Source organism: Cuculus canorus, chromosome 25, assembly GCF_017976375.1.
Source record: "Cuculus canorus isolate bCucCan1 chromosome 25, bCucCan1.pri, whole genome shotgun sequence".
Lineage (NCBI taxonomy): Eukaryota > Metazoa > Chordata > Aves > Cuculiformes > Cuculidae > Cuculus > Cuculus canorus.
The window spans coordinates 4,474,023-4,578,251 of record NC_071425.1 but is presented as its reverse complement, the minus strand read 5'-3'; the positions used below and the strand labels follow the sequence as shown (position 1 = coordinate 4,578,251).

Here is a 104,229-nt window from a genome sequence, read left to right as displayed (position 1 = left end):
AGGGTGGTGAGCTTTCCTGGGCAGTGCAGGTGCAGCGAGTGGGCAGGTGGGGCTGCCGTGTCCCTGACAGCGAGCAGAGCTGGCTGGCTCTGAACCTGGCTGGATTCCCAGCTCTTTACACCCTCTGCTGTCCTCTAGCAATCGATTGCTGCGTGTAACACCACCGAGGGCGGAAGTGAGCTGTACAGACTGTGTCTTTATTCACTTTATAGCCTGCAGAAAGGTGACAGAGCCAAGACTCTTACATGCAGTTGGCTGTTGAGTTTGTAGACAACCGTGCTGTAAAGCGTGGGAGACCCAGGCCTGCTGTGCCCTTCCTGGGCTGTAGAACTTGGTCTGCTTCCCTGACCCCCCGTATCCCAGTGACTCACGCTCCCGGTTTGTGGCTGAACATTGTGTGTTGGGCTTCACAGCATCTGGGAGCTGCATCAGGATTGGATTAAGGGGAGGGAGAGCTGCCAAACAGCTCTGTGGGCACTACCTGCTCTGGCAGCCGGAGGCCATCCAATGCAGGAATTGCTGCTAAATAGGGGAGTTGGACTTCAGGACTTATGGACTCATTGAATCAGCTTTATACGCGTTAAGCTGCAGTCACTTTCCAGACGGCCGAGGTAAGGCTGAGCCTGGAGCGCTGTTCCCTGGCGATGAGTCAAGGCTTTGCATGCACAGATATCACTTACGTCAGTCACTTGCGCATTGAAGGAAATGAGGGTTTGGACTGGCTGCTCGTTTTTAGGCCAGCAAGGTAAAAGGAGCGAGAGCACGCGATCCCTTTGCACACTGGCTACGAGGGGAAGGGAACTGTGTTGTTCCAGCTGCAATCCCCTACCCTGGCTCCCCATGCAAGCACAGGGGGAGCCCAAAGCGTGTCAGGATCAGCATCTTTCCAGGCACAGCTGGATGTCCAGATAGGAGAGACGCTGTGCACTTCACAGCATCGTCTCCAGCTCTTTGTTCAGGTTAAGATGATGCCCATTTAGGTCTGTTAAATCCACTTTGTTTTCCCCACAGGTTTTCTGGCTCATCTCCTGGGTTGGCCGGGGCAAAAAGTTATCCGAGGCAAAGGAGGTAGGGATGTAGCCAGGTAGGCTGGCACGGGAAGGGAGCAGCAGCCCGCGCTGCTGCATGCTCCCTGCCCCTCGCCCCGCGATGCTCGTGCTGAAGCTCATGGTGGTGTGGGAAGCCAGCCCACCGTAGCAGCAGCTCCCCGCCGCGCTGGTGGCGCGTGCCTTCTGCTTGAAGTCCAACGCCAGGCTTCTCCGAAAATGAGCTTTCTTAATCTCTGCTTGCACCTAAGGGAGAGGTCAGAGAGGGCTGCTGGTGCCCAGAGGCAGCCACACAGGCATCACTTCCCTTCATTCCCCTTCCCCATGGTTTTCACTCCTAGTGTGGCTCTTTTCCCTTCCAAATCCTGCTGAGAGGGATGGTTCTGAGTTTTTTTCCTCCGATTACGCCAACTCGAGGGCTGTGGTTTAAGTTCCCTTATTCTAAAGGAGCTGAAACAGGGAGTCAGTCACACTTCTAACTTACCTCCCCGTTGCAAAAGCAGTAGATAAAAGCCACAAAGAAACCCTGCCAAAAGAGACAGAAGTGTAATTTGAGTCCTGAGCCAGGATGTTCTGCATGTTCCTCCCCCCTTCCCGGATAAGAGTTGCTCGATATTTGGCAGCCCCACGTTGATGTACCTGAGAGGAGTTAAAAAGCATCTCGTAATGCATCTGGATCTGCCACAGGACCCCAGAGACTTCGGTGTAGGGCATGGCCATGAACACTACATAATGGACTCCAAAAAGCGGCATCAGCACCAGCGTGGACTTGAGCAGCTTCCTGAGAGGAGAAATACTCTGAGCCGCAAGCCAGGATTTAGCAGCCAGCCTGCAGCCCCCTTGCAGCCACTGGTAAGTGTCCCAACGCGAGAGGGCAGTTGCTTTCACTGCCGCTGGTGCCGCAGTGGGTTTGTGCACAGCTGTTGCAGTGTCCAGCTTGGACCAGGAAGAGCTTGAACTCCTGAGCCTTTGCTGTTCCAAGCAAACTGAGCTGCCAGAAGCACCTGCTGTCATTATCCTGCCTTTAACCTGGCCCAGGGCCTCCTCACCCTGGCAGGAAAACATTTTTTCCTAAGATCTCATCTCAATCTCCCCTCTTTCAGCTGAAAACTGTTTCTCCTTGTCCTATCCCTGCACTCCCTGACCCAGAGCCCCTCCCCAGCTTTCCTGGAACCCCTTTCAGTCCTGGAAGCTCCTCGAAGGTCTCCCCAGAGCCTCTAAGGTGAACAACCCCAACTCTCCCAGTCTCTTCTTGTAGCAGAGGTTCTCCAGCCCTTGGATCATCTCCATGGCCTCCTCTGGACTCAAACAGATCCATGTCCTTCCTGTGCTGACCCCAGAACTGACCACAGGGCTCCAGGGAACACAGCCCAGGGCCAAGCACGTTTTGGCTGCTGCCAGCACTCGCCTGTACTGCTGCCGTGGGTCCAGTTTTCCCGTGTTCGTCTCCCGCAGTTTGGAGGCCAACACCCGGACAATGTTGAGGAAGAGGAAGAAATTCACCTGCCGACAGACACCCAGTGCAGTTACGTTGCCCACGGTGACTTTAGGTCTTCCTGAGCAACCCCAGGGGACAAGGACAGGCAGGTCTGGGTGAGCTGCAGGCATTGGGGTGATTGCACGGGTTGTCTCTGGGTGCTGAGGTGGCTGGAGACACAACCCCAGTGACCACAAGTGATGGCTCTGGGTCTCTGCCGACCCCCTTTCCCCAAAAGGGACTGGGAGGTTTGGCCGTGGCATTCTTACCACGATGGCGGCTAAGATGGGGACTTGATAAATCCACTTCATGTTCCCTGCGCTGAGGTCCCAGCACCTGAAGATACCAGGAAAGAAGCACCTTGGAGAAACCTGAAATTGCTGGTAAGGAAAATCACCGGCTGATGGCTCCATCCACCACCCCCTGCCAAGATGCCTCCCACCCTTCAATCCCTTTGTGGAGTTTAGGTAAGTCTTGACCCAACAACAGCCATGCTACAAGAGTTCATAACCATCACAGTGAGGCAAATCAGGTTTAAATTAGCATTTCTGTTCCTCAGTTCTCCTTAGCCAGCTCATCTGAAACTCCTGCTGGCTGTTTGCTGGTCTTGATCCTTTTACTGAACTGGGAACACGCCTTTAGCATTCATCTTTGCACTGTTTACTGATCAATTTATGGTGTAAACCTGCAATCATCTTCCTCCCAAATGCAGAACAAAACCACTATTGGTCTGGATTACTGACAATCATGGGGATTGGAAAAGACCTCTAAGATCATGCAGTCCAACCATCAGCTCAACCCCACCGCGCCGACTAAACCATATCTCAAAGTGGCTCATCTACACATGTTTTTGAACACTTCCAGGGAAGGACGCTACAAACGACGTTCTGAACAAGCCTTTTAGGATTGTTTACACCTCTTGATCTTGGAAAACTTTCATTCTCAGAAGTGCTGGTGTCCACAGATATTTTGTCTGCTTTTACCAACCAGTCTTTGTCTCCTCCAAGGACTGTCGGAAAAGGTGGACCTACTTACTGTGTATCCGCCAAGGAGGCTCTGACGCTGGCCCAGACAGACACAAAGACAGCGGGGAGACCTGGAGGGGCAGGAACCAGAGTGAGCAGTGTGGATGAAGCAGTGTGTTTGTAGACTGAACCAGTCCCTGGTAGTTGGTCTGCATCCACTGCCCCTGAGTGCCGCTGAACCACGGCTGATGCCAAAGTTCCCAGCTGGTCTCAGCAGCATCATTTTGGGGTCCATGCTTACCCCAACCAATGATGATGAGGACCCATAGGTAGTTCTTGTTGGAGAGGAAGGCCATGAAGATCAGGCTGTGCAGGTAGAGACCTTCCACCAGGATCCAGTAGTGGTTGGTGGCCAGAAAATAGAGGAAGAGAGTCACCACCACCTTGCAGCCAACCTGTGGGTAGAGAGTCAGAAAGGTGCCTGTATCAGGATGTCCCCTGAAAGCAAAACCTGGTGGCTTTTGCTCTCAGAGCAGCAAAACCCAGGCTGTGCCCCATGTGTGGCTCACATTCCTCCTCTTGCAGGGAACTACATCAAGGAATCACAGAAGGATTTGGATTGGAAGGGGCTTTAAATCCCAACCGGTTCCAACCTCGTGCCATGGGCAGGGACACCTCCCACTGGATCCGGTTGCTCCAAGCCCCATCCAACCTGGCCTTGAACTCCTCCAGGGATGGGGCAGCCACCACTGCTCTGGGCAACCTGGGCCAGGGCCTCCCCACCCTCACAGCAAAATATTTCTTCCCAAGATCTCATCTCAATCTCCCCTCTTTCAGCTGAAAACCATTCCCCCTCATCCTGTCCCTGCACTCCCTGGTCCAGAGCCCCTCCCCAGCTTTCCTGCAGCCCCTTCCAGTACTGAAAGATGCTCTAAGGTTTCCCTGCAGCCTTCTCTTCTCCAGGCTGAACAACCCCAACTCTCCCTTGGGCTACATCTCCCCTGGGATCTTCCAGCAGCAGATGTAGAGCAGGTTCTCTAGGTCTTTCCCATAGAAGTATTTCCCACACCAGGGCACTCTGAGCTCAGACAGGCTGCGAGACTCGCGTCCTCTGTGACTCTGATCTCCACTGTGGCACCAGGAAGGAGAGAAGCTGAGCAGAGCTGTAGGTGACCCTTCGTCCCTCCTCAGCTTCATCGTCCTGGAGCAGCACAGCCCTGGGGCTCCTGATTCCCCTGCTCCTGCCTCCGGTCTTGGTGTATCACTTGCCAGGTGGCTCCGTTGTCCAGGTGAGGGACCCATTTCTGCCTTGAAATCGTCTTCCCGCATCTTGTCCGTCTCACTGGCCAGTGTGCCCGAGTAGAGCACCACGTCCTTCACGAAGATGCTCACCGCCCGGCAGATGAAGGAGGTGAAGAGGTGGACGTGGATGTAGTTGCGTGTGCAGTGCAGGCGCCTACGGAGAAGAGATGTGGCATGAACCCAGATGCCCAACAAGCTCCTCACACATGGGCTCAGGCCATGAGGGGGTCCCAGAGAAGGTGAGCTTCAAGGTGCTCTCATGGGCATTGGTGCCAGATCTGGGGCGAATGGGCTGTCAACCTCTTCAAGAGCAGGGTGGGGTGGGAGCCGGTCAGACTGGGGGTCTTTTGGGGCTTTAGGAAATGTTCTGATGTTTGTGCTGGTGTTTGGGGACACTTTCCGTTCCCTTAGGAGCTGCTCCTCTTTGGGAGGTTGTGGGATGGGGAGAAGATAGTTCTCCCACGGGGATGGGGGTTCAGCTCCTCCTTACTTGAAGTATGAGAGGATGCAGACGGCGACGATGAGGGAGGCCAGGGAGATGGAGTAGCCGATGGTGTACATCAGGTGCAGTCGGTCAAACACCTCCTACAAGAGAAGGGCTGTGTTCCACCACCCCTCTGCAGCCCAGCCGCCTGCTCTGCCCCCGGTCTCCGGGCTGAGAGAACAGAAGGAGCAGGACTTCCTTGGGAAGCAGAGGAGGAAGAGCCTCCACCATTCCCCTGGTCTTTACTTCTCGCTTCCCTGGCCCCCATCCTGCCCCGTTTTCCCAGCGCCGCTGATCAGCAAGGTCACCTTCTCACGGCTCCGGCTCTCGGAGGAGAAGAGCAGAGCACATTCGGTGTAGTTGGCCCAGGTCTTGTTGATGCTGAGAGCCGTGGCCCAGGTCCCGTAGGCGCTGCAGTACCTGTAGGCGTGACCTGGGAACAGCGATGGGAGCTGGGACAGCAGCAGGACCCGCGGGAAGCCCAGGCACATCCATGCTCGGTGGAGGATCCTCACCAAGGTGAGGTCGCTCCCTGCCTGGATGCAAGCACTGACCTTTATGGTTGAAGTCGTAGATGTAGTCGGGGCAGGGCACTGACACCTCCTGGCTGGGGGAGCCCTTTGGCCAGCAGATAATCCCGTCCCACTCTGGAAGGCAGCTGGTGTCTGGCCAAAGAGCAAAAACGCATCTCAATTTGGCTCCATAGAGGACCACATCGTAAGCTTTGGTTTCCCAAAGCCTGGGCTGGACCAGGGTGAGCGAAACACGCTGCCACACCATCACCCCTGACCTGCAGAGCAGGGGAAGCTGTGGGGTGGTGCGGATGGGGACATATCCCACCACATCCCACCTCCCCTGGGATGGAGCCGAGGCTCCATCGTGCACTGAGTGCACCCTCATTTGTGGTGTGCCACAGGGTAGCCACTGGTGGTTAATCAGGGTGATGATTTAATTAGCATCTCATTGCACCCAGAGCAGCCATGGTGCCAGGAGCTGCACAAACCCACACCAGGACCCTGTGGCCTCCAGGAGCTGCGCATCCCCCTGGCTCCATCCCACTCCCATCAGAGAGGAAAGCATTTCCCACGACGTAGCCAGCTCCACCGGGGCTGGCTGACACGTGGGCAGGGGAGGGACCCTACCTTTGATCTTCTCCAGTTGGGTTTTTATGTCTCTCTGACATTTCTCCTTAGCTTCCACCAGGAGATAGATCTGCTCTTCTTTTGTGAGAACATCATCAGAGTCAACCTGCCAAAACAAACCCAAAGCGTCAACCGCTGCCGCGGGCCAGACGTGTCAGATGACAATTTGACTCAGGTCTTCTCTTCATGCTCACAATTTAGAGATTAATCCTCCCTGGGAGAGCTTGACCCACCGTGGTGACCTTCATGTCCCCAGGGAAATGCCAGCACCTGCTCGGTGATGTGAGGCACCCGCAGCCAGGATCCAAGATCCAGGAGCTGAGAGTGAAGCTGCTCTGTCCCAGCAGCACCTCAGGGGTGGTTGGTGAAACACCCACAAATGCTTCTCAACCCGGGACAGGACGCACGTCACTTCTGCTGCGACAAAACATCCATTACGCTCTGCCACCCACCCCTAAATCCAACCAGATAGTTAACACCAAGTCCAAAACCACAAGAGTCTCAAGGGCTGATGCAGGAGCATCACCTCCTGACGTGGAAACAATGCTTTGCTCATCCCTGCAGCACAGTGGTGTCACCTGCAGACTCGTCACGTCAAGCAGGACCATCCTTGGGGGAAGAAATGAGAGGTAAAGCCTGAGCAAGAGCCAGGCAGGAAAGACAGGAGCACACATGGAGAATGGATGTGCCAGTAGGCAAAGTTAACAGAGCAGCTACGGGACGGCACTCTCCCCAGGTGAGTCAGCTTTACAGAATCGTGGAATGGTTTGGGTTGGAATGGACCTCAAAGCTGATCCAGTTCCACCCCTCTGCCATGGGCAGGGACACCTCCCACTGGATCCGGTTGCTCCGAGCCCCATCCAACCTGGCCTTGAACCCCTCCAGGGATGGGGCAGCCACCACCGCTCTGGGCAACCTGGGCCAGGGCCTCCCCATTCTCATTGTGAAGAATTTCTTCCTAAGGTCCAATCTAAATCTTCCCTCTTTTAATTTAAAGCCATTTCCCCTCATCCTATAACTCCATGTCCTTATAAAAAGCCCCTCCCCAGCTTTTCTGGAGCCCCTTTCAGTGCTGGAAGTGGCTCTAAGTTCTTCCTGGAACCTTCTCTTCTCCAGGCTGGACATCCCTAACTCTCTCAACCTTTCATTTGTGCAGCTTTGGGTAGATCCAAATAACACAGGGAAGAGAAAAGTGCCCTCCGCCTTCCTGCTCTCACTTATGTCTCTTCCAAGGCTGAAGCTGACCATGATTCCCCTTCCACGTTGGCTGTGGCCCATTGGGAAATGCACATACTTTCATGTTTCTGTGCTAAAAACCAGTGGCACATCAGGCTTGTGTTCCTTCTCGCCCACCCCACCAGTGGTGCTGGGACGTCCCCGTTGCCCGTGATGAGCCCTTCAGAGCTGGTCTGGCAGCTCCCAGTTGGAGTGGTCGGCTGCGGCTCTGCTGGGCTGTGGGTGCCCTGCGCAGTGCGGTGCAGATGAGCGCAGCCTCTTGGGCGCATCGCGCATGCAAACATCTTTGGAGATGTTTTTGACTGAGATTAGGAGCCAGGATAAGGAAACAGCTTTGGAAGTGAAAAGGAACCAGGATGCGGGAGGCTGGCGTTGGCTCCTGGGCTGCCCACAGGTGAAGGGGCCAAATCCTGTCGCAGAGAGGAGACCCTCAACTCCCATTCACGTTCTTCCCAAAAGCAGTGGTCTGGGTGGGCAGAGGGGGCTGATGAGTGGTGTAGGGCAGGAACAGGTCCTGGCTTTGGCAGAGGTGCTGAGCGCACCCAGCACCCCTCACCGCATCCCTCCAGCCCCGCCTGTGCTGCCCGTAAAATGCTCCGCTCCTTCGGTTCCCCCGACACTTCCAAGGCAGCGAACTCTGCCCTGGATGAGTCCAATAAATGGAAAAAACCATCACATCGCGGTGTCTCCGGGGCTGCTGGAAAGCTTTTAGTAGGAGTGAAAGGCTCTTCCCTCCCACCCAGCACCTCACCAGCATCTCCATGGAGCAGGAGGCGCAGCCAGGGGCCACGCAGCCCCCGACTGGAGCGAGTTGCACAATTAACAATACTGAAAGCCAGAAGAGGGACTTGGGAAGCCTACGGGACCGTTCAGACTTACCAGAGCCCGCACAGAGCTCAGGAGACAGGAGCACAGGAGAGCCGCCGTGATGCCTCCCACAGGGACAGATGCCTCCATGGTCCCACTGTGTCACTGGGATGAGGACCTCAAGGATGATGGGTGAGGTGGAGAACGCAAAGCCTTCACCTGGGGACAGCGGGATTGCTGCCAGCCCGGGGCTGCAGGTGATGGAGAGAGCTGGCGTCTTCGGCAAGAAGGAGCATCTTCTGGGAGCACCTTCCCGGCTGTGGTCCCTGCCGAGGTGAGGTGCAGGCAGGAGCACAGCCCGTCCCTGGGTGCTCAGGGCTGGTGGAGCACCTGGGGTGAGTCCCTCGTCCTGGTGGGCAGAGCTATGGGCATCTTCTCACATGTTTAGGGGGTTTCTCCCCCTATCATGCTTGCTGCTCTTCAGTCTCCACGTCTCTCCTGCTTTAAGCAGCTCCTGCAGCGTGTGCAAACAATTCCCGTTGGGTTGGGGATGGCAGAGGTTTATTGGCTTAGCCCTAGGTGCTAAAATCCTCTTCATTCAAGGCAGATTCCTCTTCTCGTTTCAGAAACTTCTCTCACAGCCTGGCGGCTCATTTTTCAGCTGTCACAGCATCTCCCCACTGCCCCCGCATGGCTCAATCCCCTCTGGTCCCGAGGAGCCGGAGAATGGTTGGAAAAAACCCAATGAGACGGCTGGAGGTAAGAAGGCAGAGGGTGCAAACACATGAGCATCACCTCAGCACTGATGCTCCTGAGATGGGATGTCTTTCAGGAAGACGCCAGTTTAACCCTTTTCCTTCTCTAGGAGTTGGGATGTGTTTGAAGGGATGTGCTGGGATCACCGCTGGGATCACCCTCCTTTGTGCCCATGTTTGCAAAAGCCCCTCACTGTGCAACTGCATTTTACCCCTCTGTGGACGGTGGCTGAGGGCTAATATGCACTGGTCCCGGGAGCAGCAGGACAGACGGACAGTCGTGGCAGCAGGGAGTTTCCACCCCCATGGGTGCTCCACACAGCTGTTGAATGAGGTGCATAGGGCTGCTGGGTCAGAGAATCATAGAGTCACCAGGTTGGAAAGGACCCACTGGATCATCGAGTCCAACCATTCCTAACACTCCCTAAACCATGTCCCTCAGCACTTCATCCACCCGTTCCTTAAACACCTCCAGGGAAGGCGACTCGACCCCCTCCCTGGGCAGCTGTTCCAGTGCCCCATGACTCTCTCCGTGAAAAACTTTTTCCTGATATCCAGTCTGACCCTCCCCTGGTGCAGCTTGAGGCCATTCCCCCTTGTCCTGTCCTCTGTCACTTGGGAGAAGAGCCCAGCTCCCTCCTCTCCACAACCTCCTTTCAGGCAGTTGTAGAGAGCAATAAGGTCTCCCCTCAGCCTCCTCTTCTCCAGGCTGAACACCCCCACCTCTCTCAGCCGCTCCTCGTAACCCTTGTTCTCCAGCCCCTCACCAGCTTCGTTGCTCTTCTCTGGACACACTCCAGAGCCTCAACATCCTTCTTGTGGTGAGGGGCCCAGAACTGAACACAGTACTCGAGGTGCGGTCTCACCAGTGCTGAGTACAGAGGGAGAATCCCCTCCCTGGCCCTGCTGGTCACACCGTTTCTGATCCAAGCCAAGATGCCATTGGCCTTCTTGGCCCCCTGGGCACACTGCTGGCTCATGGTCAGTCGCTGTCAACCATTATCCCCAGGTCCTTCTCCTCCATGCAGCTCTCCAGCCGCTCTTCCCCCAGTCTGTAGCACTGCACAGGGTTGTTGTGCCCCAAGCGCAGGACCCGGCATTTGGCCTTGTTGAACCTCATCCCATTGGTCTCAGCCCAGCAGTCCAGCCTGTTCAGATCCCTTTGCAGAGCCTCCCTACCCTCCAGCAGATCCACACTTCCACCCAGCTTAGTGTCATCTGCAAACTTGCTGAGGGTGCACTCAATGCCTTTATCCCGGGTCAGAGCTGGTCCCAGCAGAGTTAATGTCATAGAATCATAGAATCAATGGGTTGGAAGGGACCCACTGGGTCATTGAGTCCAACCATTCTTAACACTCCCTAAACCAGAACCCTCAGCACCTCATCCACCTGTCCCTTCATCCCCATCCGAGTGTTTCCTTGTCACCCGCAGCCCCTCAGGGAGCCCCAGGGCTCTCCTCTGTGTTTCAGGATCATCCAGGACTCCGGCTTTCTCCCGGGACCCCATCAACTTGAACACCTTGTGTCTTCCAAGCCACCCTGCTGGGGAAACAGGGACACAAAATGGGGAGTCCTTGTTCCCCAAGCAGGTTGTCATTAGTGGGATGAACCTGAAATTCGAAAGCTTGCTGCCAAACCCTGGGAACAGCAGGTTTCCAACCCAAGGTCTCATCATCCATGGCCAAGCACACCCATTTCTGCCTCTGTAAGGGCAAAATCCTTCTCAGGGCAGAGCCCTTGAGTTTTCCTGGCAGAGTGGCTCATCCTGGTCCCAACCACAAGTCCTGGTGGCTTCTCAGAGCAGGGGCAGACTTTACTTTGCTCTTGTGACGAAGGAAAGCCTATCAGCCAGCTGAGAGGGCAAAGCAAATCCAAATGACGGCGCTCGGGAGGTGCTGCTTCTCCCACTCATTCAATCAGACAGGAAAACAACTCTCTTTTTTTTTCTTTTTTTTTTTTTTCCATGCCACAGCAATCGGCTGTAAATCAAGGAGGGATTAGGGGCATCTTGGGCAGCTGCCTGTTTTCCAGCCCAATTTAGCCACCAGCCGGGACCAGCGCGTGGGTGCCGGTGGCATCGCTCTGCCAAGCGGCTCCGCAGCTCACACATTTGCTCATCAGATGCTGCCCGGGCAAGTAGGGCAGGATAGGATAAGCAGACAAATTGCAGGATTAATATTCCCTGAAGGCTCTTTTGGATACTGATTTCTGGTCCAGAAGTTGCTGGGGATTGAGGATGGGTGTTATTTTGGGGTTGGATGGATGCAGGCTGAGGGGGAGGCAGCAAGCTCAGGGGCAATTTGATTCTCATTGCAGGCGAAATCCGACCCAGGCTCTGAGTTTGCAGTTAGCAAAACATTTTAGGTTGTGTTTTTTTTCTTTGCTAAATTACTCACTGTATTATAGAGAGATCTGGAAAGCAATCATTGCAAATAACACCCACCCAACCCCAGCAGCTCCCCGAATCCCCAGCGGCAATTGGGAGATGATGGCAGACAGCAAATTTCCCACTAATTTGTGGGAAAATGCTCCCTCTTTCTCAAAGACCCCCGTAACCCGGCTGGGAACGGCTCAGCCTCCAGCGTGAGCAGGGTTTTAGCGAGGCAGAAGCTGTGTCTGAGCACAAGGCTGAACTGGTGACACCTCTTGGTCCCATCACTCGTAGCTCTACAAGATTAGACCTCCCTGGTCATGCCGAGCCTGAGCCGCTGCAATACAACGAGACCTGACCCAACCACCCAAAAATAGAAATAACACTGAAACAAAACTGAAATATCTACATCTCTAGTGTGTACGTGTACAAATACAACGGCTCAGACTCCAGGCAGCACCGAGACCCTCTGGCTCTCACCCCAGGGCTAACAGCATCTCGCAGGATCCTGTTCCACCCAGTGGCTCACAACCAGCCTTGCAGCCCAAGTTAAGCAAGAACTGGATGGAGGACTGAGGCTGTGCGGCATCTCCACGGCAGAGAAGATGCTCTCATCTGTTGCAAATAATTTTTTGCGCATTTATGTGAGCAAAATAGCACCTCTCAGACCCCAGCACAAGCTAGGGATGGGTTTTCCTCCTCCTCTGTTCTGTTGCAATCGGGATATATTTAAGTTTAGGATGTTTTGGTGTAACACGTGAATCCCGTTTTCTGGGGTGCTGAACCTCGACGGTTTCTTCTGCCTCGTCTGTGGGTCTGTGAACAGTTGGGAGAGGAGGATGAGAGCAGGAACATCTCTTAGCCTGTCCCTGTGCCTGGAGAGGAGCTGAAAGGAGACCCCATTGCCAGCTCTGCCTGCAGGTTTTGGGATGCATCTGCAGGACTGGGAAAAATAGAGACCTGATGAATTAAATGCCTGGCTTTAGCCATCATTTGCGTTACCCTCATTAGCCATCCTGACGGAGGTGACCACGGCTTCTCGCCCACAGCGTGGCCTTTTCTGGGGCACAAGCTCAACGCTGGGGAGAGACTGGGACAAATCAGACCCTGCGCACAAGGCTCAGGGATGGTTCAGAGAGGACTGAGCTCCTTTCAAGCAGCGCTTCATAAATCCCAGTCTTAAAAAGGGCTCTGTGGTGTTCGACCTTGAGAGCCTGCCTGAAAACAGACTCTTTTCCCGTGGGTATCCCGGCAGGGTTATCAACCATCATGTTGCTATTTTCTTGCCAAGCACCCAGAGCCATCTGCGTTTAGGTTTTCAGTGAGCATTTAGCAAGCAGCCCACAGGTGCAGGTGCTGGAGGGGGGAGACATCCCCCTTTTTCAGCTTTGGGGGGGGGGGGGCGTTTGGTGGCTTCGCCGCTGCGCTGGGAACCGATGACAATGGGCAATTGTCAAGTTGGGGCCCCTCTCATTTGAGTTTTCTTCCTTTTATAGTCAGCAGCAGTTGCTCCAGCAGCTGGCCTGCCCCTCCGCGTGAGGACAGGGCTCTGCATATAAGCGGAGGAGCTCACTTTGCCTTTCATCCATCCCTTTGGTTGCTTCGCTGGGTGACGGGATTCATCCCTGCTCCTTCGCAAAGACCCAGCGTGATGCCGCTTAAGAAATCTGACCCGAAGAAGGAAGCAGTCAAACCAGCTCTGGCCCCAGAGCCGCCCAGAGAGCTTGCCTTCGATCCCGGGAGTGTGAAGGTGAGTGAGCCATGGAGATGGCACTGTCTTTCTTCATGCCGGTTATCTGCCAGGCACGGGCGATGCGATGTGGCATGCAAACAACGTTAGCCAGGCTGAGAGCCAGGGCTGGGAGAAGAACGTTGCCAGATTGCCTTGCTGCAATGAGCTGGGAGTGATGCTTTCTTCACCAGGGGATGGTTTAATCTTTCCCCATCCAGCCTTGCCCAACACTCACCCAAGGAAACTGCTTTGCCCTCGTATCAGGATGCTGCTGCCCCACAGCTCTTGGCTGAGATGTATTTTGGGACCCCGGCAGCATTAAAAAGCTTTTCTGCCACCTACTGTCTTCATCTTAAAGTATTTTCTGCCTGCATTGTCCCCTCCACACGAGAGCATCCTTTTTCCAAGCCTCTACGACAGGAGCTCACCTCTCTGTGGTTGCTCAGGATAACGGTTTATTTTCAAGCCAGAGCTGTGGCAGGAGAGTTGCTAAGAGCAGGTTCAGCACGGGGGCAGTTTAATCACTTGAACTAGGAACCAAGCCTTGAAATAACGTCTTTTCCACCCAGAATAGCCCTCACTGTAGTCCAAGCATCCTCGCTGCCTGCCCACCCCTTGGCAGCTGCTGGCTGTGCTTTCCACAGGTATCTCAGCTCCACGGATAAAGCCCCCCCGACGCCGAGCAGGCTGTGGAGCCCGGGGAGAAAGAGGTTCAAAGGCAGAGCAGAGCCCTTTCATCTCCCTCGGCTGTACCACAGCCCTCACGCCCAACTCTATTCTCTTCTCCCAACAGATTGAATTCACTGCAGAGCAGACCGAAGGTAAGAGCAGACCATCTTCTCCCAAAGGCGGTATTAGAAATGGGGAATCCTTTTTCCAGGTGGCTTTTTGCATCCAACGTGAGAGCTGAGGCCCCATACATCAAAAGCCCTCCTGGAGAAAAGCCCAGGAGGATCTGGGTACCCCGTTTTCCCTAACATGCTCATCCTCCGGGGTGATCTCATGGGCTTTCCTAGCAGGTAGAAGAGATGTAGGAAATCAGAAAGTTGCATCCCTGACCAGTACCAGGCAGGTAAGGAGATGAGAAGAGTGCTGGTGGGAAAGGAGGAGGCGGGAGATGGGAGCAAAGCCAGAGGGGAGTGGGAGCCGGCGCAGGGATTTAGCTGAGACGAACAGCCGGTGATCAGGAGCAATGAATGGATTCTGGCTCCTTGCTCTGCACTGAAGGTGCCCCAGTTGAAGAGGATAATCCCGGCTTCAGAGCCCGGCACGGAAAAGGTATTTTTCCATTCATGGTGAGATGCAGCTTGGTTCAAAGTCTGGAATTCACGCAGGAGGAGAAGCTTCTGGTGGTGCAGGAACAGCCCTGTGCTGAGAGGTTGGGCTGGGACTGGGATTTCTCATCTCTCCACGGGCAGATTTCAGCCTCCGTACAGGCTGGGAAAGGGCTAAGATCTGAGGGCAGATCCTGGTGGGAATACTGGTAGGATGAGAACTACTATCCTGCAGACCCGGTCCTTTCCTTGCTCCGGTGGGGTGGGCAACGGGGCCAGCTTAGCAGGGAGCATTTGAGCTCTTCTTCCCCACAGAGTTCAAAGAAGCCTTCAGCCTGTTTGACCGGACGCCCACAGGGACCATGCAGATCACCTACGCGCAGTGTGGGGACGTCTTACGGGCGCTCGGCCACAACCCCACCAATGCGGAGGTCCTGAAGGTGCTGGGCAAGCCCAAACCAGAAGGTGACTGGGGCAGTGGGGACAGGGTGACACAAGCAATCCTTGTCTTTCCTGGTAGCAAGTGAAGGATGCTGTCCCCTGTAGGAAGAACCCTATCAGATGAAGGAATTGGGAAGGAAATGATACAGAGAGACTTCGTTCCTTCTCTGGAGCGTGTCCAGAGAAGAGCAACGAAGCTGGTGAGGGGCTGGAGAACAAAGGTTACGAGGAGCGGCTGAGAGAGCTGGGGGTGTTCAGCCTGGAGAAGAGGAGGCTGAGGGGAGACCTTATTGCTCTCTACAACTGCCTGAAAGGAGGTTGTGGAGAGGAGGGAGCTGGGCTCTTCTCCCAAGCGACAGAGGGCAGGACAAGGGGGAATGGCCTCAAGCTCCACCAGGGGAGGGTCAGGTTGGATATCAGGAAAAAATTCTTCATGGAAAGAGTCATGGGGCACTGGAACAGCTGCCCAGGGAGGGGGTCGAGTCGCCTTCCCTGGAGGTGTTTAAGGAACGGGTGGATGAAGTGCTCAGGGACACGGTTTAAGGGAGTGTTAGGAATGGTTGGACTCGATGATCCAGTGGGTCCTTTCCAACCTGGTGACTCTATGATTCTGTGTAATTTCTTCCCTCCCCTCCCTGTACCATGGCTGACAGAAGGGACAGCTGCTCCACCTCCCAGGAATGGTGGAAGTTGATGTTTAGCAGCCTGTATCCTGGTCTGGTGCAAACTGGTGTGACCTCAATGGTCCCAGTGCAGCCACACTGCTTTGGAAATGGAGGACCTACCAGCTGGTTTTATGTCTTGGCTTGTATCTGCAGCCGAGTCCCCAGATGTTAATGCTTTGTTCCTCATATGGTTCTTCCCATCTCAGGTGTAAAATAGTTCTGTCACTTTGTGGGGTTTCTCTCCTGTACTCAGATGGAAATGAGACCAGGAAGGTTAAGCAGGAGGTCCTCAGAGGGTTAATGAGGTTAATCTTAGACCCTGCCTTCTCCTCCCCTTCCAGAAATGAACATAAAGATGCTGGACTTTGAGAGCTTCCTCCCCATCCTGCAGCACTTCACCCGCAACAAGGAGCAAGGCACCTTCGAGGACTTTGTGGAAGGGCTGCGCGTCTTCGACAAGGAGGGCAATGGCATGGTGATGGGCGCCGAGCTGCGCCACGTGCTGGTCACACTGGGTACGTGGCCCTGGGTGGGGGGAGCAGGACACAGGACACCCCTACGCTCTTTGGGTTAGTTGGCTGCTCTCATGCATCGGAGAGACCCTTTTGACTCTGCTGCTCATGGGCTTTTGTGGGAATGATTGGCTCGTGAATATGTGGCCTTTTCCATCTTACGCCACAGTTTCATGCACGATCCACGTGAGATGGAGTCCATAACATCCTCAATTATCACACAGCTCTCGCAGCGTGGTCCTCTCTCCGCATTTTCCCACCAGCATTCCCCAGCGGTGCACAGTTCCTTTTCCTTCCTCTGGTGACTTCGGCTCTCTGGAAGTAGGACAGAAAGGTCCTGGCTGGCTGAGAACCCTTCCCCTCACCTCTCCATCCTCCTCTTCCAGGGGAGAAGATGACAGAAAATGAGGTGGAGCAGCTCATGGCAGGGCAAGAAGATGCCAATGGCTGTATCAACTACGAAGGTAGGAGCAAGAGACTCCGACTGGGGCCACCTCTGACATGGTTGTCTCGTCTTAGAGTGCAAAAAGTGACCTCTACGAGGACACTTGTGAACACGGACGGGGGGTGTGGACCACCCTCCAAAGCCTCTCTGAGGAAAACTGTGAGAAATGTCAGCTGGGGTGGGAACAAGGTGGTGGTACCAATGATTTCCAGTAAAGGAAGCTGAGGAGAGAAAGTTTCCAAGGGTCTCAGGGCTGGTTTATCCCCAGTTTTATTTAGGTGTAAGCAATCAAAACTAAAGCCAGCATCTTTCCCCTCAGAGGTGAATTGGGAACATTCAGAGATCCAGTTTTGGAGCCCTGCATCCAGTTCTCAAGTCCTCAGGGCAGGAAGGACATGGATCTGTTAGAGTGAGTCCGGAGGAGGCCACGGAGATGATCCGAGAGCTGGAGCACCTCTGCGATGAGGACAGGCTGAGAGAGTTGGAGTTGTTCAGCCTGGAGAAGGCTCCAGAGAGACCTTAGAGCAGCTTCCAGCGCTAAAAGGGGCTCCAGGAAAGCTGGGGAGGGGCTCTGGATCAGGGAGTGCAGGGACAGGATGAGGGGGAATGGTTTTGAGCTGAAAGAGGGGAGATTTGAGATGAGATCTTAGGAAGAAATGTTTTGCTGTGAGGGTGGGGAGGCCCTGGCCCAGGTTGCCCAGAGCAGCGGTGGCTGCCCCATCCCTGGAGGGGTTCAAGGCCAGATTGGATGGGACTTGGAGCCCCTGATCCAGTGGGAGGTGTCCCTGGTGGGACTGGATGGGCTTTGAGGTCCCCTCTGACCCAAACCATTCCATGCTTCTCTCTCTTGTGGCTCGGAGAAAGTGAAAATCTGGCATAGGAGGTGGTTCAGTTTGGGAACCCTAAAATAGGAGAGCATTGAGGAAAAGAGGGTACTCATTTCTCTTGGTCCATGAAAACTGAGAAGAGTGGTACTGGCTGGTCTCCAAGAGGGGTTTGGCATCACTGAACAGGTTTGGGATGGCAGGCAAAAAGTGGGAATAGGAGAAATCTCAATCCTAGCAGAGCAAGGGTGCCCTAGGCTGGGGGTACCCCCTGCTGCCTCCCTGCCAACCCCACCACAGCTCACAATGCGCTTTGACCTCTCATGGCCTCATTTCTTGTGTTCTCCTCAGCTTTTGTCAAGCACATCATGTCTGGCTGACAGCAGAAACTTCAGGTGAGTTTATCAGAGTCTCCTCCTCTTTACTCCAAAACTGGAAAACCTGTATACAACAGCCAAGGGCAGAGGAACCCAAATCCCCAAGGAACTCTGTGTTTTGCTGGGAATGCCACAGGAATAACCCCAGCTCTGAAAGCACAAAAAGCTGCCTTCATGATAAAGAACTTCATTTGTAACTCGTGCTGATTAAAGTTTATTGGCTCAGCGCCAGCTGCCAGTCCAGAACGGGTGAATCGTTCTACACAAAACTATTTGCATGAAACACTCTGTTTTCAACGGTACAGAATTACGGCTATTGACATTTTGGGGTCACGTGAGAAGGAGCACTTTTAAAGATGTTTTAAGCCCTCTCGTGCTTTCCTCCCAGGCTCTTGGAAATATTTGAACCCACCTGAGCACCACAAAGAGCGAGGTTCCTCCATCCATGTCCCTTCCTCCCTGGGCGTCGCACATCCACAGCGACATTTCACATGAACCACCACGAAGACTCGGCCTCTACGTGTGTGTGCCTAAGCCTCCATATCCAATAAGATGTCTGCAACTTGGTTTTAAACCTCAAGTTATTCTTTTCAGGTTTTTCCTGTGATGTTTGGCTCATTAAATTCCATTCCTTCCTCCCTCAAACAGTATCTCTGCTTCGGCTTTGGCGTGTATACCTCTATATCTCTATAGCTATAGACCTCTAGAGGTGCCTTGCCTCCTCCTCTGGGAAAGCTGAGGATCCCAAGGAGCTGGAATTCTTAGTCCCACAGATATTTGTAATCTGAGAAGACAAGTGAGTGACCCCAGATGCAGACCTGCCCCTCAGGACTAGAGGATTCTCTATAAATTGAGATGTCCCCAGACGATACTCAACATTCTGCCTTTTATAGTTTGGATGTTTTACTTGAAGTCCGGGGGACTCTGAAGAGAGGGAAAATCAACTCCCCCACCCCTCTAGGGAGAGGCGGTGGCTGTATCTCCTCAGGCTGCGATAAGGCAGAGACAAACTCATACCAAAGATGGTCTGGATGGCAGGAGAGTTAATGCCGAGCCCTGTGAAAGGGAAGAGATAGATGGAGCCAACTTTCATCCTGAGCTGTTATCAGCTGCAGCGAGATCGGGAGGAGGATGGCGAGTACAGACTGTGCTCCTTGAAAGGCTCCTCAGAGACCCAAACCCACGTACGCACACATCGCCATGAGCCGGTGGGGCCAAAGGCCTTTAGGGAAGGCAGACACTTCCCTGTATCGTGTTGTTTGCATCCTTTGTGTTTGGCAAAATGACTTGGGTGAACCTGGTAGCGAGCCAGGTCTCCATCCTGGGGGGAAAACACTGCTCCGGGACCCACTTTGTTATTTGACTCAGGTCAGGGGTTGAAGAAAGCTTTCCTTTTCCATGTCAACCTGCTCGCACCCTGAAAGCAAACACCTGCAGATTTACTGGAGCGATAAGAAACTTGTCAATTGGCTTTTCAGAAATGCAGATTGATTTTCACATACGATCACACAGTCAGTTTAATTCTTCTTGGTTTTAGCATCGCTCTTCCGAGCAGACAGTTAACCCTGACATCACACACACGGATGTCGGAATACACAGCTGTGGAGAGCTTCTACAGACACAAGCTGAGGAACAAGATTACAAACAAAACCTGTTTCAAGTAACCCCTGCAGTGAACCACCATTCTATCTCCTCCGTTCAGCTGCTTTGCCTGGAAACTCATCAACTCTGTGTGTTTCTGTGTTAGCAGACAGCTAAGATCTATCATTTCTCACCCATAAAGCCCTTTCTCCCTTCTTCTCTCTCTCTTCTCCCCTCTTTCTGCTCATTCCCTGCTATAAAGAAAATACTGCAGTAAAGAGAGTAGACAGGGGTCTTCCGTGCCGCTCCAAAACTATGGGTATCATGGAGCACCCACGCTCAGGACCTGCAGGATCTTCTGGGGTCAATGGCTGGGACACACAGGAGCAAGAATCTTGGGAAGCGTGGAGCTCACAGCCCCCGCTTCACTGCATCGTAGTACTCTGCAGAGAGAAAAGGGGACCTGGAGGATGTGCAAGGGCCACCCCAGGGATTCCATGGATGGAAGGAGTGGGGAGGGCTCAACCCTTGTCCAGAACCTGGTGGACACACAGGGAGGTTGATGCACATTCAAGGGCAAGGTGTTCCCCACTGAGGGACAGGGGGAGAACGTATCCTTACCCGATGCCGGCAGGATGTTGGCTCCCACAGTCCCCGTGGCGCTGGGTGGGGGGGGTGGGGGCACTGCCCTGCTGGAGAGGAGCAAGGACAGAAGTCAGTCCTGGCCTTGTGTTGCCTCCTGGGTCCCAGCTTGGGCTGGAGGGGGCCACAAGGATGCCACGCTGGGTGGCACAAAGCAGCCCCCCGGCTACTTACACCTCCTCATCCATAGCTAATGAGCCTGTGCCCAGGTGCCGCACGGCCACCGGCCCCTGATCCTGCACTGGGACCGGCCACATTAGGATGGGAGCAGGACCAGGGTAGGGGATGTAGTGATGATGGAAAACCACAGTCTCCTCTTCCTCTCCGGTCTGCAAAGGCATTGCCGTCGTCTGCAGGGAGGAACAAAAGGCAAGGTTGTGCCGGAGCCCTTTTGGTGGCCGTCTCCATAGAATCGTAGAATAGTTTGAGTTGGAAGGGACTTTAAAGATCATCCAATTCCAACCCCCTGCCATGGGCAGGGACACCTCCCACTGGCTCAGGCTGCCCAAGGCCCTTCCAACCTGGCCTTGAACCTCTCCAGGGATGGGGCAGCCACAGCTTCCCTGGGCAACCTGGGCCAGTGTCTCACCACTCTCATGGGGAAGAAATTCTTCCTTCTAACAAGCCTAAATCTGCCCCTCTCCAGTTTATACCCATTGCCCCTCGTCCTATCCCCACAAACCTTTGTGAACATCCCCTCCCCAGCTTTCCTGTAGCCCCTTCAGGTACTGGAAGGTCGCTATAAGGTCTCCTCTGAGCCTTCTGTTCACCAGGCTGAACAACCCCAACTCTCTCAGCCTGTCCTCGTATGGGAGGTGCTCCAACCCTCGGATCATCCTTGTAGCCTCCTCTGGACCGGTTCCAACAGCTCCATCTCCTTCTTATGCTGAAGATTCCAGAACTGGACACAGAACTCCAGATGAGGTCTCACAAGAGAGGAACATAGGGGCAGAATCCCCTCCCTCCCTGCTGGCCACACTGCTTTGGATGCAGCCCAGGACACCGTTGGTTTCTGGGCTGTGAGCGGACGTTGCCGGCTCATGTCGAGCTTCTCATCGACCAGCAACCCCACGTCCTTCTCCAATACGACAGGCAGGGTCCAGTCTCAGCCAGCACGGTGAACTGGTGGGCACTGGGCGTGCCTAGAGATGTCGGCTGGCAGCAAGTAAGGCAGTGAGCAGCCCAGCTCTCGCCCCTGCTGAGGAAGCAGCATTTGTTTCCCCCCATGGAGATGAAGCGTTTAATATCATTTTGGTTCAAGATGGGCTTTTAAATAAAAGCCTTTGCAGAGCCATCGCCCCTAATGAACAGCGCTCAGCCTCGTCACTCAGCCCAGCGTTACGCCCTGCCCGCACCACAGCATGAAGGGAGGGCCCTGGCTCTTCCCAGCTGAGCTAAACCACCTTGGAGCAGCCCGGATGCAATCTCTGCCGGCAGAGCTGGGGGTCAAACCAGCACAAAGAGCCCCAAACCCCCAAATGGGTTGCAGAGCTTTGGAGTAAGAAGGGTTGAGGCCACCCAGTTTCTGTGCCCAGAGGGGTCTCATGGTGTACTGAAGCAGGACACGGGCATCCCACTCTCCTGAGGAGCTCTAGAAATGTTGTTTTCTCACCTCTTTGGTCCTTTTGTTTCTCTGCCCATCCAGCATCCCTGACCCTTACCTGCGCAGCCGCTGGCGATGGCCCGAACCCGAAGGACGTCAGTGCTGACACAGCCAGGCTGTTCATCATCACCTGGTGCATTTGGGAGTTTTGAATCATCATCAACTCGATTAAATCTACCAGAAAGCAAAGGGCTCTGTGTCAGAGAGAGATGAGAGCAAGGGCACAAGAAATGCAGCCACGGGATGAGTGCCTGCGGTAGGGTGACACCAAGGCTTGTCTCTGTGTCTAAGTGGTGGGAGCTGAATCAAACTGCCCCCACTCCCATTTGGAAGGTCCATGTGGCACTTAAAAATTAATTTGCTTGGCTAATGCTTTAAAATAACCATATTTCAGCCTTCTCCTATTTGCAAATGTGATTAAATAGCTGGTCTGGCTTGCTGAAGGCTGCTCACAAAAGGTGATTAGGGGTGCTGGAAGCATCAGACTTCCCACCCATTCGGAGGAGGATTGCTCTGGTCCTGACAGCGCTCAGCAGCTCAGCACCAGGCAGCAGAGACAGTGTCCTGGGAGTGGCACCACACGGGGAGCACGCCAAGGTCAGCTCCACTTTGCATCACATCATGCAGGAGGCAGCTTAGAAGCTCCTGAAGGAGGTAGGACCTGGGGCTGGACCACGGGGGTCATTCCACCTTCATTCCCAGGACAAAGACGTACAGAACTTGGTCCAAAAGAGAAGGAGGCTGGGATGCTCAGTGCCTCCCCAACCCCTGCCTGGCTCTGCACAAGGAGCTGGGACCCAGAGCGACTGTGAATGTAGGGGTTAGTGTTCCAGTGCCCTTGGCTGGAGTGGGTGCCTTTGGGAGGCTGCTGAGGGCAATCCAACTGCAGAGGAAGCACAATGCCTATCTGTGTGTCCATTAAAACATCTCCATCTACTGCAAGCACAAAGTTCCCTTTGCCAAATGCCTGTAAACCTGCCAGAGCGGCTGCCTCTGAGATCCTGCTGCCTTTGTGTACGAGACCTGTGAGTCCTTACTAGCTGGAGCCTGGGTATAAAAGGGTTTGGGCATCCCCGAGATCCCAAAATGCTTTCCTAGCTGCAGGAATGGGCTCCCGGGGCACCCATGAGTCCTCCAGCAAGGAATATCACAGCCCAGTAAGGTGACAGGAGCTGGAGCCACAAGGAAGGAGCAGGCACTGAACCTGGAAGAGAAAGCACGCTAAGGGCTGGCAGCTCTTAATGGATCCTACCTGTCCTGCTTGGAAACACAGCCACCCCCCAGCACAGGGCTCAGAGAGGCCAGGCTGGGGTCTCTGTTTTCTTCCCAGACCAATTTTGAGTGTTTCCTTGCCTCCGTGTGTTTTTAAAGACAGCTCAACCTTCCCCCACAACGCTGCACAGCTTCACCCACGGACCAAAAAGCTCTCTTTGCCTCTCCTGTCTACTCCCCCAGCACAGATTGCTGGATCTTGGTTTGCACAAGGTTGGCTAAATCCCCTGTAGGCTCCTGCCTGCACATCCCATGGGCTCTGGAGATGGCATGTGTCCCATTCCAGTCCCACCCAGCATGGCCAAGGAGCCCATAGCACCCTGGCTTTCCTTGGTGACTCTCTCTACACTCAAATGAAATGGAATTTCGGAGAACAAAGAGAGGTGGATTTCAAAAAACAGCTATTCCCTGGGCACATCCTGGTGTGGCCAAAGCCAACACAGACTTCAAGGTTGGTAAACCGACCAAAGATTGTATCTTGTTGGGCAAAGCAGCCCTGTGAGGCTGAGGAGGGGTGGACAATCCCCTGCTCTAAAAAGGCTGGAAAAAAAAAGAAGAAGGTAAAGCTAAGCTGTTTTTAACGCTGATCTCTATGATATCCACCATCACACACCTTCTCGGACATGTGGGGGTCCAGCGGCAGGGATCAGGGCAGCAGGGCTCCCGGGAAGCTGCTGGAGAATCACCACTGGCTGCTGAGGCACCGGCACAGCCCGATAAGGAGATTGCTCAGGTTTGATCTGAAAGGCAGGAGGGGAAGGAAAACTCCAGGGATCTCCCATTTTTGGTTTAATTTAGCGCCCTGTTAGTCTGTCAGCCAGTGAGGAGAGGGGAGAGGAGGTGGTGGCAGGGAGGAGAGCGACGCTGGCCCCAGAGGGAGCAGGCACAAGAGCGTCAGTGGAGGAGGTGGCTTGCTGTGACCCCCCTCTTTCCAGGGGTGCAGCTCTGCAAGCCAGGATGAATTGCATGCCTGGCAAGTTCCAACCCCTGGGGATGTGCAGAAGTGGCCTTTCTGGGCTCCCAGGGTCTGCAGCAAGCAGGGTGACATTTTGCAAAGAGCAGTTTTGCTGTCCCAGTTCCCACTTGAAACCCCAATCCCATCACCTCTTTCCTCCCACCTCACCCTGCTTTCCCCACCCTACCTTTGTGAGCCTTGACTATCCCGTAAATCCAGAGACAGAGTTTGTGCCCAGGGCTTACCTCGTGTGGGATGAGGTAGGTCCCTGCTGGGGTGTACCCCCAGATCCCACGGGGGTCCCCTGCTGCCCCCACCTCCATGGCTCGGGCAGGCATGCGGGCGATGGGGCGAGCAGAGCTGCAGCAGGGCTCGTTGCTATAGCTGCTGGGGCTAAACAAACCCTCCTGAAGGTTTGGCAAGTGGAGGAGCCTTCCTGGGCTGGTTGGGGCTGGAAGGGACCTTAAAGCCCAACCAGTTCCAACCCTCTGCCATCGGCAGGGACACCTCCCACTGGATCCAGTTGCTCCAAGCCCCATCCAACCTGGCCTTGAACCCCTCCAGGGATGGGGCAGCCACCACTGCTCTGGGCAACCTGGGCCAGGGCCTCCCCACCCCCACAGGAAAACATTTCTCCCTAAGATCTCATCTCAATCTCCCCTCTTTCAGCTGAAAACTCTTCCCCCTCATCCTGTCTCTGCGATCTCTGATCAAGAGCCCCTCCCCAGCTTTCCTGGAGCCCCTTTCAGTGCTGGAAGCTGCTCTAAGGTCTCCTTGGAGCCTTCTCTTCTGTAGGCTGGACAAGCCCAACTCTCCCAGCCTGTCCTCATACAGGAGGTTCTCCAGCCCTGGATCATCTCCGTGCTCTCCCCTGTAGTCGCGGCAGCGGGGGGGCTGCAGTACCGACTTGGGCCACGGGGAGGCAGCAGTGAGCTGGGGCCCCACTCGAGCTGCAGTGCCCCACTTTGCCACCAGGTGGAAGCAGCGACCGGGGGACAAGCACTCTTCATCTTGGTTTTACCATTGTTTTCATAGTGGACAACAAAAAGTATCTAAATTGTCTATAAAAGCAGCAAACAAAGCACCGCCGAAAGAACCCTTAAAATAGAACAACACTGAAAGAACCCTTTCTCTTATGAGACCTCATCTGGAGGATTGTGTCCAGTTCTGGAATCCTCAACATAAGAAGCATATGGAACTGATGGAACGGGTCCAGAGGAGGCTACAAGGATAATCAGAGGGCTGTAGCACCTCCCATATGAGGACAGGCTGAGAGAGTTGGGCTTGTTCAGCCTGGAGAAGAGAAGGCTCTGAGGAGATCTTATAGCAACCTTCCAGGACCTGAAAAGGGCTACAGGAAAGCTGGAGAGGGGCAGTTTATAAAGTCTTCGAGTGATAGGATGAGGGGGAACGGGTATAAAGTGCAGAGGGGCAGAATTACACTAGACTTAAGGAGGAATTTCTTCACCATGAGAGTGGTGAGGCCCTGGAACAGGTTGCCCAGGGAAGTTGTGGCTGCCCCATCCCTGGAGGTTTTCAAGGCCAGGTTGGATGGGCCTTGGGCAGCCTGAGCCAGTGGGAGGTGTCCCTGCCCATGGCAAGGGGTTGGAACTAGATTATCTTTAAGGTCCCTTCCAACCCAAGCTATTCTATGATTCTACAAAGCATTGCTGAAAGAACCCCAGCTCTGCTGCTGGTCTTTTTAGCCCCAGAAGTGTAAACCATGCTTTCAGTCACACCTCACCTAATAAAGACACATGGGTTTTAGTCAGATTCCCTGTACTGTTTGACACCCCTGACTCACAGACAGACCCAGACAGAACAATTCTGCTTTTTCACATTAATCTGTAGCTGCAGGCACTTCTTTTAAGGAATGAGGTTATGTTTAATACCTGTTTCGATTCACTAAATCTCACTTAGCTTAAACAGGCAACTACTCTCCAAACAAAAGCTGAAACACAGACTGAATTTCTAGGGGAAAGTAGGCTTTGTCCTTCTCCTGAACCCCTTGAACACATTCTCCATACAATGGAAGCTGTCCTTAGGGTAAGCACTTTACCTCATGAAATAACTCAAGACTGAAAAAGGAAAAAACTATCTGGTCCAGAAAATGCACTTAAGTCAAATCTCACAGAAGTGGGGTTTTAAGTGGCACAGCTACTGACAGCAAAAATATTTCCCTGCTAAACAACGTAATCATGACTTGGTGAACTCTTCCAGGCATGCAAGTGAACCTATTAGAGTCAATTGACTACCAAATGCCTCACAGCCCTCAGAGGAAAACATTTCTTCCTAATATCTCATCTAAACCTCCCCTGTCAGCTCAACAAGCAAACTCCTAAAGGAGTAATGCTCATAGCGTTATGAGAGATGCATGTTGAAGCCCTTCCTTGGGAAGAGATTTTCCTCCTCCACGCAGTAGGAACAGAGTAATCATAGGGTTCCAGAGAACTTCAACAATGGTTTTTGTCACGGGTTCACCACAGAATCCCACCATATGGATTGCAAGCTCTCATATATGATATTTAGAGCGTGAAGATTCTGCTCAGCGCTGAGACTGGTCTACAGGAATGTCTCAGGAGGCCACGACGACATCTGCTCTGCAGCAACAGGAGCAGCCCAGAACTGGGACAACTGAAAATAGCTTAGGAGTATGATCCAGAAAGCACAGCACAGAACACTCCTGCCTTATACGTCTGACAGTTGCATAATATACAGAACAGCCTTTCACATAACTTCAGAAAAGCAGACAGAAAGTCCTTTCTCCAACGGTTTCTCTGTCCATTAGAATGCACTCTAAGCTGGACTGACTGGCAAGGATGCTCAAAACTCAAGGTGGATGTGATTTTATTTTATACTAATAGTGGCTGCTCTGAAGAGGAGAGTCATCATCCATCAAGACTTCACGCTGTCATCTAAATATCCCATATTAATACATTTAATAAATGAAAATACAGATTTCAGCACAGAGATCATGTTGAAATTCACATTGAGAACAAACAACAACACCAAACAAATTCTAGCCCTGTGCAAAATATCATTTTCCAGTTTCACACCGTAGGCAGGAGAAAGATCAAAAGCAAGAAATAGCGATTTATGCAAGCCAAGGCATCCCTGGCTTGGATATACCAGTCTACCTCTCTGTTTTAGTCATGAAGGCATGCGACGCCAATTAGATCCAGCCACAGCAACTCCTTTTGAATTTGAATGGATTCTGTCCACGTAACAAGAGTAGAATCTGACTCTTTTGTTGGGAAGTGCTCTCCTAGTGATAAGCACCCTGGGTGCTGAGCTACCGAACATCACATTTTACAAAACAGCAAGTTCTGATTATGCTTTCTCACTAACAACCAGAAAAAAACCCAACCCTCTTTCACAGATTGAGATGGATAGCAAAACAGAATCACAGAATCATTGAGGTTGTCTCTGAACATTTCACTCTGCAACTAAGGATCTGGTCTTTGCTTTGTGAAAAAGCATTTGTATATATGGAAGACAACGTAGAACTTGCAACGAGCACGCCAATAAACATCATTAGGACAGACATCTCTTTGGCACGACAAAGTCCTATTATGCTACCTACACTGGATTGGTACAGAACAATTATACAAGAAGGATCGTTCTTCCTGAAAAGTGGCAAAACCAAATGATAACTTTACTGTAAGACAACTCTTTCAGGTCAGCAGTCTCGAAAATAGTTTATCAGCAATAACTCCTGTCGCTTCTGCTCTTAACAGAGGTGACCGGAGTTCATTTTTCGCAGTTTGGCAGGCAAATTATCTTCCAATCTCATCTCTAGAGTGCGCATACTTGGAGGGTTCTTCTGTAGCTCGAGATTGCTGGTAGACTGAGTCAATGCCTTAACATTTATTTTTAAGGCGTTCAGCTGTATCTTGTCATCACCATCAGAGATGGGACTTATCTCTTGAATTTTCAAGAGGTCTCCAGTACTGCAAGTCTTCCCTGTGTTAATGGAACTCATCTTCAAGGCTTTTGTTGGAAGGTCTTCCTTTCTCGAGCTAATCTTCTGAAGTTTAACAGGGAGCTTGTTTTTCTCTCCTGTAATATCAATACAGTCAAATGAACAAACCTGTTCCCTTCTGGTTTTGTTTTTATCGTCAGGACTAATCAAAGGAGATGCTAAGGACAGGTTTTCTTCTTGCTCTTTAACACTATAAGGAGGAGTGGGGACTTCAAACGTAGCATGAAACTGGGAGTAATCGACACGGAAAAAGCCATCTTCTAGGGACATTACAGGAAGGAATCTGTGACCCCACAGAACTTCATCTTCTGTATATGAGGTCCTAGCTTGACATGTCATTCCTACGGAAGAAGAGACAGAAGTGTGACATTCTGATGAGAGCGAGCAGACTGGTATATGGAACAAAAAATACAAGGAAAATCTGATGGGGAAAAATCAATCGTAGCCTGTAAGATAACGAAATTACAGATTACAAAATGGAGCTATTGTTCCTAGTCAATCTCCCTAAAATCAATGGAGGGCCTCTGACTAATTGACTAAGTTTGTATGCAAATACTGGATTAAATATTGCAGACTCTCACTAAGCAAACAGCCTTTGATAAAAGCAAAACATAAAACGAAGACAGCATTAGCTCACTCGGAACAACGATCTTATAGTTTCTAAGTAAAACTGTTTCTTGGAAGTCACCATGTTGCTTGGCAGATGCTTACAGAATCCTCTGGCAAAAATTGGGCGTTGGAGGAGCCAAAGATACATGAAAAATTTAATCTTCTATTCCTTCTATACGCTAGGCTGCTTTTTCTCCCAATAACACCTCAAAACTAAAGCTGTGCGGAGACACTGCAGATGCCTTCTTCCATGCAAAGACACAGGTACCGCTGTAAGGCTTGTAGAAGAAATTGTTCCAATTAGTGCAGATATTGGCAGCGTTCGATGTGTGAACTGATGGCTAAGATGTGTGCTAAGCAAGCCAACAAATCTGTTACAATCTCAGCACAACAGTACTGATGCTAATTAATACAAATAACCCAAGTGAGCAGAACTTTAAGACTTCCTGTCACGGTACCCTTTAGAGGCAGAATTAGCAGCCAGTAAGGCCAAACTCTCTTCTGCTCTCCAGTTACTTCTACATTAATTCTCAGACAAGTGGAAAATGTTTCCCTTGCGACACCCAGTTACCTAATTGCATTAAGCGCTGCTATGAATGCACGCTTATCTAAGACACACGGCTCAGCTGTGAGCTGAGAAAAGGCTTCCGTGGGGATCTAAAGACTGCCACACTTAATGTGAAAGAGTCTTCTGTCCCAGTCGACTGTGCACTTGTGTAGGGCTCAGTCCAGCATGTGGCACAGGCACATGAAAATGATCCAAGGGCTGGCATGCCTCACCTCGAGGACAGGCTGAGAGAGTTGGGGTTGTTCAGCCTGGAGAAGAGAAGCCTCCGAGGAGACCTTAGAGCAGCTCCCAGTACTGAAAGGGGCTCCAGGAATCCAGGGGCAGACTTTTTAGCAAGGTCTGTTGTGACAAGCCAAAGAGTAACGATTTTAAATTAAGGGAGGGTAGATTTAGACTGCATACAAGGAAGAAATTTCTCCTGTTGGCTGAGAAAAGCCACAGAAGCTCTTCAGCATATGAAGCATCCAGGATTAACATCCAGAAAGGATTAACAGCAGCCTCGCCAAAATATCAAGACTGAAAACAAAGACTGAAAATTGAAGCATGCATATTATTCTAAATCTTATATTAAAATACTACATATTCTAGTCAATCTTACCGGTAGTCTCAACGATTCCTTCAAGGATGACAACTATTTCAAATTGCTCGCTTCTTAATGATCTTTGTGAGAGGCAAAAAAAAGGGCTCTTTGAGTTAATTTCATGACAGATGGTTAACGGAGAAACTAAAAACAGTTGGTCAGCTCCAGTTCCAAATCCAACATCCAGTTCACACTGGTCTAGCGGCAGAAACTCTCCCTCCGGTGTCTGTCGGGACTAAAGATGATAAGATGATTTAATAATCACTGTGTGAGACAAAACAAAAAAAGCAACACAAGGAAGCTGAAACTTGTCTCTTTTGTGATATTATCACCAACAGATTAGGTCTGGGGTCTTCATACTGGAGATAAAAGTAATGCTAAATATTATAAGGCTACTACAGAGAAATTGTGGCTGTCCCATCCCTGGAGGTGTTCAAGGCCAGGTTGGATGGAGCTTTGAGCAACCTGACCCAGTGCACACATAATGGATACTTGCCTTGAACATCCTGCGGCAAAAGTTTCTGTTAATGAGAACAAGGCCTACGAGCCAGGCGCATTTTAATCCACTGCCTGAATTCATGTTTTGTTGTTTCTGTACGTTACTTCACAAGTCCAATAAAAATACTGCTATGATAGCTTCCCCTATCCCATAGGGTCTACCCTTAATGTTCCTGGTATTCAGACTATAATTAAAATTACATCCTTTGGCCATGCAGCTTCTTAGTTGATTGCTTTAAAGGTCTCTGGTGGAAATTGCCCACTAAAATCAGAAGCTTTGCAAAGCCTATTTAAAATCCTTTCTGATTATTGCTTGATTAGAAAGCACTTAACTCTTTAAGAAGCCGACTACTGACTATAAATGATAGATTACTCTGTAGCTGCCAACTGTGTTGCATTGGTATTGACAAATATATTGATTCCACTGCTTGGAAACTCCATCCATTAGTCCCGAGAGCAAGCAAAAGCTGGCAGTTCTTGCTGTTGACTTGATAAGTTTTTGTCTTCAAAAAACATCCCTAAGTAACTAGTGTATCTTTAGATTGTCTTTCCACTTCACCTGTACCTTAAAAATGCTGAATTTTTGACTGCCTGGTATATACTAGTAATTATATCACCATTTAGGTAGCTGGTAGAGTCCAGTGCCTAGACAAATACTAATCATTATTTCATTTATGTGCTGTTCCTGTCTAAGTAACCAAGTTCTCCTTTACACAAGAGTCAGTTTCTTCACTACTGATGAGGTTAGGGAAAATATCAGCTCATTGTTCGTAAAAGCATTCTCATGGATTATTTGTGCCTGGAAAGATAAAAGACAGTCCTATAAAATAAAAGCGATCAAACCCACTACTACAGAGCAATTGTGACAGTCTGTCGTAGGCAAAGGTGGAATCAAACCCTGCAAAAACATCTTTTCCCGAGGGAACATGCAGAACTGTGCTGCTGCTTTTGTTGCCTGGCTACTGTTCTTTCAGCAGCTGCACAAATCCGTTGGCAGCATCTTTGCTCCAAGGCTCAACATGAACCATTTGAACCAACATCTAAACCTCAATTTCCTCCAAGTTTTATCAAATACAATTAGCCAGACAAAGACGTGCATATCTGCACAACCTGCTGCCAGAATGACTTTAGAGCTATTCCATCTACAAACCAGTTTTCTCTCTGGAAGAGTGTTCAATCAAATCCACTCAATAGTAAACAAATCTAAAGAGGATGATTAGAGGTAACAGATCTGGAAGAAAGCAAAAGGTTGCATTTGAGGTATTTGGTATCTTACAGAAAGAACTGGTTTACCAAGGGCATAAGAATTTTTAAAATAAACTTATTTGTTAAATAAAAAGAAATTAACTTCAATAAAGACAGCTTAATGGCCGTAATATGTCCTAGCCAGCAATCTTCTATGTTTTTTCACAAAGGTAAATCCTCAGGGCTCCACTGGACCCACTGAAACACCATGTTCGCTACTAAATATGACTCCAGTCTCAAGTACCGAAGTGTGATAAGACATATCCGCTCACATTCCTTCACTGTGACACAAGTAAAAACATTCCAGGTATCTAATCGGTTGCAGAAGGATGGCAAGATCAGCCGTCAACAGCACTGCACAAAGCACAGCGGAAAGAGCACGAATCATGAAAAGGCAGAACTTACTAAAAATAAACGCTAAGTGAGTTCCAACATATTCACCGTGAGTTTACAGGACGCACAAAACTACTCCAAAGCTTCTGCTGTAAATCCAGTCTGTCAGAACTGCTGCTGTGACTGCTGGAGCAGCGTGTTGAGTTTGAGGGGCAACTCGATAAACTGAGGAGGACTTACAGAAAGAGATGGGAAATCATTACCGCACCTCCTAATGAGGACTGAGGGGGCAGCTCGGACACAAACATTCATTTTTAAACTTCCCTGTGTCCTTAACTTATATCTGCCATTGCAAAGCAGCCTGAAGACAAGGCATGGGCACGATGCTCATTCGAAAACATCACATGGGCAGCCACAGCATATTTTCCCAAAGCCTTTCATACCACCCTAAACATGTCCTCTCTTCCACAGACCAAGTGATGGGGCAGCTGCCAGATCCCACCAGAAGGAGCTGCACAGCCCCATGCTTCTTGCACTATGGACACATGATTGCTCTTAGCATGCACAGCCCACCACAAGCCCGGCACCTCATCGCATCCACCACTGTGCCAGACCTCACCTTGATCAGCTTGCAGCGGATCTGGGCAGACACCATGTGGCTGTTGCGGAGGTTGCCAACACGGAACATGAGGCAGAGCTTGCCATCCCGCTGTGAGATAACTGCAGCACGGCTGAACATGAGGGTCTCGGCTCGCTTTTTGGGCTGGGACATCTTGATGAACATGCAGCCGATGAGGAACGCATCGACGATGGAGCCCAGTAGTGACTGGAAGAGGAAGAGCACGATGCCCTCAGGGCAGCGCTCAGTAATGTAGCGGTGCCCATAGCCAATAGTGGCCTCAGTCTCTATGAAAAAGAGGAAGGCAGAGGGAAAGTTGTACACATTGGCCACGCACGGGCTGTAGGCATCATCATGCGGCCGGTACAGGTCACCTCGCAGGTAGGCAATGCCCCACCACATTGAGGCCATGACCAACCAGGCAACCGTGTAGGTCAGCAGGAAAATGAGCAGGTTCCAGCGCCACTTGAGGTCCACCAGAGTGGTGAAGAGGTCAGAGAGGTAGCGGCTGCTCTCGCCACCCAGGTTGCCATGTTGCACATTGCAGCGCCCATTCTTGTCCACGAAGCGCTGCCGCTCTCTGCGGGTGCCACTGCGAGCAGGGCCCACGGCCTGGTACTCATCCCCAAACTTCCTGCGCACGACAGACATGCTGCTGGCTGCCGAGACCCTCTGTGGGCACAGGGAGGGGGTGGCCGATGGCAAGGTCCACGCTGAGCACAGCACTGGCCTCCAGGAATGGGGTAAGATGGGCTGAGCAATGAGACACACCAGTGGGCGAGCAGGTCCAGTGGTCAAGGCAGTGCGTCTCAACGGAAGTGGAGCAATGAGTGCTGATCCCAGGTTGGGCAGTAGGTTGCTGGTGGCTTTTGGTTCTGTGCCACTTGCCGTCAGCGCCTCGTTCCACACTCAGAAATAAGGTTGAATGATGACTTTACAAACATCACATCACTGTAACACTCTAGTAGCGGTGTTCCAGCTGCTGGAGATGAGAAGAATAATGTAAGCGGCACCAAAAGGCCCTGCTGCCAGCAGCACTAGAGATTTGAAAAAGAAATCATGAAATAGGTCAACTCTTAAATAAAGGAATGCGAAGATGCTAATTCTCAGCCCACACTGGAAAGAAAATAAATGTTCCAAGTACACCAGGCCTAGTCCACCAGGGTTAGTCCATGGCAAGGAGTCCCTGCCTGTGGCAGGGAGGTTGAAACTGGATGACTTTTAAGGTCCTTTCCAACCCAAATCATTCTATGTCTCTATGATTAATTACCGCTGAACTATCAGAGAAGTGTTTGAAAGACAGTTCCCTAGAAGCTTAAGCTATCTCAGTGCGGGTCTCATACGGATGGAGAGAAAAGATCTGAAATCAGCAATGTTAATTACTAATGTCTGTAGAAGCTCAAAGTGGGGCTTCTGCTACTGACTTCATCCCTCCTCTCTTAGTATTTTAATAGTGTTTCTCAAAAACAGTCAGTATTTGAATTTAATTTTCTGTTACGCAAGAACAGTATTAGCATTCAGGTCAGCCATTTCTCAACACCTAATTTTCAGCAAAGCACTGTCATCACCGAACTGTAGTCCGCAGTTATTGAGTTTCTAGAAAATAAGTCTGTAATAACCAGCAATTGTGGAGGTGTTCAAGGCCAGGTTGGATGAGGCTTTGAGCAACCAGTGGAAGGTGTCCCTGCGCCCATGGCAAGGGGTTGGAACTGGATGGGCTTCCTACCCAAACCAATCTATAATTCCAGACTGGGAACTGAATCAAGTATTTGTCTGGTTAATTTCAGTATTTTCACCAAATGCTAAAGCATAAGCAAGTATTTTTAAGATGTTCACACTACCAGTCTTGACATTACTTCACTCATACTTGCCAAGAAGGATCTGTCCCTAACTGCAGTAGGTGCTTTGTGGTATTTCAGGAGCCATATTTTCCAGAACTCAAGAGGATCACAGACCTCTTCCCTCTATTTTCCTCCCAAATCATACACATAATTTTCACTGCAAATATGGAAACAAATATCAGACGGGCTGAACAATTCAAGATTAATTTCACTGGTCAACCAAACTTTATAAAAATAATTCCTTGTCCCAAGCATCCCTTACCAGAAAAGTATTATACTTTGATATGTCTTGAAAAATAACAACTACAGCAGTGGAGAAGGTGAGAAGGCATGCTTTCACCTTGGAAATATTTGCTTGCTTTCTGCTTAAAAGGGTAGTTTTCGGCAGAAAGAGCAGTATTTAAAAGGGCAACATATTCACCTTCAAAATTTTAAGTTCTCCATTATTGTAGTTAATCTGCATGACTGACAAATCACGGGACCCCACTAGCAAGACGGGTTTTAATAGTGGTTTCTTATCTCCCCGCACAATTCTTCCTTCCAAAACCAGCAGTTACTAAATCCATACAATCTGTGCAAAATATAGTATTATTTAAAAGAAAACCTTCCAACTGTCAAGCAACAGAATAGTCTTCAGTATTTCAGAATCATGTCGGCACAGTGATGCAATCACAGCATCACAGTATAAGTTTAAATCTCCTATAACTGCACAGAAATGAAAATTGATTTGTATTTTGAAAATTGATTGGTTTTGTATTCATGGCATTTTCCTTCTTTTTGTCATTTCTTTATCTTTTTCTTTTTCCCTTATAAAATAATAAGTGCAAGTTGCTTCAATTAGAAAAGACCCAAGGATACAAGAATCATTTTTCTTTTTCTTCTCCTGGTAGCTGCAGCAGACAGCTGAAGTTTTATCAGCTGTTGTTATAATGATTAACTTATATTTGAAGAAGCCAGCTGATCCTGTGTGCATTGCTGCCATCATATCTGGAAAATCACATTGAGTAAATTCTTAAAAAGATTTGCAGCAAAGAATTAACTGTAAAGAAGTAGAACAGATTTGGCAATTACTTGTGCAACTGTGATTTGACTAAAGAAACTGTATTCACGCATGCATTTTTACACGTAAATCTATTTAATAATCACAGTGGCCTGCCTTTCTCATTCTACTTCGAGAAATTTTAGAGATTTTCTTACACTTTTACAGTCACGGCAGCGACAGCTGCAGATGGAAGCTCTGCTGTTTGTACCCTGGCTTGGAAGAAGGAAAATGTCATTTTCTTTCATATTAATCTTTTTTCAGTTGAACCTTAGGATAACAGAATCATAGAATCATGGAATGCGTTGGGTTGGAAGGGACCTCAAAGCCCAACCAGTTCCAAACCCCTGCCATGGGCAGAGACACCTCCCCCTGGATCTGGTTGCTCCAAGCCCCATCCAACCTGGCCTTGAACCCCTCCAGGGATGGGGCAGCCACCACTGCTCTGGGCAACCTGGGCCAGTGCCTCCCCACCCTCACGGAGAAACGTTTCTTCCTAAGATCTCATCTCAACCTCCCTTCTTTCATCTGAAAACCATTCCCCCTCAGCCCACCCCTGCACTCTCTGATCAAGAGCCCCTCCCCAGCTTTCCTGGAGCTTCTTTCAGTCCTGTAAGCTGCTCTAACGTCTCCCCACAGCCTTCTCCAGGCTGAACAACCCAAATCTTCTCAGCCTGTCCTGGTAAAATGTTTTATATGAACACAATGTTTAGTAAGCCTTTTGATTAATTGCACGGCTCTTCTTTCCAGCATAATGTTCTGCCCTGCAGATCAGCCATTATATATATATATACAGATATAGATACAGATATAGATACAGATATATTAAAGGATGTTTTACTCCTAAGAGCATGTCTGACCACAGAGCTTTACTTCTATCTGCTAAGTGGCTGATGCTGTCCTACTGCTGAGGACTTTTAAGGATTGAAGAGCCAGAGAAGGCACTGTGCAAACCAAATTTCCTCTGTTCCAAGCCTATCTCATAGAATCCCTAGGTTGGGAAAGACCTCTTAAATCATCGAGTCCAACCATTCCTATCTGTCACTAAACCATGTCCTTCAGTACCTCGCCTACCCATCTTTTAAATACTTCCAGGGATGCGGATTCCCCCCCTCCCTGGGCAGCCTCTGCCAGGGCCCCATGACCCTTGCTGTGAAGAATTTTTTTGTGATATCCAGTCTGATCCTCCCCTGGTGCAGCTTGAGGCCATTCCCTCTTGTCCTGTCCTCTGTCACTTGGGAGAAGAGCCCAGCGCCCCTCTCTCTACAACCTCCTTTCAGGTAGTTGTAGAGAGTAATAAGGTCTCCCCTCAGCCTCCTCTTCTCCAGGCTAAACAACCCCAACTTGGTCTTGAAGAACCTGGCAGAAGGCCCTGCAGAAGTAGCATCTTTTTTTCCCAGAAAGAAAAATGATGTTCAATTCTGCACCCCTCACTACAAGAAGGATGTTGAGGCTCTGGAGCGTGTCCAGAGAAGAGCAACAAAGCTGGTGAAGGGGATGAAGCACAAGTCTTACGAGGAGTGGCTGAGGGACCTGGGGTTGTTTAGCCTGGAGAAGAGGAGGCTGAGGGGAGATATAAGGAAAAGATTCTTCACAGAAAGGGTGATCGGGCACTGGCAGAGGCTGCCCAGGGAGGGGGGGAGTCCCCATCCCTGGAGGTACTCAAAAGACGTGCAGACGAGGTGCTCAGGGACATGGTTTAGGGGCAGATAGCAATGGTTGGGCTCGATGATCTACGAAGTCTTTTCCAAGCTAGCATCTCTATGATTCTAAGCTGGATAAGGCTATGAGCAACGTGATCCCGTGGGAGGTGTCCCTGTCCATGGCAGGGGGTTGGAACTGGATAGGCTTGAAGATCCCTTCCAACCAACCCATTCCATGACTCTTACCGACCCTCCTGACGTCTCCACGGGCTCCCTGGTCGCAGCTCCTCGCTTTCACCCCACGCTCGCTCCCTCAAGCGCTCACCACCAAACACCCACCAGCACGGCAGGCTGGGGCTGTGCACGAATGAATCCCCTTCCGAGGAAAATCCACAGGCTCGGGGCAGCCTCCTTCTTCACCTCTTCCAAAAGAAGCAAAACGCTTTCGCTCCTTTGCTCCGGTTTCGCTCCGGAGCGGGGCAGCTCCAGGTCCAGGTCCAGCTTTAGGTCCAGGTCGCCCACCCGGTGCCCCGAGCTCCCTGGAGGACGAACCTCAGCTCGGAGCTCGTTGGAGGCGGAGGAGGAACCCGAGCCCGAGCTCGCTGGAGCTGAGCACTCGCTCCGAACGCCCAGCGAGCCGGCGCAGCGCGGGGGAGGAGAAAAGGGAGGGAGGGAGGCGGCGCGCAGCGCAGCTCCGAGGGCGCATGGGCGAAGCAGCGGGGCTAGGAGGGAGGCGAGGCAGCTGTGGAGCCGCTCTGCAGGGGCCGGGCGGAGGCAGGCAGCGCAGCCCGGGCCGCGGGGCCCGCACCCGCAGGTAACGATCTCCCCGCGGGAGCGCGGGCCTCCAGGGCGACGCCATCTTGTGGCGGGGCGGGGCCGCGCGCGCTCTGACGCCCGGGAGCGGGGCCCGGCCGGGCGGCGCCCGCGGGATGGGGGGGCACGGGGGCTTCCAGGGGCGCGGGCAGGGGCGCTCGTAGAATCAGAGAGTCACCGTGTTGGAAAGGACCCACTGGATCATCGAGTCCAACCGTTCCTAACACTCCCTTAAAACATGTCCCTAAGTACTTCATCAACCCTCTCCTTAAACACCTCCAGGGAAGGCGACTCGACCCCCTCCCTGGGCAGCTGTTCCAGTGCCCGAGGACTCCATGAAGGATTTTTTTCTGATATCCAGCCTGACCCTCCCCTGGCGGAGCTTCAGGTCATTCCCTCTTGTCCTGTCCTCTGTCACCTGGGAGAAGAGCCCAGCTCCCTCCTCTCCACAACCTCCTTTCAGGCAGTTGTAGAGAGCAATAAGGTCTCCCCTCAGCCTCCTCTTCTCCAGGCTGAACACCCCCAGCTCTCTCAGCCGCTCCTCGTAACCCTTGTTCTCCAGCCCCTCACCAGCTTCGTTGCTCTTCTCTGGACACACTCCAGAGCCTCAACATCCTTCTTGTGGTGAGGGGCCCAGAACTGAACACAGTACTCGAGGTGCGGTCTCACCAGTGCCGAAATAGCACTGCAACAGGGTCTTACAGCGCGTAGAGGGTCTTATAGCTCGTAGAGGCTGTAAGGAGTTTGACAGGGGGACTAACGGACAGGGGGCTCGCGGAGAGGCGGCTCGGAGGAGCCTCGCGGGCGCTGTCAGTGGGGCCCTCGCAGAGGGGCGCTCAGGAGCCTCACGGGCACTCGCTGAGGCGCTCGCAGAGTCTCTAAGAGGGACCCTCGCAGAGGGGTGTTCAATGGGGCGCTGGCAAGGCGAGGTGCTGGCTGGGGCGTTCACAGGGGTGCCCAGAGGGGCACTGGCTGCGGCAGTCACCGAGGCTCTAAGAGGGACCCTCGCAAAGGGGTGCTCAGTGGGGCGCTGGCAGAGGGGCACTGGTGGGGGCAGTCACTGAGGCACTGGTGGAGGGGTGCCCAGAGGGGCACTGGTGGGGGCAGTCACTGAGGCACTGGTGGAGGGGTGCCCAGAGGGGCACTGGTGGGGGCAGTCACTGAGGCACTGGTGGAGGGGTGCCCAGAGGGGCACTGGCAGAGGGGCTCATGGGTGCTGGCAGAGATGCTCGCAATGGGGTGGTTGCAGGGGCGCTGATTGGGGTCTGATTGTGTTCACAGAGGGGCGCTGGCAGAGGGGCACTGGTGGCAGCAGTCACTGAGGCACTGGTGGAGGGGCGCTCACAGAGGGGCTCACAGATGCAAAGGGGCGCTGGCTGGGGCAGTCACTGAGGCACTGGTAGAGGGGAGCCCAGAGGGGCGCTGGCAGAGGGGTTCACGGGTGCTGGCAGAGGTGCTCGCAGTGGGGTGGTCGCAGGGGCGCTGGTTGGGGTGCTCACTGGGGCTCTTACTCAAAGGATGCTGATTGGGGAGCTCACTGGGGCTCTTGCTCAAAGGATACTGGCTGGGGTGCTCACTGGGGCTCTTGCAGAAGGATACTGGCTGGGGTGCTCACTGGGGCTCTTGCAGAAGGATACTGGCTGGGGTGCTCACTGGGGCTCTTGCAGAAGGATACTGGTTGGGGTGCTCACTGGGGCTCTTACTCAAAGGATACTGGCTGGGATGCTCACTGGGGCTCTTGCTCAAAGGATACTGGCTGGGGTGCTCACTGGGGCTCTTGCAGAAGGATACTGGCTGGGGTGCTCACTGGGGCTCTTGCAGAAGGATACTGGTTGGGGTGCTCACTGGGGCTCTTACTCAAAGGATACTGGCTGGGATGCTCACTGGGGCTCTTGCTCAAAGGATACTGGCTGGGGTGCTCACTGGGGCTCTTGCAGAAGGATACTGGCTGGGGTGCTCACTGGGGCTCTTGCAGAAGGATACTGGCTGGGGTGCTCACTGGGGCTCTTACTCAAAGGATACTGGCTGGGATGCTCACTGGGGCTCTTGCTCAAAGGATACTGGCTGGGGTGCTCACTGGGGCTCTTACTCAAAGGATACTGGCTGGGGTGCTCACTGGGGCTCTTACTCAAAGGATACTGGCTGGGATGCTCACTGGGGCTCTTGCTCAAAGGATACTGGCTGGGGTGCTCACTGGGGCTCTTACTCAAAGGATACTGGCTGGGGTGCTCACTGGGGCTCTTGCAGAAGGATACTGGCTGGGGTGCTCACTGGGGCTCTTACTCAAAGGATACTGGCTGGGATGCTCACTGGGGCTCTTGCTCAAAGGATACTGGCTGGGGTGCTCACTGGGGCTCTTACTCAAAGGATGCTGGCTGGGATGCTCACTGGGGCTCTTGCTCAAAGGATACTGGCTGGGGTGCTCACTGGGGCTCTTACTCAAAGGATGCTGGCTGGGGTGCTCACTGGGGCTCTTGCTCAAAGGATGCTGGCTGGGGTGCTCACTGGGGCTCTTGCTCAAAGGATACTGGCTGGGGTGCTCACTGGGGCTCTTGCAGAAGGATGCTGGCTGGGGTGCTCACTGGGGCTCTTGCAGAAGGATGCTGGCTGGGATGCTCACTGGGGCTCTTGCTCAAAGGATACTGGCTGGGGTGCTCACTGGGGCTCTTGCAGAAGGATACTGGCTGGGGTGCTCGCTGGGGCTCTTGCTCAAAGGATGCTGGCTGGGGTGTTCACTGGGGCTCTTGCTCAAAGGATACTGGCTGGGGTGCTCGCTGGGACTCTTGCTCAAAGGATACTGGCTGGGGTGCTCACTGGGGCTCTTACTCAAAGGATACTGGCTGGGATGCTCACTGGGGCTCTTGCAGAAGGATACTGGCTGGGGTGCTCACTGGGGCTCTTGCTCAAAGGATACTGGCTGGAATGCTCACTGGGGCTCTTGCTCAAAGGATGCTGGCTGGGGTGCTCACTGAGGCTCTTGCAGAAGGATGCTGGCTGGGGTGCTCACTGGGACTCTTGCTCAAAGGATGCTGATTGGGGTGCTCACTGGGGCTCTTGCTCAAAGGGTGCTGGCTGGGGCTTTCGTGGAAGTGTGCTGACTAAAGCACTTGAGGCGCTCTGCCAGGGTGCTGGCAGAGGGTCGATCACTGAAGCATGCTGGCTGGGGTGCTCAGAGAGGGGCAGTCACTGGGATGCTCACTGAGGGTTGGAACTGGATGGGCTTTAAGTCGGGTTGGCCTTCCAAACCATTCTGTGAAAAGCAAAGTGAGAATCATAGAATTGTTAAGGTTGGAAAAGACCTCTAAGATCATCAAACCCAACTGTCAGCCCAACCCCAGCATGCTGACTAAACCATGTCCTGAAGGGCCATCTCTACGTTTTTTGAACCCCTCCAGGGATGGTGACTAACACTGCCCTGGACAGCCTGTCCCTATGCTTCATCACTCTTTTGGTAAAGATGTTTTTCCTGTTATCCCATCTAAACCGCCTCTGGCACGACTTGAGGCCATTTCCTGTCATCCCATCACTTGTTAAATCCTGTATCGTAGCTATCAGCTATGATGTTATTAGCATGCAGATGTGTTTCCAGAGTTAATCACTGGAATGATCTCCTGGAAAGATGTTAAATCCAACTGCTTTCTGAAATAAGATCTACCGCTTTGACCATTACGGCTGGATTACAGAAGCTTTGTGGTGTATTAGGCTGTCAGCTACACTAGGTTTGTTTTCCAAGGGAACAGGGATGTGCCAAAGCAGATTAAATGCTTCCATTTAATCCCCTTCTTTGACCCCATCTACAGCACCCATTCAGTTTATTTAGCTCTTCCCAAACAGCAACAGGCATTTTCCTAGCCAAAGAAGGTGGCTCAGACATTCTGTCTTGGGCAAGGATATGTGAGAAAAATGACTTGGAGTTTAGCGTAGATATTTTTAATGAGGAAAAGCGTATTTGAGCCTATTCATACTACAATGGAAAAAAGGGGTTTGAGCCCCTTTTGCAAAATATCACACGTTGGAGCTGAATTCGATAGCTTGAAGCCAGCCCTGCATATTGACATGCAGTGTGCTGGGGACAAATTATTGGCTATAGAATGCTTTTCATTCTTCTGACTGTTTGTTCCAGTCAGTGCTGGCTAAGAGGATTTTTACAGAGCATGGGAAATGCCTCTGGGGAAGCCTCCATTTCGATTGCTGGGCCAAACTCGTCTAATTCTGGCACTTCTGAGTTTGCCGTCAGGTTTTTGAGATAGTAAAATACACATTTTTCCAGATTCCTCTGTAGGTTGCTTTTTCTTTAAGTTATGGACAATAACTTGGGGTGGGGAGGAGGGTGTTGGTTTTGGTGCTAAATAAGTTTGTCTGTGGGAAGCACACACTCTCACAAAGACGGAGCACACAAATAAAGTTCCCTTTCTTGATAGTAGAGAACATTTGGATTTTATTTGACACATATTTAAACGGTTAAAGACCCAGAGCAGTTAAATGAATTGCCTATGTATTTCATTTGGCATGAAGTGTGTGGGGTGGTGTGAAATGTTTATTTCTTCAAAGGTATAGGTAATACAAATGCTTTTGAAAGTTATTTAACTAAATATGTAGTATATGTGATGAACTCAAGTATCATGGATTAGAGTGAAGTTTCAATATTTTCAGTTCTCCTGCCTGGAGAACTCAGTTGTGTTTTGACAGACAAGTGGACTGATTAATCGTAGCAGTAGAAGATAAGGGGTGCAAAATACAGGTGACTGTTGAGATTAATATTTCAGTAAGTTGTAGAGAAACTCAGGGATGTGGATAATGCTCAACTGGTATTTGCTAATTTGCCATGCAATACTACAGTATTTTCAGGCAGCTAATAAGAATAAAGTTGAGTCCGAAAATCAAACTTCTGCCATGACATCAAAATATCAGAGATTTGTCTGCAAATAGAAACTGAAGGATCATCCTTTTTTGCATTTAGCAAAGAGCTGGAGTATCCCACATTTCTTTCTAATCTTCTTTGTGTGCTGTTATAGCTGTGTATTTTTTTCTCAAGTAGTAGTCTGATGAATTTGATGAGCATGAACGAGATTTTAAATGCACTGGAACAGGAAATATTTCATCTTGGACTGGCGATTATAAGCATAGATTCAGTTTTCAGTTTATAAGTTTCACTTGCTTTCAGTGACAAGAAAAATCAGCAAGAAATGCATCTAATTGAGGGTTTGAGCAATGGAAGTAGCCTTTTTTGTTGTAGCATCCTTAGTACCCACAATCAGGGTTAACGGAGTGACACTGGAGCATGGTCTGCATCAGAATGCCAGCAGGGGGTAAATTCCTTTGAGGTGTACTTTTAGGAAGCTCCAGAACATCTTATTGTGATGGTGTCTTCTTGCATGCTCTCTCTCTTTCTGTGTGTGTGGTATTTATCAGTGCTTTCAGACCTCCATTCTGCGGTGTGCTTTTTTCTTTTGTCTCTTCAGACAATTACTTAGGCTTTCTAAAACCATCTACCTTGAGAACAGAACAGAGAAACATCTGCTGTCTTCAGCATCAGCTTTATCCAAGATACCGTATGGTTATTATATAACATAATATTTTTTTTTTTTGTGTTACTTGCTTAGCAGAATAACTGCAGGGCTCTGCCTGATTCTGTTTAAACTGAATACTTGAGGGAAAGATGCACTAGAGTTTATTATTTTTCTTTAATGCCATTTTTGTCACATGCTTGAGCTTAGGTATTATCTTTGCTTGTTTCAGGACTGTCTCTGAATTGCAGTCCAGAAAGAAGAAATAATCGTGTTGATTGAAGTTGAACATTGTCTCAGATTAAGAACAAAGCCATGCCAGTGCTTTCAGAAGACTCAGGTAATTAACCTGCATGCTTTCAACCAACCAGTGACTGAAATGTTAGTACATATTTCACGCAGCAAATGGATTCAAACTGGAGTTCACTAAAATAGAATTAAGATAGTTCCAACTAGATTTGTTAGCAATTACCTAAAAGAATAGAAGGAAGGTATAGTATAAAAGGCTCCTAGGGACAAACTTGGACCTCTCAGTGTAACACTGGCTTCTACTCATGCTTATTAAAGATTAGCTCTTGTATCTCTGCTGCTTGCTCTGCCACTTAATAAATAGGTGTGGGCAAATGTTGTTAATATTCTTCCTTTTGACTTACAAACCAGTGATTCCATTCCAGGCTTGCTAATCAGCTTCTCTCCAGGTTGCTTCCCAGAGTGAAGTCAGATATGCTAATGATACCGAGTTTTAAAGCAGAAGTGAGTTTGAATCTCCTGGATCCAAGTGCACTTGGAATTTCATAGAGGGAATAGCCAAAGGAGCAGATTTTAGTAATCACCCTTTTTTTTTGTTTTGTTGTTTTTGGGTTTTTTTTTTTTGTTGGGAGTTGGGAGTGTTTTCCCAGTCAGGGTCTACCCGGTAAAACTTGATGTTTGCACTGCAAAATTGGGATATTTATGATTTAAGCACTTTGTAGAGAACTAGCCACAAGCTTTGCTTCCACTGCAGTGAAAATCCACACCAATCTTTTCCTCCTCTGGTCACACCAAACTTCTGACTGGTGCCTCAGAGACAGCACAGGTAGGATAACACTCGTAAGCAAAGTTACTCCTGAAGCAGAGCTGGTAGCTGTGTGTCAGAAGAGGTAGTTCAGTCATTTTGCGAGTCTGCTGTGGCACTCCAGTAACTCAAAGTTTGTTAGAGGGCTAACTGTTCTAGACATAATGGGTGATTAACGTTAAGCACAAATCTCTCTGCAAGCTTAATGATGACTAAGATAGTACCCCAGTAAATGTAGTTGATGTTAAGTCTGCAATGGAAGGTCCTGTGGGACATGCTCCATGCAAAGCTTTTGTTCTGTCTTGAATTTAAATTCAGGATTGCATGAAACTTTGGCCCTTTTGACATCTCAGCTGAGACCTGATTCAAATCATAAAGAAGAAATGGGATTCCTTAGGGATGTGTTCAGTGAAAAGAGTCTCAGCTACCTGATGAAGGTAAAAGTTCATTTATGAACATATATTTTCCTTACAGGTTACTTTTCTCTGTTCCCTTGATTTTTCAACTAATTACTTTACCAAATCAATTCTGTTCTGACCAAAGCATGTATTTATTTAAGCACAAACATTAAGAACATTCATTGACAATTAACATTTAGAAATTAAATTCAGAAAAAATATTTCTGCCTCAATTGCCAAAATGCAGATACAGTGCCCCACAAGTAAAAAGCAGTGTGAAATGCCTTCATTTTTTTCCCATATGCTGCTGTGAAACTGGAATGATCAAAAGGAAAACTAAAAGACTCCTAAACAAAACAGAAGTAACTCCAAGAGGGATTCTTTTTCTGACGCTTCATCTCAGAAAAACTATATTCCTTAAATATGAAAATATCGCAGTGTAAGTATATTTAGGAAGTTTCATGTCTCTCTGTAGTAATATACTTGAATAATCTTTTTCAGATTCATGAAAAGCTCCGTCATTATGAAAGACAGAGTCCAACTCCTGTTTTGCACAGTGCTGCAGGACTGGTTGAAGATGTGAGTAAATATCTTCGTCTCACTTTCTTATTATTTAAACCTGATTTTTCGAACAAACCAATGTTTTAAACCACGCTAATTTGAAAGACGATAGAAGTTAGCGAACTTTTAGCGGAAACACTCATTTGCAAATATATGATCTTGTTTGGTGGACTCCTTTAATTTTGAGGTTATTAATTTATATTTTAAAGGTAATAGAAGAATTGCAGACTGCACCAGTGAATAATGAAGAAAAAGAGCTACTTCAGCTGTTGTCAACACCACATCTCAGGGTAAAAAACACAGCAGAGACCTTAATCCCTTTGCAGAAATCCAATAGAATGTTTTATAATGGAAAAGTTACATTGGAGAGTCCCGAAGAGAAAGGAGAAACCTCCTACAAACTGTAGTTCTATTCCACTATGATTTCCTGCGCAGACTGTAGGATGCAAAGGGGATTGAGAAGACACAGCGCAGACCTTTCGTGTGCAACGCACCATGTTATCTTCTCTCCCCTCCTTAATATTTTTGAGGGAGCTGAGAAAAAAAAGGGGTATAATTCCTAATTTTTTGCTTCAGTGTCCATTCTGTAAGTTTATTCAGGCTAAGCTTTGTTATTGCCTGGATTTACTTTAAATATCAACATATATCAATATGTAGTTTATGATAAATAAGATAACTACTAAATCTTTTTTTTTTTTGCATTTATGGTGAGGTTGGGAAGGGGGAGGTTTGCTTGCTGTAACGTTTGGAACATGAGAGCTGGAAAATAATGTTACCCCATTATAATACTGCTTCTTATTTCCTTTATGCAGGCCATGCTTGTAGTACATGACACTGTAGCACAGAAGAACTTTGACCCAGTCCTTCCGCCTCTACCCGATAACTTTGATGATGATTTTGATGAGGAATCAGTGAAAATTGTTCGGCTAGTGAAAAATAAAGAACCGTTGGTAGGTATAAGATTACTCTTTTCTAGTCAGAAAGTTCTGTAGCGCAAAAATATTATTGTGAGTATGGAGGAGATACTTTGAGATATCAAATAACTGCAAAATCCAGGAGTGTTCTGAAGCTAAAGCAAGACAGAAAGAAAACTTCGGTAAATACACCTTCAGTTTTGTGTGTGACGCTTTATAAGCATGGGTTTATAACGTCAGTTAATGCAGGGAACAGGATCTATGAGGAAATAGTCGAAGCAATTATGCTTATTATACATATTAAATTTGTTTTCTTTCAGGGAGCTACCATCAGAAGAGATGAGCATACAGGAGCTGTGATTGTGGCAAGGATCATGAGAGGTGGTGCAGCCGATCGCAGTGGTAAATTTCAGAAAAAAAGGGATTTAAAATTGCCTTTGTATACTGGTTTAAAATTTCCGAAATAAAGCATGCTCACACATACCTAGAACAATAATCTCTAGCTAAATCTAATGAGTATTCATTCAAAACCAGTCCTTTGGACGTGAGTGTTTAGGATACATATAGACTATTTTGTAAAATGAAACATAACAGCCTATTGAAACCTTAATAGGCAACTGCTAGATGTCAAGTCTGACCTAATACATAGGCTCTTTGCATAGTGAAGGAGATGGACATGGCTGGAGAACAAATCATCCCAACGAGCTTTAGGATGGAATAGGTCACTGCTGGAATTGCCTTTCTTCCTTATTGACTGTAAAGGGGAGCCTACGTGTCTGACTTGACAATTAAATTTCTAAATTTTAAGTGTCCAGTGGCAGGAGAGACTTCTGTGCACAGGCAGTCGTTCAGCATGCTTTCAGGAGCTACAGGGTTAATTCATGCAGTATTTGACCTTCCATTTTCTAGAAGTTGATCAAGCCATATTTTATTAAATAAGCTGCGCTGGCCTTATATGAGATTTACAGGCTCCAAAGCTTATGTGCTTTTTGAATATACGAATAATGCAATCCCAAAATTAATGAGTTATTGTGATGAAATAATGTTAGCCAATTACAGCTTTCTTCTTGATCGTTAGCAATCTTCAAATTAATTCAATCTGATAAATGTAATGTGCAGTGACTAGAGCATGCGCTTGATGTTGCTGTATTGCATCAGCAATACAGTAATTTAATTGGATGTGCTTTTCTCTAAAATAGCCTGTAGGAAAAAATGCCAAGTGGGATGGGAGAAATAGGAAAAGAATGGTTTTTACCTTTAAGCCAGTGTCTTGGCTTATTCAGTGTGTCACGTGGTGTTTTCTGTTTGCTATACCAAGTTGTTTAGGTCAGTTGACAGTAGTTGTATAACACAACATTTCTTGCTGAACTGGATAAACCAACCTAAAACTTGTAAGGGCCTCTTCATGGCTTGTTAAAAAAAGTAGTCCAGTGTTCTTTCTAGGACCATCTAGTGTTGATCTGTCATTCCTGCCTTTACAGTCAGCATTATGTTTCCTGACTCCACAAGATCTGATCATCCTTAGGAATGATTCCAGTTTTGCGTTCTAAGTGCTGTTCCAAATATAGAAGCAGTGATTTTCCAGAGTATCTCGTCACACGTTCTCTACCTTCACGCTGGTCTCCTGCAAGACTGCTGCGTGGAAAACAATGTCCTATGGAATAAAGGCAGGAGGCTTCAGAGCACGCTGCTGATAGAGGCACTTGGCTCTAATAAATCCTTTAAGCTGGAGGAGGGAGGAGAAGGATGTATGTGCTATTGACCTAGGTCAGATGTAAGAGAAAGTGAAGCTTTCCCATCTAAATGTTGATTTACTTACTGTCTTTTTAGGTCTTGTCCATGTTGGAGATGAACTAAGAGAAGTCAATGGGATTACTGTGCTTCACAAACGACCGGAAGAAATAAGTCAGATTTTGGTCTGCACTCATTTTCATTGCAAGATTATTTCTATTGGGTGATCTGGTAATCGCAATAGATGATGAAATTTAACCATGACTTTAAAACGCATATAGAGCTAAAATTTGCAGTTTCTGCTTGTCTTTGCATATTTTTCTTCTCCCAGTGGCCTATTAAAGTTCTGAGGAGACAGACGCTAGCTCCTCCACTGGAACTTGAATAGTCCGCTTTGCGTCCTTGTCCTGCTTTCAAAGTGAAAAAAAACATTGTCTCTTTCTCAGGCTCAGTCTCAGGGATCAATAACGTTAAAAATAATCCCAGCCATCAAGGAAGAAGATCGTCTAAAAGACAGCAAGGTATGCAACTTAGTGAAATACTGAAGCATGGATTTCCACATTTAAACAATTCTGGCATCTCTGTAAATGCGAGATTCCTGCTGTTTCAATGAGGAATGTCACAGAGCCGTAACTGAACTCACAAAACGGGAGAACGGTTTCTTGTTGTAAAATGCAGTGCCCTCTTATTCACTAGAATTACTTACATGACTTCTCTCTTCTTGATCACGGACAGTATCCTCTTACCATGACAGCTCCTATCTGTCCATTATCTCTGGGCACTTTGCCGCTTGCTTGAGTCAACACAGACCTATTTGCAGACAGAACTGCATGCATCATTTGAGCCCATTAGCCCACGGCTTCGTTTGCCCTTCTTGATCAGCAGTGACTCACTGTTTGACTGGTCCCTTACAGGATTCCTCTGTCAGCCTCTATTTCTGCTTCCCTGCTCTCAGCTGCTGAATTTTTCCTTGAAGCCCTACAGATAACTTCTAAAAGTAGTTCTGCTGTGATGTGTTAAATAGTAAATGTTGGTAAAGGATAGAAATCCAGAGTTGAATAGTAGACTTTGATGCCTTTAAGGACAGTCTTTATAGCTGAGCAGTTTGCTATAAATCCCTTTTTTTTGTTTTCTCCCTCCCTTTACTTTTTTAGCTTTGTTACATTTTGTGCTTCTGTAGACTGTGAACTGTGTTTCTTGGGACTTAGATCTTTAAGTTCCATGTTCCACGATGCCAATACATAGGGACTGGTTATGTGCTTGACTTGATATGTGCTTGAAGATTAGTTTATTTTTCTGCATAAGTGGGTAAGTCAAAATACAGATGCAGCTTGCCAGATCTCAGTATTTTTGAGTACTGTAAAGCTTGAAGGAGAGATGAAGAGTATATGTAGTTAGCAGTGTAAGCACAGAGGAAGCATTTTAAAGGTATTTGGAATTCTGAATAGGACGAGAAGAAAGGACCTGTTATTTTCTTTCAAAGGTGTTTATGAGGGCGCTTTTCTGCTATAATCCCAAAGAAGACAGAGCCATTCCTTGCCAGGAGGCTGGGCTGCCATTTAAGAAACGCCACGTCCTAGAAGTTGTAAGCCAAGATGATCCCACGTGGTGGCAAGCAAAGCGTGTTGGAGATACCAACCTCAGAGCTGGCTTGATCCCCTCAAAACAGTTCCAAGAAAGGTTTGTCAGTGAAGAGTACATATATATTTTTTTTCCACACATAGTGTCACGCTGATTTTATGCTGCCTTTTTTTCATGGGAAATAAAAGGTAGGGTCATGCCAGGATGAATACAAGGTGCTTAGAGGAAAGTGCTAAAAGTTTTATCTTCTCTGTTTATATAACAATGATACATAATATATATAACATATAATGAATTTCCTAGCTTTCCTTGGCTGGTTTGTCAAGGATTGACTTGACTTCTGCTTCGTAGCATGAGGACAGAGCACTTGCTGAACAAACGTGTATGAAATGAAACGTGGAATATGAGTCTCTTGCCCCTCTTGGCTTGTGGGGACACTGTATTTCAGACTTGTGCTTCCAAGAGTATAAGAGGAAATGCTGATTGATTGTAACGGTTTTGAATTCATGTGTGGTGGTGTTAAAACTGTTTCTGATCTTTCTTCTGGCTCCTAAGAGAGTATTTGGCTTGAACTCAGACAACTTCTAGAGCTTGAAGTTTCTTTGTTTTCACAACAAGATATGTGTATTTTTGAAAGCAAACATATCCCTCAAGTCCTGTATTTATAGTACAGAAGTCTTGCAGACTCATGGCAAATAGAAGTTGGGTTCTAAGCTAGAATAGAATACAATACAAGTTTTCTTAATCTTGGAAGAAAAAAAGATTGAGTGGGGAAAACCCAGAAATATTTACATTGATAAAAGTAGCATGGTATTGATTTCAGTGCTCTGATACAAGAAAGCCTAAAATGTTTTAGAATCTCTCTCAGGCACTTACGAGTAGCAATCTGGGACTGATATAGTTCTAAAGAAAAAGTCTTTTAAAATGTTGAATCAGAGACATTTTATATCTTTCAGGAAAAAGTACTATTTCATTCTGCATTTTCAATGTCATATGTATAACGTGCTATAAAATCTTCATAATTCTGAGTTTATCTGGCTAAAATATAGTTATTTTCTATGCAGACGATTGAGTTACCGAAGAACAATGGGCACTCTGCAGAATCCCAGAACTCTGAAGAAGCCATTATGTAAGTCTGTTCTGTTCCTTCCGTGATGACTTAGTTGATACCAACTTCTCAGTATTTTTATGTATTAGTATGTTTGAATATGTTTTGTGTAAGCCATCATTGAGTGATTTGCATGGATACAAGCTGCCACGAGAGGATTTGGGGTTGAGCTTTATCCACCGTTGATAGTGTCTGTTGTTTTCCAAACACAATGCTGTCTCCCTCTTCCTACGTTCAAGACCGTGAGGCCTTGCATGCTGTTGAGATGCTTTAAAATTTAGTGGTGGTCACATTTTTTTCTACAGTTTGAAACTTGGAAGCCGCAAAAGTAGCGCAATGCACACGTCTTGAAATTCTTACATAAGTATATGAAATAAATTCTTACATAAGCGCATTAGATGACTCTAAGCTTGTAGGAAATTAAACTGTAGCTTTAAGGAGGATAAAAATCACTGGAGCTGGCAATACCACCTGTGTGTCAGGCTTGGTGTCACAGGGCCAGTCTTAAGTAGAGTTAGAAGTGATTCTTTACAGCTCTGAAGCCTCTGTCAGTGAATTATTCACACAAAAACTGTTCGTTGTGATGGAATTGCTAGTCAGAGATGAAAGGCAGAAGGCTGTGTGTTCTCCCAGAATATGATGTTCCTGTTGGTACTTAAGCACAGCTCTTATTACTGTGTGGGCCTCACGTAGACTAGAAATCCGGGAGTTGTTCATCACCAGGATGAGAACTGAACTTCAGACCCCTGGTATATGGCACATCTCATGGAGAGATATAGGGATTCTTAAGCTATGAAGAGGAAGGAAGGTGCTCAATCAAATTATAAACCAGCATAACTGATTTAAATGAAACTACTTCAAATTAGTTTCCCTTACGTTAAATGTTAGAAGACATGTAATGAGGATTGCTACTTAAGCTTTTTTTCAGATATTTTTGAGCCAATTAAGCTGATAACTGGTTATAATACTAAATTCCAGCAACAAAAAAGTCTTTAGTCAGTTGATAAGGGTACATCGCTGCATTTTCTTTTTAAGATAGAAAAGCCTGTTAAGTAAATCAGACTTTCCTTTCCACTCCCTCTAATTTCATTCAATCGTTTGCCAGTCTTTTAATATCATACCAACTCTGCCTTTCATGCTAACTACAGATGATCAGTCTTCTGATAAAGGTAGGTACTCTCCTAATTAATCTTCTGTCTGAATACAAACAATCAATACATTTTCTAAAATACTTGCTAAGCCTGCAAGCAAAGGGAATAGTAGATCCAAGTTGTTCCTACAGCAGTTCCTTCATGAGTTATTGTTTAAACTCATTTAATTTGGATTGATGACTTAGGTAATGATGGCTTCAACATTTACTCCCAGTTTAAGAGAAAAGATTTGTCTTTTCTGATACGCATTTACATATTCTATAGGTTTCTGAGTGAGGCTGAAAGAGCTGCAAGTTAAATGCAGTCTTTGTATTTGAAGTATTTGAGCTTAACATTTTAGACCACCTGTATCAATCCAAATTAATTTTTCTTCGCTGTTCATTAAGACTGTTTTCTGTGTTATTTTCTCTTTGTTGGGCTCATACAGTTTAAATCTCACCGTACCATCCGCTTTTCCAAAGATCAGATATTTTCTGTTGAATGCTGCATGCTGTGAGGTTTTCCACATTATATATGCTTACAAGAATAATATTCCAAGTTTGGTATTGCGTCAACTTCAGTGAAAGTACTAACGATGTTCTATAATTAGCTGGCCATGACTGATATACCCCATCATAGGACAAGCGAGAGCTGGAGCCTACCTTCAAACACAGGAAACAGCTTTGATCCAACCGATGGATGGACACACACTGCTACTTGTAGTTAGCAACGTTAATTTAAAGATAATGTTTTATACATTGGCTTTGCTTGATTACATACCTACACAAAACTATTCATTATAAAAGAAAGCTCTTTCTCTGGATTTGTGCATCTTGTTAAAGATCTAAGCTGCATGTATCATGGGTTCATTTTGAGTACTTCTGGGGGCCTTGGGAGTGGCCATAGATTGCAGAGGGGAAGGTTGGCTTTTTTTAACATAGATTTGCATATTTTTTTACATACATGCGTGTAACAAAAGCCTTAAATCTTTTTAATAAAGAATTAATATGCAATGATTATTTAACTTAGTCAGAATTAAGGCGTTTACAGCTCATCTTTCATCATCATCTCTGATTTCAAGCCCAAATGGTATTGAAACGTTAGAAGCAGCAATGTTCTTATGTAATCATACCCATTTATAAAGTTGTACATGAGAAAAAGAGCTCTGTGTTTGCAGAGTTGTCTTTTTTTACCTAGGTCTGAATATTACACTTTAGCAGCAGTAATGAATCCTGAAGAGTGTAAATTCTGGGAACCATAAATACCGAGATGTAAAATTCTCTTGTGCACTATGGACATCAAGGATTTCTTAAAATATAAACCACTAGCCAAGAGATATAATTTATTGTATCATTAACGTTTATTTAGAGAAGCATGTGCGTATGATGCAGAATATAAAACTTCTCCTTCACCAGTTAGCTGGACTCTTATCACAGGTGTTAAGATATCTACCTCCTCTCCTCTTGCTTTTCCCCTGTGCCCTTACCCCCTCGTTTTTAATTTACAGAAGACTGTGACTGCGAAGGATATTTCAACGGACAGTACATAGGTGAGAAACCAAAATCCCTTGCCTCTTCTCTAACGTTAGAAAACCCTCTAGTTTATTTACATTAATTTCCTATACATTTATAAACTAGATTGTCTCTATGCAGAGTCTTAATTAAACTCAAGGTGATATAAGTAGGGGTTATTATAGATTGAGTGCTTGGTTTTCTACCTGACATGCAAATTTTTCAACAATAAGATTAGCATCTGTGCGCTGATTTGATTATAATAAAAATAATGAGAGTAACTCATATTCAAAACCAGCGTAAGTTCTAGTTGAACAAGCTTGAAAATTTAGGTAAGTAGAGACATGGTTTAATGTATCTTTTGTTGTTCCCTGCAGCTGGCTTACGCAGGAGCTTTAGATTGAGTCGTAAAGAGAAGGAAAACAATCTGAATGAAGGAAAGCAGGCAGAGCAGGCAGATGCAGCAGAGTTCCTAACGTATGAAGAAGTCACAAAATACCAGCAGCAGCCTGGTGAACAGCAGAGGCTGGTGGTTTTGATTGGTAAGAGACACAATCAGTTCAACGTTTCCCACTTACCTCCCTCTTCCCTTATCACCTGCACTCCAAGAGGCTTTCTGGAGGGCTTTGGTTGTTGTGGTTCTGGTGGGTTTTTTTTAAAGGTTTTTCTAGTTTTGGTCAGAAGTTGTTCTGTTCTTTTAAGTGACATTAAAAACAAAAAAAAACCAAAACACCCAATCAAAAAACCCCAAACCAATCAAACTCACCACATCCTTCTGAAAATAATGACGCGGGACTATTTCTCGTTTTTCTGATACACTTTCCATTGGTTCTTACTCAAACTGTCCATACTTAGGCTGTCAGAACAATTGATGCAAAGGTCGATGTTATAATTATCTAACAATTTCACGTGCCATTTTAATTCAGTGCTTAACATCTTTGTATTAAGCCGGTTTCCCAGGATGTCATAGAACGCAAGGGTATCTCATGAAACTGATTGCCTAGCTTATAGATTTTTTGACTTCATGCCTGACAAATGTTTGCCCAACAACTGTTTAAGGATTCACTTTGCTCCTGATGATGTTCTTCAAAGCCGAACGTGGGGTCACGAGGTCTCTCATGTACAGGTTTCTTCAAGCACACTCCTGCATCGTATTATTTATATGAAACTGTTATGATTTATTCTCTTGGCAGTATTTTGTTCCGCACAGAAATCTCTCAGTCAGTTCTATTTTACTAGGTTGTTTGGGGGCCAAATTAAGTGAGCTCAAGCAGAAGGTTGTGTCAGAGAACCCACAGGAGTATGGGGTTGCAGTTCCACGTGAGTAAATTTTACTGACTTTTGTGTTTTGCCACTTTTTTCCATAAATGCTAATACCGTAGTGCTGCCCGCGCTGAGGATTGACAATTTGTGTTTTGAACGTTGGTTATATGCATCTTTCAAAAGTACTTCTAATTATTTTTCTCAGTGTAATATGCTACGTTTGCCCTTAAGAGCAGAATAGATTGCTACATAACGTGGCTCACACGCACTCTGGAATTCTGTCAGCTCAGTTGATTTCATTGAATTATATTTTCCTCAAGTGAACAGACTGCATTTTTTCAGCGTCCGTTCAAAAATGAGAAACTGTATACAGGAAGAAAAAATAAGATTATAATCTCCAAAAAGAACTAGCGTGAAAAACTAATAGATAAAAAAATAGCAGACGTCCCTTTTATGGTCAGGCATAAAAGATTCTAGAATGATCACCAAAGCTTCTCCTACAGTTATAACAATTATTAAAAGAAATCGTGACATCAAAGATAAGGGAGACAGATAATTACAGTAAGTTTCACAGTAGTGTGGGAAAACAGCCAGGGATATTCTTATTCCAAATTCAGGGGCAATATAATAGGACTTTATGTATTTCCTATTTTCATTCTCTAAATTTTGAAAAAAGTCAGAGTCCAATATTCCAAGCAGTTAAGAAGTACTATTTTCTGTATGATACACTCTACTGCTTCTACCAGGTGCAGAAAGTATGCCTCCTAATTTTTGTGCTATTTATAGCTTGCTTGGAAGCAAAACAACTTCATTTTCAGTCTTCCAATTTTTGAGATTGAGTTTAAAGCGAAATTATAATGTTTGATTTATATTTTATTTAATTTGAAGTTGCTAGTCTGTTACTACCTTGTCATGAAAACGTGACTGGAACTAAACAGAGAAAATATTTTTGTTTGCAAAGGCTGATGTGTCTCCCGTTTCTTGCTTCTATTCTCTTCTAGATACAACCAGGTCAAAGAAAAGTCACGAGAGAGAGGGAGTCGAGTACAATTTTGTTTCTAAGCAATCATTTGAGACAGACGTGCAGCAAAACAAGTGAGTGAATTTTAAAGTACTGGCGTAATTGACTGTATTTCAAGAATATTGCTAGTTAAATCTTGCATCATATGAATACTGAAATCAAGTGTAAAGTTGGACTGGCTGTATTAGAAGGGTTTAGCTTTCCAAATAAGAAGCTCTTTATTCCCTCTTTCTTCTGTTAGGCTTGACCATCAGTTAATTGAATTAATGCAGCTTCTGCCCCTATTTGTCAGCAGTGCTGATTAGCTATCAGTGACCTGGGAAGAAAACTGTTGCTGTAGGCAACCAGAATGGAATAAAAAGCAGAAAAAAAGAACCTCCTTCCCCCCCCTCCCCTGACAATTTGACTGCTCTGACTTTGGGAAGCAGTTCTCTGATGTTGTGAAATATTCTTTGTGGATGGCATTTTCAAATGTCTTGCTTTTTTAGATTTGTGGAACATGGAGAATACAAAGAAAATCTGTATGGTACAAGTCTGGAGGCAATCCGGTCTGTGATGGCAAAAAAGAAGGTTTGTTTGGTGGATGTGGTACCTGAAGTAAGTTCTGCTGCTTATTTTAAAGAAAACAAATGTTTCTTACTGGGCTGCCAGCTGAAGTAACTGATGTTGTTCACCATTTGGGGCTTCTTGCTCTCAGAACTTGTGTTTCTCCCAGGAGGCCGGACCAATAGCTCAGCAAAACAGAGCTCTATAGAAAGCAGAGGAGTGTTTGCAGTTCTAGATGTCCGGTTTATACAGCCGAGATAATACTTTATCAGTTTTCGCTGTGACAATCCAGCTCATAATAAACCAGAGACCTTTTTTAGCTCACGTGAAAATAACTGCATATGATTTAAAATAAAGAGATTTTTCCCTTGCTGTAGAACTGTGCATCGCTGTCCTAGCCTGCACGAGTCCTAGAGAGAGTACTTAGAGCACAGATGGGTTTTTCATTCTTGTTCCTTCCCGTTGACTCTGAAGCTTCGCTAGTGTTGTAACCAGTGCCAGCAAACCTGCTCTTAATCCTGCCATACAGGGAGTTAATCTTTGAAATTTTGATTCAGATTTTGTAACTGGGCTAGGAAAAGACTTGTAATGCTACGCCAGATAATTCAAGGTTTAAAATATCCAGTGTTTGGCCTCTTAAGTGAAGTGAACCATAACTTGCCTGTCAAGTCAATTTTTGTTATTCTGTTCTCAGTATCTTTTGCCATGTCCTTGTTCCTGGTATCGGAATATGTAGCAGGACAGCTGTGCAGCCAACCTGCTTCGGGAAGCCCGTGGGCCCTGACATTAACCTTTCTTTGGAAGAGCAAAATGTTACTGTGGTCAAATGTATAGAACACAGAATATCACACCATAGTGTCTGCTTAGAGAAAGTGTTGAACCTGTTTGAACAGATCGTTGACCTGTAACAAAACACATCTGTTCACAGGCACTAAAGCACTTGAGGACTCCTGAATTTAAGCCGTATGTTATCTTTGTGAAGCCTCTCATTCCAGAAAAGAAAAAACATGTCCTAAAATCTCCTGTGTCAGAAGAAATCTCAGCCCCCCTTGTAAGTATTCTAACTTTAGTCTTTTCTTTTTAGACATGGAGGAAGTATTTGGGCTAGCATTTCAATGATACAGAACTCCTCTTCCTCTGGAACTTTAGAATGAGATTTTTGCCTCCTTTAAAACCTAATTCTATAAGTAACATGGAACAAAGTGCACGATCTATGTACATTACTTAAGGTTGCAGCAGGGGAAAATGCTACTGAACGCAGGTAAACTCATAAGTATTTTACATTTCTGCTGAGCATGTGGTAGGGGCAACACCTATTCCCGATACCTCCAGAGGGACACCCAGGCTCTTAATCGGGTGCACACAAAACGCAGCATGTGGAGGTCTTACAAGGGCCAAACCCACAGCAATAGCATACAGGTGGTGTATAAATGTGAATAGAAATACTGACAGTCCATAATGTCATTACTTTGGGGTGACCTCAACTTGAATTTACATGTAACAGAGCTTAGGTCGCTTGATAAGTTTTCATGTAAGCCCTTACAATTATTGAACTTGGGGACTTTGGGGCCAGCATTCCTTTTCAGATTTTGAGGAGGATTTCCAGGTGTTAGGTTAGGCAGCAACTCTCACTACATAAAATGCAGTGTCACCATCTTACGGCCCTCCTGTAACATGTTTTTTCCCCCCTCTCCCTATCACCTCTTGCATTTTTTGAAACAGCTTTCCACATTCCTGCAGTATCCTGCTCCTTGATCTCAAGTGTAATCTCTTACAGAACCTTTCCTTCTCTTAGCAGCTCTTAATTTCCTTTAAAAGTAATGACTTGTGCTGATACGCTTTAAAATACTAGTAATTAAAAAGACATTCTGTAAATCTCAGACCATCTTCTTGTACTGATCAGCAGGATGAAGAACAGCAGGAAATTCTTAATTCAGCAGCGTTCATTGAAGAGCAGTATGGCCATCTAATTGACACTACCCTGGTGAAAGAAGATCTCCAGAGTGCATGTAATCAGCTGAAAACTGTGTTAGAGAAACTAAACAAGGATTCATTTTGGGTGCCTGTCAGCTGGGTTAGGTCATAGCTCGTTATCATCTATTTAAGGGAAAGATTGTATAAAACTGTCTTGTAAATATATGGATTAGAAAAGGGAAGTATGTCAAATTAACTTTGAAACTGCTGGTCTTTCTAGATGGTAATAAATAAAGACTGGGAAAAACTAAAGCAAGTCGGAAGCTGACACTGCCTTTCTGAATCCAAACCTTGAGAATTCACATAAAAGTGAATTCTCAGATGAAACAGATTGGTGAAAAATGAGAGTGAATTTTAGACTGTAAATAATGCATTTTGTACAGTGAAGGTTCAGAGAGTGTCCCATGCTTCCAAAGCCCTTAAAGCAGTGCTGGGACACTAACGAGCTGGAATTTTCATCCCTTGGCCACAAATTTTGTGGCTAGACTTAAGGCATCTGCGCAAGGTTCAGGAACCAGTAGCAACAACTAGAACAAGCTACTTCAGCCAGGTGGGAGGGATGGCCTGTGGACAGTGCTTACCCCCAGGCCAACAAAATGTTTCCCTTCACTCAAGATCATTAGTTGCAAATCCATTCCAATTAGGCACTAAAACTGAGCCATCTGTGTAAGTTATAGGTATTTCAGAGGTGGAGAGAGTTTTTTGCACTGGTATGAGGATGCGGATGCTCATCTATGGATTGTGCCCACTTTCCCGATCTTTTCCTACTGACACAGGCCAGATGTTAAGCAACCTGCACAAATACCCGTGCGATAGGGCAGGTCATAAACCAGAGGCATCTTTCAGTTCACATGAGAATAATTGCATATGATTTTAAATGGGACTTTTGGGAAGCTGATTTTTTTACCAGACATCTTTGCAAATGCCACCTGATGGGATACCACCCTCACAGCAACAAAGCAGCTCCAAAAGGGTGCTAAAAGGAGGAGGCTGAAGTACTAAGTAGCTGAGCTACAGCTCCAAATCATCATCTTTCCTGCATTTATGACTTTGTTCCAAATCAAGTAAAAGCTGCCAGATTGGCTACATCAAGTCCTGAAGAAGACAACTTAATTATTAGAAGGCTTTGTTTTGCCTTGATTGTTTGAAGGCTTCAGGAGACTTGAATACGCAGGGTTTTTAGATGGGAGTTAATAAGAAAATACAGAGAGATGATGCTGGAAATGCCTATGTTTTGTAATTTGATAAAAATGGTGAGTACTGTAGAGGTGCATGTTAGCTGAAACTCATTCCTGTCTGCCGTTGCCTGCAGAGGTCTGATCTTCCCTGTGTACGGTGCCCTGTAAACAAGACCTTTTGGTGCACCAGTCTCATCCCTTGCATCTTTCCAGTATGGTGTTATTCTTGTTCCTCTTCATTTTGCAAAGCTAGCAACATTGCTTATTAAAGCATCTTTCTTATATACCAGTATCGCTGCATCTATGTTAACTCTAGCCCAGTTGTGTTGGACAGTCACCCATATACATCTTCTCCAAGTCGTTTTATGAAACTCTGGAATGAGCAGAATGATCTTGCCACAGCTCTATAGTGCAGGTTTTATCATCTGCAAGACATGTTTAGAGGATACGGATGCAATTGAAAGAAAATTAGGTAAGATACTTTCTAATTATAAGTCAGAATTCATTTAAAGCAAGGTTGTTATCCAACCTCTTGGAATATTCCAAATGACTAGTAGTAAATAACTTGCATGCTTTATCATCTAATACGAGCAATCGAATATGTTCTACTAGTAGAAATACTGCCTTGAGAAGCCAGGAGGATGACACAAAGGTACACCTGAATTTACAATAGCTCAAAACTCAAGATATAATGTAGCCACTAAAAATAAACTGAAATACTCAGTACAAGTTCAATAATCTCTTTTAAAGCATATGTAGATTCCATATTGATTTGCACCTAGGAGCTGCTCGGGTTCCCAATTAGCAAGTTGAAAAGACAGCAAAACAACTTGACGAGGATCAAACGGAGCCCTAAGCTTTCAGTGAAAAGTTGGCTGGGGCTGTTACTGAAATTGAGTTCCACTTAGATTAAAAAAAAAAAAGGCAAAGTTCTGGTGTTCTATAAAGAAACAGAACATTTTGGTTTATTGCTCTGCCCCAACTGAAATTAATAGTTTTGCTTATGCATGTGAGTAGACAGTAGATTTAAGTCTGGACTGTAATACACTGGCAACATTGCTTTATACTAAAATACTGGCGATGTTTATTGAGAATATCAGAATAAAATGGCAACACCACGTAAGGTCAGCAAATCAGCCCTCAGCACAAAGACCACACATGTTTCTTTCACACAGGCAGCCCTTCAACCCAAATTTCCATCTTAATCTTGTTCTATAAAACGCTTCCCTCTTGCCCTTTGCTCAATACCGAACACTATCTTATTACACGCAGATTTTTTAAGGTATAGTTTTTTCTAGTTCAACGTAGCTATAATTTTTAAACCATCCCAACACAATTTGTTTCATAATAAAATATTTATACAAAACAAAAATTAAAGCACATCCCTGCCAAGCAATCTCTGAATTATTTTGATCATAGGCAGGCTGACAGCCAACAAGCCTCTTCAATAGGTTTTTGACGGGTATGTGCAGTATTTTCCTGTTCTTCTTGCCTCTATTTGAGCTATAAACAAAAATGAACATGTGAAAACACATCTTATGGCTAAGGAAATGCTATTTGTAAGGCACATATATATATATATATAAGTGTATATATTGAGAGCAGCCCTGCAGAGAAGTACTTGGGGGTGCTGGTCAGTGAGAAGCTCAACACGAGCCGGCGATCTGCACTATCAGCCCAGAAACCAACCGTGTCCTGGGCTGCATCCAAAGCAGCGTGGCCAGCAGGGAGGAAGGGGATTCTGCCCCTCTGCTCCTCTCTTGGGAGACCTCATCTGAAGGGTTGTGTCCAGTTCTGGAATCCTCAACATAAAAAGGAGATGGAGCTGTTGCAATGGGTACAGAGGAGGCTACAAGGATGATCCAAGGGCTGGAGCACCTTCCATATGAGAGAGGTTGGGGTTGTTCAGCCTGGAAAAGAGAAGGCTCCGAGGAGACCTTAGAGCGACCTTCCAGTACCTGAAGGGGCTACAAGAAAGCTGGAGAGGGGCTGTTCACAAGTGCTTGTGGTGATAGGATGAGGGGGAACAGGTATAAACTGGAGAGAGGCATATTTAGACCAGATGTAAGGAGGAATTTCTTCACAATGAAGGTGGGGAGGCCCTGGCCCAGGTTGCCCAGAGCAGTGGTGGCTGCCCCATCCCTGGAGGGGTTCAAGGCCAGGTTGGATGGGCCTTGGGCAGCCTGAGCCAGTGGGAGGTGTCCCTGCCCATGGCAGGGGTTGGAACTGGATGGGCTTTGAGGTCCCTTCCAACACAAACTACTCTATGATTCTGTATATAGTTGCAAAAGGCCACGGTCAGACTCCTGTCACCGACCCCCTTACACACACACACACACTCCAACCTTTCAGCGAATCCTGTAATTGGACGTTGACTTTGCACAAGGTGGCAGTGCCTAATGGAAGCTCTGGAAGAAGAATGCAACATAAAGACATCTCAGCAGAAACATTTTATACACAATGCAAAGGGTTTAAATCTCCAAAAAGTGGTTCACTTAGTGTGAAACAAGTTTTGTATCCACAAAGGACTGAAGGCAGAAGTCTATAAGGATATTCCAGCAGACAGAGCTACAGTGAGCCCGAGGGTGAGAATGCAGTTGAATGCTAAAAATAACAGCAGAAGAGAACTCTTAAGGCGTTTAACTCTTTGGGAAGTGAGGCAGGAAGGCACTGCAGCCCGGGAGGTGCTATAATTTGGTTCCTTCTTCAAGGTGGTCCCATCTGAAGCCGACACGTTTCCTCATACACTCTTCTACAGGAGCCCCTCTGCGGGTACAATTCTATGTGGGGCCGTTCAGCTTTTCAGAAACACGAGTGGAAATGAAATGCTGACAGCTATAGTTCTACGTCTCTAAACTGTGGATCCATCCCATAACGCTTTGCAATACCCTCCTCAAAACACGCACGCACACGCCTGCCTTCCACCTGCGACAGAAGCAGTAACCTTCTCCGCTCATTCCCACAGCTTCTTCCCATCTCTTCTGACTCTTTCCATCTTAAATCAGGCCATGGCACTTCGGATCCTCCTGTGCAAGAGAAAACGAGCCCATAACGTCATCCTAACAGGAATCGTTGCTGGGCTGCCTCGCACAGTGATGTTGCCTTATTCATTACCCATATTTGTGTCTATATTTATATACGTATTATAAAAACCCACCACCTTTCTCCTTTCCGCACTCGGTCAGTTCAGAAAAAGGCTGTGTCGAACGCCGTACAGCGAAAGCACAAGACTCCCAAGAAGCGCTATGATTTAACAGTAAAAGGTACCAGAAAAAGATCTGGAGATAAAAGTGCATAAGAGAAGGAGAAACTCTATTTTGTTAAGGAATACAATGTGTATTTTGCTAAAAATAGCTAAAAAGGTTGGGGTTTGGATCCACACAACCAGCGCTGGGTCAAACAAGGCACAGAGGAGTGTTTAGAATCCCCCCATCCTGGTTCCTTAAAAAAGAAGTGCACTCGTTTCAGGCAGAGCGGCCACTGGGGATTTAAGAAAGCGGACAGAATCCACCGCATAAGCTCTTATTCCGCTGTGCTGAAGATCCCGTCAGCTCAACTCCTCGCTTCTCTGTGCCTTTGTCCCAAAGATCTGGGGTCTGCAGGATCTTTACGACGAGTTCCTCAAAGGCAAGTTGCACTCCATCCTGTGTCTTGGCACTGGTTTCTGGTGGAGAGGGGGGAAAAAAAGTATTTTATCCTACTTGCAGAGAGTATTCCACTTTTGAAGATGTTCTTTTGGGACCAGAGAGAAGATGTAATTATTTTAGCAAGCAAACCTCCTCTCTCTTCTCCTTTAAAGGCACACTTAGATGGCAGGGGGTTGGAACTGGAGGGGCTTTAAGGTCCCTTCCAGCCCAAACTATTCTATGATTCTAAGAACACAATAAACAGAAACGCATCCCAATCTGAAGCGCCTCATTTTCCCACCTTAAAAAATTCCACAGCTCCCCATTCTCTCCATAATGAAGGAATCATCCTCAGGTTGTGATAGTAAATCAACAAGATAATTATTCCATAACTAAGGTAGGAAACAGAGAATGCTAAAGGAATGACATGTGTTTATTCCGAAACCTTTTCAAGAAGCTTCACTGAAAAGGTACCTTTTAAAAAAAAAAAGAACACAATTTGTTCCCCATTTTTATCTCTTCGCATCATACATTTTATTGTTGATTATGGAAGAGCATCTTTGAAAACAGTTAAAACCCACATCCATGCATATAAAGTGATGCAGCAAAAGGAACCCATATGAATTAGATACTAAAAAAGAAGTAAATCAATCTACCAACAAGAAATACAATCGTACCCTTCATTCACACTTAGCAACACCAAAATAAACGTACGGATACACAAGTTTTCGGCACAGTTACATACCCATAAAAAGCAGCGAGCGCTTCCTAGCAAACTGGAGTCCTTCTTTTCTCTCTACTTCACGATCAGGCTGCAGAGATGAATGGAGAACAGGACTAAAATAAGCGACACTTGCCACTTTTAGGAAGTCCCTGGAAAAAACCAACACTGGAGAAGCAAAGCTTTAATGAAAAGAAAAAGGTTTCTAAAACCATGGGGTAATCAGCAACTGGATTTGCCCACTCTACGGGCAGCTTACTGCCAGGCACGGCTGTTACGGGGGCAAAATGAACAGTAGCAACATCAAATCCATAGGGAATTATGTGTTGCTATGTTCTGGATCAACGAGGAGCAGGATATATTCCAGAAAGGAGGTTTCAGCAGTAAAATCCCTGAAAGTAGGTATCGAAGGATCTGAAAATGGACAGATTTGGGAAAAGGGCAGAGTTCAGGCAAGCTGCACTGGAAACCTCTTGCAGTAAAGCAAGAGAGAAGCGTTTCACTACGCAACAGGTATCTAAGGTACGTCAAACCCCCCTGAGAAACATCCAACCACCCGTGCACCTGGCACGCACGGAGCTGCACGCTCCATCGCCACGGAAGAGCCGGATTCTCCTTCCCCACCACCCGCTAAAGCAAAGCCTGGTCAGAAAGCAAACCGCAAGTTGTGGGGTTGCGCCGCAGTTGACTTCAAGGGTGTAGAGCAGTTTTTAAGGCAGAACCTCCGCTATCTTAAAAGGGGAGTTTCCATTAAAATCTTTTATCGATCACCTACTGAAACGATGTAAAGCAGAGCCCGGCCAAGCCAAGCTCCTCACTTACAGAGCACATCGCCTCCTCACACGCCAGATGGGATGTGCGCTTATCTTGTATTTACACTCTCTCATGACCGAGTAAATCTATGGAAGAGCAGAAGAGGATGCATTTCTAAACTGACCTTATCGGTTTTATTGCCAACTAACATCTTCACAGTGTTGCTTTTGGTGGTATACACCTCCAGCTCGTTCAGCCAGCTCTCCAGTCCTGCGAAAGTGTCTTTTCTTGTAACATCGTAAACTGGGAACAGAGGAAAAAAAGGAGCTTCATAGCTGTAGAGTCTTAAACGTTCACTTCATTATAGCAGAATTACCCTACCAGTTAATTACTGCCCCCAAAGAGCAGCGTTAGGGAATCAGAGAAAGATGCATCAACTATATTCTCTTCCCAGAGCTGGAAAACACTGGCGGCGCCCACCCAAAGACAGAAGACAAACAACTCTACAATGAACCTGTGGATATCGAACTCACCATTTGAAATCTTAAACCTGTTAGTAGTTCTGAATTGGGTCACAGAGAATATTTTGAATTAGGTGTTTTGTCATTTCATGCATAGCTACGTGGCTGCCCTGCTGCTAAAACCACGGATTCTGAGTAAAAAGTGACTTTTGGTCATTGGTAACTTCATAATTGCATTCACTTAATGACTAAGGTTTAAAAAACTGCTTCATAGTCAGAATATTTTGTATGATTTAAGATGTTCAGCCTTCACAAAGCCCAGGAAGAAGAATGCCTTCTGTCTCTAATTGGTGTTGTCACACAGAAAGGGATTAGTTATCCATCACTTGTGCTACAAACCTGATGTTTTATAGCAACCACATCAACAGTTTCTGGGGAAAAAAATAAGTAAAAACATAGTGAGGGGAAAAAAAAATAAGACAAAACCCAATTATATTATTATTATATTACAAGAAACTCTCCAAAGTAACAACTACAAAGCTAATAAGTCATTCCCTCAACAGCTTGCAGTGTGACATCGCGGTATTGTTAATTTAAAGTGTTTTGACAAAGTATTATTTCCTGCCGGTGGTTTTGCATCTTAGTGTTTGAGCTGTTGTAAAACACAGAACTGTTTCTCCGATTCCCTCATTTTTGTAAAGACACGGACGTTTACGTAGTAATGATTCCGAAAAGTGTGGATTTCATGGTTTTTTTTTTTTTCCATATAGCTCCTACCTAAAATAACCCCTTGAGCTCCTCGGTAATAACTGGGAGTCAGTGTTCTAAAGCGCTCCTGTCCTGCTGTGTCCTACAGGAGGGGAAAAGAAGACACACAGACAAAATCAAATCTATTCAGACCAAAAAAAAAAGGGATTTTAAACTATATACGATAAAGCAATGAACAGTAAGGATATAAAACGGGTTATGAACGGGAGTGGGGCAGACTTCTACTAGAAATAAGGAGGAATTTCTTCATGATGGGAGTGGTGAGACATTGGAAGAGGTTGTCCAGCGTAGTGGTGGCTGCCCCATCCCTGGAGGTGTTCAAGGCCAGGTTGGATGGGGCTTGGAGCAATTGGATCCAGTGGGAGGTGTTGGATCCATGGCAGAAGGTGGAACTGGATGGTTTTTAAGGTCCCTTCCAACCCAAACTATTCTATGATTCTATGATATATGAAACCATAAGACAACAGAAGGAGGGAGGCCGTCAGAAAGCATTAGCAGCAGCAACAACAAATTGATAAGGAGGGGTAGAAAAGCACGGAGAGGATACGACTGAAGGTTAAAATAAGCGCAGACCCCTGTAACGTAAGCGAGACAACAAGCGAGCCAGCAGGACTCAAGGGAAACACATAAAAGGCAATCGCTGCAAGCCGAGCAGCCACGTTTAATCTATTAACAATCAGCTGAACTGAATGAGGTGAGGAATAAATGATTTTCCAACGAGAGACACTGCAGGAAAGGAGACTGAGTGGTTCCAAACTCTTCCCTTTGCTCCTCCATAGCAGGAAAGGAGAATCCAGTTAGAAAGAACTACTTCCAGTTTGCTAGGACTCTAAGCAGATAGGAAATCTGAAAGCAGTAGCTTCATTCAAACTATTACTACAGGACGTCACCCGTTCTCCAGAATCTTTGAATTAAGTGCAATGTGAACTGCAAAAACCCTCAGAATGAAAAATTAGCTCCTAAGTTCAATGTGAACTGAAAAAACCCTCCGAACAAAAAATAAGGAGGCAAAAGGATTACACAAATACCTGTAAGGAAAATAATTATTTAGATTTACGTACAAATGACAAGGCAAACAGTTCCACTGCCATTTATTTCTTTGTTAAAAATTGAACCAAAATTGGCGATATATTTATTTAATTGGAGTCAGCCATCGTTACAAAGGAGACGGTACTCTCGGCCACCCGTGCACAGAAGGACACAGAAGCGGAAGCCTCTTTATGACCTTGATGCATTCAAGTTTTTCATTCATACTGCACCACTTTCCCCCTAATTTGCAGTCGCTCGTGAAGCCGGTGCAGACGGCTGCTAGAGCGCCCGTTCCAGCCACACACCTTGAGCAAGTTCTGGCCTGGCTTCCGATTTCCCAGCACGGAGACACACCTTGGTGTGATTATTGGGGCAAACCCTTCTCGGTTACTCTCAGGAAAGCTCCTGCTCCGTGTGCAGCGCGTTCAGCGCATACACAATAACACACGCTCGCTTGCCAGAGCAAGTGGAACTTCAGCTCTCTGCACGCCGCGCACCAAGTGTGAATGAAAAGAATTCCACTTTTGGCCTTTATGTTACTTTTGTTAATACTGCAAAGACACATTTGTGCTCTTTCCAATCGTCCCAACTACTTAACCAGTAACGGTGTGTTCTTTCTCAAATACCTATGACCATACACATAAAATCTCTTCTTTCTACGGCTCTTTCACACCATTTAGGAGAATAAATGTAGCTCTTCTGTATTCCAAATGATCCTGATCTGATTTCCTACATTGCACGTGCTGGAAGTGTAGCATCAGGAAGTTCAGGACAAACATTTCAGTCTCCCAGTAAATCTGAACCAACCTCTTCATGGAAAGAGTCATGGGGCACTGGAACAGCTGCCCAGGGAGGGGGTCGAGTCGCCTTCCCTGGAGGTGTATAAGGAATGGGTGGATGAAGTGCTCAGGGACATGGTTTAGGGAGTGTTAGGAATGGTTGGACTCGATGATCCAATGGGTCCTTTCCAACCTGGTGATTCTATGATTCTAATAGTTCAGGACTAAGTATATATATAATTTTAACTGGAACAAATCCTCTGGACTGTTGCCATCACGGCATACGCAGAGCTGCTGCACAACCCCTTGAGAGAATCCTGCAACTCTTCACCCAGAACATCACTTTTCTGCAGTTCACTCAACTAAAGCGCTCTCTGTCTTAGGAACGTTTCTGGGTCAGACGGGTGCAAAACGCCTCCCCCCTTTCCAGCAAGGCCAAGTCTTCAAAAGCCTCGCACTGCAGGGAGGGTTTGAGAAACCGAGCTGCACAAGTGCAGGAAAGTGCAAAGTCTTGACTTGAGACCTTCTAGCGACCTTCCAGTACCTGAAGGGGCTACAAGAAAGCTGGAGAGGGGCTGTTCACAAAGGCTTGTGGGGATAGGACGAGGGGGAATGGGGATAAACTGGAGAGGGGCAGATTTAGGCCTGACATAAGGAAGACTTTCTTCATCATGAGAGCAGTGAGGCCCTGGCCCAGGTTGCCCAGGGAGGCTGTGGCTGCCCCATCCCTGGAGGGGTTCAAGGCCAGGTTGGATGGGCCTTGGGCAGCCTGAGCCAGTGGGAGGTGTCCCTGCTCATCGCAGGGGGGTTGGAACTGGATGACCTTTAAGGTCCCTTCCAACCTAAATTATTCTATGATTCTATGACTAGAGCTGAGGGCAGTTCCACACCTGGAGCAACAGAGAATTCCTTTGGGCTTTGAGAGACCTTCATCTGCAGCTGCTGCTGGACCCTCACGGCAGACAGTCATCCCACGTGCATTTGCATCGTAAGGACAGTCTCACCATGCAGGAGATGTTAGCAAGGGCAGAGAAAGGAAGAGGAAACAAAACCCACAAAAAGAAGCTCTCCGAGGTTTCACATCTGTCGAGATGCTGACAGGAAAGCTGGAGAGGGGGCCCAGCAGGGACAGGATGAGGGGGAATGGTTTTGAGCTGAAAGAGGGGAGATTGAGATGAGATCTTAGGAAGAAATGTTTTGCTGTGAGGGTGGGGAGGCCCTGGCCCAGGTTGCCCAGAGCAGTGTTGGCTGCCCCATCCCTGGAGGGGTTCCAGGCCAGGTTGGATGGGGCTTGGAGCAACCAGATCCAGTGGGAGGTGTCCCTGCCCATGGCAGGGGTTTGGAACTGGATGGGCTTTGAGGTCTCTTCCAACCCAACCCATTCCATGAGAACAAAAACTACGCAGCAAAACCTACCCATATAGCCAGCTGCACCGCGTGCCCATCTATCACCATTTTCTTCACTTTAAAATCAACACCTGAGGGGTAAGAAGGGAAGGCCCATCAGACCATGCGGATCCCCGACTCGCACCAGAGGGGCTGAATGACCATCAGCGAAGCTGTCCCGGTCCCGGACTCACCGATGGTGGGCTTCTGGCTGGGATCGAAGGCGCCGCCAGTGAACCTCAGCAGAAGGCTGTAGGGACAGAACCACCACTTCAGTCCAGTGCAGAGTTGGGCTTTGAGCGACGCGCAGGGCTTGGAGCCCGATGAGGGGCACGGAGCGCTGACCGCAGCCCAGTGCGGGGCGCGGAGCATGGAGACCTGTGCGGAACGCGGAGCTCAGAGCTTGGAGCTCAGTGCTCAGAGCTCGTCTGGCCAAGGGTGGTGGAGCCCAGAGCTCATCCTGGTGAGGGGTGCGGAGCCCGGAGCTCAGCCCAATGCAAGCTCGGAGCTCCGAGCTCATGCGGGAGAAGGTGGCGGAGCTCGGAGCATGGAGCTCAGAGCTTAGAGCTCATCCAGGCGAGGGGCGCGGAGCCCACAGCTCAGCCCGGTGCACGCCCGGAGCTCAGAGCTCTGAGCACATCCAGGCGAGGGGGAGCTCAGAGCTCGTCCGGGCGAGGGTGGCGGAGCTCGGAGCACGGAGCTCGGAGCTTAAAGCTCATCCAGGCGAGAGGCGCGGAGCCCGGAGCTCAGCCCGGTGCAGGAGCGGAGCTCAGAGCTCATCCGGGCGAGGGTGGCGGAGCTCAGAGCATGGAGCTCAGACCTTAATGCTCATCCGAGCGAGGGGCGCGGAGCCCGGAGCTCAGTCCGGTGCAGGCTCGGAGCTCATCCGAGCGAGGGGAGCGAACCCCGGAGCTCAGCTCGGTGCAGGCGCGAAGCTCAGAGCCCGGACCTCATCCAGGCGAGGGTGGCGGAGCTCGGAGCATGGAGCTCGGAGCTTAGAGCTCATCCAGGCCAGGGGAGCGGAGCCCGGAGCTCAGCCCGGTGCAAGCTCGGAGCTCATCCGGGCGAGGGGAGCGGAGCCAGGAGCTCAGCCCGGTGCAGGCGCGGAGCTCGGAGCTCATCCGGGCGAGGATGGCGCAGCCCGGAGCTCAGCCGGTGCAGGCGCGGAGCTCGGAGCCCGGACCTCTGAGGTCATCCGGAGCTCAGCCGGTGCAGGCGCGGAGCTCGGAGCCCGGACCTCTGAGGTCATCCGGAGCTCAGCCCGGTGCAGGCGCGGAGCTCATCCGGGCGAGGGTCGCGGCGCTCGGAGCCGTCCCGGCGCGGGGCCCCTCCCGCCCAGTGCCGCACCTGGATTTGCCCACCGCGCTGTCCCCGACGAGCAGCAGCTTCACCGTCAGCCCCGCCGCCTCCATCCCTCGCGGCTCCCGCAGCGCCATCCGGGGCGGTACCGCCTCTCGGCCGGGGCGGGGCGGGCGGGGCGGGGGCTGCGGCGGGGAGCGGCTCGGGCCCGGCCATGTCCGATTACCGGCTCTCGGTGGAGGAGCTCAACGAGCTGCTGGCCAACGGCAGCGGCTGCTACAGCCTCCCCAGCGCCCACAGCAACGAGGTGGTGCCGCGCGTGCACGTGGGGAACGCGTGAGTGCGGGGGGACCGGGGGGGGGCGGGACCGGGGGGGACCGGGCAGGGGAGGGGGGAACGGGGGGGGCGAGGGGGGATAAGGGGACGTGGGGGATGCGGGGGAAAAGGGGATGGGGGGATACGGGGATACGAGGATGTGGGGGATAAGGGGGTGTGGGGGATAAGGGGATGTGGGGGATAAGGGGGTGTGAGGGATAAGGGGATGTGGGGGATGTGGGGATACGAGGATGTGGGGGATAAGGGGATACGAGGATGTGAGGGATGTGGGGGATGCGGGGATGTGGGGGATGCGGGGATGTGGGGGGTGTGGGGCAGGGGGTTGTGGGGGTGGGGGATGGGGGATGTAGGGCAGCAAGTGTCAGGGATGCAGGACAGGGGATGTGGGGGATACAGGGATGTGGGGGGTGTGGGGCAGGGGGTTGTGGGGATGGGGGATGGGGGGCAGCAGGTGTCAGGGATGCAGGGCAGGGGATGCGGGGGATATGAGGATGTGGGGGATATGGGGATGTGGGGCAAGGGATGTGGTGCAGCAGGTGTTGGGGATGTAGGGCAGGGGGTTGTGGGGATGCAGGATGGGGGATGTGGGGCAGCAGGTGCCAGGGATGTGGGGCAGGGGATGCAGACAGGGGATACCAGGGTGGTGGGGCAGAGGATGTAGGGCAGGGGGTTGTGGGGATGCGGGATGGGGCATGCGGGGCAGCAGGTGCCAGGGATGCGGGGCAGGGGATGCAGGGGATGTGGGGCAGGGGATGTGGGGATGTGGGGCAGCAGGTTCCAGGGATGTGGGGCAGGGGATACCAGAGATGTGGGGCACGGGATGGGGGGGATGTTGGGCAGGGGATGTGGGCAGAGGATACCAGGGTTGTGGGGCAGGGGATGCAATGATGTGGGGATGCAGGACGGGGAATACGGGGCAGCAGGTATTGTGGGGCAGGGCAGGGGATGCCAGGGTTGTGGGGCAGGGGATGCCAGGGATGTGGGGACAGCAGGTGCCAGGGATACAGGATGGGGGATACAGGGATGTGGGGCAGGGGCTGCGGGGCAGGGGGTACTGGGGTTGTGGGGGATGCTGAGGATGTGGGGCAGGGGATGCAGGACAGCAGGTGTGGAGGAGGGATACCCAGGGCAGGGGATGCCAGGGATGCAGGACAGGGGATGTGAGGCAGGGGATGTGGGGATGATGTGGAATGGAGCCTGTGGGGCAGAGGATGTGGGGATGCAGGATGGGGGACATGGGGAGGGGGATGCTGGGGATATGCGGTTGCCGGGAGGGATGCGTGGCTCCAGGGAGCTCTGAGATGGGAGGAGAGCCATGGGGCTGGAGGGGATGAGATGGCTCTTGAGATGGAAGGGGATACCCCTGTGTGTTGGGCTGCATCCACAGCAGTGGGACCAGCAGGACAAGAGAGGGGATTCTGCCCCTCTGCTCCGCTCTCACCTGGAGCGCTGTGTTCAGCTCTGGAGTCCTGAGCACAGGAAGGACATGGAGCTGTTGGTGTGAGTCCAGAGGAGGCCATGGAGATGATTATTCAAGGGTTGGAGCACCTCCTGTTTGAGAACAGGCTGAGAGAGTTGGAGTTGTTCATCCTGGAGAAGAGGAGGCTCCGGGGAGACCTCAGAGCAGCTTCCAGTTCGGAAAGGGGCTCCAGGAAAGCTGGAGAGAGGCTCTGGATCAGGGAGGGCAGGGGCAAGGAAACTGGTTTGAAGCTGAAAGAGTGGAGATTGAGATGAGATCTTAGGCAGAAATGTTTTCCTGTGAGGGTGGGGAGGCCCTGGCCCAGGTTGCCCAGAGCAGTGGTGGCTGCCCCATCCCTGGAGGGGTTCAAGGCCAGGTTGGATGGGGCTTGGAGCAACCGGATCCAATGGGAGGTGTCTCTGCCCATGGCAGGGGGTGGGACTGGATGGGCTTTGAGTTCCCTTCCAACCCAAATCATTCCATGATCCCATGATATTAAACTCCTTCGCATTCAGCACCGCAGGCTTTGTGCGTAGGTGGCTCCAAGGCATCACTAAAGCTTTCGGTACTCTGCGTGAGAAATCAACCAGAACTTTGTTTGGGGCCCATAGTTGCAGTTGATGAGTCAGTCTTGTTCTCCTCTATCATCTGCGCACAGCTTGGGATACATCTCCTATTTGAAGGTCTCTTGGTGCAGCGTGATTAGTGCAACAGAGGCCAAAAAGAAGCCATGAGATGAGCACCAGTCTCCTTACGGAATCTCGGAGGAGTCATTGGAAGCACTTTGCGTTGAGTTGTGGAGAAGTCCGGGAAGGCAGTATAGCAGCAGAAGACAATAACGTTGTCATTTGATCTCATAGTCAAATCTCAGCTTTCACTTGGATGGATTAAACCTTTCTGCAATCTACGGCCACATTTATAGTTACGAGCTGCCGAGATTTTATAACAATAAGAATTCAGAGTAGAGGTTTTGGCGTAGGATGGGTTGGAATCCCAATACGTGGCACAAAAACGTTAGAATTTAAATAAGAACTCCTGGGAAACCATCAAAACATCTGAGTGAGGTTCAAAACTTCTGCTGGAAAGCTTTTAGAATATTTGGGATGGGGATGCTGTTGTGTCTCCTTGTGAGTAACTCATCTTTAAGATCAAAATGATAGTGCAGACACATCCAGGAGGATGAGATTAAATTGGCTAGAGGAACAATTTATCTGTCGAATGACTTTGAGTGGCAGAGCCAAAGTACTGGGTCTTCCGTGCAAGAAAAAGAAATGGATAACCCATGAAGCGATTCTTTGTTCTTAATGCACTGGAAGTGCAGGAGTCTTGTAAGGAGCATGAATGGCCTTCTCCCAAAATTAATATTAAATTAGGGAGCTGTAGGGGAAGAAGCAGTGAGGAAACTGTTTTGTATAAATTTAACAGTGGATATTACAATGTGTTAATGTCCTGGCATTTTTTGGCCATTAAGGACTTGGTTTATTTGCTTATAATTGCAAATGGCAATACTTTATAGCCTCATATAGCCTTAATTACTGGCATATAGCTCTCTACAACCTGTGCTTTGTGCCTGGTAGAATTATTTCTCTCTGTTCAAAACCACCATTCCCTGCTAGGGTTACTCGCAGGATGAGGAGCTCTCAATCTTCCACGTTAAAAACAGATAAGAGTTAGTGATTTGTCTTCCGGAAACAGCAGAAGCTGATGTTAACGTCTCTCTGCTATTTGGAGGAGCTGACATTTCAACATTGACCATGAGGCAGCCGGAATGAAATGTTAAGGATGGGAGAGATGCAAGGGCTGTTTGGAAAGGGAGAAAAAAATAGCGTAAAAAAAACCCCTCTCTTTTAAAAAACTCTCTTTTTCGCTTTGCCAGGGCTGGGTTTGTGTCTGGGGGAGCCAGGCTGGGTTGGCATATTGAACCACAATCCCAAGCCATGAGTTTCTGTTGATCCTGACCACTATCAGATATATACTAACCTATATATGGTTACTTAAACCATATACTCACCCCGTTGAGCACAGGAGCTCATGGTCCAATTACCACTTTTTTGGGGGGCCTCGCGCTGTAGGATTTACTGTTGCAAGCAGAAATCCCCAGGCACTGATCCTCATCCCCTGGCACAGATGATGTCCTGCCAGATGGAAAAATCTGTCAACATTTGTTTGGGTAATGAATCTTTACAAGTATTTGGCTCCCGGCCGTAGTTGTTGGCGCGGGCGGCACAAAATGTTGACGCTTTAGTTGTGCATCTGCTTAGGCAACGATTGAAAGGGTCACTGGGAGAAAAAGAGAACTCCAGGTGTTCATCGAGCCTTGAATTCCATGAAGATTGTAAGTAAATGCATTCGGATTCATATAGATATAACCAACCGGTTTGGGTATTGACTATAACAAGCCTTGCCAGGTCTTTCCATGACTTCAAAGCTGTTGAATTGCGCAGGGGCAGAAGCCTCCACCTCCGAGGAGTCGTCGGATGAGACTTTTGAAGGTGCTTTCTATCTTCCTGTGGCCTGAGAAGGAGCCAGAGCTGGTTTTCGGTGTTGTTGCCCCTGAAATGTCTGTCTGTCTGGACCATCTGCTGAGTAGCAAGCACTGCTCACCCAGCCCTGCGCTGCTGCTGGTTTACAGCAGAGGCGTTTTTAGAACTGATTTTCAATTATCTTATGGAGATAATGGTTAATCTTAGAAGTGACTGTCCTGGGCTTTCTGTTATATCCAATACTTTCTTACTTTGGTCAGAATTTTTTATTCAGAATGAGTTCTAATTCTGTCCCGTGCGAGGCTCGACCGGATTAAGTTTCTGGTGTTGTCAGCCAAGAAAGCACCGTTTGCTCATGTACAAATAGCGACCGTGGCTCTAAATAACTCTGTGGATTTACAATCTGTGTCTAATTCACTTCTGAGCGCAGCGTATTTATCATCTATTAACAGAAAAAAATCAAAGAATTTGGTTATCGGTCCCTCCTGGGGGCATCATAAACACTGAGGTGTCCTTCACCAGGTTCTCATTGTTTTCTTGACCCTTTTTGTCATACAGGTTTGTAGCCAAGAACATTACGAAGCTGCAGCATCTGGGGATAACCCATGTTCTGAACGCAGCGGAGGGGAAGTCGTTCATGCATGTGAACACTAACGCCGAGTTCTATGAAGGCACAGGCATCCGATACCACGGCATTAAAGCCAATGATACGCCGGAATTTAACCTTAGTCGCTATTTTGAGGAGGCAGCTGACTTTATAGAGAAAGCACTTGCCCAGAAGGATGGTAAGGCAAACCAAAATATCTTCCTGCTGTGTTTTCTCTGCGCTGCATGAGTTTCTCAGCAATTGTTTTATGGTTTGAAATGGTTCTTTGTGCGGTTTATTGGCTGAACAACCAAGTCAGGAATTCAGATTAAGGCTTTGGCTCAAAGACACCAGAATACACAGTAAGACATCTAAATCTTCTGTCTGTACGTGTAGGTCTCCAGGATATGGAAGTCTTTCACTGTAGGGGTGACTTTGATAAGTGAAATGGCTGCTGCATCCTATAATAGCGCCTTTCTGGGAAGACGTGTTCCGATTTTTATATTATTTTATTATATAATTATTGCTTAGGGACATGGGTTAAGGGAGCGTTAGGAATGGTTGGACTCGATGATCCAGTGGGTCCTTTCCAACCTGGTGATTCTATGATTCGAGGATTGTATTTTTCCATTAGAAACGGTAAATTGGGTAAAAAAAAATTTAAAAAAATAAGTTCAGGGTCTAAAAGTTGGTTTAGGACACTCGAAATTATACGTTAAAAGCAGAAGTGAACAAGTAATGCTTTGCTGAGGAGCACTCGCACAACCTGCTGTATGGGTTTTCCTTCCAAATATATCGCGAGGAGCGAGGCTGTGGCTTTACGGTTTTATTACATAAAGTCATTAAATTATTTTATGTGATGATTAATTCTTTATTCCCTAGGATTGCAGGAAGGCTGGAGATTATATCTGCAATGTTCTTGATTGCCACATTTCTCTACCGGGTGTTTCCTCAGAGGAGACTTAGTGCAGTGGGCCAGAGGGTGGTGGTTGTTATTTCAGCATATCAATTATTTCCACATATGCTTAATTTCTTGCTTGCTTCATGACTGAATATGAGAAAGGAGGAATGATCCTAGTTCTTGATGTGGAGTGGGCAAGCAGGGGTGATAGAACCGTGGATGTGTGAAATTTTACCTCCGATTTGGTGAAATATGATAAATTCAGAAAGCTGAAATGAGAGTTTAACCACATCAGCTGTGCCGTGACTGTCCCTACTCAGTTTGATCTGAAGAGTTCCAGACTCAATCTGAATTTACAGTAGCAGTTCTGTTTGCTGAGTGGTGCGGTTGCTACAGCGGAAGGATGGGATGTCATCCAGAGGGTTGTGGACAGGCTGGAGAAGTGGGGCTGGGAGAACCTCATGAGGTTCAACGAAGCCAAGTGCAGGGTCCTACACCCGGGTCAAGGCAATCCGCGGTTTCAGTACATGATGGGGAATGATGTGATTGAGAGCAGCCCTGAGGAGAAGGACTTGGGGTGCTGAGGGATGAGAAGCTCGACATGAGCCACAACGTGTGCTCACAGCCCAGAAACCAACCGTGTCCTGGGCTGCATCCAAAGCAGCGTGGCCAGCAGGGAGGGAGGGGATTCTGCCCCTCTGTTCCTCTCTTGGGAGACCTCATCTGGAGGGTTGTGTCCAGTTCTGGAATCCTCAACGAAGGAAGGAGATGGAGCTGTAGGAATGGAATTCAGAGGAGGCCACAAGGATGATCCAAGGGCTGATAGAGCACCTCCCATACAAGGACAGGCTGAGAGAGTTGGGGTTGTTCAGCCTGGAGAAGAGAAGGCTCCCAGGAGACCTTATAGCGACTTTCCAGTACCTGAAGGGGCTACAGGAAAGCTGGGGAGAGACTATTCATAAAGTCTTGTGGTGATAGGATGAGGGTCAATGGGTATAAACTGGAGAGGGGCAGATTTAGACTGGACATAAGGAGGAATTTCTTCACCATGAGAGTGGTGAGGCCCTGGCCCAGGTTGCCCAGAGCAGTGGTGGCTGCCCCATCCCTGGAGGGGTTCAAGGCCAGGTCGGAAGGGCCTTGGGCAGCCTGAGCCAGTGGGAGGTGTCCCTGCCCATGGCAGGGGGTGGAACTGGATGATCTTTAAGGTCCCTTCCAACACAAACTATTCTATGATTCTATGATTCTTCCAGTCTTGGTCACCCTCTGCCACGTCTGCCACTTAAGGTGATAAACAAATAGGTGATGCTGGAGCCAGTTGTAAGATTTAATCAGTACTGAAATGCGATAATTTTGTTTGATACTGAAGTGTAGAGTAAGAGCAGTGCCGTGAAGAGGAATGCAGTAGTATTTTCCTTCCATGTCATTTTAGTGTTGTAGTCGCATGAAGTGCTGGAAGGCAGATCCGGTAAACGAAAGGGCTGGAAGGCAGTCCTAAAGACACCGCCCTTTAGAAACCCTTTTGCTTCTCATCATTTGCAGAGAGGAAATCAATTCTCTTCCACGTGTATGATCAAGAATCTCTAAATCCTGCTAATTTATGGGTGCGGGCTCTCAAGAAATGTTGAATGACTTGTTTCACCGTTAACCCACTACTGAGTGCAGATTTGCCTTGAGTTGAGAAGCCTCCGCAGCTCAAGGCAAGCGTGGTAGCTGTGGTTCAAACCAAGTTGTGGTTATGAGGAAAATGTGTGTATATGGTTCATCTGTTCTTTTGTATCAGAAAAACATTTACTCTGGAGAGTAGCCCGGGGCCATATCTCTCTTTGGGAAGGGGAGAATTTTTGTGTCTGGAGAAAGCAGGTCAAAGAGGAAGCAGCTGAGAAGCAATAAAATCAAATTAGATTTCTCAAAGGGCGTGGTGTCCTGCTTTATCGTTGGATGCCTGTCTATGGGATTTACCCACGTGGTGGACTGAGCTTGGCTGGTGCCCACCAGGCTGCTCTGTCGCTATGCCTCCTCAGGGAATAATACAAGGAAAAGTTGGTAGGTCAACATAAGGACACGGAGATCACTCAACAATTACCTCACAGGCAAAACAGATTCAACTTGGGGAAACTAATTTAATCGGAGTAAGATAATGAGAAATAAAGTCAAATCGGAAAACATCTTCCTCCCCACCTTCTTCCCACGTTCAGCTTCGCTCCCAATCTTCTCTGCTTTCTCCCACAGAGTGGCACAGGGTGACAGGGAATGGGAGTTATGGTCAGTTCATCACACGTTGTCTTTGCTGCTCCTTCCTCCTCACTCTGTTCTCCTGCTGCAGTGTGGTGTCCCACCTACAGGAGATAGTCCTCCTACACAAACTTCTCCAGCATGGATCCTTTCCACAGCGTGCTGTCCCTGAGGAATGAACTGCTCCAGCGTGGGGGCCCAGTGGGGTCGCAAGTACTGCCAGCAAACCCGCTCCCACATGGCCTGCCCTTCATGGAGTCCTGGGTCCTGCCAGGAGCCTTCTCCAGTGTGGGCTTCTCACAGCTTCACAGCCTCATAAAATCATAGAATCACCAGGTTGGAAAAGACCTCTTGGATCATTGAGTCCAACCATTCCTTTCTGCCACTAAACCATGTCCCTGAGCACCTCGTCTACCCATCTTCTAAACCCCTCCAGGGATGGGGACTCCACCCCCTCCCTGGACAGCCTCTGCCAGTGCCCCATGACCCTATCCATGAAAAATCTTTTCCTGATATCCAGTCTGACCCTCCCCTGGTGCAGCTTGAGGCCATTCCCCCTTGTCCTGTCCTCTGTCACTTGGGAGAAGAGCCCAGCTCCCTCCTCTCCACAACCTCCTTTCGGGAATCTCCTTGCTTTGGCATGGAGTTCTCCACAGGCCGCAGGTGGATATCTATACCGTGGACTTCCATGCCTGCCTGGAGTACCTCCTCCCCCCTCCTCCTCTGACCTTGGTGTCTGCAGAGTTGCTGTTTCTGGTTCTTGTTGCTGCAGGGTCAGCGGTTTCGCTTACTTGGCTGTTAATGTGGCTTCTTAAACAGCCGGAGAAGTAGGTGGGTATGATCCAGCATGGAGTTAGCACAGGAATTGGCAGCAATGCAGCAAAAAAGGAAAGGCTGGATATCTTTGAAGACGTTCAATATATGACAACCAGCAGCTTTCTCTGTCTTCAGTAACTTTTCAGTCTTCAATAACTTTGCGTTATTTATTTAGGCTCTTTGGTACTGGTCATCTTCAGGGACTTATACTGAACCACAAAAGATTGGAGAAGCGTAGCAAATAGAATACAGTTTGACTCTTTGTAATATAGGGGCAAATATGTGAATGTTTGATATATAACCATTTTTTCCTGTGTTGTCCTTGATGGCACACTATGCAGCCACTAACAGCGATAGCACCTTTCTTCCAAGTTCTACTTGTCTTCTGTAGCATTCAGAATTGACGGTTCTCAAGCTGCTGAAGAACTAATATCATTATGCAATTTCCTGTTGCTTTTCAAACATATATTCCAGCATAACCCAAATTATGATCTATTTTCCCTACAGGCCAAGTGTTTGTGCATTGCCGTGAGGGCTACAGCCGTTCTCCTACACTGGTCATCGCCTACCTCATGCTTCGCCAGAACATGGATGTCAAGACTGCACTGAGCACTGTCCGGCAGAAGCGAGAGATTGGTCCCAATGATGGTTTTCTTAGGCAGCTTTGCCAACTCAATGAGAGATTAGTGAAGGAGGGCAAGCTGAAACCCTAGAACAGAGCACTGAAGTGTTGTTTGAAGTTGCTCAGACCATCAGAGGACACCTTATGTGCTTTAGATTCCCAAACCCCAATCACCAAGCTAAATCACATAACCTAAGGGAGACGGAATTCCTGCTCTTGTCAAGTAAAAGTACCTTTCATGAGCTCTGGGTCAGTCTTTCAAGATGGCACAGAATTGTGTCACTGTTGGAAGCTGTTGCAATAAAGGGGTGGTTTGAGAGATGTAATTCCAGTGATAACGACTGTCTCCACATGCATTTCAGAGCCCCTGCAGACCCTGTAGCAGATTAGGTTTGTGTTGACGTTGCGTGTGATTCATTTAACCCTGTCACCGTTTGCTGAGCACCCCAATGCATCTCTTCACTCGCTCCTATTTGAAGTACTGTATTTTCTAAAGCTTCTTTTTGATGCTCACAGGTGCCTAAAGTTTGAGTGGAGGAGCTTCAAGGAACAGAGAAGCTTATATACGAATGCGCAGATGCACTCGCTTGTCACATGAAGTGTATGCAGTGTTGTGTTGAGTGTGGATTTATGCAATACGCAGTGTGTGGTAGTAAAGCCATTCAGAGCCCGATCTTGACGCACACTGGATTTCCAAGAATATTTGTACCTCTTGCTGCTGTGATTGACGTGAAATGGTCTGATACTGAAATGCTGCTTTATTTTTGTGTGGAAGCCATAGTAGAGAAAAAAAAAACCAAACCATCGAGAGTGAATGAGGAAGAAACGTGAGCAAGGAAGAAATAACGTCTGGATTCAGAGTGCTTGTATTGGATGTATGATAAAGTCCTAAGTATCAGGAGACGATGGCTCCGAGGCTTGTGTTGAATTAGTGTCTCTCTCTCTTCTTTACTTCTAGTTAACATGGAATGAGCACATATGCAGGTTACGAGTACGTATGCAGTTTACAAACACATATTCAGATGGCTTCCAGGAGGGCAGCACGCGTGCTTACAAAGCAGTTTGCAGAAGCCAGCTCTTGCGTTCTTGGGCTGCTTGCACAGTATTATTAAATAGAACGGAGCATTGTTACGTACCACATGGAAGAGGAAACATGTTCCATTCTGTTAAAAATCCATCATACCTTGATTCTGTTTGACGTACTGGGGAAACGCATCATTGCAGTGTTGGGAGAGGAAGCATTGTTTACAGAGGCAAACCCTAATCTAACCCTAATCTATGTCTGACTTTGTTTGGCGATGAGTACCTGTGCGCTAGAGTGCTGTATTAACACAAAGAATCTCCCAGTGCAAGCTTGGAATTGCTGGTTGAACTAACAGAACCTAGAATGATGGAATCGTAGAAGAGTTTGGGTTGCATGGGACCTTAAAGCCCAGCCAGATCCAACCCCTCTGCCATGGATCTGGTTGCTCCAAGCCCCATCCAACCTGGCCTCGAACACCTCCAGGGATGGGGACTCCCCACCCTCACAGTGAACCAGTTCTTTGTAATATCTAATCTAATCCGAGAGGTATCTCTTGCCTTTTTATCCGTGCTTTAATGGAGTTCTAGATAGGAAATCGTAGCACCGTTTTAAAAAGAAACCCTATTGTAGTAACACACCACTCTGGTTTTGTATATTCAGCTCACTAACCAAAAAAAATCACACGGGACATACATTGGTTTAGTTGGGGTTGTTGCAGCTGGGTAGTATTTTGGGGATGGAGTGGCAGCGGGAGCTCTGTACAGCTAGATAGCATCCTTGAAATGAAAATTCCAGAGGTGATTATTCTAGCTGAAGACCTTATTTCTGTTCCCTTGCACAGGACGGGAACTGCCAGACCAAGCGGTCTTTGCTGTGTCCTTTAAAGGGACAGCACAGCTGGGAAATGCTCCAAAAGGGCTTCCTTTCACCTCCCTGCAGTCAGTCAGCGTGTAGGGCTTCCTTTGGAGCCGGATGGCTCAAGTAATAACAAGCAGTAGCTACTGGTACCGGCTACTCCCCCAACCTTTTGCTTCCTCTCCTTCAATCAGTAGTAAGTGAATCACTGCTTCAATATTCCCAGTTCCTAATTTCATGCTGTGTAACTTGGGGAAAAGAAACACTGGTTTTGTCGTTTCTACGGTACTGACTTTTCCACACTGCAGTCTTATTTATAAATCATCCTTTAAATTTTTTTACTATCTTGTTTTATGTTTTGTTTCTATCTTACCTCACACCACGTGTTCATAAAGGCCATCTGCACTGCAAGAAAACCACCAACAACAAAAAAAAAACCCCAGACAAACAAAGATTAACTTGCACGCACTTTATCTTTCACCTGTTACTTAGAACTCAAAAATTCCAGTCCATTAAAGAGCTAAGAAACCATTAGGCATTCGATTTTTGTTACTCTTCCACAGATTGTAAGAAAAAAAATAGTTGTCAGATTGAAAGCAGAATGATTTATTAAAATTGAGTTTGTTTATGGTGATGGGTTTTTTTATTGGTCAGTATCAAGGAATGTAAATCATAGAATCATAGAATAGTTTGGATTGGAAGGGATTTTAAAGATCATCCGGTTCCACACCTCCCACTGGCTCAGGCTGCCCAAAGTGCATCCAACCTCATCTTGAGGACCTCCAGGGATGGGGCAGCCACAGCTTCCCTGGGCAACCTGGGCCAGTGTCTCACCACTCTCATGGGGAAGAAATTCCTCCTTATATCCAGTCTAAATCTGCCCCTCTCCAGTTTATCCCCATTGCCCCTCATCCTATCCCCACAAGCCTTTGTGAACAGTCCCTCTCCAGCTTTCTTGTAACCCCTTCAGATACTGGAAGCTGCTCTAAGGTCTCCTGGGAGCCTTCTCTTCTCCAGGCAGAACAACTCCAATTCTCTCAGCCTCTAATCAAGACATACCAGAATTTGTCCTCATATTCCAGATGTTCTTTTACTTGCTAGGACATTGCTCGCTTCAGTATACTCCGACACATTTATCTCACTACAACAAAAGCAATTTAACAAACATTTTGTAACACGACGGTCAAGAGGAATAATTAAGACAATGCTATATACTGATTTTTAAAATTGAGTTCTAAGACGGCAGATCCTATTTCGAGTTACTCATGGGTGACTTAATAACAAAATTATTTCTAGCTCTGCTTTTAAAGGAGGCTAAAAATAGCTGGAATGTCAGACCTCTGCTCCCGGAATGGATTGTACCTTTCCTCTTTTAGTCCTATCGTGCTGTTTGAGCGAAGTAACGTTACAGATTGCCTGCTTTAGCTGGCCAAGAAGAGCTTATAATGCCTCTAATCCAGAATAATATGCTGTATACCTCTAAATTTCTGACTGTCGAAGGAAAGATCGTATAAAAACAGGAATGAGAGCCTCTATATGGTATGAAACAGAGAAAGCACCAGAAATAATACCTTTTTATTTTTCTGAAATCACTGCCCTTTGCTGTTCCTTACAGGAAGGTATTTTTTTTGAAACAACTATTTGTTGCAAATAGCAACTCTACATTTTTTGGAGTCGAAACCTCTCGGTTAGAGCTAAAATAGCGTGAGCTGGGTTTCCATGAATATGTTTCTCCTGTAGCAGTGTGATGCTTCTTGTGTAGGTTGCGCTCCGGAGAAGGGACGGCGTCGCTGTCAAATATGCGGTTATCGTAGAACAAAGATATCTACCATGTCAAATCCGGCACAAAGAAAGGAAAAGCAATAGCTTGGGGTTTTTTTTGTACTTAAGAGTTAGTGAAGTTGGAGAGGGGGAAGAGCGGAGGCGAGAAGCTATTAGCACTTTATAGCAAGGAACAAAGAAGAAACTCCAAGTAGATAAAATAACACCTGAAAAACTAAATTCGCCTTCTACTCGTGCTGACTTAAATCTTTCTCAGCCATTGCATAAGCACAGGGGAAAAGTTTATAACTAAAAAATAAGCTTCAAAGAAAAACTAACGTTTTCTGAGTGCTTTCTTTATCCTTCGGTCCTGCAGCTGAGCCTACAATGTCGACGGCAAGTGGTGCATCTAGCATGGTACTGAACCATAGGTGCTGCCAGGAAAGGCTTCGTCTTGCAATACGCCACTGCCAAAAAAATGGACATTAAGTTATTTCAAACTCAGAACTAATAGCATCCAAACGCAGCACTAACAGCCTCAATATGTTGTATTGTAATTCCATTTTTGGCTGTTGAGCCTCTGTTGGAACTGGGCATGTTCTTCTCCTACAACATAACTATGCCTGGCTCCCCTCTTCTGGGGATGTGAGAGTTAATTCGTCTTCATGAAAGGCTTTGAAGCTGAGAAGCACTGCAGATAAGAACGCTGCGCACTCTCCGAGTTACAAACCAAACTTGTGGCAAATATATCTTCCTCCTGCTGAGCAAAGAACAACAGCAGAAAGGATGTTTGCAATGATTGTTTTCATCATTTCAATATCTTCATTGAACTAGAAGCAGGGTTTTCCCCTTTCTAAAAAGAGTTCTGCTAATTTACTATATATTTTTTAGCCCAGAGGGACTTTTTAATGGAATTTCACTTAGTGTAGCACAGAGGTTTCTTCTAAAATTACTTTCTGGGTTTCACCAATGAGTATAACTGAAAATCAAACAGGCCTGAGAGGTATCTTCTTCATGACAGTGAGCATCCTACTAATTTCTTCTATTCTGCAAAGACATCCATGGAAATCAATTAAGTCTTGACGGGTTTTTAGTTATTTTAATTCCAGCATGCCAAGGTCGCTGGTGAGCCGACTCACCAGATGGAGCTGTAGGCTTATTATTCTTCACTAGACAGTCATCATTCCATCTCTGAACAACACCGATGCGCAAGGCTAATGTATTCTTGTCTTCTCACTGAAAAAGGCAAGCCACTAGAATGATTTATCAGCGCTTTTACTGGTGGGAGAATATTAAGATTCCATTTATTCTTGGCTGCTTGGAGGGGATCGCATCATAGCATTGAGAGCGATAGATTCACAAGGTAGTATTGGACTCGGCAATATTCACAAGACAGATAAGAGGTGGTTGGGCAAGGGTGGCTTAGCAGCATCTTAGAGAAAGAACTGCTTGAGAAGCGAACGAGATCTTGAACAGATCAGAAACTGAATTCCTGGGCAGCGTGTCCACAGGTAAGCTTAAATTATAGAGATTTCTCTGTCTTAGGGTTGGATACCTGACAGACACCCCTGAGCAGAGAGGGGTGCGGTGAGCACCAACATTACAAGTGACACAACTGATCGCAGAAACTGGTTGGTATGTGCGTGCCTTCCCAACACAGGGCTGCGATGCAAGCGCAGCAGGACAGAAGCCTCAGATTCAGGCTACATATATGATACCAATTTAATCCTTGTCCCTGCTGCCCAACGTGTCCAATTCCTCCTCAGCATGGCTGAGAGGGGAGGTTTTTCAGCAGAGAAAACAAGATCCCAGGTCTGAATATAGAGGATCCAAAGTCAGTCCCACCCTGGTGAGTGAGGGTTCATTCTGAAAGCATCCTTGATATGTCTTTTTTTCCCCTTGTGTTTCATTAACTATGCAAAAATCAATCTTTTTGGGGGGCCAAGACCACATCTCTGCTTTGCTGCAGAAAATACTGTGAGCGGGCAAGCAGCTACAGATCATCGAATGGTTTTGTACCTAAGGAATCCGAGTGTCTATGGGATTTAGATTCTTTTCTTGCCCCTATTAGGCTGCTTGTGGAGCAGAAGTTTTAAGCCAGAGGCCAAATATAGCTTCTGATTTTCACTTTCACTGTATTTATGGTATTATTTCTTCCAGTGAGTAGCACAGATGAGTGTTAAGACAGCTAGAGTGGATTAAGTGCTTAGAGAAGCTGCATCAAGAAAATGTTTATGGTTTATGTTATTAACCATAACCGAGCTTTGGGGGGTATATGAAATACTGAAAACATTTAAACAGAGGAGTGAATATGTAGCAAAGGTTCAGTGATTACCAGTACTCAGTTTTCTCCTGCCTCGCTTTTCAGCTGTGCTCTGCTGGGATCTCCATTCAGGCACGGTCTCAGTTAGTGGATACCAACCCAGGATGGGATTCCTCTCTAGCAAGAACAATACCAGCTTAAAAAAAATCTTTGTTTAGTTCCTGGTCATCCTTAGATTTGTTCAGTTTAAAAAAAAAACCCACCTGAAAAAAAAATCCAACCAAAACCCCACACCTTTTTATTCCTTTGAGGGTCATTAGAAGATCACATATAGATATTTCCAAAGGAAAGAAAAGATCTCTCTATTACAAGGTGTAAAAGCAAAGCTTGATAGGATTGTATACCATGTATAACTTAATCATGGGAGTCTAGCCTGTTCTTTGGAGTTAAAAGAGATAGACTCATGAAATCATAGAATCATTAAGGTTGGAAAAGACTTATAAGATCATCCAGTCCAAGTGTCAATCCAACCCCACTGTGCCTGCTACACCATGTCCCAAAGTGCCACATCTACGCGCTTTTTTACCACCTCCAGGAATGAAGACTCCCCCCCAGCCCTGGGCAGCCTCTGCCAGGGCTTCACCACTCGTTCAGTAAAGAAATTTTCCCCAATACATAATAATGTCCTTCTTGTAGCAATGGGCTCAAAACTGAACCCAGGCTTCAAGGTGTGGCCTCACCAGCACCAAGCAGAGGGGGATAATCCCTTCCCTCCAATACACAAACCAACCAGCCAAAATCTCCAAGGAAGATCACCAAGCTGGTGTCTGCCCTTTCTTCAGAATCCTTTTGATTTGGTGGGCAATCATGTGGTGCCCCTGTGAAGCTGTCTCTCTTGCTGTGGAGTGGGTTTCACCTGTAGCTCGGAGCCAAAACTCAGCTTACTTCTAAGTGAGAAAAATTATGCTTGGAAAAAACATTTGCAACAGCTGAGTGCTTGGGTTTCCTGTATTGGAGAGACCATCATGAACTGTTTTGAGTAAAGGAGGTAGCTATTAATGAATGCTAATTGCTGCTGCTGAGGTTGATGATTATAGAGGAAAAGCAGTCTGAGGCAAATTATGCCACAAGAGTCTGCAGTAAAGACTGATCTCCTGACTGGCTACGGAGAAAAAGAAATCATAGAATCATAGAAAAGTTTGGGTTGGAAGGGACCTTAAAGATCATCCAGTTCCAACCCCTGCCATGGGCAGGGACACCTCCCACTGGCTCAGGCTGCCCAAGGCCCATCCAACCTGGCCTGGAACCCTTCCAGGGATGGGGCAGCAACAACTCCCTTGGGCAACCTGGGCCAGGGCCTCACCCTCTCATGGTGAAGAAATTCTGCCTAATGTCTAGTCTAAATCTGCCCCTCTCCAGTTTATACCCATTCCCCCTCATCCTATCCCCACAGCCTTTATGAATAGCCCCTCTCCAGCTTTCCTGTAGCCCCTTCAGGTGCTGGAAGGTCACTGTAAGATCTCCTCGAAGCCTTCTCTTCTCCAGGCTGAACAACCCCAACTCTCTCAGCCTGTCCTCGTAGGGAGGTGCTCCAGCCCTCGGATCATCTTTGTAGCCTCCTCTGGACCCGTTCCAACAGCTCTACATCCTTCTTACATTGAGGATTCCAGAACTGGACACAGTATTCGAGATGAGGTCTCAAAATCTTGTATAGAGAAAATAGTGTGTTGTGTCCCTCCGTAAAACCGGAGTAATTTCTGCAATGGTAGGATGTATAAGATGTGGGCTGGAGGAAAGGAGGAATGGGAGCAGATAGTAAGGGCACACAGCTGTTTGCAGCACAGTGCGTGATTGCTTTTAGAGATTCTTTGAAATATTTGGAAAGGAGTGCTCTGCTGAGAATGCTAATCTCTGTGTTTTGGGGCAGAGAGAAAGGGGAGGAGAGAAAATATATCGCAAGGTATTTCAGCTACCGTTATTTCAGGAAAGGACCATTGTGCAGAGCAGGTAGGCTAAAACTCATCAGACTGCAGACCGCTAGCACATCCGTTGTGTCTCTGTAGGTGTCTAAGGCTGACGAGGTGAAACATCCTCAGATCATTGCTGTTGTTTGTATTTATTATTAATCATAAAAGATAAGGCCATGAAGATGATCTTAGGGAAGATCATCTTGATCATCATCTTGAAGATTGAGATGAGATCTTAGGGAGAAATGTTTTCCTGTGAGGGTGGGGAGGCCCTGGCCCAGGTTGCCCAGAGCAGTGGTGGCTGCCCCATCCCTGGAGGGGTTCAAGGCCAGGTTGGATGGGGCTTTCAGCAACCAAATCCAGTGGAAGGTGTCCCTCTTCTCCAGGCTGAACAACCCCAACCCTCTCAGTCTGTCTACATATGGGAGGTGTTCTAGCCCTGTGAGAAAGAGTGTGTCAACAAGCATGAAATACAACATCCTGGCTGTTTATCCTAACTAACATCTTCCAAGTAGCCCATTTTTTAAGGGAAACTAAACAAAACAACTTCTCTTTCCTGTTTCTTCCAGTGCATTTGGGAAACTAAACGTAGAGCTCCGTGTTTTGTAAAGACAAAAAAAATGCTACTGCCCAATCATTTGCCTGCAGAGACTGGAAAAGTACAACTACAGAGCTGCAGCTTCTAGATCTGCTTATTTAATAGCAGGGGGAGAGGAAAAACAGTAAAAATCAAAAAGCCAAAAACTTTTGGAAAAGACAATAGCTAAAGCTTCAAATATAGAGGTAGAAGTAGGTTTTAATTATACTGTTGTTAGAAAAAATCTGCAGAAGGACTCGTCAGGTTGCAATTCATCCTCATCCTGTCAATCACCGGTGTTGCCCAGCACAAAAATGAAGCGTCAAAAATGAGAAGTTTTTACATAGAAGTTGTAGAATATTGTCACCAGCCCACCCCCACACACCCATTTTATTTCACAGTAACAAAAGCTGAGATGAATGAGTTGTTGTCTGGCCCTTCCCACTTTGTATAGTCATTGGCTGGCTCGGTTCTAAAAAGGATTTAAAAAAGGGGAATAATGTGCCTTTGCCGGGGATCGGAGACTGTCAGGGTGCTGAAAAGCTGATCCGTGAGCTGCCACCATGCAGATCTCTTGGGCTGTGTTCTCTCTCTGCGCCTTAATACAAATTGCATTTCGATCAGTGGAAGGGTGGCAGATGTTTAAAAACGATGCGACAGAAATCATTCCAGAGATCACTGAAAACACAGAACCACCGGTGGAGGAGATTTTCAGCAACAACAACACAATGAACCAGGCGAAGCATGGAGGAAGACACATACAACAAGCTCCAGAAACTAACGGTAAGAAAATTAACATCGTTATTCCTGTTTTGGAGCCAAAGAGGTGGTTTGCAGAAGAATATTTGGTATAATGTATGTTTATTTATTAAAACCTTTAGGTGTGGACCTCATGCTGGAAGTGTTTGGGAGTTACATCTACTATTGAAAAAGTATCGGTGTAAACCTTAGGAGGATATAACAGAGTTTACTGATGAAAAATAGTCTCTATCTATTGAACAGCCCTTATGTGCTGCAAGGTGCTCTCTGCAGGCACAACTGCAATATAGAAAACCTGCAGAAGATTAAGCACTTAAATTTCTCTGTGTTTTGTAGGAGAAGAGCACTACGAGGAAATACCACAAGTTATCCTTCTGTCTTTGATGTCAGGGCAATGGGTTGCCAGGGGGAGTTCATATAAATTCTTATTTAGACTGGGTCACACTGGTGAGGTCTAAGATCACACAGCACGGATGGCACACGGAGGTTGCATTCAGCTAGAGGAGTGCGCTCTTTGCCGTCCTTTGCCAACAGCCACCTTTCCAGCCAGATTCCAGGAGCCAAAAAAAGCTGTTACGAATGCTTAAAGCACTCCTCAAGGGGAATTCACGCCCAAGTGAATAGGAGGGAACTTTATTTTGCAATTTTGGAATCAGTCTGGCTACTTTAGCACCGCTGACACGCTTCATAAGGTATTGTCCCTGCGTTTGGCCAAGGGTCTAAGCTTTACGAGGAGACACGAGGGATGGGGAGTTAGCACCAAACAGAGAAAGAGAGTTTTAAAGGGGTGTTCTCCTGGCAAATAAGGTAAGCCCGGTCCTCCAGCCTGACACATTTGTCTCCCAAATGCACGTAGCGACAAGTCCAGCTTCCAGTTTCCACTCTTATGCGCTGCAGATCTGAGCTTGGCTGCTTTTTCTTGGCATAGCTGGAAGGGACTTGTGGTTTCCTGCTGCGGCTGTGGGTTAAGGTGTTTAAAAACCAAACCATTAACAGTATTTTTTAAAAGAAAACAAAAAGGAAGTCATGTCGTTGAGAATGCGACTTTAGAAGGGTCTTAAATCCCTAAAAACTGGAGCGCACAGCTTCTCACTGGCAGCCCCACCAACCAGTAGGTCACAGCAAAGTGGGATTGCTGTTACATCAGAATACCGTCATTTTTTAGCCTCTTCCTACTCTGACAACGGCGGAAACCTGTTCCAGTGGTATGGGCGTGTTTTTGAAGTGGAAAGGACATTTACTTAAGAAAGAGAGAGTGAAGGAAACTGAACAGTTATTTGAGATATACAATGGTCTTTCATACTTATCCTAATGTCTTCCAACACAAGGAATTAAAGTGATGCTCCCAAGTGTCCAGACCTTCCCAGGACACAGACGTTGCACCAGACCATGAGTAATTTTGCAGTATGAGGAACCTGCACACATACAGGACATATACGTACAGAAAATAAACCTATATAACTGATGCAACCCCCCCTGTGTTTAACTGTCTCTGCCTGTGTGCTATGGAGGTACAGAACACATGAATAAGAGCACTTTTTTTTTTTACACAGACATTTATAATTTTCTTAAATACTCAGGGAACCTGGGATTAGATGAAGTGCATATGGAGTTCAGGTGTCAGCATTTTTGCCCAGGATCATTTCATTTCATTAATGCAGTCCTTAAAACTTGGAAACAATGCAATCTCGCTGTGTTTCGATAGATATAAACCTATATAAAATCATGTTTCCGTACTTCATAGGAGAAACAAAAATTAAAATGTCTATATAAATATTGTTCTATCCACCTGATTCGTGGTCAGAATTCTCTTTCGATGTGCTAAGGAGGGAACCACCTCATACACAGTGAGGAGAGTTTGTAAGCTGACCTCTATTTGTAAGCTGACCTTTGATTTCCACCACAAGTAGCATTCCTGAGTTGAAACTCTTCTTTTGACTATAAGAAGAACATTAACTTGTGTTTACCTGGACGAAGTTCTTCTATAAACACCTTAAACAATAAAATTCTATGTCTTCCAAACGAGTCAATTAGCCAAGCGTGCCGCTTGGCAAAAGAGACGCCTTTGGAAAACATCTATTCCTACAAATCTAAACCCTTAGTACTAAAAAAAATCTTTTCTTTCCCTATGTTTCATTTGCCTGTAGATATCTATTGAGACAACGGGGGGAAAGAACTACTGTAAAGTTCCTAATCAGCCAGATTAGCCGTCTGATGAGAATTATGTGAGATGTGAGACATCACAGAGGGCCGTAAACTTCAAAAACCTAATGCCTAAAGAGCAGGAATTTCTTAGCGTTGTTGTTACCTGCTAATTCCTCTAACGTGGAACACAATATAATAGATAAAAGTCACTTAAGGAACACTTTTTTTGTTGCAAAAGAATCGACATCTGGAGTCAGTAGAGTTAAACTACAGCAGTGGGGAAGGGTTTGCTCATGGGTAAATGAAGGCAGGAGTGACTGCCACTGCTGGGCTTACACTTCAGCAGCTTCGCTGCCCACCTGCACAGCCAAAACATAGAATTTACCTAGTGGCAAGAGAAGGATTTTATTCATCAGTTTGTGCATTGTTATTCAAGGGTCTCATAACTAGAGTAGCCAAATAGACAGAAGCTGCACGAGTGAGTCTTTGGAGAAGCTCTTCCCAAAATCTGCCATTCAAGATCATAGAACCATAGAATGGGTTGGGTTGGAAGGGAACTCAAAGCCCACCCAGTCCCACCCCCTGCCATGGGCAGGGACACCTCCCACTGGATCCGGTTGCTCCAAGCCCCATCCAACCTGGCCTTGAACCCCTCCAGGGATGGGGCAGCCACAGCTTCACTGGGCAACCTGGGCCAGGGCCTCCCCACCCTCACAAGAAAACATTTCTCCCTAAGATCTCATCTCAATCTCCCCTCTTTCAGCTTCAAACCAGTCTCCTTTGCCCCTGCCCTCCCTGATCCGGAGCCCCTTCCCAGCTTTCCTGTAGCCCCTTCCAGCCCTGTAAATTGCTCAAGGGTCTCTCCGCAGCCTTCTCTTCTCCAGGTTGAACAACCTCAACTCTCCCAGCTTGTCCTCATGTGGGAGGTCCTCCAGCCTCCAGCTTGTATCTAGCTCAAAGCTAAGTATCTGCTACAAAAAACCATAAGAATTCTTACTCAAGGACAGGGAAGAAAGTAGCTAATCCTTCATGTGTTTCCTGTTTGCAGATGCTTCCGACTTCAGCTGCAGAGAAATGCGAACCACCCGCTATATCACAGAGGGGCCTTGCCGAAGCATCAAGCCCGTCAAGGAACTGATCTGCTCTGGTCAATGTTTCCCCTCACACGTCCTTCCCAATTCTATTGGGAGAGGGAAGTGGTGGCGTCAGAATTCCATGGATTATCGCTGCATTCCTGCTCACACTCGTACGCAGCGCATCCAGATGACTTGTCCTGAGGAAGAGACTCGGACTTACAAATTCCGAGCTGTCACCTCCTGCAAGTGCAAGCGCTACACTCGTTACCACAACCAGTCTGAGCTGAAGGACTTTGGAAAGGAAACCGTCAGGCCTCAGAAAAACAAGAAGCCCCGTCTCTCCAGAGCTAGGAGCAGCAAATCTAACCAGCATGAGTTAGAAAATGCTTATTAGAAGGTGGCTCTGAGTGGTACAGCCTAGCAGCTCTGGATATTTGACCAAACATCAAATGGTTCTCACAGGCCACAGCATGACGTTCTGACTGCAGTAGGTTCCAATTCCTTCTGCTAAGCTGGGTCAAAGGCTCACCTAGTCAAAAACCTATCAGATTGTAGTAATTATGGTCTGATAAGAGAATGAGATAAACTGAGCTGGAGGTAGTAACACCTAAATTCTATCTCAGAGGAGAGGGACACCTTGGAGATTCACGTGAGGTCACGGGGCTTGTACATGTAGGAAGGCAGAGGAGAGCGAAGCTATTACGGTGACAATCACGCTTTGTTAGGAGTCATTCTACTCACTCTATGTGAAAAGAACAGAGATAGCTTTCCCACTTTTCTAAGTGCCACGAAGCAGGACAAGCGATTAGAGAAGCATTGGGAGAGTTGGCGCTCTCTGAATGAGGTGTAGGAAGGGACAGCAGCGATTTCAACAGTTATCGGGACTGAAGTCCAATTGTTTGGAAAATCAACATCCCAGCAGATAACCTCATGCCCAAAGTTATTTCCTCTGAAACACAAAAACCAAAATACAACACTTATATTTTTAAAACAAAAGTGTTACAACTGTTCCATAATTTTAATTAAAAGGCTGTAGGGTCAAAACTGGGATTTAATGGCTAAAACCATATTTGGTTTAGGGACAATGATTTAGTTTAGGAACAACTGAACAAATTGTACTAAGTGGAGCAGATTAATGGAGTAGATGCTCCTCTTTAACCAGAGAGCCTCGGTGATGTTTGTCCTGCAAACAGCTAACGGTGTGCATAATTTAACATAAAATACTGATTATTCCTTATTTCCTAGAACACCATTGACTTCAGTATCAGCTTAGATATCTCAATTTGCATTTTTCGTTCTGCAGAGTTTGGGTTATCTGACCGCACATTTCATAGCGCTGAGGCCGTGCAAGCCAAGTTCTGGGAGTAAGGTGCTGGTTCTGCATTAAAAGTGAGCCTCTGCGAGTTTTAAAGGGATTCATTCCTCTAGAAAAGTCTTTGGTATGTGCAACTTTGTCTTTAGTTTGACAGCAACTTTTCTTTACGTAGCTTCTCAACGTCCAGTGTTTTTACATTACAGAATATCAGTAGACAGTGTATCGTCACGTGCTGTATATACCCCGTAGAAGTGCTAAGCCAAGGAGCAGCGGAACGCTGTTTAGGATGAAAACAGTTCCTCGCTCTTCTTATTTTCTCTGTAGAGTTTATACTGAAATCATATTAACTATGGAAATTTGTGATGTCGATAGGTTTTGCAATTATTTTATGTGGGACCAGGACCTAGAGAGAAAAGGGATTGTTCCGGAGAGAGGATTACATATTTATTTTTTTTCTCAGAAATTATTTATGCAATGGTTTCCTTGTAGAGAATGAGAAATAATACTACTTTAAAAATATTTGTCTGTTGCTTTTAATTTTAAATACATTGTTAATAAAGTAGAAACACTGATTAATTGTAGGAAGACTCATTGATTTTCATAGCATATAGCCAATTTGCTGCAATTACAGAACAGTCAGGGTGTTGATGCCAATTTCTGTGTCAAGGTCCTTAATCCCTAATCGATAACCCACACATAGAATCATAAAATCATAGAATCATAGAGTCATAGAGTCAGAATCATTGAATAGTTTGGGTTGGAAGGGACCTTAAAGCCCATCCAGTTCCAACCCTCTGCCATGGGCAGGGACACCTCCCACTGGATCAGGGGCTCCAAACCCCATCCAACCTGGCCTGGAACCCCTCCAGGGATGGGGCAGCCACAACCGCCCTGGGCAACCTGTGCTGATGCCTCACCACTCTCATGGTGAAGAAATTCCCCCTTATATCCAGTCTAAATCTGCCCCTCTCCAGTTTATAGCCGTTTCCCCTCATCCTATCTCTACAAGCCACTGTAAAAAGTCCCTCCTCAGCTCCACCCTGGAACTTCTTGCTCCAACTCATGCCACTTCTCATGGAAAAAGCCTTCCTGGGTAGATGGGGAGCTCAGAGCTATTGCAATATTCTCATTCCTACTTCCCCTGGTGAAGATAAATTCAGCCCATTTCAGTTTCCCTCCTATCCTCAGTGAAATGATGTCGTAGACCTACGTCCGTTTTCATTTCTAAAGTCATGTTCTTGAAGAAACGAAGCCGTTTTCCAATGAAGCCAGGGAAAACTGAGGTTGGACTGCACGTAGCATGCAGATCTGCCAGGACAGCTGGAAAGATGCCTTGTCAAGGCAGCCAGTAGCTAACGTGTCCTTTCCCTACTATTATTTGATATCTCACATAAAAAGCTAATACAAACAATTGTCATACCCACGACAATATTTTCCAGACTTATCTTTGACTTCATGAATTTAGAACTCGGGGCTTCATTTTCAGAAACCAGCAAGAACACCTGCAAGTGTTTCTTAAGTAAGAAAAGCAGTTCGGTTCCTCTGAAAAGCTCTTCCACAGTCTCACGGGCATCTAAAGTCGCTGGGTTATTGTGAAAGACTAACTTAGAGGCAGGACCAAGAGGCTGTTGGTACCCACAAGGTCCCAAAGCTTTTGCAACGAGGTTCAACGTTTTGATTATAAATTGCACAATAAAAATAAAGCACATAACTTCACCCAGCAAGGCCCTACGTCCAAAAATCACATTATGCGTGCGTTCTGCAAATGTGGTTGAGAAAATCAGCATCATGAAATACAGAGGGAATAAACATGTATTTTTTTAGCCGTATGACATCAACTTATAATTAGCTTGTTTCACTCAAATTAGTGCACCATATGGTAGCACAGAACAACTGTTCTATAGTAAACAGGCTCAAAAGTCTTACATTAACATACAACGTATTTATATGAGGGTGGATTGAACAGACTCTGTGGCTGTAACCTGGAATTTGAATGAACTGCCACTTCCCTTGACGGGCAAGGAACGCAGATCCTCGTATGAAGCAACTCACGGCTTAAAATAAAGCCGGTCCAAGGTGCAGAACTTACAACAGACACAGCTGATGTTACTCACTCATACAAAACAGTGCAACTGCTCTCCTTTCATATCAAAATGGAATGGTCTGGGTTGGAAAGGACCTCAAAGCCCATCCAGTCCCACCCCCTGCCATGGACAGGGACACCTCCCACTGGATCCGGTTGCTCCAAGCCCCATCCAACCTGGCCTGGAACCCCTCCAGGGATGGGGCAGCCACCACTGCTCTGGGCAACCTGGGCCAGGGCCTCCCCACCCTCACAGCAAAACATTTTTCCCTAAGATCTCATCTCAATCTCCCCTCTTTCAGCTAAAAATCCTTCATCCTATCTCTGCACTCCCTGATCCAGAGCCCCTCCCCAGCTCTCCTGGAGCCCCTTTCAGTACTGAAAGCTGCTCTAAGGTCTCCTCGGAGCCTTCTCTTCTCCAGGCTGAACAACCCCAACTCTCCCAGCCTGTTCTCATACAGGAGGTGCTCCAGTTCCCTCATCCTCTCTGAGGCCTCCTCTGGACTCGCTTGAGGAGGTCCACGTCTTTCTTACATTGGGGCCCCTGGAACTGAATGTAGGGCTCCACATGAGATCTCATCAGAGCAGAGTAGAGTGGGAGAATCCCTACCCTTGAATTGTCAGCCACAGTTGTTCTGATGCAGCCCAGGACATGGTTGGCTCTCCTGGCTGCAAGCACACGTCGCTAGCTTATATTCAGGTTTTCATCCAGTAATACCCATAACTCCTTCTCTTCAAGGCTGTTTGCAGTCCACTCTTTGCTCTGACCCGCTTGCAGGACCTTGCGCTTTGCCACATTAAACTGAAAATCACACAGGTCCACCTCTCTGGCCTGTCAAGGTCCCTCTGGGTGGCATCTCATCCCTCTAGAGTATCAACCACACCACTCAGCCTGATGTCATTTTGAACACATCGGTAGCTAACTTTATAATCCATCCCAGCCCTGCTTCTCCCTGCTTCGTGCTGGTGTCATGAGCATTCATTTTAGCTGTCCCAGGTGAGGCAGTGTGTGATGTGAATCACTCTTTTTTTGCCCACAGATAGGCCACTCAGGCTCTAACTGATCAATTTGAGGCTGTCATAGCACTTCGGCATCAGCACTTCAGGTTGAAATTGGCCCTTTCTTATGAATTTTTACAGCACCCAGGGTGTGGAGTAATGGTTTTAAACTAAGGGAGGGGAGATTTAGACTGGATATGAGGAAGAAATTTGTTTCAACGAGGGTGGTGGAACCCTGGCACAGGTTGCCCAGGGAGGTAGTGGAGGCACTGTCCTCTGAAACATCCACGGTCACGTTGAATAAGGCTCTGAGTCACTTTATCTGGTTAAAGATATCCCTGATCCTGCAGGAAGGTTGGACTGGATGACCTGGAAAGGTCCTTTCCAACCTAAAGAATTCAATGATTCTATGTGGAAACATTGGTCTGTGCTTGGTGTCTGGAAGGGTAATATCATCTTCTTCATCTCAAAGGGAAGCAGCCCCAACTCCTTGACTGAATTACAAGTCCAAAGTCATGCATTTCCCTACAGAAGACTCCCACATTGGGCTGCTTGTAACTTATTACCTCCAGGCACAAGCTTTCTTCTTCATGGCTTTCCAGGCAATTCAAATATACTCTCAAAAACCAGGGAATAAAGGTCTATTTATTTCGTGGTTATCAGGGCCCTAAATTAAACACACAACTTTATCACTTTGCCAACAATTTAATGCTTGTGGCATTCAACGTCTTAAGAAAACAGCTCAGCTCTGGCTAAATAAATAAGTGATGTCATTCTTCTTTCAGGCTACCAGATTCTTTGGTGTAAAAACCTCCCTTAAGAGAGGCCTTGCGACATTGTGGCTCCTCTGAGACTATTTACACCCGTCAGATTCTCTAATCTCTTCTTCCTTCCTTCCTCCCTTCTATTTCCTTCCCTTTCACTATAAAATGGACAGTATTTAATGCTTCCATTCTGCACCACATGCTTTTAGAATTGGGTGGTTGCTGGGCTTTTTTTTTTATAACCAGAAATAAGACTTAATTTAAGGTAATTACTCTCCCATTTGGAGGGGTTTGCTATTTGCAGGGCCTTATTTTTTTTTTTTTTTTCTAGTCGAATTAGCAGGAGAAGTTTGTTTTAAAAGTGATAGTTTTCTTCTAAAATTATTCCTCAGATTAAGGGTGGTGGCTCAGAACCAGAAACTTTTTGACTCGTGATGAATTTCTGCGTGCCTAGAAACAAAAGTAGCACCATCAGGAAATGATTATTGAGGGAAGACAGAGGACAGACAACTCCATGGACTTCCAATGAATAGAGAAAATGCATGTGAAACTTCTACCTGCTCATCAGTTGACATGGGCAGAGTTGAGGTTGTTCAGCCTGGAGAAGAGAAGGCTCTGGAGAGATCTTAGGGCATCTTCGAGGACTGAAAGGGGCTCCAGGAAAGCTGTGGAGGGACTCTTGATCAGCGAGAGCAGGGAAGGGATGAGGGGGAATGATTTTCAGCTGAAAGAGGGGAGATTGAGATGAAATTTTAGGGAGAAATGTTTTCCTGTGAGGGTGGTGAGGCCCTGGCCCAGGTTGCCCAGAGCAGTGGTGGCTGCCCCATCCCTGGAGGGGTTCAAGACCAGGTTGGATGGGGCTTGGAGCAACCGGATCCAGTGGGAGGTGTCCCTGCCCATGGCAGGGGGTGGAATTGGATGGACTTCAAGGTCCTTTCCAACCCAAACCATTCCATCATTCTCTAAAATTCAGAAGGGATGCTAAAGAGAAGACGAAAGCTTCATTAGACGAGGAAGCTGGTGAGAAATTTGCTATATATTAAATTCTGAGAAATGAGCAGTGCATAGGCATAATGAGCTCCAATCTGCACATACATAGAGGACATAGCTATGAAAGATATAAATGAAAGTAGAATAGGATAAATGCGTTGTAGTTGTGAGGCAATGGATTTTTTTTTAAGGGAGAGAAGCTGCTGGAATATCAGAAAAAAAGCCGAAATGGAGTAAGTTATTCTTCATCCTGAGTCCCTTCTGTTTGACTGACCAAAGCCTTGAGTCCTATGTACACTTGATGTTTTGTATCCTAAATTACAATATCTGGCAAGAAAAGAAAAAACACAACATTTTTGCCTTTGATCCTCAGTTAAAGCAGACTGAGAAAATCCCTTTATAATTGCTTAATAGTTCCTGGGGCCAAAATTGTTGTTGTAGCACAAATCTGTGGGAACAACACAGGAGCAACATTTCCTGCAGAAAGAATGCAGAAGTTTAATTACTACACATGGCATGAGAGAGGATTTCAATTTTTAGGGCGCTGTGTTCGGGCAGTTACTAGGTAGCCAGCTTGTGCTGGAATATTGATGCTTTAGTCTAATCTCTGCTGGGCCAGAGAACAGCGGAGGGGCCTCATTCTCATGATGGGGTAGAAGGAATGCTACACATTTCTTAGGTCTTACCATCGTGTACATTGCTATGCCAGGCGGTTTAATTAATAACTGTCGACATCTTGTCATTTATCATTACCCAAACGGGAGGTGAGGACCCTTCCGTATGTTTGCTGTAGAAATAAATTAAAGCTGTCTCGCCCAGTCTCCCAACTCCGCTGCTGTCAGTCACTCGTCTGGTCCTCCCTGTGGTTCAAGGACTTGCGTCTTATCTTGCTCTCAGGGCTGGGTATTTATTTATACAGAATCACAGAATCACCAGGTTGGAAAGGACCCATTGGATCATGGAGTCCAACCATTCCTAACACTCCCTAAACCATGTCCCTCAGCACTTCATCCACCCGTTCCTTAAACACCTCCAGGGAAGGCGACTCGACCCCCTCCCTGGGCAGCTGTTCCAGTGCCCCAGGACTCTTTCCGTGAAGAATTTTTTTCTGATATCCAACCTGAACCTCCCCTGATGCAGCTTGAGGCCATTCCCCCTTGTCCTGTCCTCTGTCCTTGGGAGAAGAGCCCAGCTCCCTCCTCTCCACAACCTCCTTTCAGGCAGTTGTAGAGAGCAATAAGGTCTCCCCTCAGCCTCCTCTTCTCCAGGCTGAACACCCCCAGCTCTCTCAGCCGCTCCTCGTAACCCTTGTTCTCCAGCCCCTCACCAGCTTCGTTGCTCTTCTCTGGACACACTCCAGAGCCTCAACATCCTTCTTGTGGTGAGGGGCCCAGAACTGAACACAGTACTCGAGGTACGGTCTCACCAGTGCTGAGTACAGAGGGAGAATCCCCTCCCTGGCCCTGCTGGTCACACCGTTTCTGATCCAAGCCAAGATGCCATTGGCCTTCTTGGCCCCCTGGGCACACTGCTGGCTCATGGTCAGTCGCTGTCAACCATTATCCCCAGGTCCTTCTCTTCCGTGCAGCTCTCCAGGCACTCTTCCCCCAGTCTGTAGCACTGCATAGGGTTGTTGTGCCCCAAGTGCAGGACCCGGCATTTGACCTTGTTGAACCTCATGCCATTGGCCTCAGCCCAGTGGTCCATCCTGTTCAGATCCCTTTGCAGAGCCTCCCTACCCTCCAGCAGATCGACACTTCCTCCCAGCTTAGTGTCATCTGCAAACTTGCTGAGGGTGCACTCAATGCCTTCATCCAGGTCATTGATAAAGACATTGAACAGAGCTGGACCCCGTACCGAGCCCTGAGGAACCCCAAAAAACCACACGCCAGCCTGGTGGACAACCAACCTCAGTTAATATTGTTGTAGTGAGTTCAATTATTGAGTTCACGATAAGACATTTACTACTATATTCAAGACGTACTTCAAGGAGGAATGTTTGAGGAGCAAAGACATCCATAGAAATGGGTCCTTGAAGAAGTGGGAAAACATTGCAGCTGGATAATGACTTCAATATAAACTTTTTTACTTACTTCAGAAGTCATTAGAGCAATATCTTATTTTCGTATCACATAGCTAAATATTAAGTAGTTCGGTATGTGTAACTTGTTCATCTTTCTCTGAAATAAGATTGCAGTTCTACACATGCCTTAAGGACACTCCGGATGGCTTTGGACACTGAACAGGATTTTGATTCTAACAGTCAAGCACAATTCTTTGAATCTTGGTAGCATCTTACAGGAAAGATCAATTCCATCTGAAATGAGATGGTGGACATAGAGCAGTAGAGAGAGTAACACTTCCAAACACTATTTTTGGAAAACTTTAACAAATCATATTAAGCTGCAACTCACTGAAGCGCTTGTTGAAGCCACTAGCAGGGTTCAGGTCACACTTTCACTTCCATAAGGAAAACAGTTAAGTAAACGATGGGATTTAAGTAAATCAAGCGACCTTCCAATACCTGAAGGGAGCCTAAAAGAAAGTTGTGGAGGGACTGTTTACAAAGGTTTGTAGTGATAGGATGAGGGGCACAGGTATAAACTGGAGAGGGGCAGATTTAGACTGGACATAAGGAAGGATTTCTTCACTATGTGAACGGTGAGGCCCTGGAACAGGTTGCCCAGAGAAGCTGTGGCTGCCCCATCCCTGGAGGCGTTCAAGGCCAGGTTGGATGGGGCTTGGAGCAACCGGATCCAGTGGGAGGTGTCCCTGCCCATGGTTGGAACTGGGTGGGCTTTAAGGGCCCTTCCAACGCAAATTATTCTGTGATTCTCTGATTCGATGGGATGTGGCAGTCAGGCCATACGGAGTGTCCTAGCTCTGGTCCTTCTGCTGCTTTCAAGGGAAGGGAATGGAGGGGACCACTCCTTACATACAGGAGATTTTGCATTGCACTGGGTAATACCTGTTTCTTAGGGACAAAATATACATTACACTAAGATCATTGAATGATAGAATACTTCAGGATTGAATGGACCTTTCCAGGTCATCCAGTCCAACTCCTCTGCAGGATCAGGGACATCTTTAACTCAATCAGGCTGCTCAGAGCCCCATTCGAGCTGACCTTGGATGTTTCCAGAGATGAGGCAGCCACTTTCTCCCTTGGCAACCTATGTCAGTGTTTCCACCACCCTCACTGTAAAAAAATTCTTTCTTATATCCAGTCTAAATCTCCCCTCTCTTAGTTTAAAACCATTACTCTTTGTCCCGTCACAACAGGCTTTGCTAAAAAATCTGTCCCCATCTTTCCTGTAACGCCCTTAAACACTGGCAGACTGCTCTAACGTCTACCCAGAGCCTTCTTCAGGATGAACAACCCCAGTTCTCTCAGCCTGTCCTCATATGAGAGGCGTTTCAGCCCTTGGATCAGTTTTCTGGCCTCCTCTGGACTTGCTCCATGTCCTTCTTGTGCAGAAGGTTTCATGAAAAGAATGTGATCAAAGAGTCCCCGGCAGACAGATAAATGAAAATATGAAAATCCTGCACCAGAGCTGATGCATTTCCCATATGTCAAATGGACAGAAAGTGAGAGGCATGGGACAGACCTGGTGAGACCACACCTCGAGTACTGTGTTCAGTTCTGGGCCCCTCACCACAAGAAGGATGTTGAGGCTCTGGAGTGTGTCCAGAGAAGAGCAACGAAGCTGGTGAGGGGCTGGAGAACAAGGGTTACGAGGAGCGGCTGAGAGAGCTGGGGGTGTTCAGCCTGGAGAAGAGGAGGCTGAGGGGAGACCTTATTGCTCTCTACAACTGCCTGAAAGGAGGTTGTGGAGAGGAGGGAGCTGGGCTCTTCTCCCAAGTGACAGAGGACAGGACAAGAGGGAATGGCCTCAAGCTGCACCAGGGAAGGGTCAGACTGGATAGCAGGAAAAGATTTTCACAGCGAGGGTCATGGGGCGCTGGCAGAGGCTGCCCAGGGAGGGGGGGAGTCACCATCCCTAGAAGGGTTTAAAAGACAGGTAGAAGAGGTGCTCAGGGACACGGTTTAGTGTCAGACAGGAATGGTTGGACCTAATGATCCAAGAGGTCTTTTCCAACCTGGTGATTCCATGATTCTATGACCAAAGAGAAAGAAGCCTTTCACCTGCCACCCTTAGCAGAAGGCCATAGTAGACCTAATGCTTGGGGGTCAAATGGCTGAATTAACTATGAAAGCATCTCAATAATGGGATCTGGTAGTAATTCTGGCCCCTTCTGGCCACAGCAAATTGCCCGGCCTGGGTGGAGCCAAGCTGAAATAGCACGGTGTGCACGCTTCAGGAAATGAGCTCATCATATACGGAGCCTCAGGCTGTAGGTGATAAGTAAGGGCCCAACAAATTAATCTCATCAGCTACATTCATCTTCGGATGCTACTCTGTGCCAGGCCACAATGTGTGGGCTGGAGGCTATTTTTTCATTTGTCTAACTTAAACGGGTAGTTCGAATTACGGTGCTACAAATGTTCTATTCTGTGCTGTTTGCGTCCTAGATTGTTCTGACTGAAATGGGAAGAATTATCATGTCACCTTTTACAGGCAGGGAGACAAATTATTATGTTGACATCTTGGTTTTGTCAATATATTTTGAATTATACATTCTGTAAATCTAATCAAGTGAATTTATTGTTTTCCTTTGTCTCTTCCCCTTCAATGGCAAGAATCATTATTAATAATTGTGGTTTAATAATTAATGATGCCATTCAGAATGCACTGCGTTCTACAGTCTATCCTTTAATTGCATCTCTCACTGTATTATTAAGCCCTTGGAAAATCAGAAATCACATCTAATTGAAATGGAAAGGAGGTGTTGCCTTTGGCTCAAAATTGAAATTTAGGAGAGGGTAGGCTATTGAAAATAAGGAAAAAATAACATATTAATGTATAGAGAACAACCCCACCCTCAATTTTAAGGAAGCACATTTCTTTTTCCAAAATGTCAGTAGATTTTTGCTGTCATAGATATGTGCTGACAGCAGAAAGAAGAAAATCTTTACCACACCTTCCCTTTTCTCCCTGACACGCGCAGTGACTCTGGTGGAGACATAAGGAAGGCAAACTTCTAGCTGACTGCATTCCACTTTCTGGTGTTCGTTTTAGAGTTAGCAAAGAGAAGATTTTGGGTTTTTTCACAAACATATCATTTGTAATCCAAACTACCCTTTTAGGAACACGAAAGCTGAGTTTGTGTGCAGTCTAAAGACTCCTCATATAAATGTATGAATATGAGCTCAAGACGTGAAGAAACCACACATTACTGTGAGAAATAACCATTTTACTGCACTATCAGAGTTTGTTTTAATGAATTTTAATCCTTGGCAGGTGATAAAAAGTATGACCGTAACCAGAGAAGAATTATCATATCTGTAATGTCATTCATTTTGCTGGATCAGTTTCTTCATTCTACAGCAGAATCATAGAGTGGTTTGGGTTGGAAGGGGCCTCCAAGACCATCCAGTTCCAACTGGATGGCAGGGACACTTCCCACTGGATCCGGTTGCTCCATGCCCCATCCAACCTGGCCTTGAACCCCTCCAGGGATGGGGCAGCCACCACTGCTCTGGGCAACCTGGGCCAGGGCCTCCCCATCCTGACAAGCAAACATTTCTTTCCAAGATCTCATCTCAATCTCCTCTCTTTCAGCTTTGACTAGAGAAGATTGTATTTAGCGGCCTTAAGAGGAAAGAGAACAGGTCAGAAGCTGATTTAGTTAGTAGCAAATACAACAGCGCGACGCTTGGAAATAGCCACCAAAATAACAAACTGCATCTACAGGGACTACAATTCCAATGTTACGACAAGAAGTTTGCTATTCATTCGCTGGGCAAGGAAAACCGATTCTGGTTTAGGTTACACTTGCTATCCTTTCGTTTGCATTTTCGTCTACTGGAATATGCTCCACCAGCCTGGTACTGGTCTGACTGGAGGTCATCTGCTTGTCATCCACTGGGCTTAATGTAACATCTTGGAAAACACTAAACCAGTGCCTTCTCAAAGTCTGTTCCTTCCTACAGGATTATATGGGAAGAACAGTCTATATCCTGAATTGTTCTTTCTACTGGGTCTGCTCCTGGGAGGGGACCGGGAGAGCTATTGACTGGCTCTCCACCCTCAGGGATGTTCACTGAAGTCACTCGCAGCTCTTCTTGCATGACAACCCAGGCAATTTGGCTCCAGCAAAAATTTCGGTCTTCAAGC

At 47.3% G+C, this 104,229-nt stretch overlaps 8 protein-coding genes across 21 annotated transcripts; 4 read left to right on the top strand and 4 right to left on the bottom strand.

The window, feature by feature from the left end:
- Nucleotides 1-265: 265 nt before the first annotated feature.
- LOC104054444 (parathyroid hormone/parathyroid hormone-related peptide receptor-like) lies at nt 266-8,662 on the bottom strand. Its single transcript, XM_054088106.1, has 13 exons — nt 8,532-8,662; nt 6,417-6,522; nt 5,829-5,939; nt 5,583-5,707; nt 5,281-5,375; nt 4,758-4,944; nt 3,790-3,943; nt 3,559-3,619; nt 2,793-2,859; nt 2,451-2,549; nt 1,686-1,823; nt 1,531-1,572; nt 266-1,292 (listed from the first exon to the last, which is right to left on the bottom strand). The coding sequence occupies exons 1-13, from the start codon at nt 8,607-8,609 to the stop codon at nt 930-932; spliced, it is 1,626 nt and encodes a 541-aa protein (XP_053944081.1). The 5' UTR covers nt 8,610-8,662; the 3' UTR covers nt 266-929.
- Nucleotides 8,657-18,783, top strand: LOC104054382 (myosin light chain, embryonic). 4 transcript variants are annotated; one of them, XM_054088114.1, is made up of 10 exons: nt 8,657-8,793; nt 9,086-9,218; nt 9,325-9,548; nt 13,082-13,335; nt 14,111-14,138; nt 14,907-15,056; nt 16,039-16,212; nt 16,596-16,673; nt 17,830-17,873; nt 18,244-18,507. In XM_054088114.1, exons 4-9 carry the CDS (start codon nt 13,237-13,239, stop codon nt 17,856-17,858), a joined length of 558 nt encoding a protein of 185 aa, XP_053944089.1. In that variant the 5' UTR covers nt 8,657-8,793; nt 9,086-9,218; nt 9,325-9,548; nt 13,082-13,236; the 3' UTR covers nt 17,859-17,873; nt 18,244-18,507. The 4 variants fall into 4 exon arrangements, with proteins under 4 accessions (XP_053944089.1, XP_009553664.2, XP_053944090.1 ...); XM_009555369.2 differs by lacking the exon at nt 9,325-9,548 and having other exon boundaries at nt 13,227-13,335; nt 18,244-18,783; XM_054088115.1 differs by lacking the exon at nt 9,325-9,548 and having other exon boundaries at nt 8,663-8,793.
- Nucleotides 18,784-18,965: 182 nt separating this feature from the next.
- On the bottom strand, nt 18,966-24,318 carry LOC104054445 (proline-rich protein 29). Its single transcript, XM_054088118.1, has 6 exons — nt 24,154-24,318; nt 23,567-23,693; nt 21,740-21,855; nt 20,253-20,428; nt 20,058-20,128; nt 18,966-19,879 (listed from the first exon to the last, which is right to left on the bottom strand). The coding sequence occupies exons 1-6, from the start codon at nt 24,244-24,246 to the stop codon at nt 19,848-19,850; spliced, it is 615 nt and encodes a 204-aa protein (XP_053944093.1). The 5' UTR covers nt 24,247-24,318; the 3' UTR covers nt 18,966-19,847.
- Nucleotides 24,319-26,731: 2,413 nt separating this feature from the next.
- On the bottom strand, nt 26,732-37,425 carry LOC104054446 (G protein-activated inward rectifier potassium channel 1). Of its 9 annotated transcripts, none has more exons than XM_054088747.1 (4): nt 37,286-37,425; nt 32,343-33,324; nt 29,666-29,882; nt 26,732-28,231 (listed from the first exon to the last, which is right to left on the bottom strand). In XM_054088747.1, the coding sequence occupies exons 2-4, from the start codon at nt 32,991-32,993 to the stop codon at nt 27,639-27,641; spliced, it is 1,461 nt and encodes a 486-aa protein (XP_053944722.1). In that variant the 5' UTR covers nt 32,994-33,324; nt 37,286-37,425; the 3' UTR covers nt 26,732-27,638. The 9 variants fall into 9 exon arrangements, with proteins under 9 accessions (XP_053944722.1, XP_053944719.1, XP_053944718.1 ...); XM_054088744.1 differs by having other exon boundaries at nt 37,205-37,344; XM_054088743.1 differs by having other exon boundaries at nt 32,343-33,379; nt 37,205-37,337.
- A 116-nt stretch (nt 37,426-37,541) lies between these two features.
- On the top strand, nt 37,542-59,400 carry MPP3 (MAGUK p55 scaffold protein 3). 3 transcript variants are annotated; one of them, XM_054088737.1, is made up of 19 exons: nt 37,542-37,679; nt 43,418-43,525; nt 44,558-44,676; nt 45,139-45,216; nt 45,408-45,488; nt 46,011-46,148; nt 46,433-46,514; nt 47,943-48,028; nt 48,290-48,364; nt 49,327-49,523; nt 50,489-50,553; nt 51,681-51,701; nt 53,170-53,211; nt 53,551-53,715; nt 54,413-54,493; nt 55,438-55,531; nt 55,946-56,054; nt 56,932-57,054; nt 57,907-59,397. In XM_054088737.1, exons 2-19 carry the CDS (start codon nt 43,501-43,503, stop codon nt 58,087-58,089), a joined length of 1,764 nt encoding a protein of 587 aa, XP_053944712.1. In that variant the 5' UTR covers nt 37,542-37,679; nt 43,418-43,500; the 3' UTR covers nt 58,090-59,397. The 3 variants fall into 3 exon arrangements, with proteins under 3 accessions (XP_053944712.1, XP_053944713.1, XP_053944714.1); XM_054088738.1 differs by having other exon boundaries at nt 57,910-59,396; XM_054088739.1 differs by lacking the exon at nt 51,681-51,701 and having other exon boundaries at nt 53,173-53,211; nt 57,907-59,400.
- Nucleotides 59,401-60,288: 888 nt separating this feature from the next.
- Nucleotides 60,289-70,170, bottom strand: LOC104054447 (ras-related protein Rab-18-B). Its single transcript, XM_009555444.2, has 7 exons — nt 70,026-70,170; nt 68,873-68,928; nt 68,709-68,770; nt 65,494-65,566; nt 64,440-64,558; nt 63,527-63,593; nt 60,289-62,819 (listed from the first exon to the last, which is right to left on the bottom strand). Exons 1-7 carry the CDS (start codon nt 70,112-70,114, stop codon nt 62,644-62,646), a joined length of 642 nt encoding a protein of 213 aa, XP_009553739.2. The 5' UTR covers nt 70,115-70,170; the 3' UTR covers nt 60,289-62,643.
- Nucleotides 70,151-79,835, top strand: DUSP3 (dual specificity phosphatase 3). Its single transcript, XM_054088748.1, has 3 exons — nt 70,151-70,313; nt 74,814-75,040; nt 79,298-79,835. The coding sequence occupies exons 1-3, from the start codon at nt 70,192-70,194 to the stop codon at nt 79,501-79,503; spliced, it is 555 nt and encodes a 184-aa protein (XP_053944723.1). The 5' UTR covers nt 70,151-70,191; the 3' UTR covers nt 79,504-79,835.
- An 8,284-nt stretch (nt 79,836-88,119) lies between these two features.
- On the top strand, nt 88,120-92,716 carry SOST (sclerostin). Its single transcript, XM_054088538.1, has 2 exons — nt 88,120-88,642; nt 91,812-92,716. The coding sequence occupies exons 1-2, from the start codon at nt 88,423-88,425 to the stop codon at nt 92,231-92,233; spliced, it is 642 nt and encodes a 213-aa protein (XP_053944513.1). The 5' UTR covers nt 88,120-88,422; the 3' UTR covers nt 92,234-92,716.
- The last annotated feature ends 11,513 nt before the right edge of the window (nt 92,717-104,229 follow it).

Excerpts from the sequence above, each read along its gene's own strand:
- LOC104054444 (XM_054088106.1), bottom strand. The coding sequence starts at position 8,609 with ATGGAGGCATCTGTCCCTGTGGGAGGCATCACGGCGGCTCTCCTGTGC. Across the intron at positions 5,940-6,416 it reads CCAACTGGAGAAGATCAAAG|ACACCAGCTGCCTTCCAGAG; the intron begins GTAGGGTCCCTC and ends CTCTTTGGCCAG. Across the intron at positions 5,376-5,582 it reads AGAGCCGGAGCCGTGAGAAG|GAGGTGTTTGACCGACTGCA; the intron begins GTGACCTTGCTG and ends CTTCTCTTGTAG.
- LOC104054382 (XM_009555369.2), top strand. The coding sequence starts at position 13,237 with ATGCCGCTTAAGAAATCTGACCCGAAGAAGGAAGCAGTCAAACCAGCT. Across the intron at positions 14,139-14,906 it reads CACTGCAGAGCAGACCGAAG|AGTTCAAAGAAGCCTTCAGC; the intron begins GTAAGAGCAGAC and ends TCTTCCCCACAG. Across the intron at positions 16,674-17,829 it reads TGGCTGTATCAACTACGAAG|CTTTTGTCAAGCACATCATG; the intron begins GTAGGAGCAAGA and ends TGTTCTCCTCAG.
- LOC104054445 (XM_054088118.1), bottom strand. The coding sequence starts at position 24,246 with ATGCCTGCCCGAGCCATGGAGGTGGGGGCAGCAGGGGACCCCCGTGGG. Across the intron at positions 20,429-21,739 it reads CATCGCCAGCGGCTGCGCAG|ACGACGGCAATGCCTTTGCA; the intron begins GTAAGGGTCAGG and ends TCCTCCCTGCAG. Across the intron at positions 20,129-20,252 it reads TTAGCTATGGATGAGGAGGT|CAGGGCAGTGCCCCCACCCC; the intron begins GTAAGTAGCCGG and ends GCTCCTCTCCAG.
- LOC104054446 (XM_054088747.1), bottom strand. The coding sequence starts at position 32,993 with ATGTCTGTCGTGCGCAGGAAGTTTGGGGATGAGTACCAGGCCGTGGGC. Across the intron at positions 29,883-32,342 it reads TCCGCTGCAAGCTGATCAAG|TCCCGACAGACACCGGAGGG; the intron begins GTGAGGTCTGGC and ends TATCATCTTTAG. Across the intron at positions 28,232-29,665 it reads AGGAATCGTTGAGACTACCG|GAATGACATGTCAAGCTAGG; the intron begins GTAAGATTGACT and ends CTTCTTCCGTAG.
- MPP3 (XM_054088737.1), top strand. The coding sequence starts at position 43,501 with ATGCCAGTGCTTTCAGAAGACTCAG. Across the intron at positions 45,217-45,407 it reads CTGCAGGACTGGTTGAAGAT|GTAATAGAAGAATTGCAGAC; the intron begins GTGAGTAAATAT and ends TATATTTTAAAG. Across the intron at positions 51,702-53,169 it reads TGATCAGTCTTCTGATAAAG|AAGACTGTGACTGCGAAGGA; the intron begins GTAGGTACTCTC and ends TTTAATTTACAG.
- LOC104054447 (XM_009555444.2), bottom strand. The coding sequence starts at position 70,114 with ATGGCGCTGCGGGAGCCGCGAGGGATGGAGGCGGCGGGGCTGACGGTG. Across the intron at positions 64,559-65,493 it reads AGCTCAAGGGGTTATTTTAG|TTTACGATGTTACAAGAAAA; the intron begins GTAGGAGCTATA and ends CTCTGTTCCCAG. Across the intron at positions 63,594-64,439 it reads TTGGCAATAAAACCGATAAG|CCTGATCGTGAAGTAGAGAG; the intron begins GTCAGTTTAGAA and ends TCATCTCTGCAG.
- DUSP3 (XM_054088748.1), top strand. The coding sequence starts at position 70,192 with ATGTCCGATTACCGGCTCTCGGTGGAGGAGCTCAACGAGCTGCTGGCC. Across the intron at positions 70,314-74,813 it reads CGCGTGCACGTGGGGAACGC|GTTTGTAGCCAAGAACATTA; the intron begins GTGAGTGCGGGG and ends TTTGTCATACAG. Across the intron at positions 75,041-79,297 it reads AGCACTTGCCCAGAAGGATG|GCCAAGTGTTTGTGCATTGC; the intron begins GTAAGGCAAACC and ends TTTTCCCTACAG.
- SOST (XM_054088538.1), top strand. The coding sequence starts at position 88,423 with ATGCAGATCTCTTGGGCTGTGTTCTCTCTCTGCGCCTTAATACAAATT. Across the intron at positions 88,643-91,811 it reads ACAAGCTCCAGAAACTAACG|ATGCTTCCGACTTCAGCTGC; the intron begins GTAAGAAAATTA and ends TCCTGTTTGCAG.